This window comes from Chiloscyllium plagiosum, unplaced genomic scaffold, assembly GCF_037043375.1.
Source record: "Chiloscyllium plagiosum isolate Xiang-an unplaced genomic scaffold, Cpla_swu_hap1 HiC_scaffold_27, whole genome shotgun sequence".
Classification (NCBI taxonomy): Eukaryota; Metazoa; Chordata; class Chondrichthyes; order Orectolobiformes; family Hemiscylliidae; genus Chiloscyllium; species Chiloscyllium plagiosum.
This window is the reverse complement of record NW_028270165.1, coordinates 57,544,437-57,688,615: the sequence shown is the minus strand read 5'-3', so window position 1 is coordinate 57,688,615 and position 144,179 is coordinate 57,544,437. Positions and strand designations below refer to the sequence as shown.

Sequence of the window (144,179 nt, the reverse complement as noted above, 5' to 3'; positions counted from 1 at the left end):
TCTGGGAGGGTCTGCTTTGAGCGTCTTCCGTTCTTATTTATTTAACCGTAGCTGCTGGTGTTGGCATCTATACTGATGATATCCAACTGTACCTGAACACCACTTCTCTCCCGACTCCTCTGTCATTCATAATTTATCAATAATTTCATCTGAATGCCTGCCCAATTTCCAGCATTGGATAACCATAAACATTCCCTTCGTTAAATATTGTGAAGTGTGAAGCCATTGTTTTCGTCCCCAAGTTCGACCTGAGCACCCCCCGCCCCTCCCCCAACCCCAGTAACTCTGTTGACATCCTTCTTGTCACATTTAAAACTAGGATCGATAGATTCGTGATCAGTCGGGGGATGAACAGTTACAGGAAAAGGGCAGGAAAGTGGATGTGGGGAATGCCAGATCAGCCACGATCCTACTGAATGGAGGAGCAGGCTCAAAAGGCTGAATGGCGTATTGCTGTTCCTATTTCTTGTGGATCCCGAGCCCTTACCTCTGATACAGGACACTGACTTCAGTTTGTGCCATTACTGAGAGTGCTGATGTTCCCTTGTGTAATATCAACAACTTAGCAGCTGCTGAAACCTCTTGCTCCTTTGTTACCTCTGAACACAATATGCCAATGTGTTCAGGGGAGGCGATGGCCACTTTATTGTCACCAGACCATTCACCCAGGTAATGTTCACGGGACTTGGGTTCAAAACCTGCCACGGCAGATGGTGGAATCTGAATTCAATATAAATCTGGAATTAAGAGTCAAATGATGAAATCGTTGTGGTTTGTTGTAAAAACTTATCTGGTTTCCTGCTGTCCAAACCTGGTCTGATCGACATGTGATTCAGATCCACTGTCAGCTGGTTGAATCTTCACTGCACTTTCAATCATAACCTCCAGTCGGAAGTTCACTATAACCTCCCTACTTTTATATTCCATTGAAAGGCCAATCTCCCTTTTGCCTTCCCGATTACTCACTGAACTTGGATGTCATCCTCACCACCTGCATTCTAATCAACTGTCTCGACTGCAGTCCTGGCAATAGTACATTCACTTTACTTATCCAAGTAATTCATATAAATATAGTAAATAATTTTGTGCCCCAGCACTGATCCCTGTGGAACGTTGCTAGTTATAAGTTGCGATCCTGAGCATGCCCCTTATCCCTTCTGTATCATTGGTTAGCCAATCATCTATCCATACGATTAGACTGTTTCCAATATCATGTGCATATCATTGGCTCTGCCAGCAAGTCTTCCCAAACTGTCCTTGAAAAAGTGGTGGTGAGCTGCCTCTTAAATTACTTCACAAATATGATGTGGTCTATAATAAAGGTTCAGGAGCGAGTTCCAGGATTTTGATCAATAACATCGAAGCAATGCGTATATGTCACAGTTGGAATGTTGTGTTCACACTTATCTCCTCTTGCTGGTTGAAGTGATGGAGTGGAAGTTGCTCTTGAAGAGCCGCCACTCATATAATCAAGCCAGACAGATCAATTGTGACCAGAGACACTGCCATTTTGACTTCTCATCAATCTACATTCTTACCATCCAAGTTTTAGTCACATCAAACTGCCTCGCAATGCTGTATGGCCACAGTAAACTATAATAACGTGAAGATCGCTGGGATGATTTTCTACATCCGACTGCAATATAATCACAAAGCATTGTTTCCAGTTTTGGTGGAACAAACGACATCGTATTGGTGGATAATTACAGTTAGTGCAAACATAGCTATCCATCGATATATAGTAATTCTGATCACTTCAATGGCCAAATTTCAATTCAGAAACCAAGTGCACTCGGCTGCTTGTAACACAGACAACATGACAAAATGGCTCATAGGAGGAGAAATGGGACATTCAGGAGGAGTGTAATGTTTGCTTTTGGTCACCTCCACAATTGTTAGAAAAACAGGTTGAAAGGATTCTTAAAAGGTGGCTGAAGTAATAATGTGACATAACACTTCAGACAGCGCAAAGTGGAAGATCACTTTCTAGTGGAAGAAAAAGACATATCTTATTTCTGAAAGAACTGGGAAACAGAAGAGGGAATGAAATCTGACTTGGGAGCTATTTCCTAATTGTTGAGAATGTTGTTTCATCACAGTCTTGGTTTAGAGCATAAGCTGTTCATCAGGAATAAAGGGTGGCCCAAGGGGGCTGAGAGGTAAATGGGAAGGAAGTGGGGCTGGATGAATGGCAGCTGGGAATGCAATAGGTAGATGGAGGTAGGGATTGATGGTAATAGGTCAGAGATGAGGGTGGAGCAGGTAGGTGAGAAGCAAGGTGGACAGGTATGACAGGTCAAGAGGTTGGTGTCGAATTGGAAGGTTGGATCTGGGACAAGGTGGGGGAGAGGAAATGAGGAAACTGATGAAATCTACATTGATACCATGTGGTTGGAGGGTCCCAAGTCAGAAGGTGAGGTGTTTTTCTTACAAGCATCGGGTAGCAAGAGTTTGGCAGTGGAGGCGGCCCAGGACTTGCATGTCCTTGGCGGAATGGGAGGGCGAGTTAAAGCGTTCAGCCACAGGGCGTCGGTCGTTTAGTTTTAGTGTCCCAGAGCTGTTCCCTGAAACGTTCCGCGAGTTGGCGTCCAGTTTCCCCAATGTGGATGAGACCATATTGCAAGCAATGGACAGAATCTTATAAATAGATTGCATAAATCTTAGCCTGCCAGAGCTCTTTTCTTTAATTAAATTAAAGAAAATTTTAACTAAATTGGGTGACTGCATGAAACGGTTTGTTGGTCAGATTTGAATCATCATTCCCAAATGAGACAATGCCATGAATATCAGTGAACTGCTCTTTTTGTTAAAAACCACAAGTTCTTGATGTATTTTCACAACTTACTGATATTCACCTCTGCACATTCAATGTCAAACTCTGACATCAGAAATGAAATTACACCATTAATTTTGACTTTCAATATTCGAAGAAGCAAATTAATAGCACACAGTCAATACCCAGTCTGAATAATATGAAATTAAATTTAACCAAAAAAACATAAAACCAAGCTGGGAGCTAAGAAATGGGGGAAGGGCATAAAGCAAGAAATGCAGCATCATAGAAGGTGCTCCTCCAGGGAGTGTATTTTACCAACTACCGCTGCTAAATATAAACACACTGATATTATCCTCCGGTTTTAATGTAAACCATAGCCCCATACAGTAGGAACCATTAAATGAGTTAAAAATACAAGCCTGGAGCAAATCCAGCCTCCAGCCTTACCCCCCGCTTCTTGGAGCTTGGACCTTCCTCAAGCTCCGGCGGGTCGTTGAACTCCTGGGCTCCAGCTGCCACTCCTCCACTGAAGAAGCTTTGGGAAGCAAATGCAAAGGCAAGATACAGAACAGAGCACCATTGTAAATGAAAGCAGCTTACGAAGACATTGGGCAATAGCATCACATGGTTTTTACCCATCGACCTCTGGGTTATGTGCCCAGCACACTCACGCAGCACTACTCTGCTTCTGGGCTCCCAGTAGCTGGATTGTGGATCAGTTTAAAGTAGGTCCTATATCTCTGACAACATCGGTACACAAGGCAGTGAAGAAAGATTTCAGCACACTGGCCTTCATCAATTAGGGAATTGAGTATAGATGTTGGCAAGTTATGTTGTAGTTATACAGGACGTTGATGAGGTTGCACCTGGAATATTGTGATCAGTTTTGGTCCCCTTGGTGTTCTGACTTCAACTCTGGGTTTGTGTTGAACTTGATGGGATACTTTGTCCAACTTAGCATGTTTAAACAGTATCGCTCAGATGATTGATTTGAAACTTTTCAGGAAGTGAGCTCAATAAGATTGAACTATTCAAAGTTACTTGGACCCTATTTTAAAATTACATCAGGACCAGTAGTCAAAGACACGTACAGCATGGAAACAGACACTTCGGTCCAACTTGTCCATGCTGACCTGATATCCTAAATTAATCTAGTCCCATTTGACAGCACCTGACCCATATATTCTGGCAGCTCATTTCATATATGTACCACCCCCTGCATGAAGACGTTGTCCCTTTAATATATTTCGCCTCTCACCCTAAACCTATGCCCTCTAGTTCTGGACTCCCCCACCCCTGAGAAAAGACCTTGTCTATTACCCTGTCCATGCCCCTCATGATTTTGTAACCTCTATTAGGTCACTCCTCTGCCTCCGATGCTCCAGGTAAAACAGCTCCAGCCTATTCAGCCTCTCCCTGGAGCTCAAACCCTACAACCCCCAGCATCATTCCCATAAATCGTTTCTCATGGAGAAGTTAACGTTTCAGTCCTGAAGAAGGGTTAATACCCAAAACGCTGACTACTCCACATTCTGAGGTTGTATTCTCCCAACCTCCTGCTTGCAACTTCGGGTTGCAATATGTAGTGGCTCAGTGGTTACCACTGCAGCCTCACAGCGCACGGGACCCAGGTTTGACTCCAGCCTTGGATAGCTGTCTGTGAGGAGTTTGCACAATCTCCCAGTGTCTGCATGGGTTTTCTCTGGGTGATCCTGTCTTCTTACATAAACCAAAGATGTGCAGGTCATGTTGATTGGCCATGCGTAATTGCCCATAGAGTTAGGTACATTAGTTAGAGGGAAATGGGTGTGGATGGGTTACTCTTCGGAGGGTTTGTGTGGACTTCTTGGGACAAATGGCCTGTTTCCTGTAGCTAATCTCATCTGCACTAATTTTGTCTCTAACGAATGGCAGAGTAGACTCGACGTGCCCAATGGCCTAACTTCTGCTCCGATGGTCTTGCGGTCTGAGGTTTATTTGGATCATTTCATTGGCAATGTGCAGTCCCTGGCTCAATGAGCAGCAGTGCCCCCGCTGGTGCTTCCGCAAGTTGCAAGCAAACATGAACCTCTTCCCACACTCGGGCCAGCTGAAGGGCCTCCCACTGCTGAAGGACACACAGGTGTTTCAGCAGGGTGGAGGAATTGCTGAAGGCCTTCCCGCAGTCAGGTCAGCAGAATGGCCTCACCCCCCCGCCCCCGTGTAGACCAGCTGATGCTTCCGCAGTGTGGAGGAGCGGATAAAGCCCTTCCCACACTCGGGGCAGGAGAACGGCTTCTCCCCGGTGTGGACGGACTGGTGCCTCAGCAAGGCTGAGGAATTGCTGAAGGACTTCCTGCACTTAGGGCAACTGAACGACCACTCCCCCATGTGGACTCACCAATGGGCCAGCAGGTCGGAGGAAAGAGCAAAGCCCTTCCTACACTCGGGGCAGAAGAACGGCCTCTCCTCAGTGTGGACCCATTGGTGTCTCAGCAGGTGGGAAGAACTGCTGAAGGCCATCTCGCACTTGGGGCCGGAGAACAGCCTTCCCCGGTGTGGACCAACTGTTGCGGCAGCAAGCAGAGGAATCACTGAAGGCCTTCCCACACTCAGGGCAGCAGAAGGGCCTCTTCCCCTCTGTGGACCCACTGGTGCTTCAGAACCCTTTCAAATTTCACAGTATCCTTCTGATAGGAGACCAGAATTGCACACAATATTCCAAAACTGGTCTAACCAATGTCCTGTACAGCCACAACATAACTTCCCAACTCCAATACTCAGTCAGAGGATTGGGAAAGCTTTCAAAACCCGCAAAAACAAACAGGAAAGAAAGGAGGGACAAACCGAATTTTTGAGAGTCAGCTTGGAAGCATCAATGAGAAATCGGCGGACTGGGTTTATTGGGTACCCGTTCTCCTAAAATACACTATATACGTATTCCTCTTCTGCTCTTCGTAGTTTCTCTGTGCTGCAGTGTGTAGTGGCTCGTTGAAATAATGTCCTGATGCAGCAACGTTTGTGGGTGTTGGGATGATTGTTTCTGTGGTTAAGAATTTGGTTTGTGTGTGTTGTTTTTCTGTAGATGCTAGTTTGAAGTTCCCCATTGACTGTTCGCTCTACTGTGACATCTAAGAATGGTACTTTGTTGTTGTTCTCCTCTTCAAACCAGGAGCCCCCCTCAGCCCCAAAGCCTCACCATTTGGAACACCAATATGCAGACGAGTCAAAGGCCTCCACTGAAAACACCAAGTCGAAGATTCACGCCACTCCATTTACTCCATCCAAGAATTCCTGAACACCAAAGACACTAAGATAGAAGAGGATGGAATAATGCTGTCCTTTGACATAACAGCCCTGTTCACATCCATTAACATCAACTTGGCCAAAGAAAACTGAAGACACTACTCGAAGAACCAGAGACACAAACACAGCACCAACTTCATCAGCAAAGATAGCACTGTCAACCTCGTAGAACTGTGTCTTACCACCCACTTCATATTCAGTAACAAGCCCTCCAAACAAATCAACGAAATACCCATGAAACCACCAGTATCAGGATTCCTCGCAGAAGCAATAATGCAGAGACTCGAACAAACAGCCCTTCCAACGATCCACCCAAACTTTGGGTCCACTACAGTGATGACACTTTTGTCATCAAAAAATGAAACAAATTAGAGGAAACCTACAACACCATCAACAATATCCTCGCTGACATAAAATTCACAAAAGAGGAGAACAACAACAAAGTGCCATTTCTAGATGTCACAGTAGAGCGAACAGTCAATGGTAAATTCAAAACAGCCTCTACAGGAAAACAACGCACACGAACCAACTACTGAACTACAGAAGCAATCATCCCTCCACATACAAACAAATCTGAATCAGGACACTATTTCAACGAGCCACGACACACTGCAGCACCCAGGAACGACTATAAATAATTACACAGCGCAATTAAGAAGAATGGGTAGCCTGCACCCCTGAAAATGGTTTCCCTGACCGGGAATCGAACCCGGGCCGTGGCGGTGAGAGCGCCAAATCCTAACCACTAGACCACCAGGGAGATGCAGATTCCGCTTGTCAGCTCTCCTAAAAATTAATTCCCTGCCCGGAAATCGAACCTAGGCCGCGGTCGTCAGCAAGCTTTCACCTGTGCATCCAACAATGTCATTTCTTGTATCCATTGCTCCCGATGCGGTCTCCTCTACATTGGGGAGGCTGGAGACTCCTCGCAGAGTCCAGTCACGGCGCTTGAGGGGATATTTCCAGGACACCCGCAACAATCAACCCCATCGCCCTCTGGCCCAACATTTCAACACCCCCTCCCACTCTGCCGAGGACATGCAGGTCCTGGGCCTCCTCCATCGCCGCTCCCTCCCCTCCCGATGCCTGGAGGAAGAACGCCCCATCTTCCGCCTCGGATAAATTCAAACCCAGAACATTAATGTAGACTTCACCAGTTTCCTCATTTCCCCTCCCCACACCTTGCTTCAGTTCCAAACTTCCAGCACAGTGCTATCCTCATGACCTGTCCTACCTGCCAATCTCCCTTCCCACCTAGCCGCTCCACCCTCCTCTCTGACATGTCACCTCCATCCTCACCCCCATTCACCTATTGTACTCTTTGCTACCTTCGGCCCAGCACACCCCCACCCCCCAATTTATCTCTCCGCCCTGGAGGCGTCCTGCTTCCATTCCTAATGAAGGGCTTTTGCCCGAAAAGTCGATTTTCCTGCTCCTCGGAAGCTGTCTGACCTGCTGTGCTTTTCCAGCACCACTCTGATCTAAACTCTGGTTTCCAGCATCTGCAATCCGCACTTTTGCCTACCCAATAAACCCAGTGTGTCGATTTCACATCAACAAACTGACACAAGCAGACACAACGTGTGCAGAAACCCGAGCCACATTACTTTACATAAAAGACATCTGGGAAATGATGTCCAGACAACCCAACGCTCTCAGCATCATGGTAGCCCACAAACCTACCAACACACTTACACAGCGGCTAATGAACCTGGAATAGCCTATACAAACAACCCGCAAACGAATGTTATTTACAAAATACCATACAAGGAAATATATACATGAACCCTGCCGCACAGTTCTCTGTGTCAAGAAATGCTGGGATGAGATAAGGAAGATTTTTTTCAGCCAAAACGAATCGGCACTGACTGGACAGCCATTTAAAATCTACGCTGCCAGGCCAGGATGGAAGATCCAACGGGATGAACAGATTTCTTATTTCCTGAAGATTTACAAAGCTGAGACTGGGTTTTGGTGTTTGTTCCCTTTCCACTCCCAGGAGCCGCAGTGGTTGGGGAGGTGAGTTGGAGAAAGTGAAATATGTCCATGAGCAGCGTGTGGGTCGATTTCAGCTTCCCCTCCTCTGACAGCGCTGTGATGTGACTCTGATGTTCTCAGGGACACTTAATGACGCGAGACAGTGAAAAGAGTCTCGTTCCTGCAGATCAGGAATTCAAACCGTAGGGCGGCTTCAGGACAATGAGAAAGATTAATTGGAGTGTGTGAAGAAGCTGTGAGCTGCATTTCAAAGAGGTAGGTGGAGTCAGATGCGTCATCCATTGCGCCCCGGCCCTGTGCGTACCTGACGCCACCATGCTGCAGAGTTCTGACGTTAACACGGACATGCGCAGCAATGGGAACATTCACAAGAGGAACAGCCAAAGATAATCACCGTCACTGCTTCCCTTCCATTGTCCCAACTTGGTGAAGCAGTATCTTTCACTGGCAAATAAAACACATTCGTCCTCAGGTGCCTGCTTCATTTTGATCACGACTTCACGCCCCTCACTGTTCTCGTCTCATTTCCAAACACTTGGCTCATAGCCTCAAAAGTAACCCTGTGGATATCTGATTGTTCCACCCTGACAGGCAATGGGTTGCAGATTTCCAACCCCTCCACTGATGTGAATCTTAAAGAAGAAACCGGGGAACAGTCTTCCTTTCTTTTTGACGACATTTCTCAACTGTAGTCGGCAAGGTTCACACCTGCGTGGGGAAACCGCAATCGATCTGAAATCCATCGTATTAACCACTCGACCCACGAATACAGAACCACACTGACAGCTTCATTTCCCAGGTCTCCCTGCCTGTGGAGCTGAGAAAGAGTGAGTTATTGCTGTGTTTGTTTGAATACAATCACTTCACAGGTTTCGAAAGGGTTACATATCTGCACATGGCGAGTCTGGTTGTTTCATCACGAAAGATGAAATAAACGTTCAGTTAAAAGCAAAAACAGAAATTCCAGGAGCAACTCCGCATCGGTGGAAAGAGAATCAGAGACAATATTTCAGAACTCTGTTTTCTCCCACAGGTACTGCCAAACCTGCTGAGTTTCTCCAGCAGCTCCTCTTTGTGTCTCGGATTCTCAGCATCCGCAATCGTTTACGTTAGAAATTAAATCAAGTCAGCCCCATGTGCAGAAATGAGAATCCTTTCAATTTCCCAAAAATTTGGCAGAGATTTCAAGGCATTTGGCAAAAAAAAGTAAAAGTGACATTAGGAAGAACACTTTCTTGTCCCTGTCTGACCGGGACAAGGAGGCAGATTCAAGAACACAAAAGGGAATTCGGTGGTCATGTCCAAAGTAACAATGTGGAGATTTACAGGGAGAAGGCAAGAGAATGATACGAATAGAGACTCTCATTTACTTGCTGTGTAGAACCAGCAGAGCTCAGGTGGGCCTCCAAATGCGCTGTGACACGTGTTGTGATTCAGAGTGAACTCACAGTTCAATTAACGGAAGGTGGGAATTTTGAAAAGGTTTATATTTACACAATCTCCTCACGTCAACGCAACAGCAAAATAGTTTAATTATCCGCCAGTGGAGAGAACCCTGTTCCTGGAGATGGGACAAAGAGCTGGCTCAGGGATATCAATCCACATTGCTCTCTTTGCCACCAGTTCAGAGGGAGAACATTGGAGGGACAAAGGAATGAATAACGATCTGTGTGGGAGGGTGACTCACTGTTCATGGAGACTATTCCTGGCTAACAATAAGTCGTGTGTAACAGCAGACGATGTGATAACAAGGCCTTGTGAGGGTGTGGTAAGGGTCAAGGGCATGGGGGAGTTCGGGTCCAAATAATATTGGAGACTGGAGGATCCCCAATGGACAGTGAGGCGTTGGACTTGTGGAACATTGCTGCATGAGACACAGATGTTGGCCAAGGAGCAGGGTAGCGTGTTAAAGACTCAGGCAACCAGAAGCTCATCGCCTCTGGGTGGGCTTGAACCACCAACCTTTCGGTTAACAGCCGAACGCGCTGACCAATTGCGCCACAGAGACAGGCGATGACATGGGCTGCGCCATCGCTTAGGGGAGGCTATAAGTGAATTCATAATTCAGCCTCCCCGCCTAGAATTACAATTGTCGTCTATCAGTTTTACTTTTCCAAAATAAACCCTGGGAGATTTATTGTGGAGACACCGGGGACAGGCTGGAGACACATCCATGTCACGAGGAACTAGCGTTCTTATTCCGGGCCGTCGCCCTTCGAGCCTTTCCGTGTTTTGCCTGTTCCCGAGTTCTCTCATTGGCTCGGAGGCGAGAAGGCGTTTGAATCCCTGATGTGCAGGAACGACAATTCTTTCATTGTCTCAGATCAGTTCATGTCCCGAGAACATCAGAGTCACTCTCCCGGCCTCTTCAACAAGGGGACGGTGTCTGGACTGTCTCTACTCAGTGGGACAGTTCATCTTCGGGACGCTTCCCAAACAGTTTCTAAAGATTCACAAAGCTGGAGACTGGGATTTCTGTTTTGCTTCATGAACATTTTTCCATTTCCTAACTGACAATATTTTGCCAAAATCTCTTCCCAATTGTATGCCTTGAGTCATGTCCAGGGATGAGGAATTTCCATTTTGGGGAGACATTCCCAAGGTTGGGAATGTTTGCTTTGGAGCAAAGAAGGTTAACTGGAGATTTCCTGGTGCTGTTGGTAATGATGGGAGAAGAAGCGGTGGGAATGGGCAGATTAATGATCAGAAGAATCAATTGCCACTGACCAGAGTCAGTTACCAGAGGACAGGGATTGAAGTTCTTGAATGAAAAGCAGCACTTGTGCCGAATAAACACAGAGAATACTGCAGAAAGCCAACAGGTCGAGCAGCATCTGGTGAAAGGTAAACAGAGCTGACGTTGTGAGGCTGGTACGTTGTTTGTTCAGAACCCGAGGTTCCTGCATGGCAATCAATTCCCAGACATGAGAAAACAGGACTTTATTGAGACGGGTTTTGTGAAGTTTGTGCGATAATGCAACCAACAGGAAGTCATTTAAAATCGCCAGCGAAGAAAGCATAGTCAGCAGGTTACCACCCTGGGCGGGGGAGCCCCAAAGGATCTCTACGCCAACACCTTAAGTGTTCGGCCACAACTACACGCCCAAGGTTGTGGTGTAAATTTCTCATGGAATGGTTCTAACAGGAAAGGTGAGTATTGGGCTTGTCCTGTCCGCGCCATAGCCCCAACGTATCCTGTTCCCCTGGATTTGATCAGGACAGAGGAGGCTGATGGGAGATCGAACTGATCTACACACATTGATGAGGGATAGAGCGGGTGGGAAGGATCCATTCCCATGCATAGGGAGATTAATAATCAGGACCGAAAATAAGGAGCCACTTCAAGAAATTTGGGGTTCATTCAGCAAAGCTAATGTGGAACTGTTCACAGAAAATTGTGATCAAAGTCTTCTCGAGTTATTTTGATGAGAAGTGTTAATGATGCTAATACAATCGATAGGATGAACGGAGATTGGTAAATGTATTTGGTGACCGTTCTGTTCTAGCCCTGTGAGCGAAACCTGGATCTGAAGGAATAAAAGGGACATTAACAACATCGATCTGAAATTGGATACGTGAGACAAGAAGCAGAGCCATCATTAACAGTTGGCTTTTGAACTGGAGAAGGTTTCTCGTGAAATTAGCTTGAGGCTTGAGGTATGTAAGGTCAAGATAATTTAGGTGAAACACGGAAACGCTATCCTCATTAGCAGACAGTGAAAGGATTACAAGACGCAAATTAAACATTTTCTACAAGTGATACAGGGGACTGGGAAGATAAGTATTATAAACTGTGAACAACAAAGTTCTGGAGCACAACACTTACATTCAAAGACCGAAAACATCCAGGTCCTGATTAATCAGATTGCATTGTGGTGCTTTTCTGCAAAACATCCACTTGCAATGTCCTACAAAAGAGTGACAAAACCCATCCCTCTCAGCCCAGGATAGAAAATCCGAACCGATGAACGTTTGCTGATTTTCTGAAGATTCACAAAGCTAAGACTGGGTTTTGGTGATTGTTTCTTTTCAACTCCCAGGAGCCGCAGTGGTTGAGGCGTTGAGTTGGGGAAAGTAAAATGTGCCCGTGAGCAGCGTGTGGGGCTATTTCAGCTTCCCCTCATCTGACAGCGCTGTGACTTGACTCCGATGTTCTCAGGGACATTGACTGACGTGAGACAGTGAAAAGATTCTCATTCCCGCAGATCGGGAATTCAAACGGTATGCTGGCTTCAGGACAATGAGAAAGATTAATTGGGGTGTGTGAAGAAACTGTGAGCTGCATTTCAAACAGATAGGTGGAGTCAGATGCGTCATCCATTGCGCCCAGGCCCTGTGCGTATCTAACGCCACCATGCTGCAGAGTTCTGACGTTAATACGGACATGCGCAGCAATGGGAACTTTCACAAGGTGAACAACCAAAGATAATCACCGTCACTGATTCCCTTCCACAGGCCCAACTTTGTGAAGCAGTATCTTTCAATGGCAAAGGAAACATCCTTGGCCTCAGGTGCCTGCTTCATTTCGATCACGATTTCATGCCCCTCACTGTTCTCGTCTCATTTCCAAACACTTTGCTCATAGCCTCAAACGAAGCCCTGCGGGTATCTGCTTGTTCCACCCGAACAGGCAGTGGGTTGCAGATTCCCACCAATCCCAATGTGAGTGAAATATTTTTCCCCCTCCACTGATTTGAATCTTAAAGAAGAAGCCGGGACCAAGATTCCTTGCTTTTCCACGACATTTCTTATTTTGTAGTCGGCAGGGTTCACACCTGCGTGGGGAAACCGCAATGGATTTCAAGTCCATCGCATTAACCAGTCAGCCCACCAATACAGAACCACACTGACAGCTTCACTTCCCAGGTCTGTCTGCCTGTGGAGCTGAGAAAGAGTGAATCATCGCAGAGTTTGTTTGAATCCAATCACTTCACAGTGATTCGAAAGGGATAAATATCTGCACATGGCGAGTCTAGGTGTTTCATCCCAAAAGATGAAATGAACTTTCAGTTAAAAAGAAAACTAGAAATTGCAGGAGGAACTGAACAGGTCAGGCAATATCTGTGGAAAGAGAATCAGAGACAACCTTTCAGAATTCCGTTTTCTCCAGCAGTTTCTCTTTTTGTCTCGGACTCTCAGCATCCGCAGTCCTTTACGTTAGAGATTAAATAAATTATGAAACCCCTTTGTGCTCCCTCAGTGGAGAAGATTTCCGTTTGGGGAACATTTTCCTGATCCCATTAAAAACCAGAAACTTCGCAGCTGGAAGGAGAGCAACAAACACGCCGCCCCTGGGTGGGCTCGAACCACCAACCTTTCAGTTAACAGCCGAACGCGCTGACCAATTGCGCCACAGAGACAGGCGACGGCGCTGGCCGCATCATCGCTTAGGGGAGGCTATTAGCGAATTCATAATTCATCCTATTCCGCTCAGAATTACAATTGTCGTCTATTAGTTTTGCTTTTCCATAATAAAGCCTGGGACATTCATTGTGGAGATACCGGGGACAGTCTTCAGACACATCCATGTCACTCGGACCTAGCTTTCTTACTCCGGGGCCGTCGCCCTTCGAGCCTTTCCGTGTTTTGCCTGTTCCCGAGTTCTCTCATTGGCTCGGAGGCGAGAAGGGGTTTGAATTCCTGATGTGCAGGAACGGCAATTCTTTCAATGTCTCAGATCAGTTCATGACCCGAGAACATCAGAGTCAATCTCCCGGCCTCTTCAACAAGGGGACGGTGTCTGCACTGTCTCTGCTCAGTCGGACAGTTCATCTTTCATTCTCCTCTAAATCCGCTTCCCAAACAGTTTCTAAAGATTCACAAAGCTGGAGACTGGGATTTCTGTTTTGCTTCATGAACATTTTTCCATTTCCTAACTGACAATATTTTGCCAAAATATTTTCCCAATTGTACGCCTTGCATCATGTCCAGGGATGAGGAATTTCCATTTTGGGGAGACATTCCCAAGGTTGCGAATGTTCGCTTTGGAGTAAAGAAGGTTAACTGGAGATTTCCTGGGGCTGTTGGTAATGATGGGAGAAGAAGCGGTGGGAATGGGCAGATTAATGATCAGAAGAATCAATTGCCACTGACCAGAGTCAGTTACCAGAGGACAGGGATTGAAGTTCTTGAATGAAAAGCAGCACTTGTGCCGAATAAACACAGAGAATACTGCAGAAAGCCAACAGGTCGAGCAGCATCTGTGGAAAGGTAAACAGAGCTGACGTTTTGAGGCCGGTACTTTGTTTGTTCAGAACTGGAGTTTCCTGCATGGCAATCAATTCCCAGACATGAGAACATTCTTTTCTTTTTCCACAAAATTGAAAGCACCATCCCACCCCTTCTCACCCCTCTATTCTCACTCCGCTCAAACTAATTCTCCCGATGGTACTGATTCAGGATCTTACAGAGACCGAAAAGTGAAAACATCAAGACAGACATCTTTGAATTTTGGATACATCCACCTGAAAGTTAGTATCTTTCACGACATCTAGGAGTGAGTAAGTCTGATTTTGGGAAGCAAAAAAAAGTGTCAATTCAGGATGAACCTTCAATGCAGCTTCTTGAGAAACAACCAGACACGAAATGGTTAACATCTGGGGAGGTGGAAGTGGGGAGATGGGGGAAATGAGATATCAAGGCATTGGCATCGACACCAGACAGAATCTGAACATACAGGCATGGCAAACATTACGGGCAAGCCAGGGTCATAGAGATACACAGCACAAAAACAGGTCCTTCAGTCCAACTCATCCGTGCCGACCAGAGAGCCTAAGTTAATCTCGTCTCATTTACCAGCACTTGGCCCATATCCCTCTGAACTCTGTCAGAATGGGCAGTGGTTCAGTCCTGGCAGTGACCCACAGCAGTTTCACCAGCAGAATCAGATTGTTGGGAGCACTGGTGTGCCCGCTGGTGCTTCTGCAAGGTGCAGAATGATGAGAACCTCCGCCTGCACTCGGGGCAGGTGAACGGCCTCTCCCCAGTGTGGTCCCGTCTGTGCCTCAGCAGGTGGGAGGAATTGCTGAAGGCCTGCCCGCACTCTGGGCAGGGGAAGGGCCTCTCCCCGGTATGGACCCGAAGGTGGGATGCCTGGTTAAAGCCCTTCCCGCACTTGAGGCAGGAGAACGGGCTCTCCCCGGTGTGGACCCGCTGGTGCCTCAGCAGGGCAGAGGTATCGTTGAAGGCCTTCCCGCACTTGGAGCAGCTGAAGGGCTTCTCCAATATGTGGACCCGGCGGTGGGTCAGCAGGACGGAGGAATAGCTGAAGGCCTTCCCGCATTCGGGGCAGGAGAATGGCCTCTCGCTTGTGTGACCCGCTGGTACCTCTGCAGGACAGAGGAAATGCTGAAGGTCTTCCCGCACTCAGGGCAGCTGAAGGGTCTCTCCCTAATGTGGACCCGCTGATGGCTCAGCAGGCGGGAGGAATTGCTGAAGCCCTTTCCGCACTCAGAGCAGGAGAACACTCTCTCCCCGGTGTGACTGCGCCCATGAGTCTCCAGGTCAGATGGGAAACGGAAGCCTTTCCCACAGTCGCCACACTTCCACGGTTTCTCCACGGGACGGGATTCCTTAGGTTTCTCCATGACCGAAGCTTCACCTGCACACAAACGCGTGTACAGTACCTCTCTGCCGTGAATTCATCTTCCCAGTCTGTATAACATTTACTGGCTCCACAACCAAAGTGCTGCAACAGTAGGGTCTCTCTTCCGGTCTCACTGATGCTGAAAAAGTACTGAAACAGGAACTAAAACGCTTGGTTCCTTCTCACAGAATCATGGTCGAAAATTGTTATTGTCCCGATGGATGCAGTGACTCTCAGACATTGACGTGAAATTGAGGACAGCAAATGCTGGAGAGTCAGAGTCAAAGTGCAATGCTGGAAAATCACAACAGATCAGGCAGCATCCGAGGAGCAGTCGAGCCAATATTTCAGGCAAAGCCCTTCAGCTATTGATATTGAAACTTCCGTCTTCAGATCTTCAAATAATCTTTAAAAAGAGATGACAAAAATCATCACTGTCAGTCCAGGTTAGAAATTCCAAACAAGCAATTCTACTTTACGCAGAACATTCTTTTCTTTTTCCACAAAATTGAAAGCACCATCCCACCCCCTCTCACCCCTCTATTCTCACTCCGCTCAAACTAATTCTCCCCATGGTACTGATTCAGGATCTTACAGAGACCGAAAAGTGAAAACATCAAGACAGACACCTCTGAATTTTGGATACATCCACCTGAAAGTTAGTATCTTTCACGATATGTAGGAGTGAGTAAGTCTGATTTTGGGAAGCAAAAAAAGTACCAATTCAGGATGAACCTTCAATGCAGCTTCTTGAGAAACAACCAGACACGAAATGGTTAACATCTGGGGAGGTGGAAGTGGGGAGATGGGGGAAATGAGATATCAAGGCATTGGCATCGACACCAGACAGAAACTGAACATACAGGCATGGCAAACATTACGGGCAAGCCAGGGTCATAGAGATACACAGCACAAAAACAGGTCCTTCAGTCCAACTCATCCGTGCCGACCAGAGAGCCTAAGTTAATCTCGTCTCATTTACCAGCACTTGGCCCATATCCCTCTGAACTCTGTCAGAATGGGCAGTGGTTCAGTCCTGGCAGTGACCCACAGCAGTTTCACCAGCAGAATCAGATTGTTGGGAGCACTGGTGTGCCCGCTGGTGCTTCTGCAAGGTGCAGAATGATGAGAACCTCCGTCTGCACTCGGGGCAGGTGAACGGCCTCTCCCCAGTGTGGTCCCGTCTGTGCCTCAGCAGGTGGGAGGAATTGCTGAAGGCCTGCCCGCACTCTGGGCAGGGGAAGGGCCTCTCCCCGGTATGGACCCGAAGATGGGATTCCTGGGTAAAGCCGTTCCTGCACTTGAGGCAGAAGAACGGCCTCTCCCCGGTGTGGACCCGCTGGTGTCTCAGCAGGGCAGAGGTATCGTTGAAGGCCTTCCCGCACTTGGCGCAGCTGAAGGGCTTCTCCAATATGTGGACCCGGCGGTGGGTCAGCAGGACAGAGGAATAGCTGAAGGCCTTCCTGCATTCGGGGCAGGAGAATGGCGTCTCGCCTGTGTGACCTGCTGGTGCCTCTGCAGAAAGTAGGAACTGCTGAAGGCCTTCCCGCAGTTGGGACATCTGAAGGGCCTCTCCCCCGTGTAGACCCCCTGGTGCCTCAGTAGGCGGGAGGAATTGCTGAAGCCCATTCCGCACTCGGGGCAGGGGAAAGGCCTCTCGCCCTTGTGGACCCGCTGGTGCCTCTGCAGTACAGAGGAATTGCTGAAGGTCTTCCCGCACTCAGGGCAGGAGAACAGTCTCACCCCGGTGTTACTGCGCCCATGAGGCTCCAGGTCAGATGGGAAACGGAAGCCTTTCCCACAGTCGCCACACTTCCATGGTTTCTCCACGGGACGGGATTCCTTAGGTTTCTCCATGACCGAAGCTTCAGCTGCACTCAAACGCGTGTACAGCACCTCCCTGCCGTGAATTTCTCTTCCCAGTCTGTATAACATTTTCTGGCTCCACAACCAAAGTGCTGCAACAACAGGGTCTCTCTTCCAGTCTCACTGATGCTGAAAACGTACTGAAACAGGAACCAAAAAGCTTGGATCCTTCTCACAGAATCATAGTCGAAAATTGTTATAGTCCCAATGGATTCAGTGTCTGTCAGACATTGACGTGAAATTGAGGATTGCAAATGCTCGAGAGTCAAAGTGCAATGCTGGAAAATCACAGCAGATCAGGCAGCATCCGAGGAGCAGCAGAGTCAATGTTTCAGGCAAAGCCCTTCATCTAATGATATTGAACCTTCCGTCTTCAGATCTTCAAATAATCTGTAAAAAGAGATCACCAAAATCATCACTGTCAGTCCAGGTTAGAAATTCCAAACAAGCAATTCTACTTTACGCAGAACATTCTTTTCTTTTTCCACCATCCCACCCCCTCTCACCCCTCTATTCTCACCCCACTCAAACTAATTCTCCCGATGGTACTGATTCAGGATCTTACAGAGACCGAAAAGTGAAAACATCAAGACAGACATCTTTGAATTTTGGATACATTCACCTGAAAGTTAGTATCTTTCACGACATCTAGGAGTGAGTAAGTCTGATTTTGGGAAGCAAAAAAAGGTGTCAATTCAGGATGAACCTTCAATGCAGCTTCTTGAGAAACAACCAGACACGAAATGGTTAACATCTGGGGAGGTGGAAGTGGGGAGATGGGGGAAATGAGATATCAAGGCATTGGCATCGACACCAGACAGAAACTGAACATACAGGCATGGCAAACATTACGGGCAAGCCAGAGTCATAGAGATACACAGCACAAAAACGGGTCCTTCAGTCCAACTCATCCGTGCCGACCAGAGAGCCTAAATTAATCTCGTCTCATTTACCAGCACTTGGCCCATATCCCTCTGAACTCTTCCTATTCATATACCCATCCAGATGCCTTTTGAATGTTATAATTGGACCTACATCCACCACATCCTCCGGCAGATCATTCCTTACACTTGCCTCCCTCACCCCAAACATATTACACTCCTTTTCGGGACTTCTCCCATCCCACGGAAATGACCTTGTCTATTTACCCTATCCATACTTCTCATGACTCTATGAATGTCTGCAAGGTCATCCCCTCAGCTTCTGGTATACCGGGGAAAACACTGCGTTTACTTTTGGGTTCACACTCACTGAACCTTCCTCCCGTGTAAAACATTGTTTCCCTCCCCAACACTGTCCAGGGAAAAGCCAAGAGTGCTGAGACTCTGGAGTTGGGGGAATGCCACGTAGAATTCCTACAATGTGGAACACGCCATTCAGCCCAACAAGTCCACACTGACCATCCAAAGTGTAACCCATGCAGACACATTCCCCTATCCCATTACTCGACATTTACTGTAAACTGTGGGCCCATTTAGTATGGCCACTTCAGCCGAAACTGCACATTGTTAGATTTTTGGAGGAAAACAGAGCACCCGGAGGAAACCCACGCAGACACAGCCGGGAGAATGGGCAAACTCCACACAGACAGTCGCCCCAAGGCTGGAATCGAACGCGACTCCTTGGTGCGGTAATACAGCAGTGCTAACTACTGATCCATCGTGCGACCTATGTGCACAAAAAGAGGTGGGGATTGGGAACTTTGTTAATTGTACCACACAGTGGATCGTTGAGTAAGGTTAAATCTCACGGGATCCAGGGAGAGCTAACCAACTGGTTACAAAATTTAGAAGCGCATTGTTGTAGATGCTGGAATCCTTCCTGAAAACAACAAATGCTGGAGATCACAGTGGGTCAGGCAGCGCTGTGCTACACCATGACTGGATAGTGTGGATGTGGAGATGATGTTTCCACTAGGTGAAGGGTTGAGGATGCCAAGTCATTGAGAGCATTTAAGACCGAGATAGGTTCTTGATTAGGAAGGGGTCAAGAGGTATGAGGAGAGGGCAGCAGAATGGGATGGAGAAACATATCAGCCATGATCGACTGGTGGAGCAGACTCGATGGGCCAAATGGCCTCATCCTGCTCCTGTATATTATGGTCTTAAAGCTGGGCAGATGTCTTAAGGGGTTCTCACAAACTATTTCAGAATCCTGAAGAGGAGTTGTTGGACTCGAAACTTTAACCCCGCTTTCTCTCCACATATGCTTCCAGTCCTGCTGAGTTTTTCCAGTGTTGTCAGTTTTTGTTTCAGTTTTCCAGCATCCACAGTTCTTTGTCTTATTTATCATAGTTATATCATATCATATTTATCTTGCCCTTCCCAAGTGTCTGGAACTTCATCTCCCTGATCTACAAACTGTTCACTTACCCTAGAAATGACCACTACCTCCTTATCAGAGTAGACCCTTTTGCTACAAAATGGTTGTTCAAATCTGTGACCAAAATAATTGCATTCGTAATTACTTACACCAGGGACTCTCAATATCTCAGACAAGAACACAGCCAGATTGTTTCAAACAGAACATTTATGTGATTTGATACAATTCCCTATTCCATACTTTACCAGCATGTTGCTGGAATGGAGGGTTTGAGTTAAGACGAAGCTGGGACATTTTTCCAACGGAGCCTAGCAAGTTGAGAGATAACTTTATAGAGATTTTTAAAATCAGGAGAGGTATAGAAAAGGTGTCATTTCCAGGAGGCTCAGAATATTTTATTGCTCCAGAAAGTGTTAAAGGGGGTCAAAGCTTCAGCAGAAATCAAACAGAGCTGAGGACAAACAACATCTAACTCTGTGTGAACAGGGAGACCAGAGGACAGAGAAATCATGACCTGAAATCCGAGCTGACACCAGACTACCATGTTATCAGTGTTTTGATTAGCAGTGCCCACCCTCTACCTTTACGGAGCTTCCCACTCGACTTGAATGCCACGTATCCCCTCGATATTCCGGATCCAATCCTTGACATTCTGAAGCCATATCTCTGTAAGGAGTCTCAGATCATAATTAATCTCTTCAACGTGTGCAGTCAATTAATTCGCTTTGGTTACAATGCAGCACACATTCACATACTGAGCTTTTAGTTTTATTTTTTTGTGATGGTTAGAATCCAGTTTTGATTGCTAGCACATTTGTTCTCCTTGTCCCTTTCAATCATTCTCTGGTGTTTGGTTTCCACATCAATACATTGCTCACTGGCCTTGATTTGGATTGGCCATGCTAAATTGCCCAGTGTCCAGGGATGTGCAGGTTAGGTGGGTTAGCCATGGGAAACGCAGGGTTATAGTTTCAAAGTAATAGAAGGAGTAGGCCATTTGGCCCATCGACCCTGCTCCGCCATTCATTAAAATCATGGCTGATCTATCAATCATCTCAGCTCCTCCTACTTGCATTATCCCAACTACCCTTAATTCCCCTACCACGCAAAAACCCATCCAACAGTGTCTTAATGAAGCTGCCTCTACTGCTTCCTTGAGCACAGAATTCCATAGATGTACCGCCCTCTGGGACAAGCAGCTCCTCCTCATCTCTGTCCGAATTCTACTGCCCCCTAATCTTGCAGCCAAGTCTCACCCACCAGCAGAAAAGACGTGATGGGGTGGTGATGGTGGAGTGGTTGGGAGGTGTATCTGGGGTGGTGTGTGTTTGGAGGGCTCAGTGTGTACTTGATGGCCTGAATGGCCTGCTTCCACACTGTTGGGATTCAATGATATACTGCAGTTATGTTTGCCCCAGATCACAGCACCCAGAATGTCCCGTCTTCTACAAATCAAAAGACAAGCCCCACCCTGCCCTCTTGTATGTGTGTTATCGAAATGCTTAATCATTTCTAGTGAATACAGCCCACACCTGCTGCTGCTGCAAGTAACCTTTACAATGCTGAAGAAACAATGCAATACCTGCAGTACTAAAAATTGTAAGGCTTCTAACCCTTCACTAGGCTCCCTGCTCAGCACACTGTACTTACTGCCGGTAAAACTTAAAACACTTCATCCCCACAGTGCAATGAATTTCCACTTTCTAACAAAATCCTGGATGTACTCACTCACCCAGCTTCTGTCTCACAAATGGAAGATTTCTGCTCCTCGTAAGGGCAAAACATCTTTGAAAGCTGCTTCTGAATGTCCACTCTTCACAACGACACTTCTGCTTTCACCAAAGATCATTAGAGTCATGCAGCACGGAAACAGACACATCGTCCAACTCGTCCGTGCCAACCAGATATCCAAAATTAATCTTGTCCCATTTGCCAGCATTTGGCCCATAACCCTCTCAACCCTTCCTATTCATATACCCATCCAGATGCCTTTCAATATTGCAATTGAACTAGCCTCCACCATTATCTTTGGCAGCTCGTTCCATGCACACATCACCCTCTGCATGAAAATGCTGCCCCTCAGGTCCCTTTAAAGTCTTCCACCCTCACCTCAAACTGAAACTCACGACTTTCGGACTCCCATATCCTGGGGAAAAGATCTCTGGTATTCATCCTATGCATGCCCCTTATAAACTTCGAATGGTCACAGACGCTCCAGGGAATACAGCCCCAGCCTATTCAGCCTCTCCCTGTAGCTCAAACCCTCTAACTCTGGCAACAACCTCCTAAATCTTTTCCTAGCCCTTTCAAGTTACACAACACCTTTCCGACAGCAGGGAAACCAGAACTGAGTGCGGTATTTCAAAAGTCACCACTTCCTCTGGCAGTTCATTCAATAAACGCACCATCCTCTGCGTGAAAAAGTTGCCCCTTAGATCTCTTTTGTATCTTTCCCCTCTAACGCTCAACCCATGCCCTCTCGTTCTGGACTCCCCCACCCCAGGGAAAAAACTTTGTCTATTTAACCTATCTATGCCCCTCATGATTTTATGCATATACAGTTACAACGTTTAAAAGACATTTGGATAAGTACATGAATACGAGAGGTTCGAAGGTTTATGGGCCAAACACTGGTAGGTGGGACGAGTTTAGTCTGAGATCATACTCAGCATGGACTGGTTGGATGAAGGGTCTGTTCAGTGCTGTCTGACTCTAGGACTGGCCTGTACTGGTCTTAAACCCATTTTCTTACCTCCCCCATAACCATCCACATCTTTATCGTTCAAAACTCCGATTAACTTAGCCTTGAATATGTTCAATGTAGAATGGGGAAGAGGTTTTGGCAAAATATTGTCGGTTGGCAGGTGGAAAAATGTTCAGGAAGTAAAACAGAAATCCCAGTCTCCAGCTTTGTGAGTCTTTAGAAACTCTTTGGGAAGTGGAATTAGAGGAGAATGAAGCAATGAACTGTCCGACTGAGCAGAGACAGTCCAGACACCGTCCCCTTGTTTAAGAGGCCGGGAGATTGACTCTGATATTCTCGGGACATGAACTGATCTGAGACATTGAAAGAATTCTCTGCACATCAGGAATTTAAACCTCTTCTCGACTCGGGACCAATGAGAAAATACGGGAAGAGGCAATACACTGAAAGGCTCGGAGGGCGATGTCCCCGGTGTAAAAGGGCTAGTTCCTCGTGACATGGATGTGCCTGCAGATGGTGGGATCAGACTGTCCCCATGTCTCCACTACGAATGTCCAAGGCTTTATTATGGATAAGTAAAACTGACAGAAGACAATGGTAATTCTGGGCGGGTCATGTTGAATTATGAATTGAATAGCAGCTTTCTCAAAGAGACTGTGCAGGCGGTTTTCGGGTCTGTCTCTGTGGCGCAATTGGTCAGCGCGTTCGGCTGTTAACCGAAAGGTTGGTGGTTCGAGACCACCCAGAGACGGAGTGCTTGCTATTCTCGCTTTTACCGCTTTCTTGGCTGCGCGTTTTTAATGGTGTCAGGAAAATGTTTCTCGAACGGAAATCTTCTCCACTGAGGAAGCACAGAGGGGTTTCTGAATTGACTGAATTTCTAACGTAAAAGACTGTGGACGCTGACAGTCCGAGACAGAAAGAGAAACTGCTGGAGAAACTCAGCAGGTTTGGCTGTACCTGGATCAGGAAACAAAAAGAGTTCTCAAAAAGGTTTTCTCTGATTCTCTTTCCACAAATGCTGCCTGACCTGCTGAGTTGCTCCTGCAATTTCCGGTTTTGTTTTTAACTGAATGTCCATGTCATCTTTCGGGATGAAACACCCAGACTCGCCATTTGCAGATATTTAACCCTTTCGAAACCTGTGAAGTGATTGGATTCAAACAAACTCTGCAATGATTCACTCTTTCACAGCTCCACAGGCAGAGAGACCTGGGAAATGAAGCTGTCAGTGTGGTTCTGTATTGGTGGTGATGCGATGGACATCAAAACCATTGCGGTTTCCCCACGCAGGTGTGAACCCTGCCGACTACAGTTGAGAACTACCGTCAGAAAGAAAGGGAGATTGCTAAAACGGTTTTTTTTAAAGATGCAAATCAGTGGAGGAGTTGAAATATTTCAATCACATTGGGACTGGTCGGGAATCTGCAACCCACTGCCTGACAGGGTGGAATAAGCAGATTACCACAGAGCTGCTTTTGAGGATATGAGCCAAGCATTTGGAAATGAGACGAGAACAGTGAGGGGCATGAAGTCGTGATCGAAATGAAGCAGGCACCTGAGGATTAATGTGTTTTATTTGCCAGTGAAAGATACTGCTTCACAAAGTTGGGACTATGGAAGGGAAGCAACGACGGTGATTATCTTTGGCTGTTCACATTGTGAATGTTCCCATTGCTGCGCATGTCCGTGTTAACGTCAGAACTCTGCAGCATGGCGGGGTCAGGTACGCTCAGTGCCAGGGGCGCAATGGATGACGCATCTGACTCCACCTACCTGTTTGAAATGCAGCTCACAGCTTCTTCACACACCCCAATTATTCTTTCTCATTGTCCTGAAGCTGGCATAAGGTTTGAATTCCTGATCTGCAGGAACGAGACTCTTTTCACTGTCTCGCGTCAGTAAGTGTCCCTGAGAACATCAGAGTCACGTCACAGCGCTGTCAGAGGAGGAGAAGCTGCTCATGCGCACATTTCACTTTCCCTACTTTCCCCAACTCACAGTCCCAACCACTGCGGCTCCTGGGAGTGGAAAGGGAACAAACACCAAAACCCAGTCTCAGCTTTGTAAATCTTCAGGAAATAAGAAAACTGTTCATCCCTTCGGATCTTTCATCCTGGGCTGACAGCGTTGATTTTAAATGGCTGTCCAGTCAGTGCCGATTCGTTTTGGCTGAAAAAAATCTTCCTTATCTCATTCCAGCATTTCTTGCCACAGAGAACTGTGCGGCAGAGTTCATGTATATATTTCCTTGTATGGTATTTTGTTAATAACATTCGTTTGCTGGTTGTTTTTATCGGGTATTTCAGGTTCATTAGCCGCTGTTCAAGTGTGTTGGTAGGTTTGTGGGCTACCATGATGCTGAGAGGGTTGAGTTGTCTGGACACCATTTCACAGATGTCTTTAATGTAAAGTAATGTGGCTAGGGTTTCTGCAGACGTTGTGTCTGCATGTGTCAGTTTGTTGATGTGAAATCGATACACTGGGTTTATTGGTTCGGCAAAAGTGAGGACTGCAGATGCTGGAAACCAGAGTTTAGATCAAAGTGGTGCTGGAAAAGCACAGCAGGTCAGACAGCTTCCGAGGAGCAGGAAAATCGCCGTTTCTGGCAAAAGCCCTTCATCCGGAATAAAGGCAGCACGCCTCCAGGATAGAGAGATAAATTGGGGGTTGCTGGGCCGAAGGTAGCAAAGAGTACAATAGGTGAATGGGGGTGGGGATGGAGGTGACAGGTCAGAGAAGAGGGTGGAGCGGATAGGTGGGAAGGGAGATTGGCAGGTAGGATAGGTCATGAGGACAGAGCTGAACTGCAAGGTTGGAACTGAGGTAAGGTGGAGGTAGGGGTAATGAGGAAACTGGTGAAGTCCGCATTGATGGCCTGGGATTGAATTTATCCGAGGCGGAAGATGAGGCGTTCATCCTCCAGGCATCGCGTGGGGAGGGAGCGGCGATGGAGGAGGCCCAGGACCTGCATGTCCTCGGCAGAGTTGGAGGGGGGTTGAAATGTTGTTCCATAGGGCGATGGGGTTGATTGGTGTGGGTGTCCTGGTGATGTTCCCTCAAGCTCTGTGACTTGACTCTGCGAGGAGTCGCCAGTCTCCCCAATGTAGAGGAGACCGCATCAGGAGCAATGGATACAAGAAATGACATTGGTGGATGCACAGGTGAAAGCCTTCTCACGACCATGGCACGGATTTAATTTCCGAGCAGGGAAGAAATTTTCAGTCGAACTGTCAGCCACCTCAGCCTCTCCCTGGTGGTCTAGTGGTTAGGATTCGCCGCTTTCTCCGCTGCGGCCTGGGCTCGATTCCCGGTCAGGGAAGCAATTCTCATGGGGTTTATAGGTTGCCCGTTCTTCTTAAAAGCGCTGCACAGTTATTTATTGATCTTCGTAGTTCCTGGATGCTGCAGTGTGTAGTGGCTCGTTGAAATAGTGTCCTGATTCAGATGTGTTTGTATGTGTAGGGGTGATTGCTTCTGTCGTTAAGTTCTTGGTTTGCGTGCGTTGTTTTCCTGTAGAGGCTGTTTTGAATTTACCATTGACTATTCGCTCTACTGTGACATCTAGAAATGGCACTTTGTTGTTGTTCTCCTCTTTTGTGAATTTTATGCCAGTAAGGAGATTGTTGATGGTGTTGTAGGTTTCCTGTAATTTGTTTCATTTTCTGATGACAAAAGTGTCATCGCTGTAGCGGACCCAAAGTTTGGGTTGGATCGTTGGAAGGGCTGTTTGTTCGAGTCTCTGCATTATTGCTTCTGCTAGGAATCCTGACACTGGTGGTTTCATGGGTGTTTCGTTGATTTGTTTGGAGGGCTTGTTACTGAATATGAAGTGGGTGGTAATGCACAGTTCCACGAGGTTAACAGTGCTATCTTTGCTGATGAAGTTGGTGCTGTGTTTGTGTCTTCAATTCGTCGAGTAGTGTCTTCAGTTTTCTTTGGCCACGTTGATGTTAATGAATGTGAACAGGGCTGTTATGTCAAAGGACAGCATTATTCCATCCTCTTCTATCTTAGTGTCTTTGGTGTTCAGGAATTCTTGGATGGAATAACTGGAGTGGCGTGAATCTTCGACTTGGTGTTTTAGTCTTCAGTGGATGCCTTTGACGAGTCTGTATATTGGTGTTCCAAGTAGTGAGACTCTGGCCTGAAGGGGGCTCCTGGTTTGAAGAGGAGGAGAACAACAACAAAGCGCCATACCTAGATGTCACAGTAGAGCGAACAGTCAATGGGGAACTTCAAACTAGCATCGACAGAAAAACAACACACACAAACCAAATACTTAACCACAGAAGCAATCATCCCAACATCCACAAACGAAGCTGTATCAGGACATTATTTCAACGAGCCACTACACACCGCAGCACAGAGAAACTACGAAGGAGAGAAGAGAAATACGTATATAGTGCATTTAAGGAGAACGGGTCCCCAATAAACCCAGTCCGCCGATTTCTCATTGATGCTTCCAAGCTGACTCTCAAAACTTCGGTTTGTCCCTCCATTCATTCCTGTTTGTTTTCTGTGCGGTTTGAAAGCTTTCGTAATCCTCTGACTGAGTATTTGAGTTGGGAAGTTATGTTGTGGCTGTAGAGGACATTGGTTAGACCACTTCTGGAATATTGTGTGCAATTCTGGTCTCTCGCCTATCAGAATGATATTGTGAAATTTGAAAGGGTTCTGAATCACCAATGGGTCCACAGAGGGGACGAGGCCCTTCTGCTGCCCTGAATGTGGGAAGGCCTTCAGTGATTCCTCTGCCCTGCTGACGCACGAGTTGGTCCACACCGGGGAAGGCTGTTCTCCAAACAAGTGCGAGATGGCCTTCAGCAGTTCTTCCCGCCTGCTGAGACACCAGTGGGTCCACACCGAGGAGAGGCCGTTCTCCTGCCCCGAATGTAGGAAGGCCTTGACACGCTCCTCCACACTGATGAATCACCAGCTGGTCCACACGGGGGAACGATGGCGGTGGCGGAGGCGGGGAGGCCATTCTGCTGCCCTGAGTGCGGGAAGGCCTTCAGCAATTCCTCCGCCCTACTGAAACACCAGTGTGTTCACACCGGGGAGAGGCCCTTCAGCTGGCCCGAGTGTGGGAATAGGTTCATGTTTTCCTCTAACTTGCGGAAGCACCAGCGGGGGCAGCAATCAGATCCCACTGGTGACGCTGCCTTGGGTTACCCCCCCAGGAATGAATCTCCTGACAGTGTGCAGTGGGAGAGTAGGTGGGCTGTTTTTGTTTTCTGCTGGACTGCAATTGCCTCCCTTACACCCCACAACCACATCCCCATGGTAGCTCAGGGTTAGCACTGCTGCCTCATGGCACCAGGAACCCAGGAATAATTTCACACTTGGGGGTCTGTGTGCAATTTATGGAGGGTAGGAAAATGGATCTGAGTAGGTTACTCCTTCGGAAGATCAGTGCAGACGTGTTGGGCTGAAGAATATGTTTCACATTGTAGGAGTTTAACCATCCTATGAACTTTGCTTTCAGTGGACACTGCCGCTCATTGAGCCAGGGACTGCACATTGCCAAATGAAATGATCCAGAGAAACCTGAGACCGCAAGACCATCAAAGCAGAAGTTAGGCCATTCGGCCCGTCGACTCTTCTCTGCCATTCGTTAGTGACAAAAGTAGCGCAGATGAGATTAGCTTCAGTGTGGAAACAGGCCATTTGTCCCAACAAGTCCACACCGACCCTCCGAAGAGTAACCCATCCAAACCCATTTCCCTCTGACTAATGTACCTAACTCTATGGGCAATTAAGCATGGCTCATCCACATGACCTGCACATCTTTGGTTTATGGAAGAAAGCAGGATCACCCACAGAAAACCCACACAGACACTGGGAGAAAGTGCAAACTCCTCACAGACAGCCAACCAAGGCTGGAATCAAACCTGAGCCCCTGGTGCTGTGAGGCTGCAGTGGTAACCACTGACCCACTACATATTGCACCCCGAAGTAGGCAAGCAGGAGGTTGGGAGAATACAGCAAGCCATGCAGCACCAGAATATGGAGTAGTCAGCGCTTTGGGTATTAACCCTTCTTCAGGACTGAAACGTTGACTTCTCTATGAGAAACGATTTACAGGAATGTTGTTGGGGTTTGGAGGATTTGAGCTGCATGGAGAGGCTGAATAGGCTGGGGCTGTTTTCACTGGAGCATCGGAGGCAGAGGAGTGACCTAATAGAGGTTACAAAATCATGAGGGGCATGGACAGGGTAATAGACAAGGTCTTTTCCCTGGGATGGGGGAGTCTAGAACTAGAGGATTAGGTTTAGGGTAAGAGATGAAATATATTAAAGGGACAACGTCTTCATGCACATGGTGGTAGATACATGAAATGAGCTGCCAGAGTATATGGGTCAGGTGCTGTCAAATGGGACTAGATTAATTTAGGATTTCAGGTCAGCATGGACAAGTTGGACCGAAGTGTCTGTTTCCATCCTGTACGTGTCTCTGACTACTGGTCCTGATGTAATTTTAAAATAGAGTCCAAGTAACTTTGAATAGTTCAATCTTGTTGCGCTCAACTCCTGAAAATTTTCAAATGAATCCCTCTGAGAGATACTGTTTAAACATGCTGAGTTGCACAAAGTATCCCATCAGGTTCAACACAAACCCAGAGTTGAAGAAGTCAGAAGTCAGAACACCAAGGGGACCAAAACTGATCACAATATTCCAGGTGCAACCTCATCAACGTCCTGGAAAACTACAACATAACTTGCCAACATCTGTACTCAATTCCCTAATTGATGAAGGCCAGTGTGCTGAAACCTTTCTTCACTGCCTTGTGTACCGATGTAATCAGGGATATAGGACCTACTTTTGAATGATCTACAATCCAGCTTATGGAGCACAGAAGCAGAGTAGTGCTGCGTGAGTGTGCTGGGCACATTACACAAAGGTCGGTGGGTCAAAACCGTGTAATGTCTCCTTGAGCTGCTTTCCTTTGCAAAGGTGCTCTGTTCTGGATCTTGCCTTTGCATTTACTTCTCAAAGCTTCTTCAGTGGAGGAGTGGCAGTGGGAGCTGGAGCCCAGAAGTTCAACAACCCCCCCCAGAGCTGGAGGAAGATCCAAGCTCCAAGAAGCGGGGTGTAAGGCTGGGGGCTGGATTTGCTTAAGGCTTGTATCTATTAACTCATTTAAATGGTACCTACTGTATGGGGCTATGGTTTACATTAAAACCGGATGATCATATCAGAGTGTTTATATTTAGCAGCGGTAGCTGGTAAAATACACTCCCTGGAGGAGCACCTTCTATGATGCTGCATTTCTTGCCTTCTGCCCTTCCCCCATTTCTTATCTCCCATCTTGATTTTATGGTTTTTTGGTCAAATTTAATTTAATATTAATCAGACTTGGTATTCACTGTGTGCTATTAATTTGTTTCTTCGAATATTGTAAGTCAAAATTAATGCTGTAATTTCATTTCTGATGTCAGGGTTTGACATTGAATGTGCAGGTGTGAATACCAGTAAGTTGTGAAAATACGTCAAGAACTTGTGGTTTTTAACAAAAAGAGCAGTTCACTGTTATTCATGGCATTGTCTCATTTGGGGGTGATGACTCAAATCTGACCAATAAACCATTTCATGCAGTCACCCAATTTACTTAAAAATTTCTTTACTTTAATAAAATAAAATAACTCTGGCAGGCTACGGTTTATGCAATCTATTTATAAGATTATGCCCATTGCTCGCAATATGATCTCATCCATTTTAGGGAAACTAGACGCCAACTAGCGGAACATTTCAGGGAACAACCCTGGGACACTGAAACGAAGCGACCGACGGCCCTGTGGCTGAACACTTTAACTCCCCCTCCCATTCCACAAAGGACATTCAAGTCCTGGGCCTCCTCCACTGCCAAACTCTTGCTATCCGACACTGGTAGGAAAATCACCTCATCTTCTGACTTGGGACCCTCCAAGTACATGGGATCAATGTAATTTCACCAGTTTCCTCATTTCCTCTCCCCCACCTTGTCCCAGATCCAACCTTTCAATTCAAGACCAACCTCTTGACCTGTCATACCTGTCCACCTTGCTTCTCACCTATTTGCTCCACCCTCATCTCTGACCTATCACCATCAATCCCTACCTCCATCTACCTATTGCATTCCCAACTACCTTCCCTCCAGCCCCACTTCTTTCCCATTTATCTCTCAGCCCCCTTGGGCCGCCCTTTATTCCTGATGAAGAGCTAAACCAAGACTATGATGAAGCAACATCCTCAACAAATAGGAAATAGCTCCCAATTCAGATTTCATCCCCTCTTCTGTTTTCCAGTTCTTTCAGAAATAAGATATGTCTTTTTCTTCCACTAGAAAGTGATCTTCCACTTTGCGCTGTCTGAAGTGTTATGCCACACCACTACGTCAGCCACCTTTTAAGAATTCTTTCAACCTGTTTTTCTAACAATTGTGGAGGTGACCAAAAGCAAACATTTCACTCCTCGTCAATGCCCCATTTCTCCTCCTATGAGCCATTTTATCATGTTGTCTGTGTTACAAGCAGCCAAGTGCACTTGGTTTCTGAATTGAAATTTGGCCATTGACGTGAACAGGATTAATATTTATCGATGGCTCGCTGTGTTTGCACTAATTGTAATTATCCACCAATACGATGTCTTTTGTTCCACCAAAACTGGAAACATTGATCTGTGTTTATATTGCAGTCGGATGTAGAAAGTCATCCCAGCGATCTTCACGTTATTATAGTTTACTGTAGCCGTAACAGCATTGCGTGGCAGCTTGATGGGACTAAAACTTGGATGGAAAGAATGTAGATTGATGAGAAGTCAAAATGGCAGAGTCTCTGGCCACAATCGGTCTGTCTGGCTTGATTATATGAGTGGCGGCTCTTCAAGAGCAACTTCCACTCCATCACTTCAACCAGCAAGAGGAGATAAGTGTGAACACAACATTCCAACTGTGACATATCCGCATTGCTTCGATGTTATTGATCAAAATCCTGGAACTCGCTCCTGAACCTTTATTATAGACCACATCATATTTGTGAAGCAATTTAAGAGGCAGCTCACCACCACTTTTTCAAGGACAGTTTGGAAGACTTCTGGAACAGCAAATGATACACACATGATATTGGAGACACTCAAATCGTATGGACAGATGATTGGCTAACCAATGATACAGTAGGGATAGGGGCATGTTCAGGATCGCAAATTGTAACTAGCAATGTGCCACAGGGATCAGTGCAGGGGCCAAAATTATTTACAATATGGATATGAATTACTTGGATAAGTGAAGTGAATGTACTATTGCTAAGACTGCGGTAGAGACAGTTGATTGGAGTGCAGGTGGTGAGGATGACATGGAGAGGGATATCGACAGGTTAAGCAAATGAGCAAAACCTTGGCCGATGGAATAGAATGTGGAAAAATGAGGTTGTGCACTTTGTCGGGAGGAAAAGTGCTGAATGTTAAATGGAGAAAGCTGCTGAATAGGTGGATTTCCAAGTTCGCATCCATGAACACTTCATCCAAGTTCATTGAGTAATAGGGAAGGTAAATGGGCAGTTGGTTTTTAAATTGACTATAAAAGTAGGGAGGTTATAGTGAACCTAAACCAAACACCAATTAGGCCACAACTGAACACTGGGAAGTGTTTTGGGCCTTTTAGCTAAGGTAAGATATACCGGCATTGGAGGCAGTCCAGAGAAGTTTGACCAGGATGATATCAGGGATGGAAATAATGTCTTACGAGGAGAAATGAATAGGTTGTGCCTGTGGTTAATAGAAGTTAGAAGATTTCGATGTAACCTTATTGTCACAAACAAGATTCTGAGGAGACGTGACAGGCTAGATGTGGGAACGTTTACCCTTATGGGTGAGTTTCGAACCAGAGGGAATAACCTGCAAATAAGGGATTGCATGCTTAGGACAGCTGTTGAGCCTGGATTGTTAAGTGCATTCAAAACTAAGAAGTTTTTTTTAAATCAGAAAGGGAATTGAGGATTATGGGGAACAGCGGGAAAGTGAAGTTGATGTTTACCAGAACAATAGTGGGAGACAAAATGCGACATCTGATGAATGAATAAAGGAAAATAGTCAGGAGAAAATTGTCATTGAAGGGAAGATTGGGATCTAGTGATAATGGTTGAGCAACCTAGAGATCTCGGTCTTCTGAGAACATAAATTCAAATCCCATCATGGCCGCTGGTGGAATTTATGTTCAACTAATAAAGAGATCTGGAAGTGAAAGTTTCTCTCGGTCCTGGCAACCAGGAAACAGTTATTCACTAAAATAATGAATTGCAGATGTTGGAGATCAGCAACAAAAGGCAAAATTGCTGGGGAAACGCAGCAGGTCTGGCAGCATCTGTGGAGAGAACCTAGTTAATGTTTTGAATCCAGCCAAGTTTTGAAGGACCACTGAAATCAAAGCAGGAACACTGTTGTCTCTTCATAGATGCTACCAGAACTGTTGCGTTTCTCCTGAAACTGTCCTTTTTAGGGCAGGAAATCTACCATTCATGAACCCTGCTTGCATGTATGTACGTGCGTGCGCGCACAGACACACACACACACCTTGTGACTCCAGACCTACTATAATGTGGCTGACTCTCAACTGCCTTCTAGCATGTAGTCACAATTACTCTGTCCAAGGGCCATGAGGGACAATGAGCAAAGTTGGATGTGCCCGCAATCATCACATCCCACAATATATTTTCTCATTACTGAAAAAAAAAACAAAGAGTAATGAAGGACAGCCAAAACAAACTGCTATGGGAAAGTCATGCCCAACTAACCTGATTTGCTTGTAGTTATATTTTTTAAAATCCTCTTCAGAGAGGACATTGATTACACCACTGTTGGAATACTGCATGCAATTCTGGGCTCTCTGCTACAGGAAGGAGGTTGCGAAACTTGAAAGGGTTCAGAAAACATTTACAAGGATGCTGGCAGAGTTGGAGGGTTTGAGCTACAGGGAGAGGCTGAATCGGCTGGGGTCATTTTCCCAGAAGTTTTGAAGGGTGAATGGTGACTTTATAGATGTTTATAAATTCATGAGGGCATGGATAGGGTACATAGGAAAGGTCTTTTACCTGGGGTGGGAGAGTCCAAAACTAGATTGCATAAGTTTAAAGTTATTTGGCAAACGGAGTTTAATATAGCTAAGTATGAGGTCTTACATTCTGTATCGTCAAATCAACGTAGGATTTGCATGGTGAATGGTAGGACCTTGAGTGCAGTTGAACAGAGGGATTTTGAAGTTCAGGTTTTGGCACACTGGACTTCATCAGTGATGGCATTCAGGATAAGATAGCAAATTAGAGGAGAGATATGCACCAAATATTAACGTCTACCAACAAGCACCAAATCTGTTTCATATGCAGTATTTTGAACCAAGAGTTCTCGGGTTGCGGGTTATTAGCTCCCAGAAAATGGAGTCGTGGGTAGACAGGGTGGTGAAGAAGGCTTTTGGCATGCTTGCTTTCATTGGTCAGAGCATTGAGCACAGGAGTTGGGACGTCTTGTTGCAGCTGTCACACATGCCACACAACAACGATAGGCGTGGCGCTGCCCCCCTCTGACTGGCTGTCCCTTTGAATATCTGGGGGAAGATTAGACCCACCTCCCTGTGTTTGGCTCATGTGTACTTAACCAAATAATTTTAAACATTGTAACATTACCTGCATCCACCACTTCCTCTGACAGTTCATTCTACACACGAACCACCTTCAATGTAAAAAACGTTGCCCCCCACCCCGTCCTTTTCAAATCTTCTCCCTCTCATCTTAAAAATATACTCCCAAACTTTGAACTCCCCTACCCTTCGGGAAAAGACACTGGTTATTCACCTTACCTTTGTCCCTCATGACTTCATAAACCTCCATAACCTCCACCCTCAACCTTCTACACTCCAGTGAAAAAAAGCTCCAGCCTATGCCGTCTATAAATCATTCTGGCAACATCATTGTTAAAAAAGGTGAGCTTTAAGAATTGCCTGAAAGGGCAGTGAAGATTCAACCAGCTGACAGTGGATCTGAAATCACATGTAGATCAGACCAGGTTCGGACAGCAGCAAACCAGAGAAGTTTTTACAACAAACCACAACGGTTTCATCATTAGACTCTTAATTCCAGATTTATATTGAATTCAGATTCCACCATCAGCTGTGGCAGGTTTTGAACCCAGGACCCCAGAACATTACCTGGGTGAATAGTCTGGTGACAATAAAATCGGCCATTGCCTCCCCTGAACACATTGGCATATTGTGTTTAGAGGTAACAAAGGAGCAAGAGGTTTGAGCAGCAGCTAAGTTGTTGATATTACACAAGGGAACATCAGCACTCTCAGTAATGGCACATACTGAAGCCAGGACCTGTTTCAGAGGTAAGGGCTCGGGAACCATAAGAAATAGGAACAGGAAAATGCCATTCAACCCCTTGAGCCTGCTTCTCCATTCAGTCGGATCGTGGCTGATCCGACATTCCCCACATGCACTTTCCTGCCCTTTTCCTGTAACTGTTCATCCCCCGATTGATCACGGATCTATCGATCCTCGTTTTAAATGTGACATGAAGGCTGTCAACAGAGTTACTGGGATGGGGGAGGGTCGGGGTGGGGCTCAGGTTGAACTTGGGGACTAAAGCAATGGCTTCACACTTCACAATATTTATCAAAGGGAATGCATATAGTTTATAGTTAAAAATTCCTGGAGAAGGGGTCATGCTGGAAACTTCGATTCTCCTGCTCGTTGGATGCTGCGCTTTTCCAGCAACACATTTTCAGCTCTGATCTCCAACATCTGCAGTCCTCACTTTCTCCTAGAGAATCCCATGGAGTCTCACAGAGTGACACAGATGTACAGCACGGAAACAGACCCTTCCATCCAACTCGTCCATGCAGCCCAGATATCCTAACCTAATCTAGTCCCATTTGCCAGCACTTGGCACAAATCCCCATAAAACTTTCCTATTCATATACACATCCAGATGCATTTTAAATGCTGTAATTATACAGCCTCCATCACTTACTCCAGCAGCTCATGCCGGACATGCATCACCCTCTGCGTGAAAAGGTTGCCCCTTAAGTTCCTTCTATATCTTTCCACTCCCCTCCCTAAAACTATGCCCTGTAGTTCTGGACTCCCCCATCCCAGGGAAAAGAACTTGTCTATTTGCTCTCCATATCCCTCATGATTTTATATACCTCTATAGCCCTTAGCCTCCGACGCTCCAGAGAAAACAGTCTATTCAGCCTCGCCCTATAGATCAACCCTCCAACCCTGGCAAAATCCTTGTAAATCTTTTCTGCACCTTTTCTAGTTTTGCAACATCTTTCCGAAAGGAAGCAGACCAAAATTACATGCAATATTCCAAACGTGGCCTGACCAATGTTCTGTACAGTGGAAACATGAGCTCCCAACATCTATCCTCGATGCTCTGACCAACAAAGGAAAGCACACCAAACGCCTTCTTTACTATCCAATCTGCCTGCGTCTCTACTTTTAAGGAACTATCAACCTGAACTCCAAGGTCTCTTTGCTCAGCAACACTTCCAAGGAACTTACCATTAACTGTAAAAGACCTGCTCTGATTTGTTTTTCCAAAATGCAGCACCTCATATTAATCTACATTATCCTCCATCTGCCACTTCTCAGCCCATTGGCCCATCTGATCAAGGTAACCTTCTTTGCTGTCCACTACACCTCCAATTTTGGTGTCATCTACAAACGTACTAACTATACCTCCTCCGTTTACATACAAATCATTTATATAAATGACAAAAAGTAGCGGACCCAGCATCAATCCTTGTGATACACCATTGGTAACAGGGCTTCAGTCTGAAAAGCAACCCTCCATCACCACCCTCTGTCTTCTGCCTTCTAGCCAGTCCTGTATCCAAATGGCTAGTTGTCCCTGCATGCCATGAGATTAAACCTTGCTCACCAGTCTCCCATCAGGAACCTTGATGAACCCCTTTACTGAAGTCCATATAGATCACGTCCATCGCTCTGCCCTCATCAATCCACTTTGTACTTCTTCAAAAAAACTCAATCAAATTCGTGAGACATGATTTCCCAAGCCTAAAGCCATGCTGACTATCCCTAATCAATTCTTGCCTTTCCAAATACCTGTAAATCCAATCTCTCAGGATTCTCTCCAAAAACTTGCCCAACACGGATGTCAGGCTCACCGGTCTTTAGTTCCCTGGCTTTTCCTCACCACCTTTCTTAAATAACGGCACCACGTTAGCCACCCTCTAGCCTTCCGGCACCTCACCTGTGACTATTGATGATAGAAATATCTCAGTTTAAGGCCAAGCAATCACTTCCCCAGTTTCCCACAGAGTTCTACGGTACTCCTGATAAGGTCCTTGGGATTTATCCACTTTTATGCATTTCAAGATATCCAGCAATTTCTCATCTGTAATAATGACATGTTTCAACATGTCACAATCTACTTTCTCACAGTCTATATCTTCCATGCCCTTCTCCACAGTAAACACTGATGTTCAATATCCGTTCAGTATCTCACCCCCGCCAACCGCCCCCCCGCCCCCGCCCCCCATCTACTGCAGCTCCACACAAAGGCCGCCTTGCTGATCTTTGAGGGGCACTACTCTCTCCCTTGTTATCCTTTTGTCCTTAATGTATTTATAAAAACCCTTTGGGTTATCCATGATTCTATTTGCCAAAGCTATCTCATATCCCCCTTTTGCCCTCATGATTTCCCTCTTAAGTATGCTCGTACTGCCTTTATACGGTAAGGATTCACTCGATCTCTCTGTCGATACCTGATGTATGCATTCTTCTTTATCTTAACCAAAATCTCATTTTCTCTAGTCATCCTGCATTCCCCAACCTACCAGCCTTTCCTTTCACCCTAACAGGAATATACTGTGTCTGGACTCTTGTTATCTCATATTTGAAGGCTTCCCATTTTCCAGCAGTCCTTTAACCTGCGAACATCTGCCCCCAATCAGCTTTTGAAAGATCTTGCCTAATACCTGAGTCTTCCTCCAATTTAGAACCTCAACTTTTAGATCTGTTATATTATTTTCAATCACTATTCTAATGTTAATAGAATTATGGTTGCTGTCCCTTAGGTTTTGCACCCACGCCAGTATGTACATCCACATTGTGAATCAGTAAATGTCCTTGTACACACTTAACAAATTCCTCTATTTGGCAGATGGGTAAATGGGCAGGAGTTATATCTTGGGTCCACTCTTCCTTCATTCCCATCAACCCTAACCCCATTCCCACCCCAATAGTCCAACGGCACTTTCCCCTGCAACTGCCGAATGTGTGACACCAGCCCCTTTACCTGCTCCCTCCTCACTATCCAAGGGCCCAAACTTACCTTCCAGCTGAAGCGGCAGTTTACCTGCACTTCCCACAACCCAGTCTACTGCATTTGCTGCTCCTAATGTGGTCTCATCTACAATGGGGAAAACGAAGCATAAGCTGGGCGACTGCTGCACAGAACATCTACGTTCTGCCTGCAAAAAAGACCCTGAGCTTCCAGTTGCCTGCCAATTCCACACCCCACCCTGTTCCCTGGCCAACATCTCTGTCTCAGGTTTGCTGTCGTGTTCCAGCGAAGCTCAGCACCAGCAGAACGAAGAGCACCGAATATTACACTTGGAGACCTTACATCCCTCTGGTCCCAATATCGAATTCAATAATTCTAGGGCCTGAAATCCATAGTATCCTCGTCCCTATCACACACACCAAGCCTTGTTATCACATAGTCTGTCATTACACACTACCTATTCTTAGCCACGAACGGTCTCCATTCACCCTCCCACGCAGATCGTTATCACCTCCCTTTCCTGTCCAACAGTTCTTCCCTCGCTTTGGGCTCTGTCCTGATCTATCATTTACTGCGTCCGCCTTCCTCCCACAATATCTCCTGCATATAAACCAACTTTTTCCCAATCACCATCAGTTCTGTGGAAGGGTCACGGGCAACTCCTGTTTTTTTTATTTCTGATATACAGCATCCGCAGTTCTTTCAGCTTTTTATTGAGGTAGAGTTGGAAATTGTTTCGAGAGACAGAAGGAGAGGGGTAAGAGACAGAACAGACATGAACTGTTGATCTCCGTTGTTACTCATAATGTAAAATCATTGCAGTGCGATCACTTCCCTTAAGTGTGAATCAAAGTAATGGGCCATGCGTCAGCTTGTGGCACAACGGTAGCGCGTCTGACGCCAGGTCAAAAGGTTGCTTGTTCGAATCATGTCAGGCTCACTGGAGTTGATTTCTTGCATTTCAAATCAAGGAAGGAGTCGGTTCACTCCAGATATCTGTTGAGCCGAATCATCGTTGCGGAAACTTTCGATCACACGTGAAGCTTTGCTGTCAGTTTGATTTGTGAACACTGTGTCAGGGAGGTGGTATGCCCATTGTCTGGGTAAATGCTCAGCTCCCCCAGTTCATCACCGGATTTAAACACAGCCGTCTCCCTCTGGGCAGCCGCTTCGTTTAGTTGGTGACAGCGCGGTGTGAATGACATAATGCTAATATTTTTACAACATAATCCAGAGACTCCCAGCTTTATGTTTCAATCTATCAGGAGAGTGACAGCGACTTCAGATAGAAATGTTTCCCACCAACTGAAAATCCTTTCCTCTCACTGGACACAGTTAAAATTATCTTTATTCAACAGGAGAAGCGGAAACGCTAGTCTGACGGCCCCTCTCCGCATTAACGGTGAGCCTGAATTTTATAAACGGTGTCAGTAAAGTCCAGTGGCGGACACTGATTTGGTTCAATCGATTTTTTTTGTCAAGCGTAATTCACCGAGAGGATGCTGCTGTGTGAAACAGCGTGGGGAATTCCTGCAGGGCCTCCTGCGCATGGGACACACCGCAACTGATGTGTTTCACCTTCACCAGTTTATTCCTATCTCGGAGAAGAGAGGTTTGATGATTCGGATCACAGCAGTCAGACAGAGGACAGGAGAAGAGCACTCAGATCTTCACAAGCTTGTCACCACAGCTGGGTCATCGTGGCCCATGTATCAGTATGGGATAGTGAGCTGCATCTACTGACTGGAAGCACAGCAAATTGGAGTGCTGGTGGGACTACCACACAGGAGAAAACGGCTTCGACCTATCAGCTGGAGTGGCTCCCAATGCGCAACTCCTCTCACCTCAACTGAATAACTGTAAACAAATTACTCCGTGATTCAAAGGAATACTCGGTTTTGAATCTGCATTGTGTCATGTGCCTTCGAGAATGATGTCAAAACACCTTCATTGCTGTGATGGAGTATCCTGGTGGGTAGAATATACCCATTGTCAAATTTCCTACGTTCTGTTGGTCCAACTCCGATTTCACTCAGAATCACGAAATGTGTGACAGCGCAGACTGAGGCTACGCAGCCCACCTTCGCTCTGCTGGCTCAACACAATATGTAAATAAGTGTCTCATTCTGTCGACTTCTCCCTGTAAATCTGCACATTGTCACATTGAACATGCCCCACCGAATTCCCTTTTGTGTCCATTGAATCTGCCTCTTTGTCACTGTCAGACAGTGACTTACTGACCCCACTCCCTGTGCGAAAACGGTCTTCCTAATGTCACTTTTACTTATTTTCCTGATGATTTTCAATCTCTGCCAAATCATCCTCGATCCTTTCAGGCCTGGGAACATTTTCACTGCATTATTTCCTCTGTCTAAAACCCTCATGACGTGGCAAACTTCAATCAGACCAGCTTTCAGCCCTCTGTTCTCCAAGGAGAGCTGCCCCAAACTTTCCAATCTCCCTTCATTGCTGACATTCCTCAGGACGGTACCATTCACGTTTATCTATTCAGCGCTGTCTGCAAACACATCACTTCCCCGCTTCCTGAAGTGTCACCCTCAGAATTGAGCGTAATACAGGTGGAGGATTCATTCAGACTCGGATTGCGCGGGCGACAACTCTGCAATACTTGTTCTCACTTTGAACAAGTGTTTCCCTTCGCCGTGTTCACTGCAATGGCAGCTCTGCGCCGTCCCAAATTCATGCAGTCCGATCTTATTTAACGAAGCGGCTTTTTGAGAAAAATCATCGGCCATTTTTGATCAGGTCAATTTCAGGAATGATGGTTCGCCTGGGATTGGAACCCGGGAATTCTCACACGGCTGCATATGCTCGAAGACCCAAAGCTAGAATCATATCCCAGACTAACGAGCCACCAGCCATGGGTGCAGCCACCTCCGGAAGCAGCTGATACTTGCTCAGCACGAAATACATTGTACATTGCTCCCAGAATTGCAAATAGGGAAGAGTTTCAAGAACATCTGCTTCTCAATCTGTCTCCCTGCTCCCAGGATGCTGCTGTTCGTCCCGTCCCCAGGGATCGGGCTCTCTCCACTGGTGGATAATTGAACCATTTCGTTTCTACTTGCAAGCTGTGCTGGTGGAAGGCAGAGCCCATTCACTCTTCTGCTGTCTCAGACTATTACGTGATGCAGGATAAGTCAGTTACAGTCATGCGTAGGAAATGGGCAACTTTGAACTTGTTTCAAAGTTCCTGTTAACGGAGAGATAGAAAGACGCTGTGCTGTCGAGACAGAGAGAAATGGACACCGGAGACTCTTCCCTCAGGTAAATTGGTATGAGTACATTTTTGTGCAGCCTGCTTGGTGTTCAGAATTTGTCTTGACACAGCAATCCTGCAGAAAGTCTTTTATTACACGGCTGTTGGTTTCTTTACTGCAGGAAATGGACAAAAACAGCAAGTCATGTGTTTCAACTTCACCGGTTCATTGCCATCTGAGAGAAGAGGTTTCACACGAGATCAGGACACACCGACAGAGAACACAAGACAACTCAGAGCTCCACAAGGGTGCCAGCGCAACTGTGTTTGACTTGTGTTTCGATGTGACATATCCAGCTCAGATACTCTAAGTTTTGGGAAGCAAATGACATGGCAAGGAAAAGGATAGAGCGCCAGAAGAGACATTCAGCAAGTCGTTTGAAAGGGAAGATGCAGAACAGGATACCATCACAAAGGAAAGTCGCTCAAGGAGACAGTGAACAATAGCAGAGGATGGTTTCAATCCATCGACCTCTGGGTTATGGGCCCAGCACGCTCCCGCTGCGCCACTCTGCTCCTAAACACCGCGCCCTCTTCCACAGGTCCTTTCAGCCTTTCGTCGGGCGCGTGGCATGCACGTTCGAGACTGATGTCAAAGATCTCCACTGCTGTCGTCTTATATAGTGTTGCGCAGACGTATGGAGGCTGTGTAAATATAAACTTTTTCTAACTTCCCACATTCTGTTGGTCGAACTGTGATTTCACTCTCAATAGATGCCATGCGGCCCAGCTTCGCTCTGCTGAGTCGACACAGTAAGTGAACGTGGGTCTCTATTCGTATCATTCTCTTGCCTTCTCCATGTAATTCTGCACATTGTTACTTTAAACATGACCACCGAATTCCCGTTTGCGTCTAATGAATCTGCCTCTTTGTCAGTGTCAGTTAGGGATTTACTGACCCCAACCACCACTCCCTGTACGAAAGCATTCTTCCTAATGTCACTTTTGGTTCTTTTCCTCATGACTTTAAAACACTGCCGATCCTTTCAAGCGTGGGAGCATTTTGACTACATCACTTTCTCTGTCTCGACGTCGCATGACTTGGAAAGCTTCAATCGGGCCAGATTTTGAAACTTCTGTTCTCCGAAGAGAGCTGTCCCAAATTTCCAATCGACCCTCATCGCTGACAGCCCTCAAACACCGCACCACTCACGTCAACCTATTCAACGGTATCGCCAATCATTTCACTTCGCTGCTTTCTGTCCCATTGGTACGCCAGGGAGCCCAACCTCGTTTAACGAAGGTGCTTTTTGAGAAAATTAAGCAGCCACTTTTGCACGAGCCACGAAACGCGGGCTCGTCTGGGATTTGAACCCAGGATCTCTCGCACGTCTGCGCCGACGAAGACCCAAAGCGAAAATCATACCCCTAGACCAACGAGCCACGCCGCCGGGCTGCCTGCGGCCCCGCTCTACCTCTTGAACCAGCTGAGTCTTGCTCAGAGTGAAGTATAGTTGACATTGAACAGGCTGGGGCTGTTTTCTCTGGAACGCCGGAGGCTGAAGGGTGACTTTATGGAGGTTTACAAAATTATGAGGGGCATGGATAGGATAAATAGGCAAAGTCTTTTCCCTGGGGTCGGAGAGTCAAGAACTAGAGGGCATAGATTTAGGGTGAGAGGGGAAAGATATAAAAGAGACCTGAGGGGCAACTTTTTCACGCAGAGTGTGGTGCGTGCATGGAATGAGCTGCCAGAGAAAGTGGCGGAGGCTGGTACAATTGCAACATTTAAGAGGCTTTTGGATGGATATATGAATAGGAAGGGTTTGAAGGTATATGGGCCGGGTGCTGGCAGGTGGGACGAGATTGGGGTGGGATATCTGATCGGCATGGACGGGTTTGGACCGAAGGGTCTGTTTCCATGCTGTACATCTCTATGACTCTATGAACAGCTGCTTCTCATTCTGTCTCTCTGCTGCCGTTTGCCCGTCCCCAGGAACCGGGCCCTCTCTACTGGCAGAAAATTAAACCGTTTTCTTTCTAAACTTTTCTCTGACACCGGAGTGACTAGTGACAAGCATTGCCCTCCTCAACATAGGGTACAGAGAACAGGAGAAGACCCCGCAGACCTGCACGAGTGTGTCATCTCAACTGTGCACATTGGGACTGTGCATCAATGTGAAATATTTACGTCGAAGTTTTTTGGGAAGCAGATGAGAAGGCGAGGTGCACAACAGTGCGCCGTTATACGGGAAAGCTGCTAAAGACGACACTGAGTGAATAGGAAAGATGGTTTCCCATTCTGGGTTATGCACCCATCACGCACCGGCAGACATATTGCCGACAAGCAAATATTAACTCTGTCTAAATTGCCACATTCTATTTTTACGAACCGTGACTTCACTCAGAAGCACGATTTACCCGCTCCCTCCTGAATATCCTTCCAGGCTCGAACATACCTTCCAGGTGAAGGAGCACGTTACCTGCACATTTGCCGGAACCTCGTCGACTGCATTCGCTCGTCCTCCTGACTTTAAAGCTCTGCCGAATCACTATAGATCCTTTAAGGCATGGGAGAATTTTCACAGCATTATTTCCTGTTTCTAGGCCCCTACTGACTTGGAAAACTTCGGTTCTCGAGGAGAGCTCGCCCAATTTTTCAATCTACCTTTATTGCTGACATTCCTCAAACACCGCACCACTCATGTCAACCTGTTCAACGCGCTCTCCAACCATTTCACTTCCCTGTTTTCTGCCCCATCCGTACTCAAGGCAGCCCAACCTCGTTTCACGATGGTGCTTTTTGAGAAAATTAATGGGGCATTTTTGCACAAATCAAGTTAAGAGACGCAGCCTCGTCTGGGATTTGAATCTAGGACCGCGCACAAGTCTGAACAGTTAAAGACTCGACCTGAGATTCATGCCCCTAAACCAACAAGCCAAACAGCGGCTATTGCCCCACCCACCACACACCTCTTGAGTCAGCTGAGACATGCTTAGTTTGAAATACATTTGACATTGCTCTAAGAATTGCAAGTGACGAAGAGTTTCCAGAACAGCTGCTTCTCATTGTGTCTCCCGGCTGCTGTTTGTCCCATCCCCAGGAACCGGGCTCCCTCCACTGTTTCGAAACTTTTCTCTGACACCCAAGTGGCCAGTGACAAGCATTGCCCTCCTCACCATAGGATACAGAGAACAGGAGACCACTCAGAGGTTGTCACCTCAACTGTGCACATTGGGCCAGTATATCATTGTGAAATACTTATGTCGAAGCTTTTTTGGGAAGCGGATGAGAAGACGAGGTGCAGAACAGAGCGCCGTTATACGGGAAAGCTGCTAAAGACGACGTTGAATGAATAGGAGAGAATGGTTTCTCTTTTGGGTTATGGTCCCAACACGCACGCGTTGTGCCATTCTCCTGCATTGCTCGGCAGTTTTTCCAGAGAAGTATTCAGCTTTTCATCTGGCGTGTGGCAGGCACGTTTGAGAATGACGTCAAAAGATCTTCACTGCTGTCGTGTCATATGCTGTTGTACAGACATATCGTCGATGTGCAAAAATAAACTCTGTCTAAATTCCCACATTCTGTTTTTCGAACTGTGATTTCGCTCAGAGTCACTCATTTTCAAAACTCGCAATATTCAAACTTTAACAAAGTGCTCATAGAAATGATTAGTGAACACCTGGAAGAAAGTCTTCCGAACTTAACTGGGAAATTTCGCTTTGAGGGGTCTTGAACTTTAAGTGGAAGGAAGGGAAGTTTGCCCCGAGGCTGTTTAATGTGGAGATGTGTTCTCCATGTAAACTGGTCGTAGTTGACCATCCCAGTGCTTCCCGATGCAGGGCTGCCTGACCCCGAGGGAGGTTTACTTGTAGCAACTGGAGTGAATCCAGAGATAGAGCAGTTCTGCAAAGGTGCTCAAATACTTTCTACCTCTCTTTTAGTTATTTTCCTTGTGTATTCCCTCAGATTGGCACGTATGCAATTTGCACCCTGGAAAATGGTTGCTTTTTTCCTCATGTTCACAATTAAAAGTGTAGTTTCTCATGGAACTGAGCCGCATTGAAAGGATTGGCATATTGATATATATATGCACACGTATTTAGTTTAAGATTAGTTTAGATTAGATTTGAATGAAGTTTTCCTCTAAACACACCTAAGTCTATCTGGCTGCATGAGGGATTTCAGGTTTCTGTGTGCTGGGTATTATGTGATCAGCAGGCATCTGGCAAACTACAGGAACTGCCACCTATGTTATGTTCGTTTAAGTGTACTGCCAATGATCACTTATTTTGTAATTTTTCTTTGCAGGAAGACGTGCCGAAAGAAATCTGAAAACAAATGATACACCAATTTCTGACAGAGCCACTTGATTCATTGGGACTTGAATATCAGCAGCCATTCCAATCAAGAAGACATGGTTGCTTTTGTTTGCTTGAAAGAGTTTGGACACTGGTGCGGCAGGAAGAATACTGAGACACCGGGTGAGGGAGATTCAGTGCGCTGACTGTGAAAAGTGCTTCACACCATTTACTCAGCTTGGAGGAATCAAAATCTCATCCCTCACGGTGGGGATAGACTATGTCCCCGTTCTGATTGTAATTTCAAACCCAGACCAACGCAAGGAAAGCTCCCCCAATGGGGAAACTGTGGAAATGTGGGGACTGAGGGAAAAGATTCCCTTCCCCATCCGTGCTGGAAACCCACAGACGTATTCACAGCGGGAAGACGCCATTCACCTGCTCGGTGTGCAGGAAGGGCTTCAGTCGGATCAGCCATCTGGAGATGCACGAGTGGGTCCACAAGTGAGAGAAGCCATTCACGTGCCCCATGTACGGGAGGGCGTTCACTCAGTCAGCTGCACTGCTCATGCACCTGTGGGTCCACACCCGAGAGAGGCCGTTCACCTGCTGTCCGTGCGGGGAGGGCTTCACCTGCTCCTCCCACCTGGGGAGGCACCAGCGCGTTCACGTGCCATCGCAGGGGGGATGGAAGGAGCGATGGCCGAGCGCCGCTAACAACCCAGTTCTGGGGACTCTCAGGTTCGAATCCCGTCGCGGCAGATGGCAGAATTGGGATTCGGTCAGTAGTCTGGACTTCAGAATCTAAGGATGAAACCATTTTCAGAGGGCAAAAACCCATCTCATTCACTCATGTCCTTTTCAGTGATGGAAACTGCCGTTGCGGGAAAGGATTCACTCAGTCGTCCCAGCTGCATGCTTTACCCGGCTGTACGAAGGATCCAGTTACAAAGGGACAACTCAACTGACCAATAATAAAAAAAGTGTGGTGGGGGGAGTGGGGGTGAGAGTGTGCACTTTGAGCTTGAGGTGCTTTTTTTTAAAGAAAAGCTACTTTTTGTACGCCTTGTGATGTGGAGATCTGAAGCTGTAAGAAAGTTGGGTCACAATAGAGGTTACCTGAACTTACCGTCAGGCTTAAACTCTCATTGAAAGCTGTGAGATCCAACAGCTTCTCATTTCTTTCAGCCACCAGCACCGAGTTTCCAATGTCGTGACTCAGAAGGAGCAGTGAATGAGTAGCTAGTATTGTTCGAAATTGTAAATTTTTCAGGACTGCAGGTTTATTGTTTCATTGGCATTGCAAAGTTTACTGGCAACAGTGGGAGGTGTGGGCTGTATTCACTGGAAACAAAGTTTTAAAATGACACAAACACCAGGGTATAGTCCAACAGGTTTATTTGGAAGCACTAGGTTTTGCAGCGCTGTTCCTTCATCAGGTAGCTGTTGAGTAGGATGGTAAGACACAGAATATATAGCAAAAGATTATAGTGTCATGCAACATAAATGATATATTGAAGAAACCTGTTAAGTCTTTCATCTTTTAAAATGGGTTGCAGATTTCGGTTCATTAATCTGTAAAACCCAGAACTTCTTTTTAGTAACATTCTCCAGGTAACTTAATATTTTATAAAGGGAGGTGACACCTCAGGTCAGACAACGCATGAGAGCTGTGAGGTTAGAGTCTTTCTGTATCCGAGTCTTGAGTCAGACTGGTTCTATTTCCAAATATATAATCCTGCAAATGCAATTCACCCCAAAGACTTCTATGTGTGAGTGCATGCATGAGACAGAGCGTCTGTGTGTGTGCGTGTGCATGCTGGGTAAAGTGGGCGTGTGATGGAGTATAATTGTGTGAGAAGGTGTTGCATGGATGTGAGTGTGAGGGGTGTATCAATGTGTGTCTGAGAGAGAGGGTCTGCACGACCGTGTGAGTACGCGCGCGCGCGTGTGTGTGTGTGTGTGTGTGTGAGAGAGAGAGAGAGAGAGAGTTTGTGTGTGTATTGTGTAGCTGGGTCTCCTGTAGTGATACATGAATCCAAGGTCTCAGCTGAGGTCATTCTCGTGTGTTCTAAACTTGTTATCAGCCTCTGCTCGGCCACTAGAAACGATTAAACAGTTAAGCAGTTTCACAACACACACTGGAGAGGGCAAGGTGAAGGGTTTCTGTCTGAAACGTTGATTCTCCTGCTCCTTGGATGCTGCCTGACCTGCTGTGCTTTTTCAACACTACTTGGTGGGCGGCACGGTGGCACAGTGGTTAGCACTGCTGCCTCACAGCTCCAGAGTTCAATTCCCGCCTCAGGCGACTGACTGTGTGGAGTTTGCACATTCTCCCCGTGTCTGCGTGGGTTTCCTCCGGGTGCTCCGGTTTCCTCCCACAGTCCAAAGATGTGCAGGTCAGGTGAATTGGCCATGCTAAATTGCCCGTAGTGTTAGGTAAAAGGTAAATGTAGGGGGTATGGGTGGGTTGCGCTTCGGCGGGGCGGTGTGGACTTGTTGGGCCGAAGGGCCTGTTTCCACACTGTAAGTAATCTACTCTCGATTCTGATCTCCAGCATCTGCAGTTCTCACTTTCTCCTCCTGGGCGAGGTGGGACTTGTATTTTATTCACTCATTCACTCCGACAGCCTGTCCTTGGTTGTGGCCTAACTGTGCATATATCAATGCAAGTTTCAGAAAGATTTCTACAGTTTGTTTTTTTAAAAAAGAACATTCTTCCAGACTTTAACAACGTTTCTGAATATATGATTTTAGCTATTCTCAATTTTAAAAATCAGTCATTTCTCGCACACCCTGTTTCCCAGGTAGAATCGTCAACACCCATTCTCCCTCTCTCCTTAAAAGGGCTTGATACAGCGATCAAAGAGGGCTGAGGCACCAGAAAGGACGGGGAGGATCGCTGGTGGGGGTGGAGAAGGGAGAGAAATGGAGAGGGGGACAGAGGTTGGGAGGTAGAGAAGGACTGGGGTTCAGAGGGTTATGGGGAGAGAATGGTGCAGTGTGAGGAGAGAGAATGGGCAGGGGGCAGTGGGTGGGGAGAAAATGGACGGGGCGGGGGGAGTGTGAAGAGAGAGACAGCACAATCCTACCTTCCCCAGAACTGATATCAATGTCCCACGAACGAACCCACTCCTCCCACAGCAGACTTGGGGCAATCATTTCTCAATATACGCGTGGCTAAGGCAGTGGAATCATATCATCCCTATAGGCCATTCACACCGATCTTCCCAATAGCATCCCATCCAGACCCACTCGATTATGCTTCAGCTCTGGTAAAAATAATGACTGCAGATGCTGCAAACTAGATTCTGGATTAGTGGTGCTGGAAGAGCACAGCAGTTCAGGCAGCATCCGAGGACAGGCAAAATCGACGTTTCGGGCAAAAGCCCTTAATCAGGAATAAAGGCAGAGAGCCTGAAGCGTGGAGAGATAAGCTAGAGGAGAGTGTGGGTGGAGAGAAAGTAGCATCAGTCCGGACAAGACAAGGGGACAGTGTTGAGCTGGAGGGTTGAAACTAGGATGACGCGAGGGAAGGGGAAATGAGGAAGCTGTTGAAGTCCACATTGATCTCGGAACACTTCAACCCCAGGGCATCAATGTGGACTTCAACAGCTTCCTCATTTCCCCTTCCCCCACTTCATCCTAGTTTCAAACCTCCAGCTCAACACTGTCCCCTTGTCTTGTCCGGTCTTGTCCGACCTGCCCAGCTCCTTTTCCACCTATCCACTCCACCCTCTCCTCCCTGACCTATCACCTTCATCTCCTCCCCAACTGACCTATTGTACTCTATGCTACTCTCTCCCCACCCCCACCCTCCTCTAGCTTATCTCTCCACGCTTCAGGCTCTCTGCCTTCATTCCTGATGAAGTGCTTTTGCCCGAAACGTCGATTTTGCCTGTCCTCGGGTGCTGCCTGAACTGCTGTGCTCTTCCAGCACCACTAATCCAGAATATGCTTCAGCTCTGCAATTCCACATAGCTATTTCCTGATGAAGGGTTTTGCCGGAAACGTCGATTCTCCTGCACCTCGCACGCTGCCTGACCTGCTGTACTTTTCCAGCACACACTCTCGACCCTAATCTCCAGCAGTCGTCACTTTCGCCCTGTAGGGGGTGAATGTTCGATGCCGAGTCTTTTGAATCTCTTCAAATCTTTCCTCCTCACCCTAAACCTGTACCCTCTAGTTTTGGAATACCTCTACCCTGGGGTAAAGACAGGAACGTTGAGCAGCCAGACAAAATGCAAAAGGAATAAAACGTCGAGGCACAGGGGAAAAAAAACATTCCGGCAAAAAAAAATGGCGTTGGCATTTTTCTCTCGTATTCGCATTTGGACACTTAAAATCTGTCATGATCTGGAGGTGCCCGTGTTGGGCTGGGGTGTACAAACTTAAAAATCACACAACACCAGGTTACAGTCCAATCGGCTTGTTTAGAAACACTTAGCTTTCGGAACGCTGCTCCTTCATAAGGCGGTTGTGGAGTGTAAGATCAGAAGATCATAAATTCTGTGTTACCATGTTATACTCCACAACGGCCTGATGAAGGAGCAGCACTCCAAAAGCCCGTGCTTCCAAATAAGCCTGTTGGACTGTAACCAGGTGTTTTGTGATTTTTAACTCTAAAATTTGTCAGTAATACCAGCATCGTGACAGATTATACTGAGCATGCTCCGCGGTGTCAGTAAGCACTGCGCATGTCTGCCGGTGTCAGCAAAGTACTGCGCATACTCCTGGGTGTCCGCAGAAAAGGCGCACGAGCTCCTTTCCATGGACCAATGGAGAACCTTGGAGGATCCGAAGGAGGCTGGTCCTCCTGCCAATCAGAGTCGGCCGTTGTCGAAATGCGGAAGTTGGACCGTGAGCTCTGAAGCCGCTGATGCTGCTCTTTTGTCACCCCAGACTATAAATTCCTTCCTCTGTCTAAAATTTGTGAGTATAATAGAGGTTTTGTCACCACCTTATCCATTTTCTTTTCATTCTGGGATTCAATTATTGATTTGTAGCAACTGAAAGGAAAGAGTGAATCGAGGGAGGGGACAGACTCTGGAAAAGTTGATCCAGGTCTGTGTCTCACTTTGCAAACGCAGTGCCACAATGGGAAGGTATAGCCTTGATGTATGTTAAAAAATAGCAGAAAGGAGGTGCATTGTTTATGTAGTGATATGTTGAGATGTGGCGAAAGTGAGATGCTGGAGATCAGAGTTGAAAAGTGTGACGCTGGCAAACCACAGCAGGTAAGGCAGCAACTGAGGAGGAGAGTCGACGTTTCGGGCACGAGCTCGTCATCAGGAAAGATGTGTGGATGGACAAAGGGGCCTCGGCGTCCTTCGAAACCAGTTACTGCCAGTTGTCAGACAGGTGCAGCAAGCAATGAGCAAAGCAAGTGATATATTAGTAAGAGGAATTGAGTTCAGAAGTGTGGATGTCTTTCAGCAGTTAGGCAGGTCATTGAATGTATTCAAGGCTGAGTTCATTTAACTTTGATGAACAAAGAAGTGGATGGTTTTGGGGAAGGCAAGAAAATGGTTTTAAGACCAGTATAGAACAGTTACAGTCATACAGCACAGAAACAGACCCTTCAGTCCAACTAGTCCATGTTGACTATATTGACAAACTAAACTAGTCCCACCTGCCAATTTCTATTCGTGCACTTATTCAAATTTATTTTAAATGTTGTTACTGTACCTGCATTCACTACTTCCTCTGGACATTCATTTGACACACACTCCACTCTCTTAAACGAAAAATGTGCTCCTCATGTCTTTTTAAAATTTTTCTCCTCTCACTTTAAAAAGATTGCTCCCTATTCTTGAAACAACAGCTGATATTGACCTCATTTATGCACCTCATGATTTTATAAACCTCAATAAGGTCACCACTCAACCTCCTATGTTCCAGTGAAAAGGTTCCAGCCTATTCACCTAGATGTAAGTAGATCCATATTCAGTTATGATCTGTTCAATGCTTGTGCAGGCTCGAAAGACCAAATGGCCAACTCCTGCTCCCAATTCTCTCACTGTGGCCAGGACAGCAAGAGACCATAAGACATAGGAGCAGAAATTAGGCCATTCAGCTCATCAGGTCTGTTCATACCATTCAATCGTGGCTGATAGGTTTCTCAACTCCATTCTCCCGCACTCTCCTTGGAACTCTCCATCCCCATGATACTCAGGAACCTATCTACCTCAATCTTAAATGTCCTCAGTGACCTGGCCTCTAGAACCTTCTGTAGAAATGAATTCCATAGATTCACCACTCTTTCACTGAAGAAGTATCTCCTTACCTGCGTTCTAAAACGCCCTCCCTTTTCTCGAAGGCTGTGCCCTCTGGTCCGAGTCTCTCCTACCAATGGAAACATCCTCTGAAAGTCTACTCTGTCCAGGCCATTCAGTATTCTGTATGTTTCCATTAGATCCCCCTGAGTGTGGGCCTGTTAATCAGCATGAAACAGACCCTTCAGGATTAGGTTCAGCAGGGGTTAGGTTCAGCAATGAGAGAATGGAGGGAGAGTATGTGGGACAGAGATTTTCAGCTTCGAGGGAATAACAGAGGAAAGAGAGTTTAGCATAAATTAGAATTGATCAGATGGGCCAAGGAGTAGCAGATGGGGTTTAATTCAGAGAAATGTGAGATGTTGCATTTTGGTCCAGCAATCCAGGCAGGACTGACACAGTTAAGGGGAGTGTCGCAGAACAAAGAGACCTTGGAGTGCAGGTTCATAGTTCATTGAAGGTGGATTCTTACATAGATAGTATAGTGAACAAGGTGTTTGGTATGCTTTCCTTTATTGGCCAGAGCATTCAGTATAGGAACTGGGAGATCATTTTGCGGCTGTACAGGACATTGGTTAGGCCATTTTTGGAATACTGCATTCAATTCTGGTCTCTCTGATGTAGGAAAGATGTTATGAAACTTTGAGAGGGGTCAGAAAATATTTAGAAGGCTGTTTCCAGATTTGGAGGGTTTGAGCTGCTGGAAGGGGCTGAACAGGCCAGGGAGATATTTTCTTTGGAGCATCAGAGGCTGAGTGGTAACCTTGAAAGAAGTTTATAAGGGGCATGAATAGGGTGAATACCCAAGGTCTTTTATCCATGGTAGGGGAGTCCAGAACTAAAGGGGCAGAAGTTTAAGGTGAGGAGGGAAAGGGACCTGAGGGGCAACATATTTTCAGACAGAGGGTGGAACGTGTATGGAACGAACTGCCAGAGGAAGTGGTAAGGCTGGTACAATGACAACATTTAAAAGCTACTGGATGGGTACTTGTATAGGAAGGATTTAGAGGAATGAGTCAAATGCTAGCAAATGGGACTAGTTTAGTTTGTGATATATAGTTGGCACGGATGAGTTGGGCCAAAGGGTCTGTTTCTGTGCTGTTTGACTTTAATCATCTTCAGTGAAAGCAGAAGTGTTGTTGTGAAGACTGGACTTTCAGAGCAGTGTTCAAAAATGTTTTGCCCTTACTCAGAGCAGAAGAAGTTCCAATGAAATCTTTCATTTGTGAGACAGCAACTGAGTGAGTACATCTGGGATTTGGTGGAAAGTGGGAATTGATTGCACTGTGGGGATGAAACCCTACCCTATCCAGACATTTCTGCTGGTAGATGAGACTAGGCCCCAAGATTAGGGGAAGTAGATTTAGGACAGAGATGAGGAGGAACTGCTTTTCCTGGAGAGTAGTGAAACTATGGAATTCTCTGCCCAAGGAAGCAGAGAAGGCAGCTTCGTTAAGTATATTCAAGACACAATTAGATGGGTTTCTGCATAATTGGTGAATTAAGGATTGTTTGGACATTGCAGGGAGGAGGAGCTGAGATGATGGATAGATCAGCCATAATCTTAATGAATGGCAGAGCAGGCAGGACAGGCCAAATGGCTGACTCCTGCTTCTATTACAATGAACCTAAAACCCTGCATTTCCCATGGCTAACCCAACTAACCTGCACATCCCTGAACACTATGGGCAATTTAGCCTGGCCAATCCAAATCAAGGCCGATGAGCAATGTCGTGATGTGGAAATGAACATCAGAGAATGATAGAAAGGGACAAGGAGAGTAAATATACCAGCAATCAAAACTGGATTCAGAAAATCACAAAAACTGAAACTAAAAACTGAATGTGAGCTGCATTGTAACAGAAGTGAATGAATTGACTGAACACATTGAAGAGAATAATTATGATCTGAGACTCCTTACAGGGACATGACTTCAGGATGGCAAGGACTGGATCCTGAATATTGAGGGGGTAGTCAAATGGGAAGCTCAGTAAAGGGAGAGGGTTGGTGCTGCTCATCAAAGCACTGATCACAGGGTAGTCTGGTGTCAGCTTGGATTTCAGGTCCGGATGTCTCTGTCCTCTGTTGATCTCCCTGTTCCCACAGAGTAAGATGTTGGTCTGTTCTCAGCTCTGCTGGATTTCTGCTGAAGCTTTAATGCCCCCTTTTACACGTTTGGGAAAAATAAAACATTTATTCAATCGAGACCCAATCCATAATCTCCCAGACTGTCAACCAGTCCCGGTAAATCTGAAGTAGGGGTCTCCCAGGATTCTGATAGTGCTCTACCTGAGGAATTCTCTCTCCCTTACATCTAACTATTAATATCCAGCTATGATTTACAACCATACTTGCACCAACAAAAATAAAGCATCTGTTATCAAAAAGACATATGGATATACAGCATGGAAACAGGGTTTCTCTATTGCACACACAGAACCACACTCTCCATGGGGATCAATTTGAATTTGCAGCATTACATTTGCAGATACATTCTATTTTGCTCAAAAATTCTAAATTTGACGGTATTAGGCAAGAATTTTCAAAAGCTGACTGTGCGCCAATGTTTGCAGGTAAAGGGATGGCTGGAAAATGGGAAGCCTTCAGAACTGTGATAACTAGAGTCCAGAGAAAATATATTCTTGTTAGGGTGAAAGGAAAGGCTGGTAGGTATAGGAAAAGCTGGCTGACTGGAGAAATTGAGGGTTTGGTTCAGAAAATGAAGGAAGCAAATGTCAGGTATAGACAGGACAGATCGAGTGAAGCCTTACAGTATAAAAGGAGTAGGAGTATACTTAAGAGAGAAATCCAGGAGGGGAAACGAGGGGACATGAGATAGCTTTGGCATCTAGAGTTAAGGGGAATCCAAAGGATTTTTACAAATACGTTAAGGACAAAAGAATAAGTAGGGAGAGAATAGGGTCCCTCAAAGATCAGTAAGCTGGCCTTTGTGTGGAACCGCTGGAGGTGGGGGAGATACTAAACGGGTATTTTGCATCAGAGTTTACTGTGGAAAAGGACATGGAAGATATAGAATGTAGGGAAATAGATGGTGACATCTTGAAAAATGTCCATATTACAGAGGAGCAAGTGCTGGATGCCTTGAAATGAATAAAAGTGGATAAATTCCCAGGACCTGATCAAGTGTACCCTAGAACTCTGTGGGAATCTAGAGAAGTGATTGCTGGGGCTCTTGCTGAGATATTTGTATCATTGATAGTCACAGGTGAGGTGTTGGAAGACTGGAGGTTGATTAACGTTGTGCCACTGTTAAAGAAAGGTGGTAAAGACAAGCCACGGAACTATAGACCAGTGAGCCAGGCGTCGGTATTGTCGGAGGGAATCCATCGAGGGACAAGATATACATGTATTGGAAAGGCAAGAACTAATTAGGGAAAGTCAACATGGCTTTATGTGTGGGAAATCATGTCTCACAAACTTGAATGAGTTTTTTTGAAGAACTAACGAAGGGAACTGATGAGGGCAGAGAATAGATGTGATCTATATGGACTTCAGTAAGGTGTTCGACAAGGTTCCCCATGGGAGACTGGTGAGCAAGGTTAGATCTCATGGAATACAGGGAGAACTTACCATTTGGATACAGAACTGGCTCAAAGGTAGAAGGTGGTGGTGGAGGGTTGTTTTTCAGACAGGAGGCTTGTGACCAGTAGAGTGCCACAAGGATCTGTGCTGGGTCCACTACTTTTCATCATTTATATAAATGATTTGGATGTGAGCATAAGAGGTATAGCTATAAGTTTGCTGATGACACTAAAACTGGAAGTGTAGTGGACAGCGAAGAAGGTTACCTCAGATTACAACGAGATCTTGATCAGATGGGCCAATGGGCTGAGAAGTGGCAGATGGAGTTTAATTCAGATAAATGTGATGTGCTGCATTTTGGGAAAGCAAATCTTAGCAGTACTTATATACTTAATGGCAAGGTCCTAGAGAGTGTTGCTGAAAAAAAGAGGTCTTGGAGTGCAGTTTCATAGCTCCTTGAAAGTGGAGTCGCAGGTAGTGAAGAATAGGATAGTGATTAGATAGTGAAGAAGGCATTTGGTCTGCTTTCCTTTAATGGTCAGGGTATTGAGGACAGGAATTGGGAGGTCATGTTGCGGCTGCACAGGACATTGATGGAAATGTGTTGCTGGAAAAGCGCAGCAGGTCAGGCAGTATTTAGGGAACAGGAGAATCGACGTTTCGGGCATTCGCACTTCTTCAGGAATGCACAGGACATTGGTTAGGCTACTGTTGGAATATTACATGCAATTCTGGTCTCCTTCCTATCAGAAAGATGTTGTGAAACTTGAAAGGGTTCAGAAAAGATTTACAAGGATATTGCTAGGATTGGAAGATTTGAGCGATAGGGAGTGGTTGAATAGGCTCGGGCTGTTTTCCCTGGAGTGTCAGAGGCTAAGGGGTGATCTTGCAGATATTGATAAAATCATGAGGGGCTTGGATAGGATAAATGGACAAAGTCTTTCCCCTGGGGTGGGGGAGTCCAGAACTAGAGGGCATAGGTTTAGGGTGAAAGAGACCTAAGAGGCAACTTCTTCACTCAGGGAGTGGTATGTGTATGGAATGAGCCGCCAGAGGAAGTGGTGGAGGCTCGTCTGGATGGGCATATGAATTGGAAGAGTTTGGAGGGATATGGGCAAGTTGCTGGCAGGTGGGACTTGATTGGGTTGGGATATCTGGTCGTCATGGATGAGTTGGACTGTCCATCTATGACATGGATGATGCTGTCGATCTATGACTGTATAACTCTAAGTGCACAATGTGCTGGCAGTCAATGCAGGCAGCCAATACATGTAATATTTTGTAAATTTCACTTTGCAAATCGAAGCAGGCTGACTCAAGATTGGGATACAGACAGACTCTGACCTCACTCCTTTCATGCATTATCTGAGCTGAGATGTCACCTTTTCTTATAAAACCTTAAGTTATCTGGAGAAGGAGCCTGATAGGAAGTTCTGGGACTTGCATATTATTGATACCTGCAACCCATTCTAAAAGATGAAAGACTTAACAATCCAGGTTTGTTCAGTATATAATTTCAGTGGCCGGACACTGTAATGTTTTTCCATAAATTCTGTGTCTTATGATCTTGTACTCCACAACCAACTGAATAAGACGCAGCACTCCAAAAGCCGGTGCTTTTGAAATAAACTTGTTGGACTGTAACCTTTTATTATGTTATATGTAACTTTGTCCAGGTTGGGGTGGATTCGCCATGTTAAATGACCCATAATGTTCTGTTTTGGATGGGTTCAGGTGGATTGGCAGTGTTCAGTTCCCCATATCGTCGAGGGATGTGCAGGTTAGGGTGGATTGGCTGTGCTAATTTACCCATAGTGCCCAGGGATGTGCAGGTTAGGGTGGATTGGCTGTGCTAATTTACCCGTAGTGTCCAGGGATGTGCAGGTTAGCATGGATTGGCTGTGCTAACTTAACCTACACATCCCTGGGCACTATGGGTAAGATGGATTCACTGTGCTAAATTCACTCTTTCATTAAGAGAGTGGTGCGTGTAAGGAATGAGCTGCCAGAGGAAATGGTGGATGCTTGTACAATTATGACATTTGAAAGGCATCTGGATGGAACTATAAAATGGAAGGGTTGAGAGGGATATGGGCCAAATGCTGGCAAATGGGTCTAGATTAATTTAGAATATCTGGTTGGCATCGACGAGTTGGACTGTTTCCATGCTGTATATCTCTGACTCTGGCTTGCCACATCTGTATGTTCAGTTTCTCCCTGGTGTCGGTGTTAATGCCTTTGATGTCTCATTTTGCTCTCTCCTTTCCAGGGATGTTAACCACTTTATGTCTGGTTGTTCCTCAAGAACTTGCATTGCAAGTTCACCCTGAACTGACACTATTTTTTCAGCTTCCCAAAATCAGACCTGCTCGCTCTCAGCAGTGGAGTTATCCAAAATTCAGAGAGATGTTAGTCTTGAAGTTTTTGCTGTTCTGCCCCTGTAAGATCCTGAATCAGCACCTTCAGGAAAATTAGTTAGAGCGGTGTGAGAACAAAGGGGGAGAGAGAGAGTGGAATGGTGCTTTCAATTTTCAGTGTGGAATAACAAAAGAAAAGAATGTTCTGCAGAACGTAGAATTGCTTGTTCTGAATTTCTACCTTGCACTGACAGTCATGACTTTTGTAATCTCTTTTTACAAAGCATTTGATGATCTGAAAACGGAAGTTTCGAAATCAACAGATGAAGGGCTGATGCCCGAAAAATCAACTTTCCTGCTCCTCGGATTCTGCCGGACCTGTTGTACTTTTCCAGCGCCGCACTGTTCAACTCTGACTCTCCAGCTTCTGCAGTCCTCACTTCGACGTCAATGTCCGACAGTCACTCAATCCACCAGGACTGCAACAATTTTTGACTGTGATTCTGTGAGAAGGAGCAAAGCCTTTTGGTTCCTGTTGGAGCACGTCTTCAGCATCAATGGGACTGAATGAGAGACCCTACTGTTGCAGCGCACTGATTGTGGAACCTGAAGCAGTTATACGGCCTGGAAAGGGAAATTCACGGCAGGGAGGGGCTGTACATGCTTTTGTGTGCAGCTGAAGCTTCGGCCATGGAGAAACCCAATGGATCCTGCCCCGTGCAGAAACCGTGGAATTGTGGCATCTGCGGAAAAGGCTTCCGTGTCACTTCTATCCTGGAGACTCATCAGCGCAGTCATACTGGGGAGAGGCCATTCACATGCCCCGAGAGCGGGAAGGGCTTCAGCTATGCCTCCGACCTGGTGAGGCACCAGCGGGTCCACACCAGGGAGAGGCCCTTCAGCTGCCCCGAATGCGGGAAGGCCTTCAGCAATTCCTCTGACCTGGTGAGGCACCAGCGGGTCCACACAGGGGAGAGGCTCTTCAGCTGCCCCGAGTGTGGGAAGGGCTTTACCCAGGCCTCCACCCTGCTGGCCCACAGGCAGGGGCACACCGGAGAGAGGCCGTTCTTCTGCACTAAGTGTGGGAAGGCCTTCAGCAATTCTTCCATCCTGCTGGCCCACCGGCAGGTGCACACTGGGGAAAGGCAGTTCACCTGCTCTCAGTGTGAGAAGGGCTTTACCCGCGCTTCCCATCTGCGGAGGCACCAGCGAGTTCATGTGCCATCGCAGGGGGATTAAAGGAGGGATAGTCAATTGCCTTATTGACTGGACTATCAACCCAGTTCCGGGGACTGCCAGGTTTGAATCCTGCCGTGGCAGATGGTGGAATTGGATTTCGGTCAGAAATCTGGAGTTCAGAATCTCATGAAGAAATGATTGTTTGGGGGGACATCACCCATCTGATTCACTCACATCCCTTTTTAGGGAAGGAAACTGCTGTTGTAGGGAAGGATTCACTCAGTTGTCCCAGCTGCATCCTTTACCCGGTCTGGCCTACACGTAACTCCAGACCCACAACAGCATGGTTGACTCTTCATTGCCCACCACTGTCACCGGTCATTGAGTGGGGAAAGACTTACTTGTTTACAAGGTATGGGTTGAAATTGCTGAGTGAGGCAATACTTCCTACAGTTAAGGCTGTACCAAGGATCCAATTACAAACTGACAACTCGGTGGTGACCATAGTAAAGAAGGTGAGGGGGTGTGGGGTGGGGGTGCACGCTTCGACCTTGAGCTATTTAAAAAGCAGCTACTTTTTCTACACCTTTATGCTGGGAGGGATCTGAAGCTGTAACAACGTTGGGTCACAATAAAGGTTACCTGAACTTATCACCGGGCTCAGACTCTCATTGAAGGCTTTGAGCTCCAAGAGGTTTTTGGTTTCAAGCTGCTCATTTCATTTCAGCCTCCTGCACTAAGTTTCCAATGTCATGTATCAGATGGAGCAGTGAATGAGTAGCTAGTATCGTTAGAAGTTGTAAATTTTTCAGAAGTGCAGGTACTGCACCGTTTGATCAGCATTGTATAGTTTACTGGCAGCAGCGGGAGATGTGGGCTGCGTTCACTGGAAATGGTGTGGAGGTGTCGATGTTGGACTGGGGTAGATAAAGTTAAAAATCACACAACACCAGGTTATAATCCAACAGGTTTATTTGGAAGCACTAGCTTTCAGAGTGCTGCTCCTTCATCGGGTAGCTGTTGGCCGGGGAATAATACACCGATTGTATAGCAAAAGATCACAGTGTCATGCGACTGATAGAATATATTGAACAAACCTAGATTGTTGTTATGTCTTTCACCTTTTAGAATGGGTTGCAGGTTTTGATTCATTAATATGTAAATCCCAGAACATCTTTAAAGTCACGTTCTCGAGATGACTTAATGTTTTATAAAAAAAAAGTGACATCTCAGCTCAGACAATGTATTAAAGATGTGATTTTCGAGTCTGTCAGTATTCCAATCTTGAATCAGACTGGTTCTGTTTCCAAAGTAGGAATTTATAAAATAATGCATGGATTGACTGCCTGCAGATTGTGTGCTTTTTGAGCAAAATTGAAAGTATCTGCAAATATAATTCTGCCAATACAAATTCACTCCATAGAGTTGTGTGTGTGTGTATGTGTATATGTGAGTTTGTGTTTGAGTGCGTGCGTAAGAGTGAAGTGTGAGTGTGATGGAGTTTATGCCTGTGAGTGTGTTGTGGGGTGTATGTGTGTGTGCGCCTATGAGAGGGGTATGAATAAAAGTGAGAGGTTGCATTTTGCTAAACAAGGAAGGGCTGGACATAGTGAGTTTTGAGAAGATTTGTAGCTCATGTTGAGGTTTTGGGTGTAGGTTTGCTTGCTGAGCTGCAAGGTTCATTTCCAGACGTTTCGTTACCTATTGGGTAACGTCTTCAGTGGGCTTCAGGTGAAGAATTTTCAGCTTTGCTATGTATAGTTAATGGTAGGTCCCTGGGTTGTGTTGTAGAACAGAGACACTTTGGCGGGGGTGGGGGGTGGAGTTAGGGGGTTCAGGTATACAGTTCTTTGAAAGTTGCATCACTGGTAGACAGGTGGTAAAGAAGGCATTTCGCACCATTGCCTTCACTGTCCATCCTATTGAGTACAGAAGTTGGGACATCATGCTGAGGTTGTACAGGATGTTGATGAGGCCACTTTCTGGGTACTGAGTACAGTTTTGGTGGCTCTGTGATAGGAAGAATACTATTAGAGAGGGTCCCATAAAGATTTACCAGGATGTTGCCAGGACTGGAGAGTTTGAGTTATAAGGAAAGGTTGGGACTGTCTTCATTGGAGTGTAGGGGGTTGAGGGGTGACCTTACTAAGATTTATAAAATCATTAGGAGTGGAGGTAAAGTGAATAGCAAAGAGCTCTTCCTTAAGACCATAAGACACAGGAGTGGAAGTAAGGCCATAAGTCCACTCCGCCATTTAATCATGGCTGACGGGCATTTCAACTCCACTTACCATACTCTCCCCATTGAGATACCAAGAATTTATCAATCTCTGCCTTGAAGACATTTAATGACCCGGTCTCCACTGCGCTCCATGGCAATGAATTCCACAGGCCCACCACTCTCTGGCTGAAGAAATGTCTCCTCATTTCCATTCTAAATTGACCCCCTCTAATTATCAGGCTGTGCCCATGGGTCCTAGTCTCCCTGCCTCATGGAAAAAAACTTATCAGCATCCACACTTTTTAAGCCATGCACTATCTTGTAAGTTTCTATTAGATCTCCCCTCAACCTTCTAAATTCTGATGAATATAATTCCAGGATCCTCAGCTGTTCATCGTCTGTTAGGCCTATGATACCAGCGATCATCGTGTGAATCTCCGCTGGGCACGCTCCAGTGCCACTATGTCCTTACTGAGGTGTGGGGCCCAAAATTGGACACAGTATTCTAAATGGAGCCTAACCAGAGCTCCAAGTCTCAGTAGCACATCGCTGCTTTTACATTCCAACTCTCTTGAGATAAATGACAACATTATGTTTGCTTTCTTAAGCACGGACACAACCCGCAAGTCAAACTTTAGAGAATCCTGGACTAGCAGTCCCAGATCCCTTTATACTTTGGCTTTATGAATTTTCTCAATGATTAGAAAATAGTCCATGCTGTATTCTTTTTTCCGAACTGCAAGACCTCACATTTGCTTACATTGAATTTCATCAGCTATTTCCTGGACCACACTCCTAAACTGTCCAAATCTTTCTGCAGCCAACCCACCTCCTCAGAACTACCTGCCTGTCTGCCTAACTTTGTATCATCAGCGAACTTCGTGGGAATGCCCCCAGTCCCTTTATCCAGATCATTAACATATAAAGTGAACAGCTGCAGCCCCAACACTGAGCCCTGCGGGACACCACTTGTCACCAGCTGCCATTCCGAAAAAGAACCTTTTATCCCAACTCTCTGCCTTCTCTCGGGCAGCCTATCCTCAATCCATGCCAGTAGCTCAACTCGAATACCATGGATCCTCACTTTACTCAGCTGCCTCCTATGAGGCACCTTATCAAAGGCCTTTTGGAAATCTCGGTAGATGACATCCTCTGGGTTTCCCAAGTCTCACCTACTTGTTAACTCTTCAAGTTTGTCAGGCATGACTTCCCCTTACTAAATCCATGCTGACTTATTTTAATCCAACCATGCACTTCCAAGAATTTCGAAATCTCATCCTTAACGATAGATTTTAGAATTTTATCTACAACTGAGGTTAGGCTAATCGGCGTATAATTTTCCAGCTTTTGTCTTGATCCTTTCTTGAACAAAGGACTTACAACAGTGATTTTCCGATCATCTGGGACTTTCCCTGACTGCAGTGATTTTTGAAAGATTACAACCAACATCTCTGCTAATTCTTCAATCACCTCCATCAGAACGCTAGGCTGCAGCCATCAGGGCCAGGAGATTTCTCAATTTTTAGACCTATTAGCTTTTCGAGCACTTTCTTTTTTTGTAATGGCTACCATACTCAATTCTGCCCCTGAACGCTCCTTAATTGTTAGGATATTACTCATGTCTTCCACTGTGAAAACTGACACAAAGTATTTATTAAGTTCTTCAGCTATTTTCTTATCTCCCATCACTAACCTTCCTGCATCAATTTGGAGCAGCCCAATTTCTACTTCTGCCTCTGGTTTGTTTCTTATGTATTGCAAAAAAACTTTTACTATCATTTCTAACATTACTGGTCCGCTTACCTTCATATTTGATCCTCTCCTTCCTTATTTCTCTCTTTGTTATCTTCTGTTTGTTTTTGTAGTCTTCCCAAGCTTCTGATTTCCCAATGGTCTTGGCCAATTTATAGGCTCTCTTTTTCGTTGATACATTTCCTGACTTCCTTTGTCAGCCATGGCAGTCTTCTTCCCCACCCCCCACGCTGCCCGATAATCTTTATTTTTTGGGGGGATGAACCGCTGTACTGTGTCCTCAATTACACCCAGAAATTCCTGCCATTTGTTGCTTTACTGTCTACCCCACTAGGCTCTGCTTCCAGTCAATTTTTGACAGTTCCTCCCTTATTGCCCTTTATTTAACTGTAACACCATTACATCTAATTTTGCCTTCTCTCTTTCAAACTGCACATTTGTGTCCAATTGCCAATTTGGGATAAAAAAGGCGGGAGTTACAGAGCCTATGTAAACCTCTATGGTTATGTTTTATAAATGTGATTTGAGGTAATTGCACGCAAAATGGGTAGGATTGTGTGTGTGTGTGTGTATGTAGGTATGTTATTTAGATCCTGGGGTTTTGTCTTGCCCAGTGATGTGATGGAAGGAGGGGAGTGGGGGTACTTATTAATCATTCTACCAAATCCAACATTTTGTTGAAGAGTTTCATTTCTTTGCGATTGTCATCTTCCAAAGAATCAACCTACCCAGTATTTAAATGGACATGTGCACATGTATAGTTGTGTATGAATGCTGGAAATCTTTTTTTTTAATTCTTTACTTTATTTCCTGTTCTCCATGCATGGCGAATTGGACGTGTTTGATTTCTTTTTCTTGCAAGTGTTGTGAAAAGTAGTCTGATCATGTAAAAGTCGACCCTAGTTCTTCATAGACAACAGACCCATGTTTGTGAGACAGTGTGATGGCCGTCATGTTCCACTCCAGCTCTGCAGTCTGTTGGTTGTTCGGCTCTGTTCCTGTCTTCCAGTCCGTTGTCTGTATGCTCCACTCAGTTTTCAGAATTACCATAATTTTTTTTGCTTTATTCATCAGTTGAGCTTCTGCTTATGATACGGTATGAATCTTGACAGGCATGAATTTCAGCCCCTCAAGTAGTATCCAAGTAACAGTCGACCCCCTAAATTTAACCTTAAAAAGTAGTCAAAAATTTGACTATTACTTGAGTATATACGATATAAATGAATTAATGTTCATTGCTTCTTCGCTTTACGCTATTTTGCCTTATGAAAGGTTTCATAGGAACGCTCCACTTTTGGATAGTGGGGAAAACCTGTATCAGTACAACACAGTCACAAGCCATTCTTATTTGGTTTAGGCACCCCTTTCAAGCCTGTGCCAATTCTTAATTCTCACTTGGACCTGCTATTTATTGCCCATGTGCGGTTTCTATCGTTTTGTTCATCTCGCGTTCATGTGTCTATCAAGATACACCTTAAACGTTGCTAAGATGCCTCCTTCCACCACCCATCACCCCTCTGCGTGAAAAACCTTCCCCTCCACTTCTCCTGTAGACTGCCCTCCTCTTGCCTTGAACCTGTGCCCTTTTGTTGTTGTTCTTTTCACCCTGGGGAATAAAAAAACCTCTGAGTAACATAGAATCCCGAGTGTGGAAAAGACCATTCGGCGCAACATGTGCACACTGACCCTCTGAAGAGTAACTGACAGACTTATTCACCTACTCCTATTACGCAACATTAGCCCTTGACTATAGCACCCTCTCCCAGAGCATCCACGTCCTTCTGATAGCGTGGTGACCAGAACTGCATACAATATTCCGAATGTGGTTGAAATAAATAGCTGTAATGTAACTTGCCAACTCTCACACCCAGGAAAGGCAAGCGTCCTATGTGCCTTCTTGACCACCATACCCACCTCTGTTTCCACTTCCAGATCCCTCTGCATGCCAGTGCTCCTAAGAGTTCTGTCATTTATTGTACAGTTCTTGTATTTCTTTCTCCCTTGTGGCTGTATCCAGCTTCCCCTTAATTCTACTCCCACTTCATCTCTTTGCCCACTCATCACCCCTCCACACATCAGCATATCATAAGACAATAGGAGCTGAAATTAGGCCATTCATCCCATTGAGTCGACTCCACCATTCAATCGTGGCTGTTAACTTTCTCAAGCCCATTCGTCCCGGAACCCTTGATCCCCTTGATACTCAAGAACATTTCTGTCTCCATCTTAAATCTGCTCAATGACCTGGCCTCCACAGCCTTCTGTGGCTGTGAATTCCATAGATACACCACTCTCTGGCTGAAGAAGGTTTTCCTTATCTCCCAACTAAAGGGTCTTCCTTTTCTTCTTAAGGCTGTACTCTCGGGTCCTACTTTGTCCTAACAATGGAAACATCTTCCCAACATCCACTCTGTCCAGGCCGTTCAATATCCTGTAGGTTTCAATTGTAACCCCCCTCATCCTTCTAAACTTCATATAGTCCCAGAGTCCTCAAAAGTTCCTCATATGTTAAACGTTTCATTCCTGGGACCATTCTCGTGAACCTCCTCTGAACATTCTCCTGGGGCACATCCTTGCGAATAGGAGGCCCAAAACTGCTCTCAATGCTGCAAATGTGGCCTGACTAGAGCCTTATAGAGTCTCAGAAGTACATCCCTGCTTTTGTATTCAAGTCCTGTCAAAATAAATGCGATTATTGCATTTGCCTTCCTAACTACTGACTCAACCTGCAAGTTTACTTTGAGAAAATCCTGGACTTGAACTCCCAAGTCTCTTTGCACTTCGGATTTCTGTATTTTCTTCCCATAATCCTTCTGTTCCAACAGTGACTGTCTGGTGTCAGGGCAGCACTAGTGATTTCCTGACATGTGGATTGTATTTGGGGATACCAAGGAATGTCAGGAATTGCGAGTATCTCAGGAACAGTCGTTATTCCTGGAAGAGGCAGACAGGAATGTGGTGTGGTCCTGTAAACTCCAGAACTTTGATAACTTCATGAGTCAGCAATAACGCTTTCTGGACCAAGAAACGAAAGGGCCAATGAGAAACTGCTACAAGGGAGTTAACAAATAACATACATTAACTATCGCTGGGAAGGAGGAGGCAAAACAATGAGCTGTTTCTTTGGACAGATGAGATAATGGTGTTTAATAACTGTGACAAAAGGACAATTAATTCTGCTTATAGAAGGAAGGCCTTGGTGTAAAGGGCATACAAGGAGCAGGAAAATCAACATTTCGGGCAAAAGCCCTTCATCAGGAATCCTGTATTCCTGATGAAGGGCTTTTGCCCGAAACGTCATTTTTTCCTGCTCCTTGAATGCTGTCTGAACTGCTGTGCTTTACCAGCACCACTCTAATCTCGACTCTGGTTTCCAGCATCTGCAGTCATTGTTTTTACCTTGGCGTAAAGAGGTTAATTGCAGGACAGGCTGTTTCAAACAGGTGGAAAACCCTCAAGGATAAGAAGGTAAGCTACAGACCTGAAGTCTCCAGAAGTGTGGGGAGATGGTGTTAGAATCTAAAGAAACGTTACACCACAAATCTGAAAGTGACGGAACTCCACCAGAATTCAACTCCAGAACGTTTCAGCTGCAGTGCTTGGAAGAACAACCCTGCATCAGACCCCTGTAAACTTCCGGAGATGGGCACTGTTGGTAGAAACAATGTTAAATTCCGCCAACATTTGGGTGATAGCCAAGATTTGGGTGGTGAGGGTGAACTTGCTTACTTGAGGGGTTTTATATTTTGGTTCCTACTTACAATAAAGTGTAAATTATGATTCAACAGTTGGTTGTCTGTGCAGTTTCTGAGTCAGTATTCAAATTAAAGCGATTCACCCACAATCAGAGTGAGAGGCTAGGATTAATAATGACTCCTTTGCATTCAGCAGGACGGCACGTCAATACTGTTATAAAACGAATGCTGAATCCCCTCCCCTCTCTGAGATCTCAAACCGAAACACCAATAGAGGAGTGCATTGCCCTATAATCGGAAAATTAGTGTGAAAAGTAGTGTCATCTGCTCTAGTCTTAAATAAAAATAAATCCCTGACACTTTAAAAATCAACAAAAAACAATTTACATATCCAACTTGAATGGTGAACAACTGAACTAAACTATTAACAAACCTAATAAATCCCTTCGAACTACTGACGATTCTGGCATGAAACAGGATTTTTGTCATATGCTGTTCCAATAAATACAAGACCCACTAAAACAACAAGAAATAGAATTTAGTCTCTCAGATTACATCTTCCAGAATATTCTAAGCATCCTTCTATTGAATCTTTTGTCAGGAATGCCTCCTGCAATTCCTGCTCTTCTGGTTTTTTTGTAAATGATGCTGTCTCATTCACAGCTGACTGTCAGAGCTGATGTCTCTCTCTAGTGCTGAGGACTCTTAGCTCTAGCAATGGGGAGTTAGCTCTGGGGTTCTGTCCAACTGTCCCCTTCTTTTATACCCTTGATGCCATATTGAGTTTTTACAATAGGATCGGTCCTCTGTTGTCAAAACCATCACATTTAAATTTAATAGATATTGGTAGCCAAAGGACCGGATTTAAATTGATTGGCTAAATTGAAAAGTCATTATCTTGGCCTGTTAACTGTACAACCTTGTGATAGAAATGTTTCTGTTTGTGTGCTCTCTGTTGTGATGATGTTACTCCTTTAAGAAGATGTCATCTTGATTTTTTTTCCCAAGAGAGGTTGTAAAAGGCAGAGGGTCCGATTCGACTGGGCTAAGGGACTTCACTCATGGCCAGATGTTGGCAAAGGCAACAATCGGAAAAAGGTTTGAGATTTTTTTTTTCTGAAACACTTCTACAGCGAAACAGTCTGTAAGGTCACCCCCCAGCCTCTGACCCTCCAGGGAAAATAGACTGGGGCTATTTCAGCCTCTTGCAACAGCTCAAACCCTCCAACCCTGGCAGTATCTTTGTAAATCTTTTCAGAACCCTTTCATGTTTCACAACTTGTTACAAACATGTCAACTAATTCAGAGAAGCCTCTCAATTACAGCTGTAAATGGAGAAAGTGTGTTTAATCATGAGTCATGAATAAAGGCTGTATTAATCTTTTATTGTGAAGTTTTACTCCTACATCTCCAAACAGATAATACAAACCTGGTCAGAGGGGAGTGATTGAAAAAATATGTGGGGCAAAAATTTTAGTGTGTGGCTTGTGTATGGAATGAGCTGCCAGTGGAAGTGGTTGAGGTCGGTACATTAACAACATTTAAAAGACATTTGGTCAAACACATGGAGAGGAAAGGCTGAGAAGGATAGTGGCCAAGTGCAGGGAAATGGGGTTACTGTTGATGGACATTTTGGTCGGCATGGACCAGTTTGGGCCGATGGGCCTGTCTCCGTGCTGTAGCACTGACTCGTGTCTCTTTGTCTCTCCAACAGTTTTGAGTTTTCAGATGAGCATCTCACTTAATCACACTGAATAAAATCCAATCTCATTAGTCAACTCTGATGTGGAAGTGCTGGTGTTGGATTGGGCTGGACAAGGTCAGAAGTCAAATGGCACCAGGTTAGAGTCCAACAGGTTTATTTGAACTCAAGATTTCAGAGCACTGCTCCTTTGTCGGTGAAGTGATGAAGCAGCAGCATTGAAGAAGGAGCAATGCTTCTAAAGCTTGTAATTTCAAATAAACCTGTTGGTCTCTAAGCTGGTGTTGTGTGATTTCTGATATCTTCAGCTGTGGGTTTGTGTCGAACTTAATGGGATATTTTGTCCAACTCGGCATTTTTAAACAGTATCACTTGGAGGGATTCACTTGAAACCTTTCAAGAGGTGAGTTCAACAAGACTGAACTATTCAAAGTTACTTGGACTCAATTTTAAAACTTACATCAGGACCGGTAGACATAGATGTACAGCACGGAAACAGACCCTTCAGTCCAACTCATCAACGCTGACAAGACATCCTAAATTAATTTGATTCCATTTGTCAGTATTTGGCCCATTATCTTTCTGAACCGTTCCTGTTCATGTCCGAAACCAGATGCCCTCTCAGTGGTATAATTGTACCAGCCTCCACTTTCTCTGGAAACTCATTCCATACATGCACTACCCTCTGCGTGAAAACATTGCCCCTTACGTCCCTTTTAAATCTCTCACCCAGCCAAATAGCCTCTCCCTGCAGCTCAAACCCTCCAACCCCCGGCAACATCCTGGTAAATTGTTTCTGATACAGAAGTCAATGTTTTCGGAAGAACCCTTCTTCAGTCCTGAACGAGGGTTAATACCCGAAATGCTAACTTCACCTCCGAATGCTACCTGGCTTGCTGCGTTCTCCCAGCCTCCTGCTTGCCAACTTTGGATTCCAGCAACCGCAATTATTTTTTGTTTCTAACAAATGGTGGAGCAGACTCAATGGGCTGAATGGCCTCATGTCTGCTCCAGTGCTCTTGTGGTCTAAGGTTTCTGCGGATTCTTAGCAACGTGCAGTCCCAGACTCCGAGTAATGTCGCCCACTGGAAGCAAAGTTTATGGAATCACAGAATCCCTACAGAATGTAAACAGACCTTTGGGACCAAAAAGGCAACATCAACCCTCCGTATAGTTACCCACCCAGACCTATTCTCTTAACCCTGTTACTTTACATTTACTTGGAGAAAGTGAGGACTGCAGATGCTGGAGATCAGAGTCAAGAATGTGGTGCTGGAAAAGCACAGCAGATCAGGCAGCATCCGAAGACCAGGAGAATCCTGATGAAGGACTTATGCCCAAAACGTCGATCCTCCTGCGCCTCAGATGCTGCCTGACCTGCTATGCTTTTCCAGCACCACACTTTTGACCAGTCTACATTTACCCCTGACTACTGCACCACACTTACACATCCCTGAACACTATGGACAATTTAGCTAGGCTAACTCACCCTAACTTGTACATCTTTGTATTGTGGGAGCAAAAGCGGAACACCCGGAGGAAACCCATGCAGACACGGGAGAATCAAACACTAGATTCAAACCCGAATCCATGGCTCTATGAGGCAGCTGTGCTAACCACTGAGCCACCATGTCGCCCCGAGCCACTTTAGAGTTGCACTTGGGGGTGTGAGGCAGTGTGCAGTCCAGACATTTTTTTAAAAGCCCACCAACTTTCCCACTGCACCCATTGTCAGAGTGGGGCACAAGGTTTAATCCACAGTAGCGTCACTTGCAGTATCCGATTGTTGGGAGCACTGGTGCCCCTGCTGGTGTCTTCGCAAGTTCCTGGAAAATGTGAACCTCTTGCCACACTCAGGGCAGCTGAATGGCCTCTCTCCTCTATGGAACCGCTGGTGGGTCAGCAGAGCAGAAGAATTGCTGAAGCCCTTCCTGCACTCAGGACAGTAGAACGGCCACTCTCCCATGTGGACCCGCTGGTGGGTCAGAAGGTGGGAGGAGTGGTTAAAGCGTTTCTCGCACTCTGGGCAGGAGAACGGCTTCTCCCCTGTGTGGACCCGCTGATGCCTCAGCAGGTGGGAGGAATTGCTGAAAGCCTTCCCGCACTCGCGACAGCTGAAGGGCCTTTCCCCCGTGTGGAACTGCTGGTGGGCCACGAAGTTAGAGGAGACCGCAAAGCCCTACCCGCACACTGAGCAGGAGAATGGCTTCTCCCCGGTATGGACCCGCCGGTGGGTCAGCAGTTGGGAGGGCTGGGGAAAATTCTTCCCACACTCAGGGCAGGCAAATGGCCTCTCCCCAGTGTGGACCCGCTGGTGTGTCAGCAGGGAGGAGGAACTGCTGAAGCCCTTCCCACATTCAGGGCAGGGGAACGGCTTCTTGCCTGTGTGGACCCACTGGTGCCTCAGCAGGGCAGAGGAATCGCTAAAGGCCTTCCCGCACTCGGGGCAACTGAATGGCCTCTCCCCTGTGTGGACCCACTGGTGCTTCAGCAGGTCAGAGGATTTGCTGAAGGCCTTCCCACAATCAGAGCAGGGGAATGGCCTCTCCCCGGTGTGGACAAGCTGGTGCGCCAGCAAGTGGGAGGAGTGGGTGAAGCTGTTCCCGCACTCGGGGCAGGTGAATGGTCTCTCCCCAGTGTGGACTCGGCGGTGGTCCAGCAGGTGGCAAGAGCGGATAAATCCCTTCCCACACTCTGGGCAGGAGAACGGCCTCTCCCTGGTGTGACTGCGCTGATGAATTTCCAGGGCAGATGGGACACTGAAGCCTTTCCCGCAGTCACCACACTTCCACGGTTTCTCCATGGGGCGAGATTCCTCTGGTTTCTCCATGGCCAAAGCTTCAGCTGCACACAAACGCATGTACAAACCCTCCCTGCCGTGAATTCCTCTTTCCAGGCTGTATAATTGTGACAGGCTGCACATTCAATGCGCTGCCACAGTAGCGTCTCTCATCCAGCTCCACTGATGCTGAAAGCGTACTGAAACAGAAACCAAAGAATTTTGCTCCTTCTCGCAGAATCATAGTCAAAAATCGTTACAGTCCCAATGGATTGATCGACTGTCTGTCATTGACATGAAAATGACGACTGCAGATGCTGGAGAGTCAGTCAAAATGTGTGGTGCTGGAAATACACAGTAGGTCAGGCAGCATCCAGGGAGCAGGAGAGTTGCTGTTTCGGGCATAAGCCCTTCAACTACTGAATTTGAAACTTCAGTCTTCAAATCTTCAAATGCACTGGAAAAAACAGATTATGAAAGTTATCACTGTCAGTCAGGGTAGAAATTCAGAACAAGCAATTCTCCTTTATGCGGAACATTCTTTTCTTTTGTAATTCCATGAAATTGAAAGCACCATTACCCTACTCTGACTGCTCTACATTTACACCTGATTAATGCATCTAACCTACACATCCTGGACATTATGGACAATTTAACATGGCTAATTCACCCAAACCTGCACATCTTTGGATAGTGGGAAGAAACAGGTGCACTGGAAGAAATCCGCAGCAAACACCAGACGGAGAATGTGCAATATCCACACAGACAACGTCCCCAAGGCTGGAATTGTATCTGGCTCTCTGGTGCCGTGAGGCAGCATCACTAACCACAGACACCGTACCTTCCTTTTCCAGTCCTGCCACCAAGTCACTCAGCTTGAGCTCAAGCAAAGCACTACGTTTAATTTTCACTTCACACACACTGAACTTTCGGCCCGTCCCCACTTCCCCTACAGGAAATGCAAACAGCTGGTGGGTTGCCACATCGAATCCCTACAGTGCGGAATGAGGCCATTTGGCCCAACAACTCTCCATTTACCTCTGACTAATATACCTAACCCACACATCCCTGAACACTATGGGGCAATTTAGCATGGCCAATTCATTCTAAACTGTACATCTTTGGACTGTGGGAGGAAACCGGAGCATCTAGATGAAACCCACACAGCTACGGCGGGGGGGGGGGGGGGGGGGGAGACAATATTCAAACTCCACACAGACAGAAAGTCACCTGAAGCTGGAGTCAAATCCTTGTCCCTGGTGCTGTGAGGCAGCAGTGTAACCACTGAGCCACGTGCTGAAAGAGATGCAATGTGGAACTTTATTGACTGTACCGCACAGTGGATTGTTGAGTAAGGTTGAGTCTCGAAGGATCTGGAAAGAGGTAGCTAACATTTAGGAGCGCATTGCAACAGATGCTGGAATCCGTCCTGAAAACAACAAATGCTGTAGATCACAGCTGGTCAGACAGTGTCCACATAGAGAGCAAGCTAACATTTCAGGTCTTCTTTGAGATTTATAAAATCTTGCTGGATACAGAGAAGATGAATGCCAGGAGTCATTTCCCTGGAATGAGGGATTTCAAGACGAGCGGACATATTTTTAAGGTGAGAACAGAAAGATTTAAAAACAAAATAAGGGGCAACATTTTTACACAGAGTGCTTCACGTGTGGAATGAATTTCCAGAGAAAGTGATGGATGCGCTTATAGTCCCAACATTTAAATGACATTTGGATAAGTACATGAATAAGAAATGTTCAGAGGGATATTGGGCCAAGCACATGTAGGTGGGACTAGTTTAGTTTGGGATTATAGTCAACATGGACTGGTTGGACCGAAGGATCTGTTTCCGTGCTGCGTGACTCTGACTGGATACAGTGGATGTGGGGAAGATGTTTCCACCAGTAGGAGAAACGAGGACCAGAGGATACAGGCTCAGGGTGAAGGAATGCCTTCAGAACTGAGCTGAGGAGGAAATTCTGCAGCCAGAGGATGGTGAATCTGTGGATCTCATTGCTGCAGAGCGCTGTGGAGGCCAAGTCATTGAGGGCATTTAAGACAGGGATAGATAGGTCTTTGATAAGTAAGGGGATCAAGGGTTACGAGGAGAAGGCAACAGAATGGGGTTGAGAAACATATCGGCCATGATCGACTGGTGGAGCAGACTCAATGGGCCAAATGGCCTCATTCTGCTCCTGTATATTGTCGTCTTAAAACTGGGCAGATTACTGAAGTGGTTTTCATGAACAATTTCAGAGTCCTGAATTAAAGCCGTAGAGGTGTACAGCACAGAAACAGACCTTTTAGTCCAACTCATTCATGCCGACCAGTTATCCCAACCTAATCTCGTCCCATTTGCCAGGACTTGGCCACTATCGCTCTAAACCTTTCCTATTCATATACCCATCCAGATGCCTTTTAAATGCCGTAATTGTACCATCCTCCATCACTTCCTCTGACACTCGTTCCATACATGCACCACCCTCTGAATGAAACACTTGTCCCTGAGGTCCCTTTTAAAATCTTTCCCCTCTCACTCTAAACCTATGCCCTCTAGTTCTGGACTCCACAACCCAGGGAAAAGACCTTGTCTGTTTATAAAATCATGAGGATTATGGATAGAATAAACGTGTCGAAGGTCACCCCCACCCCCCACCCACCCCCACAAAAGCTTCTGACGCTCCAGGAAAACAGCCCGAGTCTATTCTGCCTCTCCAGATAGCTAAAATCCTCCAAACCTGGCAACATTCTTGTAAATCTTTTCTGAACCCTTTCAAGTTTCACAGCATCCTCCTGTTAGGAAGGAGACCAGAATTGCACAAAATATTCCGAAAAGGCCTAACCAGTGTCCTATACAGCTGCAACGTGACCTCTCAACTTTCCTACCCAATGTTCTGACCGATAAAGGAAGGCATACCAAATGCCTTCCTCACTGTTCTATCTACCTGCGACTCTACTGTCAAGAAGCTATGAATCTGCACTCCAAGGTTTCTTTGATCAGCAACACTCCCTCGGACCTTTCCTGATTTGCTTTTCCAAATGTAGTACCTCACATTTATCTAAATTAAACTCCATCTGCCATTCCTTAGCCCATTGGCCCATCGGATCAAGATCCCATTGTCATCTGAGGTAACCTTATTTGCTGTCCACTACATCTCCAATTTTGGTGTCATCTGCAAACTTACTAACTATACCGCTTATGCTCACATCCAAATCATTCATATTAATGATGAAAAGTAGTGGGACCAGCACCAATCCATGTGGCACAACACTGGTCACAGGCCTCCAGGCTGAAAATCAACCCTTCACCACCACTCTCCGTCTACTACCTTCAAGCCAGATCTGTATCCAAATGGCTAATTCTCCCTGTATTTCTCTAGATCTAACCTTGCTAACCAGTCTCTTGTGAGGAACCTTGTTGAATGCCTTTCTGAAGTCCATGGAGATTATGTCGACTGCTCTGCTCTCGTCAATCCCTTGTTGCTTCTTCAAAAAATTCGATCAAGTTCGTGAGGCATGATTTCTCACGCACAAAGCCATGCTGACTATCCCTAATCAATCCTTGCCTTTCCAAAGACATGTAAATCCTGTCCCTCAGGATTACCTCCAACCACTTGCCCTCCGGCAATGTCAGGCTCACTGGTTGATAGTTCCCTGGCTTTTCCTTGCAATCTTTCTTAAATATTGGTACCACGTTAGACAACCTCCAGTCTTTCATCACCTCACTTGTGACTATCGATGGTACAAATACCTCAGCAAGGGACCCAGCAATCACTTCTCTCGCTTCCCACAGAGTTCTAGGGTACAACTGTTCAGGTTCTGGGGATTTATCCACTTGCATGCATTTCAAGACATCCAGCACCACCTCCTTTGTAGTATGGACATTTTTACATTTTTCAAGATATCATCATCTGTTTCCACACATTCTATTTCTTCCATGTCCTTCCCTACAGTTAACACTGATGTAAAATACTTGTTTATTATCTCCCCCAACTCCTGCAGCTCCACACATAGGCCGTCTTGCTGATCTTTGAGGGGCCCTGTTCTCTCCCTAGTTACCCTTTTCTCCTTAATATATTTATAAAAATCCTTTGGATTCTCCTTAACTCTACTTGTCGAAGCTATCTCATGTTCCCTTTTTGCCCTCCTGAGTTTATTCTTAAGTATACTCCAACTGCCTTTGTACTGTCAGGATTCACTCGATCTCTCCTGTCTATACTTGTCATATGCTTCCTTCTTTTTCTGAACCAAAAGCTCAATTCCTCTAGTCATTCAGCATTCAGTACACCTACCAACCTCCCCTTTCACCCTGGGTTCTAGATGAGAGTGGTGCTGGAAAAACACAGCAGTTCAGGCAGCATCCGAGGAGCAGGAAAATCGATGTTTTGGGCAAAAGCCCTTCATCTAATCTAGAATCTGGTTTCCAGCATCTGCAGTCCTTGTTTTTACCTCGATTTTCCCCTTTCACTCTAACAGGAATATACTGTCTCTGGACTCTCAGTTCCTTATTTTTGAAGGCTTCCCATTTTCTAGCCATCCCTTTACCTGCGAACATCTGCTCCCAGTTAGCTTTTGAAACATCTTGCCTAATACCAAGTTAGCCATCCTACAATTTAGATCTGGTCTATACTTTATCTTCACTCTTTTATAGCTCATAGAATTATCGTCACTGGCCCCAAAGTGCTCCTCCACTGACAGCTCAGTCACCTGCCCTGCCTTATTTCCCAAGAGTAGGTCACGGTTTGCACCTTCACTAGTCAGAACATCCACTTACTGAATCAGAAAATTTTCTTGTACACATTTAAATTCCTCCTTAACTCTACTTGTCGAAGCTATCTCATGTTCCCTTTTTGCCCTCCTGAGTTTACTCTTAAGTATACTCCAACTGCCTTTGTACTGCCTTTAAACACTATGGCAGTCCCAGTCTATGTTTGGAAAGTTAAAATCCCTGACCATAACCACCCTATTATTATTAAAGATAACTGAAATCTCCTTAAGTTTTTTCTCAATTTCCCACTGACTATGAGGGAGTCTGTAATAAAATCCCAATAAGGTGATCATCCCTTTTCTTATTTCTCAGTTCCACCCAAATAAGCTTCCTGCATGTATTCCCAGGAATATCCTCCCTAAGCACAGTAATATATCCCTTATCAAAAAAGCCACTCTCCCTCCTCTCCTGCCCCTCTTTCTATCCTTCCAATACCATGTGTGTTCTTGAACATTGAGCTGCCAGTGCTGTCCATGTTTCTGTAACTGCCATGATATCTCAGTCCCAAGTTCCTAACCATCATCTGCCTTCGCTGTTCGGCCTCTTGCAATTGAAATAAATGCAGTTTAATTTACCAGTCTTACCTTGTTCTCTGTTTTGTTACTTCCTGCTCTGATTGTTTAACTCAGTCCCTTTCCCAACTGGACCAGTCACAGACTGATCTCTTTCCTCACTATTTCTCTGGGTCCCAGCAATCCCTGCCCCCCACCCACCCCTACCTTACTAGTTTAAATCCTCCTGAGCAGCTCTCGCAAATCTCCCAGCAATATATTAGTCCCCTTCCAATTCGGGTGCGATCCATCCTTCTTGTCCAGGTCTTTTCTACCCCAGAAGAGATTCCAATATTCACATTTTTGGATCCTTTCTCCCATGCACCAGTTCCTCAGCCACTGATTCATCTGCCCTGTCCACTTATTCTCACCCTCACTAGCAACATTCCCCATTAACTGGTTAAGTCCTGGATTGCTTTCCGAAAATGCAACACCTCACGTTCGTCTAAATTAAACTCCATCTGCCAATCCTCGGTCCATTATTCCATCCGATCGATTATAGCAAACTCTCTTTCCTCCCTTATTCCCTAAAAGCTGAAAATCTCCATCCCACACACTCTCCTTTCATTCTCATTTTACTGAACGTATTCCCTGCTCTGCCTCATCCTGAAAAGTCTGGTTCATGCTGATTAACAGGCCTACACTCAGGGGGGATTTAATTGAAACATAAGAATGCTGAATGGCTTGGACAGAGTGCATGTTGGGGGAGATGTTTCCAGTGGTAGGAGAGATGGGGACTCGAGGGCACAGCTTTCGAGTAAACGGAAGATCTTTTCGAACAGAGATAAGGAGAAACTTCTTCAGCCAGACAGTGGCGAATCTATGAAATTTACTGCCACAGAAAGCTGCGGTAGCCAAGTCACTGAGTATATTTAAGACTGAAACAGATGATAGGTTCTTGAGTCTCAAGGGGAGAAAGCTGGAGAATGGGGTTGAGAAACTTATCAGCCATGATTGAATGGTGGAGCAGACCCAGTGGGCTGATTGGCCAAATTCCCGCTCCTGTGTCTTATGGTCTCTTGCTGTTCTGGACACAGTGAGAGAAACTTGGGAGCAGGAGTAGGCCATTTGGTCTTTCAAGCCTGCACCAGCATTCAACAGATCATGACTGGATATTAATCTACCTACATCTAGGTGGATACACTGGGATTTTTTTTCACTGGAGCACAGAGGTGACCTCACAGAGGATTATAAAATCACGAAGGATAGCGATGTCCTTTCGCTCAGATGTGAGCATCAAGATTAGGGAGCACATTTTTAAGGCGAGAGGAGAAAGATTTTAAAAAGACATCAGAAGCACCCTTTTTTAAGAGAGTAGTTTGTGTGTGGAATGAATGTCCAGAGAAAGCCCAGAGGTCAGATCAGTTTTCCTTCATGTGAATCCAAGGAAAGCGATGGGATCAGACGTAGGACCAGGCCGTGCACTCAGAGCATGGGCAGGTCAACTGACAGAGGTCTTCTCGCACATCTTCAACCTCTTCCTGCAGCAGGCCATTCTCCCTGCCTGTTTCACGAGGGCCAACATCATCCCTGTGCCTCAGAAGACTCATGCAGCACGTGTCGATGACTACCACCCAGTTGCCCTAACTTTGGTGGTCATGAATTGCTTTGAAAAGCTGGTCATGGCATTAATCAACTCCAGCCTTCCCACTACTCTTGCCCCACTCCAATTTGCCTATTGGCAAATTGGGATCCACGTCAGATGCCATATCATTTGCCCTTCCCTCCCCCCTAGAACATCTTGACACCAAGAACAGGTACGTAAGAATCCTACTTGACTGCAGTTCAGCCTTCAACACTGTTATCCCCTCGAGACTGATTACTAAACTTAGTGATCTCGGACTAAGCCCCACTCTCTGTAACTGGATCCTCAGTTTCCTGACCCACAGGCCACAATCAGTGAAGACTGGGGACAACATTTGATCCTCACTAACACTCAACACTGGAGCCCTCCAGGGGTGCATACTCAGCCCCCAACTGTACTCACTGTATACCCATGACTGCGTCACCAAATACAAGACTAATGCCATTTACAAGTTCACTGGCACCACTATAGTCAGTCAAATCTCAGATGGCAACAAAACAGACTGCAGACGGGAGATGGAAGACCTGGAAAAATGATGCACTGAAAACAAACCAGATCTCAATGCTAGCAAAACCAAGAAACTCGTTATTGACTTTTGGCGGGATGTTACTCATGCCCCCATACACATTAACAGCACAGAGGTGGAATGAGAGGAGGGTGTCAAGCTCCTGGGAGTGGTCATCCACAACAAGCTGTCTTGGATGTATCACTACCTGGTATGGCAACTGTACCATTCAAGATTGGAGACGGTTACAGAGAGTGGTGAACTCAGCCCGGACAATCACAAAGGCCTACCTCCCATCTATAAAATCCATCTACCAGGCCTGCTGTCAAGGGAAGCTGCCAGCATTCTTAAAGATCCATCCCACTCTGGCAATGTTTGTCTACAACCTCTACCATCAAGGAGAAGGTACAGAAGCCTGAACAAACACACCAGCCAGTTTTGTAACAGTTTCTACCCTACTATTGTTAGAACACTGAATGGACTCTCAAACTCTCAGGATTTGCCTGAACCTTTATTTTTGTTATTGCCGCTGTTTACCTATTATTTACTATGCGACTTAACTATGTGATCGCAAGACAACGCTTTTCACTGTGCCTCAGTACATGTGACAATAAATAAATTCAATTCAGTTCAAGTGGTGGATGTAGTCCAGTTAAAAGGGTTAAAAAGCATTTGGATCAGCACATGAATAGGAATGGTTCAGAGGGATATGGGCCAAACACTGGTAGGTGCAACTAGTTTAGTTTGAGAACATAGTCAGCATGGACTAGTTGGACAGAACAGTCTGTTTCTGCACTGTCTGACTGTCTAACTGTTCTATACTGGTCTTAAACCCATTTTCTTGCCTCCCCCCATAACCATCCACTTCCTTGTTGTCGAACATTCAAATGAACTCAGCCTTGAATATATTCAATGAACCCCACCCCCAACTGCAGGAAGACATCACCACCTAGGAACTCAATTCCTCTTGCTAATGTACCATTTGCCTTGCTCATTGCTTGCTGATATAGAAGGACGCTGAGGCCTGTTTGTACATCAACACATCATTCCTGATGAAGGGCTCGTGCCTGAAATGTCGAATCTCCTGCATCTCAGATGCTGCCTGAACCTGCTATGCTTTACCAGCCCTACACTTTTCGACTCTGATCTCCAGCATATGCAGTCCTCACTTTCTTCACATCCCAATATATCACTATTTAAGGAATGCGTCTCCTTTCTGCTTTTTTTTAAAACAGCAAATGCGATAACTTCACATTGTGCTACTACATTTGCCGTATGTTTGCTAACTAAGACACAATCTTGGACCAACTTTTCCAGACTCTCTCCCCTCGCCGGGATTCACTCCTTTTCCTTTCAATTGCTGCAAAACAAAAATTGAACCCCAGAATGAAAACAAATGGAAAAGGGGGTGAGAAAAGAAAGTGCCGTACTCACAGATGTTGGACAGAGGAAGGAAGTTGCAGTCTGGGGTGAAGCTCAATCTTCATTCAGAGAGGAACAACAGCAATAGCAGCTTCAGAAGCTCATGGTCAAACTTCCGTATTCAGACAAAAGCAAGGCTCTGATTGACAAAGGAACCAGGCTCCTTCCGGTCATCCCGAGCTCCCCATTGGTCCATCAAAGAAAGTCGCGTCCGTAATTGCGGACAGCGTGGGGCATGCGCAGTTCTTGTTAACGCCGCTGAACATGCGCAGTACTTACTGACACCGAGGAGTATGCGCAGTGTGGTCTGTGGCGATGCTGGTGTTGCTGACAAGATTTTGTACCCAAATGTCAAATGTCAACAGGAGTTTAAAAAAAAGCTGAAGCCACATTTTTTTTAAATCTGTAGCTCGACATTTTATTGCGTTTGCATTTTGTGTGACTCCTCAACTTTTGAATGTCTTTTCCTCAGGGTAGGGGAGTCCCAAACTAGAGGGACTCCCCTTCCCTGAGGATTGAGAGGGAAAAGATTTAAAGGGACCTCAGGGTCAGAAAAAAACAGTTTGAAAGTTAATTCCCCTCAACAAATGCCCCCTCTTATGCCCTGAACAAGATAGATTGTTCACAACCTATTAATCATGAGTAGCAATGATGTTGTGAAACTTAGAAGGGTTCAAAAACGATTTACAAATATGTTGCAAAGGTTGGAGAGGTTCAGCTGCAGGGAGAGGCTGAATAGACTGGGCTGATTTTCATACAGCGTTGGATGCTGAGGGTTTATAAAACCTTATAGAGATTTATAAAATCATGAGGGGCATTGATAGGTTAAATAAACAAGGTCTTTTCGCTGGGGTGGGAGAGTCCAGAACTAGAGGGCATTCATTTTGGGTGAGAGGGGAAAGATATAAAAAGGACCTGAGGGGCACATTTTTCACGCAAAGGATGGTGTGTGTATTGAATTAGCTGCCAGAAGAAGTGGTGGAGGCTGGTACAATTACAAAATTTAAAAGACATTTGGATGGGTATATGGGCCAAGATTAATTTAGGATACCTGGTCAGCATGGACCGACGGGTTTGTACAACTCTATGGTTCTATTTCTGCATAGTCAGAATCAATTTCACAAGACTAGGAATGGGCCATCCACAAATTACACCCTGTCCTCAACTGTGGACTAACTGGACATATTTGAATGCAAGTTTCAGAAAGATGTCTGCAGCTTTTCTATAAAGTTGAACATGCTTTCATGATATTTCTGAATATATCATTTTAGCTATTCTCAATTTTAAAGATCAGTCATTTCTCGTGAAGCCGTGTCTACCAGGTAGAGTCATCAACATCCATTCTCTTTCTCTCTTCCTAGAAGGGTTTGATACAGCGATCGAAGAGGGTTTGAGGCATCTGCAAGGAGAGGGAGTGGGTGGAAGAGAAGGAGAGAGAATGGACGGATGGGCAGAGTGTCAGGGGGTGAGAGAGATAATTGACAGGGGGACAGAGGGTGGGAGGATGAGAACACTGGGGGGAACAGAGGGTGATGGGATGGAGAAGATTGTGGGTACCGATGGGTAGGGAAAGAGAAAGACTGGTGGGCAGAAGTGGGGAGGAAGAGAATGCAGGGCAGAGGGTGGGGGTTGAGAGAGAATGGACGGGGACAGTGGGTGGGGAGAGATTGGACAGGGGGGCAGAGGGTGGGGGTGAGAGACTGCCCAAATCCCACCTTCCCCAGGACTGGTGTTGATATCTCACGAACTGGAACCCACTCCTCCCACAGCAGACTTGTGTCAATCATTTCTCAATATATACGTGGCAAAAGCAGTAGAATCATAATTCTGACAGGCCATTCGGCCCATCGAATTCACACTGACATTCCAAATAGCATCCCATCCAGACCCATCTGCTGACCCTACAGCCCTGCAGTTCCTCATGGCTAACCCACTCTAATCTGCACGCTTCAGCATGGCCAATCCACCTTAAACTGCAGATCTTTGGACTGTGGGAGAAAACCAGAGCACTCGCAGGTAACCTACACAGACACAAGGAGGAGGACGTGCCAAGGTCCACACAGACAGTTGCCCAAGGATGGAATCAAACATGGACCCCTGGCACTGTGAGGCTGTGGTACTAACCACTGAGCCACTGTGCCGTCCAGAGTTAGCTTCTAACTTTTCACGTACCCTCAGCAGAGGCTCTCTCCTGACATTTGTGGACCACACCTGCTGTAACCTCCCTTTCCCACATCTTCAGCCCTGAGCACAATGGTTCCCGAATCCTGGCACCAGATAGACACCGATGTCATCTGGCCTCCTGCTTACAATTGCGGAGACCGGAGACAATCCGTCACTATTCTGTCTCTTACCACCACCTCCCCAATGTTGTTCGTATTCCCAGCACCCAGCCAGTTCGCTCCTCCACTCCCTTGCAGCCCTCTCTCAGATTCCCTTTACCTGCCTGATCCACGCTCACACCTCCTGACCCTGTCCACTGACTCAATCAGAAGGGTCTGTCCGGAGAGGAATGACTAACTCCTGGAATAAAATGTCTGGTTATCTTTTACATCAAAGGTCTGCAGCCTGGCTTTCAGCTCCATCTCTCTGAGCTGAATGTCCACCAGCATGTGTTTGCCCTGGATCACAGCATCCAGAGCCTCCCACCTTCTGCAAATCAGAAGACAAGTCCCACCCTACACTCTCCAATGTGTGTTGTGTAACTGCTTAATCATTTCTGGTGGCCGAGCAGAGGCTAAGTTCAACTTGGATTCCAAACTTGGGTATCAATAGCCATGAGGATGGCTTCAAATGGACCTTGGGTTGATGTCACACTACATGTGACTCCACTACACTATACAGTCTCTCTCTCTCTCACACATACACAGACACACACACTCTCATACACACACATATGCATGTAAGTCAATAGGGTGAATTTGCGGAATTATATTTCCAAATACATTGTATTTTGCTCAAAAAGTGCACAATCTGCAGGCAGTCAATGCATGTAATAATTTTATAAATTCCTACTTTGGAAATAGAACCAGTCTGACTCAAGATTGGGATACTGACAGACTTGAACCTCACACCTTCCATGCATTGTCTGAGCTGTCACTTCTTTTTATAAAATAGAGTCATGGAGTCTTAGAGATGTACAGCATGGAAACAGACCCTTCGGTCCAATCCGTCTACACCGACCAGACATCCCAACCCAATCTAATCCCACCTGCCAGCACCCAGCCCATATCCCTCCAAACCCTTCCTATTCATATACCCATCCAAATGCCTCTTAAATGTTACAATTGTACCAGCCTCCATGACATCCTCTGGCAGCTCATTCCATACACGTACCACCCTCTGCGTGAAAAACCTGCCCCTTAGGTCTCTTTTATATCTTTCCCCTCTCACCAAAAGGAATGCCGTCTAGTTCTAGACTCCCCGATCCCAGGGAAAATACTTTGTCTATTTATCGTATCCATGCCCCTCATAATTTTGTAAACCTCTATAAGGTCATCCCTCAGCCTCCGACGCTCCAGGGAAAACAGCCCCAGCCTGTTCAGCCTCTCCCTATAACTCAAATCCTCCAGCCCTGGCAACATCCTTGTAAATCTTTTCTGAACCCTTTCAAGTTTCGCAACATCTTATGGGTGGCGCAGTGGTTAGCACTGCTGCCTCACAGCGCCAGAGACCTGGGTTCAATTCCTGCCTCCGGCGACTGACTGTGCGGAGTTTGCACATTCTCCCCGTGTCTGCGTGGGTTTCCTCCGGGTGCTCCGGTTTCCTCCCACAGTCATAAAGATGTGCAGGTCAGGTGAATTGGTCATGCTAAATTGCCCCTAGTGTTAGGTAAGGGGTAAATGTAGGGGTATGGGTGGGTTGCGCTTCAGCGGGTCGGTGTGGATTTGTTGGGCCGAAGGGCCTGTTTCCACACTGTAATGTAATCTGTAATCTTTCCGATAGGAAGGAGACCACAATTGCATGCAATATTCCAACAGTGGCCTAACCAATGTTTTGAACAGCTGCAGCATGATCTCCCAATTCCTGTACTCAATGCTCTGACCAATAAAGGAAAGCATACCAAATGCCTTCTTCACTATCCTATCTACCTTAAGTTATCTCGAGCATATGACTTAAAAGAAGTTCTAGGATTTGCATATTAATGAACTGAAACCTGCAACCCATTCTAAAAGATGAAAGACTTAACAGCAATCTTGGTTTGTTCAATATATCATTTCAGTTGCATGACACTGATCTTTTGCTATAAATTCTGTGTCTTATGATCCTGCTCCACAGCTACCTGATGAAGGAGCAGCGCGCCGAAAGCTAGTGCTCCCAAATAAACCTGTTGGACTATATCCTGGTGTTATGTGATTTTTAACGTTGTTTCTCATGAACACAGCCACACCACTTCCTGCTGCTGCCAGGAAACATTACAATGCTGATGAAACGATGCAGTACCTGCAGAGATGAAAATCTTAACAGTTTCTAAGGATACTTGCTACTGATTCACTGCTTCTTCTGATACACGACTTTGGTAACATAGTGCTGGAAGCTGAGTGAGCAGCTTTAAAACAGAAACTTGTTGGATTTTAAATCTTTCAATGTCTGAGTCTGAATTTAGGTAACCTTTATTGCGACCCAACTTTGTTACAGCTTCATGATCTCCCCAGCAAAAAAATTACAAAAAGTAGCTTTCCTTTTCTTCAACAGCTGAAGCTCAAAGCACGCACACACACCCCTGACCTCCCCTGCCACCCCAGTTGCTTTATTATTGGTAAGCACTGAGGTGTCCCTTTGTAACTGAATCCTTGATACAGTCTTAACCCGGAGGAAGTAATGCCTCACTCAGCAATTTCAGCCCATATACTGTATCCAAGTAAGTTTCTCCCCACTCATTTTCCGGGGGCAGGGGTGGGGACAGGGGCTTAAAGTCGACCATATTGCTGAGAGTCTGGAGTCATGTGTAGGCCAGACCGGGTAAAGGATGCATCTGGGACGACTGAGTGAATCCTTTCCCACAACAGCAGTTTCCTTCCCTAAAAAAATCATGAGTGAATTAGATGAGGATGTTTTCCCCCTGAAAATGGTTTCACCATTAGATTCTGAACTCCAGATTTCTGACCAAATTCCAATCTGCCATGGCGGGATTCAAACCCGGGGGAGTTCCCAGAGTTGACGTAGTAATCCAGTTGATAATACCACTCGGCCATTGCTTCTTCGATCCCAGTGATGGCACATGAACTCACTAGTGCCTCCGGAAGTTGTCCACCCAACCAAATCCCTTCCTGCACTCAGCAGGAGAACAGCCTCTCCCAGTGTGGACCCACTGGTATGTCTGCAGGGTGGATGAACTCATGAACCCCTTCCTGCAGTGACGGTAGGTGAACGGCCTCTCCCCAGTGCGGACCCAAGGATGTTTCAGCAGGCCAGGAGAATTGACGAATGTATTCCTGTACTTGGAGCAAGTGAATGGCTTCTCCCCGGTGTGAACATGCCAGTGCATCAGCTGGTTGCACAGCCAACTGAATCCCTTCCCACACACAGAGCAGGAGAATGGCCTCTCCCCTGTGTGAATGCTTCTATGAGTCTCCAGCACTGACGGGGAAGGGAACCCTTTCCCACAGTCCCCACATTTCCACAGTTTCCCCATGGGGAGAGCTTTCCTTGTGTCCCTCTGGGTTTGAAATTACCAACAGAATGGGTACACAGTCTCTCTCCACCGTGAGGGATGAAACTTTGATTCCCCAAACTGAGTAACTGGTTTCAAGCACTTTTCACAGTCAGTGCACTGAATCTCCCTCACTTGGGTGTCTCTGTATTCAAAAAGTGTCCAAAATCTCTCAAGCAGACAAAAGCAAACATTTCTTCTCAATTGGAATGGTTGCTGATATTCAAGTCCCAATGAATCAAGTGGCTCTGTCAGAAGTTGATGTATCATTTGCTTTCAGATTTCTTTCTACATGTCTTCCTGCAAAATTAAATTCACAAAATACGTGATCACAGTCAATACTGTTAAATGAACACAACATAGGTGACAATTCCTGTAGTTTGTCAGATGCCTGATCACATCTTATCCAGGACACAGAAACCTGAAAACCCTCATGCAACCAGATAGCCTTAAGTGTGTATGGAGGAAATCTTCATTTCGGTGACAATAACCTAGAACAAGCTGCCGACAAAGGCACTGGAAATGGAGCTGAATCAAGGACAATGAAAATGAAATGTCAAGGCTACTTGAGAAAAACAAACCAGTAAAGTTGCTGAATGACTTTCTACTGTCCTATTCAATAAAAAAGATGACAAGAAATACAGAATATAACTTCAGTGCTAGATTAGAATGTGAAAAATAATAGCCACAAGGCTTTTATAACAGCGAATAATATCAGATATACACCATATGAAGCAACATATGTCTACATTTTATATCAACGTGCCAATCCCTTAGATTCTGCTCCGTCCCATGAGTAACTACCATTTTAATTCTGAACATGAGGAAAGAAGCGATCTTTTTCCGCAATGCAAATTGTATTTAAATAAACGTATCAAACTGAGGGGAAAAATTTAGTATACCGTTAAGAAGGACAGAGAGCATCTGATACCTTTGCAGAGTCTGCTCCCTCCCTGGATTCACTTCAGTTGCTACATGTGAATAGTGTTTCCTCCCTCTCTTTCTCCCTCCAAGGATGAGAAATGGAAAGGGCAAAGATATTGCTTTGCTTCCACAATTTCTCCATGATGTGGGAATCCTTGTCTCTCTCCAGCTTTGACAATCGGTTGAAAGACCACTCATGTATGGAACATGTTCCATCTATTGCTGCTGCGAATGGGGTGTTGCTATTTTAGGCTGTGTACCCGCTTAAAGCTCTTCCCACAGTCAGTTCATTGGAACACTCTCACTCAGGTATGCATACCTCAGTCTCACTGATGTTTGAAACCTTGTGAAGCAGACAGGACAGGAGGGAAATTAAAAAATGCTACTAGATTCAAAGGCCGATGATATTCCCGTGCCAATGAATTGATTGTCTCTATCAGATCTTGTTTTGAGATTTCTGGCTGTAAATCCTCCCTTTCTCGTATACTGTAAAAGGAGATTACAGAAGACATTGCTGTCTACACAGTATAGAAATTCAATACAGACAATTCTGGTTTCTAAGGAACATTCTTTCTTTTCTCCTTCCCTCAAAAATGTGAATCGTAATGCTACAGTCTCCCTCCATTCTTACTCTACTGTGGCTATTATCACCCTCATTTCCGTTCTCCTAAAAATGCTGAAAAATGTTGACTGACAGATCTTGTGGAACCCTAGGTCTGAATATCATACAGAAGTTGAAGCATTTTATCTTGTCAAGGTCCCACAGGATGTTTATAAGCCCTTAGACCAAAATAATCCATTCACCCCATCAAATCTGCTCCACCATTTATTCCCATAATGATTAATATTATAATCCAAAAATCCACATTCATGCCTTATTATTGATTCCCCTATTGATTAAAATTCTGCCCAACATCTGCCTTGACTGTACTTAGTGATTGAACTTCAATAGCCCTGTCATTCATTACCCTCTGAGAGAAGATATCCACCTCATCTCCATCATAAATATGCAAACACTTAAGATTAGAGGCTATTCCTTCTGGTCTGAAACTCTCCCACAAATGAACACTACCTTTTTGGCAACTAACCTATCAGGCCCACTAAAATTCTGATATTTATTCATTCAGATCTCCTCTCATTCTTCCAAACTCGAACGAATGCTCAGCTAAGCTCCTCAACATTTCCTCATTCGCAAACACGTCAATTCCCGGGATTAATTTTGTGAACGCTCTCTCACCAGCTTCCAATATTTCTGTCTTCTCCTCTACTTCGAGGGACCAGAGTGCAAAACACGCAAGTTACAGCATAATAAAGAATGCTGAATAATAGACATTTTTCCAGCAGAAAATCGAAAATGTGCAAAAATAGTCAGATGGAAAAGAGTCCAATCATGTAGTGGTAAGGAGCCTGATGGCTTGGGGGAAGAAACTGTTGCCTAATCTGGTCGTGATAGATTGAATTGGGAGGTGGGTGTGAGGATCTAAAGTTGGAATTAAGGCAACAAAATATGTCCATTTTTATTTCAACAAAATGGCTTCTCGATTTAAAAGAATACTACAAAATGGCCTGTGAACCATACTGCTGAACAAACTGCTGATTTGCAGAATTAACTTGCAGTTCAAAGATAAGAGGACAATAGAATTTTCATAAGATGAATACTGACACATTATTTGACCATTTGAACTAACCTTGAACTAATACATGGCATGACAATTTATGTAAATTAGATATCCTTCTTAAAGAAAATATCATTGGATTAACTTGCTGTAAATCATGTCACCTTATTATATGTGATTGGTCTTTCTCGTAATTAAGACTACTATTTCTTAAAAAAATGTAAATAATGTATAATTTTTAAGTGTAATTGCGCAACTTCATCACGGAACACAGAAGCTTCAATCTCTGTGTTGCTGGATAGAATTGTGTTAAGATACCTTAATTCAATAAACTAATGAACCTTGCTTTTCGAATAGATCGCATTTGTCGATTCCTTTGACCGATCTCGACCCAAGAGGCCCCTCTTGAGGAGACGCAGATCTTCATTTTGGTGCCCTGGCACGTTTCGGCTCGGACAGATTGTGAACAGCAGTGTACGAGTCAAATGTCCTTCACGATTGAGTGTTGAGGAATTCGGCCTGCCAGACGTGATTATTTAGAGAACGTTTGGTTTCCTGTCAGTCAAGTGGTGTCTGACGTGACCAGTCCAGCCCGAAAGGATCGGTCTCAGCAATGGTTGAGGTAAAAACAATGACTGCAGATGCTGGAAACCAGATTCTGGATCAGTGGTGCTGGAAGAGCACAGCAATTCAGGCAGCATCCGAGGACAGGCAAAATCGACGTTTCGGGCAAAAGCCCTTCATCAGGAATAAAGGCAGAGAGCCTGAAGCGTGGAGAGATAAGCTAGAGGAGGGTGGGGGTGGGGAGAGAGTGGCATAAAGTACAATAGGTCAGTGGGGAAGGAGATGAAGGTGATAGGTCAGGGAGGAGAGGGTGGAGTGGATAGGTGGAAAAGGAGCTGGGCAGGTCGGACAAGTCCGGACAGGTCAGGGGATCGAGTTGCTGGAGGTTAGAAGCTAGGATGAAGTGGGGGAAGGGGAAATGAGGAAACTGTTGAAATCCACATTGATGCCCTGGGGTTGAAGTGTTCCGAGGCGGAAGATGAGGCGTTCTTCCTCCAGGCGTCTGGTGGTGAGGGAGCGGCGGTGGAGGAGGCCCAGCACCTCCATATCCTCTTAGCAATGGTTGAGTCTGGGGGACTTGTTAAACTAATTAAGACTACTATTTCTTAAAAAACATGTAAATAATGTATAATTTTTAAGTGTAATTGCGCAACTTCATCACGGAACACAGAAGCTTCAATCTCTGTGTTGCTGTTTAAAAAGGGGAGAGATTAATTGAAGTTGAGGGTGCTTTGGTACTTGCGGACAGTGGTCTTCGAAAATTGCTGAACTCTGAGGGGAGGGTTGAAATCTGAATTCCCAAGCTTTATTAACTCTTGTTTATTAAAAAAAAATTCTTTCTCCCGAGCTTCGTTGCTTTCAGAAATAACACAATATCAATCTCCAGAGATTGGTTATTTTCTGGTGTTATCTTTTTAATAGAAAAAAATTCGATCGCTCAAAATTCATTTATTTTCGGTTTGGGTTGTGTTAACTTCGTTACTTTTCGGTTTAAAAAAAACTCCGATTGCCTTAAATTCGTTTATTTTCGGGTTCGCTTAATTTGAAATTCGTTATTTTTCGGGTTTATGTTTCATGCTCAATTGGGAAAACGACACTGCAGTGGACTAGGTTGTGGCAAAAGTGCTGCTTCACCTGGCAGGTATGTTAGAGCCCTTGGATATTCAGGAGGGAGCAGGTAAATGGGCAGGTGTTACACATTCGGCGGTTGCAGGGGAAAGTGCCTTGGCACTATGGGAGGTGGGTGTGGGGTGTTGCGAGTGAAGGAAGAGTGGAACCGAGGTGGAACCCCTGGCACAACGGGTGCGTGTTGGGACCATAACCCAGCTGAGAAAGCATTCTCTCCTATTCACTCAATGTCGTCTTTAGCAGCTTTCCGGTATAACAGCGCTCTGTTCTGCACCTCGCCTTCTCATCTGGTGCCGAAAAAAGCTTGGACATAAATATTTCCCAGTGATATACTGGCCCAATGTGCACAGTCGCGTTGATACACTCGTAGAGGTCTGCGTGGACTTCTCCTGTTCTCTCAATCCTATGTTGAGGAGGGCAATGCTTGTCACTGGCCACTCGGGCGTCAGAGAAAAGTTTCGAAACAAAATGGTTGAATTATCTGCCAGTGGAGAGAGCCCGGTTCCCGGGGACGGGACAAACAGCAGCAGGGAGACTGAATGAGAAGCAGCTGTTCGGGAAACTCTTTGCCGTTTGCAATTCTCAGAGCAATCTCAAATGTATTTCATACTGAGCAAGTCTCAGGTCGCGCAAGCGGTGTGGCGGGTTAGTAGCATTCCGGCCCTCTGGCTCGTTGGTCTAGGCGTATGATTCTCGCTTTGGGTCCTTTCCAGTGCCGAGTTGCGAGAGGTCCCGGGTTCAAATCCCGGACAAGCCCGCGTTTTTTAACTTGACTTGTGCAAAACTGCCTGATTAATTTTCTCAAAAAACGCCTTCGTGAAACGAGGTTGGGCTGTTTGGAGTACGAATGAGGCAGAAAACAGGGAAGTGAAATGGTTGGAGATAGTGTTCAACAGGTTGACGTGAGTGGTGCTGTGTTTGAGGAATGTCAACAATCAAGGGAGATTGGAAAATTGGAACAGCTCTCCTCGGAGAACCGAACTTTTCCAAGTCATGAGGGACCTAGAAACAGGAAATAATGTTGTGAAAATGCTCCCACACCTGAAAGGATCCTCAACGATTCGGCAGAATTTTAAAGTCACGAGGAAAAGAAGTAAAAGTGACATTAGGAAGAACGTTTACGTACAGGGAGTGGTTAGGGTTAGTAAGTCCCTGTCTGACACTGACAAAGAGGAAGATTCAATGGACACAAAAGGGAATTCGGTGGTCACGTTCAGATGTGCAGATTTACGCTGAGAAGGCGAGAGAATGAAACGAATAGAGACACACGTTTACTTAAGTGTAGAACCAGCAGAGCGAAGGTGGGCCGCATGGCCACCGTCTGCGCTGTGACACATGTTGTGATTCAGTGTGAAATCACAGTTCGACCAACAGAATGTGGGAATTTAGAAATAAGTTTATATTTACACAGCCTCCATACGTCCGCGAAACAGCATATTACACGACAGCAGTGGAGGTCTTTGACATCAGGCTCGAACGTGCCTGCCGCGTGCCAGACGGAAACCTGAAGTGTTCTGTGGAAGGGGCGCCGCGCGTGGCAGCAGAGTGGCGCAGCGGGAGCGTGCTGGGCCCATAACCCAGAGGTCGATGGATCGAAACCATCCTCTGCTATTATTCAATGTCTCCTCGAGCTGCTTTCCTTAAGATCGGTGCTCTCTTCTGCAAGCTGCCTTTGCATCGATTTACCAAAATGTCGGATATCGATGCACTCGCCAAATCAGGTGGCATGGTTTTCGAGGTCTCAGTGGTATTCTGGTCTTCGCCGGTTTCCTCTTGAACCGAATCGCAAACCCAGTTCTCTGCGATGCCAATCAGCTGGTAAAGTTGAAACACATGCCTTGTGGTTTCGTCCATTCCTTGCAGTAATTCGCCACCCTGGTTCAGACGAGAATGACAAGCATGTCAGAAACCGCATCACGACTCAGACATCGTCCCCTCCTAAAAGGACGGATACCACCGATTGTGAATAACCTCAAAGAGAGAGAGAGAGAGAGAGACAAGTGACAGACAGTCGCCGTGGACGCGATGGGCTGAACGGCTTCTGTCTGCGCGAGAATGATGCTACGTGTTTATGCCGTCCCACTGCCTGTCTCTGGGACAGAGAGGCTGAGGGGGCAAAACTGGTTCATTTTTAACCGTCCCTTCCGTGTTGGACTGCCTGCAGTCCCTCAGCTCAGGGCCGTGGGGATGACTCTCAGTGAGTGAAGGTTTCACTCGGATTCTCTTCATCTGGGACACTTGGGGCTCAGATGTTAACTGCTGCGCCGTCGCAGCAAAGAAAGCAATGCCCACTTTGCAATAGACTTTCCGTAAGATTGCTGCGTGAAGACGATTTCTGAACACCAAGAAGGCTGCACAACAATGTGAATTTACCTGAGCGAAGAGTCCTCGGTGTCCATTTCTTTCTGTCCTGCCAGCACAGCATCTTTCTATCTCTCCGATAACAGACCCTTGGAGAAAGTTCACAATCAAAGTTGTTCATGTTCCCCGCATTAATGTAACTGACACCTCTCACCCCAAGGGTTTCAGAGAGAGAGAGAGAGAGAGAGAGAGCAGAAGAGCGAATGGACTCTACCCGCACCCCACCCTACACCCCGTCCCACCCCGCAGAACAACGTGCAAGTAGAAATGAAATGGTTTAATTATCCACCAGTGGAGGTAGTCCAGTTCCTGGGGATGAGACAAATATCAGCGCCCCGGGGACAGAATGACAAGCAGATGTTCTGAAAACGCTTTGCTGCTTGCAATTGTTGGAGCAATGTGGAATGTACTTCACACTGAGCAAGTTTCAGCTGGCTCAGAGTCTCCGATGTACATTGCTGTGTTTGCCGCCAGCTCAGAGAGAGAACAATAGGAAGGACGTAGGAGTGAATAACGATCCGCGTGAGAGGCGAATAACTGTTAATGGAGACTGTTAGCGGCTAACAATACGTAGTGTGTCATAGCAGACGAGGTGATAACAAGGAGTCGTTTGTGTGGTAGGGGTCAAGGACATGGGGGAGTTCAGGCCCTAAAGTTATGGAACTCGATATTGAAGACCGGAGGGCTGTAAGGTCTCCAAGTGGAAAATGAGGTGTTGTTCTTTCATCTGGAGCGAGAACACTGCTGCAAGCCTGAGACAGAGATGTTGGCCAGGGCACAGGGTGATGTGTTAAAGTGGCAGGCAACCGCAAGGTCAGGGCCTTTTTTTCCGCGGGCAGAACCGGGATGTTCTGCGAAGCAGTCACCCAGTTTATGCTTCATTCTACATTGGGGAAATGAGACTGTGAGCAGCGAATGCAGTGGACTAGGTTGTGCCAAAAGTGCTGCTTCACCTGGCAGGTATGTTAGAGCCCTTGGATATTCAGGAGGGAGCAGGTAAATGGGCAGGTGTTACACATTCGGCGGTTGCAGGGGAAAGTGCCTTGGCACTATGGGAGGTGGGTGTGGGGTGTTGCGAGTGAAGGAAGAGTGGAACCGAGGTGGAACCCCTGGCACAACGGGTGCGTGTTGGGACCATAACCCAGCTGAGAAAGCATTCTCTCCTATTCACTCAATGTCGTCTTTAGCAGCTTTCCGGTATAACAGCGCTCTGTCCTGCACCTCGCCTTCTCATCTGGAGCCGAAAAAAGCATGGACATAAATATTTCCCAGTGATATACTGGCCCAATGTGCACAGTCGCGTTGATACACTCGTAGAGGTCTGCGTGGACTTCTCCTGTTCTCTGTATCCTATGTTGAGGAGGGCAATGCTTGTCACTGGCCACTCGGGCGTCAGAGAAAAGTTTCGAAACAAAATGGTTGAATTATCTGCCAGTGGAGAGAGCCCGGTTCCCGGGGACGGGACAAACAGCAGCAGGGAGACTGAATGAGAAGCAGCTGTTCGGGAAACTCTTTGCCGTTTGCAATTCTCAGAGCAATCTCAAATGTATTTCATACTGAGCAAGTCTCAGGTCGCGCAAGCGGTGTGGGGGGTTAGTAGCATTCCGGCCCTCTGGCTCGTTGGTCTAGGCGTATGATTCTCGCTTTGGGTTCTTTCCAGTGCCGAGTTGCGAGAGGTCCCGGGTTCAAATCCCGAACGAGCCCGCGTTTTTTAACTTGACTTGTGCAAAACTGCCTGATTAATTTTCTCAAATAACGCCTTCGTGAAACGAGGTTGGGCTGTTTGGAGTACGAATGAGGCAGAAAACAGGGAAGTGAAATGGTTGGAGATAGTGTTCAACAGGTTGACGTGAGTGGTGCTGTGTTTGAGGAATGTCAACAATCAAGGGAGATTGGAAAATTGGAACAGCTCTCCTCGGAGAACCGAACATTTCCAAGTCATGAGGGACCTAGAAACAGGAAATAATGTTGTGAAAATGCTCCCACACCTGAAAGGATCCACAACGATTCGGCAGAATTTTAAAGTCACGAGGAAAAGAAGTAAAAGTGACATTAGGAAGAACGTTTACGTACAGGGAGTGGTTAGGGTTAGTAAGTCCCTGTCTGACACTGACAAAGAGGAAGATTCAATGGACACAAAAGGGAATTCGGTGGTCACGTTCAGATGTGCAGATTTACGCTGAGAAGGCGAGAGAATGAAACGAATAGAGACACACGTTTACTTAAGTGTAGAACCAGCAGAGCGAAGGTGGGCCGCATGGCCACCGTCTGCGCTGTGACACATGTTGTGATTCAGTGTGAAATCACAGTTCGACCAACAGAATGTGGGAATTTAGAAATAAGTTTATATTTACACAGCCTCCATACGTCCGCGAAACAGCATATTACACGACAGCAGTGGAGGTCTTTGACATCAGGCTCGAACGTGCCTGCCGCGTGCCAGACGGAAACCTGAAGTGTTCTGTGGAAGGGGCCCCGCGTGTGGCAGCAGAGTGGCGCAGCGGGAGCGTGCTGGGCCCATAACCCAGAGGTCGATGGATCGAAACCATCCTCTCCTATTATTCAATGTCTCCTCGAGCTGCTTTCCTTAAGATCGGTGCTCTCTTCTGCAAGCTGCCTTTGCATCGATTTACCAAAATGTCGGATATCGATGCACTCGCCAAATCAGGTGGCATGGTTTTAGAGGTCTCAGTGGTATTCTGGTCTTCGCCGGTTTCCTCTTGAACCGAATCGCAAACCCAGTTCTCTGCGATGCCAATCAGCTGGTAAAGTTGAAACACATGCCTTGTGGTTTCGTCCATTCCTTGCAGTAATTCGCCACCCTGGTTCAGACGAGAATGACAAGCATGTCAGAAACCGCATCACGACTCAGACATCGTCCCCTCCTATTAGGACGGATACCACCGATTGTGAATAACCTCAGAGAGAGAGAGAGAGAGAGACAAGTGACAGACAGTCGCCGTGGACGCGATGGGCTGAACGGCTTCTGTCTGCGCGAGAATGATGCTACGTGTTTATGCCGTCCCACTGCCTGTCTCTGGGACAGAGAGGCTGAGGGGGCAAAACTAGTTCATTTTTAACCGTCCCTTCCGTGTTGGACTGCCTGCAGTCCCTCAGCTCAGGGCCGTGGGGATGACTCTCAGTGAGTGAAGGTTTCACTCGGATTCTCTTCATCTGGGACACTTGGGGCTCAGATGTTAACTGCTGCGCCGTCGCAGCAAAGAAAGCAATGCCCACTTTGCAATAGACTTTCCGTAAGATTGCTGCGTGAAGACGATTTCTGAACACCAAGAAGGCTGCACAACAATGTGAATTTACCTGAGCGAAGAGTCCTCGGTGTCCATTTCTTTCTGTCCTGCCAGCACAGCATCTTTCTATCTCTCCGATAACAGACCCTTGGAGAAAGTTCACAATCAAAGTTGTTCATGTTCCCCGCATTAATGTAACTGACACCTCTCACCCCAAGGGTTTCAGAGAGAGAGAGAGAGAGAGAGAGCAGAAGAGCGAATGGACTCTACCCGCACCCCACCCTACACCCCGTCCCACCCCGCAGAACAACGTGCAAGTAGAAATGAAATGGTTTAATTATCCACCAGTGGAGGTAGTCCAGTTCCTGGGGATGAGACAAATATCAGCGCCCCGGGGACAGAATGACAAGCAGATGTTCTGGAAACGCTTTGCTGCTTGCAATTCTTGGAGCAATGTGGAATGTACTTCACACTGAGCAAGTTTCAGCTGGCTCAGTGTCTCCGATGTACATTGCTGTGTTTGCCGCCAGCTCACAGAGAGAACAATAGGAAGGACGTGGGAGTGAATAACGATCCGCGTGAGAGGGCGAATAACTGTTAATGGAGACTGTTAGCGGCTAACAATACGTAGTGTGTCATAGCAGACGAGGTGATAACAAGGAGTCGTTTGTGTGGTAGGGGTCAAGGACATGGGGGAGTTCAGGCCCTAAAGTTATGGAACTCGATATTGAAGACCGGAGGGCTGTAAGGTCTCCAAGTGGAAAATGAGGTGTTGTTCTTTCATCTGGAGCGAGAACACTGCTGCAAGCCTGAGACAGAGATGTTGGCCAGGGAACAGGGTGATGTGTTAAAGTGGCAGGCAACCGCAAGGTCAGGGCCTTTTTTTCCGCGGGCAGAACCGGGATGTTCTGCGAAGCAGTCACCCAGTTTATGCTTCATTCTACAGTGGGGAAATGAGACTGTGAGCAGCGAATGCAGTGGACTAGGTTGTGGCAAAAGTGCTGCTTCACCTGGCAGGTATGTTAGAGCCCTTGGATATTCAGGAGGGAGCAGATAAATGGGCAGGTGTTACACATTCGGCGGTTGCAGGGGAAAGTGCCTTGGCCTATGGGAGGTGGGTGTGGGGTGTTGCGAGTGAAGGAAGAGTGGAACCGAGGTGGAACCCCTGGCACAACGGGTGCGTGTTGGGACCATAACCCAGCTGAGAAAGCATTCTCTCCTATTCATCCAATGTCGTCTTTAGCAGCTTTCCGGTATAACAGCGCTCTGTTCTGCACCTCGCCTTCTCATCTGGTGCCGAAAAAAGCTTGGACATAAATATTTCCCAGTGATATACTGGCCCAATGTGCACAGTCGCGTTGATACACTCGTAGAGGTCTGCGTGGACTTCTCCTGTTCTCTGTATCCTATGTTGAGGAGGGCAATGCTTGTCACTGGCCACTCGGGTGTCAGAGAAAAGTTTCGAAACAAAATGGTTGAATTATCTGCCAGTGGAGAGAGCCCGGTTCCCGGGGACGGGACAAACAGCAGCAGGGAGACTAAATGAGAAGCAGCTGTTCGGGAAACTCTTTGCCGTTTGCAATTCTCAGAGCAATCTCAAATGTATTTCATACTGAGCAAGTCTCAGGTCGCGCAAGCGGTGTGGGGGGTTAGTAGCATTCCGGTCCTCTGGCTCGTTGGTCTAGGCGTATGATTCTCGCTTTGGGTCCTTTACTGTACCGAGTTGCGAGAGGTCCCGGGTTCAAATCCCTGAAGTTGGCATGTTCTCTCCCCCTTGTGTCTGTGTTGGTTACCTCTGGGTGTTCTGGCTTCCTCCCACAGTCCAAAGATCTGCAACCAGTTCTTCATCCAGACACCCCCTCTGGACAAGCCCTTCGCATACATAGGATCTGTTCAGGTGAGGAGGAACACTACGCAATGTTCTTCACAGCTTGCAGCACATTATTGATGAGGATGAGCACCTCACCTAGACCTTCCCCACGCCTCCACTTACCCACTTCAAACAACCGCCAAACTTTAAACAGATAATTGTTCGCAGTAAACTGCCTGGCCTTCTGGACAACATGATACAACTCTGTCACGGCAGATAATGAAAGACGTATCAGAATGTTGACACGATTACCACTATTACACGTGGGGACACCACCCACCATGAGGGCAGCAGGTACTCATGTGACTCAGCCAACATTGTTTATCTCATATGCTGCAGGCAATGATGCAAACAAGTCTTGGTATATTGGTGAGACCGAGCAGAGGCTACAGCAACAGATGAATGGACACTGCACAACAATCACCAGCCAGGAGTGTTTCCTCCCAGTCAGGGAACAGTACAGCGGTCTGGGACATTCAGCCTTGGACCTTCGGGTGACTATCCTTCAAAGTAGACTTCGGGATGGGAAACAACGGAAAGTGGCTGGGCAGAGGCTGATAGCCAAGTTCAATACCCTTTGAGACGACCTCAACCGGGACCTTGGGTTCATGTCACACTACACTATACATTCTCTCTCTCTCTCTCATACACACGCGCGCGCATGTATTCACACACACCCTCTCGCAGACTTATACTCCATTATACACTCTCTCTCACACACACACCCACACCCTCTCAGACTTATTCCCCATTACACTCTCTCACACACACATGATCACTTGGTTTCTCCTGCACACACACACACATACATAAAAGTTTGTGGGTTGAATTTGTACTTGCAGAATCGCATTTTATTTTGCTCAAAAACCCATACACGTAAGATTCTGTAATACAACGATAGAAATAGAATCCGTCTGACCTAACATTGGGACACAGACAGACTTTAACTTAACACCTTCAATGCATTATCTGATTGAGATGACACCTATTGTTAAAAGCTAGCTTGACAACGTAACTTTTGAAAAGTTTTAGGATTTACATGTGAAGGAACCGAAACTAACATGGTCATTCTAAAAAATGGTCGAGGTAAGCGAAAGTTGTTTAATATTCCATCCCATGCCACTGCAATCCTGGTGCTATAAAGTCTGTGTGTTATGATTCTGCTCCACAACCAACGATGAAGGAGCAGCGCTTCGAAAACTAGTGATTCCAAATAAACCTGTCGGGCTATAACCTGGCATTGTGTGATTTTTAACTTTGAAAATCTGCAGTAATGCCAACATCTCCATACTGCGCATGCTACTCGGTGTCAGCACGCACTGCGCATGTTCCACGGTGTCAGCAAACTATTACGCATGCTCACGCAACAAGCGGAAACACTCCGTGACCTTGTTTTGATGGACCAATGAGAAGCTCTGGAGGACCGGATGTAGACCGGTCCTCCTGCCAATCACAGCAAACCCATCGTCTGGATGCGGACGTAGGACCATGTGCTTCTGAGGTGGTTGTTGCTGCTCCTCTCTCTCTGAATGAAGATTGAGCTTCACCCCAGACTGCAACTTCCTTCCTCTCTCCAACATCTGTGAGTTCAACACACTCTTTTCTCAACCCCTTTTCCATTCCGGGGTTGAGCTGTTGACTTGCAGGAACTGAAGGGAAACGGAGTGAATCAGGGAGGGGACAGAATCTGGGAAAGTTAGTCCAGGTCTTTTTTTCAATGGCAAATACAGGAGAATTGACATTTCAGGCTCGAGCCTTTCATCAGCAATGATGTGTGGATGAACAAAGGGGCCTCTGCGTCCTTCTAATCCAGTCAATGCAAGTTGTCAGACAGGTGCAGCAAGTAGTGAGCAAGGCAAGTGGTATATTAGCAAGAGGAATTGAGATCAGAAGTGGGGACGCCTTCCTGCAGTTTGGGCGTAATTGAATATATCCAAGGCTGAGTTGATCTGATTTTTGAACAACAAAGAAGTGATGATTATGGGGGAGGCAAGACCAGTGCAGATCACTTACTATGCTGACTATGTTCTCAAACTAAACTGGACCCACCTGCCTGTGTTTAACCTATATCCCTCTGAACCTTTTATATTGGAGTCATAGAGATGTACAGCACAGAAACAGACCCTTTGGTCCAATTTGTCCATGACTATCAGTTATCCTAATCTAGTCTATTTGCCAGCCCTGGACCATATCCCTCGAACCCCTTCTATTATAGACTGTGAGAAACAAAAGCTCACTCACTTTAATAATTTCAGTCCGAGACAAATATCTGAATAACAGCTTCTTTTTTTATTTATACACCTATAGGTGGGTGCCTTGTCTAATTACCAGGTAAGGTAATTACAGAATGCACACTATATCCAAAAAACCCTCACAATTTATACCATATTTTTTTCCTTATTCCATTGTCTGTTCCCTGCTTCGCTTACGTCACTCATTTCCTTAAGACTTATCCCACAACTTCTGTTTATCCTGTTTTGTCCGTGACAAACTCTTATCTCTGACTCCCATAAGGGTGTTTGACGTCAGTCTATTATAGATTATTGATTAGGCATATCTTTTCTTCTATCAGCATCTATTTCCATCCAGAGGCCACTTTGACCTCTTTGATTAGGGTTAGTTCCTGTGTCTTCAGGAAGGGAAACAGATGCTTTCCTGTTTGCCCATATATCCACCATTGTTCTGTATTCATGTCTCATGCTCACATATCCTTTGTTTTTGCTGAATATGTATTTTCTCATTCCTATTCTGTATCAGAATTTATACTTGCAGAAATAACATTAATTCATTTATATCCCACAATTTCCTCTTTTTCTTTTCATTACTATCTGTTATCTTCTGCATTTTTGTCTCCCTCTTTTTTTTTAAACATTGTTCCCAAAATTCGCAAGCATCATTTCAGAGATTTCATCCATCTTAGTCTCACTCATCTCCTTATTATTTAGTTGATAAAGTCCCTCTGTCAAATTTCCCCTCAGGGGCATTCGTTTCATCAAGGCTGTTTCAATCAGCCTCTGGGTGAGCCCTCGTATACAGGGTATGATACAACAGCCAATGGCCACCAATACCCCGACTACTACTATCAGGGAAGTAAGGATAGAAACCACGACCCCCTTCCATTTTCCAAACCAGGATTCAAGCCACCCTGTGAGAGATGTGTCTACTCCTGAATTCTCAGCCAGTTCCTCTGCTAAGGTAGTCAATCCCCTTAAGGCCCGAGTAATTGAACCATCAGGCGCAGTATTATTAGGAATAAAGGTACAACAGCTTCCTCCTAACATCACACATACACCCCCTTTCTCTGCTAAAATCATATCAAGGGCTATTCTATTTTCCCATGCCATCCTACTCGTCGCATCAAGCTGTTCTGATATTCCTTTAACCGCCTCTCTTGTATAATTTATAAATCGCTGTTGATTATAGAAAATGTAATTTATCCAATCTACATTTTTATTAATTGTTACCCACCAAAAGAGAGCTGACTCAAAGCCTGCTGCAATCTGGTTACGAGCCTTGAATTCATCAGGTACTCCCCTAGGAACTCCTACCGAATCAAGATAAATCCTGTCATCAAAAGAAGTATCTAACAGTAATCTCTTACCCCTTCCCCTTTTTCTTACTATCTTCTCCTTCTCAAATGCCAAGGTAAATGGAATTGCCAATTGTACAATTGCGCATATCCCTTTCCAATCAGTAGGTAGTGTGGGTCTCAATATTTTTCCTCCACAGTACCACCACAGATCCGCTCGGGGAACCTTTAATGCCGAGTAGTTCCCTCCCTTCTCCGTTTCGGTAACATTCTTAATCTCTGTACACAATTTCAGCTCCCCCAAATCTCTCGACCGGCTTGTACCTCGCCTGTGCACACATGACGTGTGATTTCCAACTGCGGCAGAAAATGTGGGGGGAACTTTTGCATCTTTCTCCTCCAAGGGAGGGAACATCAGAGATAGGGAGGTACAATTCCTATCATTCCATGCAGTCTCATCCTGATACAGGGCTATCATACATTTCATGCCCTTCCTGTCTCGCTTCCATCCGAGCGGAAAGGGAACCACCTGGGCCACTGGCCTACCGGAGGCACATGCATAGCAATTGCTTTTGTTCAGACTTTTTACAGTATACTTTACCCATTCAACCCAGGCATTTGTATCCCCGTACCCAGTCTCTATCTCGATGGTCTGTTTCAAATCCTTTACCTCTATAATTTTTACTACTTTAGGATCATCGGGAGGGGTGAAAGGTTGTATCTCATTACCCAGTAATTCTACCCGTTTTCCCTGTCCTATGCTAATTCGAAAACAACAGCCCACAAATTCCTTCCCATTTGCTTTCATTTCAATCCCAAATGTTTCATTTAATTGTATCTCATAAGTGCCACCTCCCAAAACTGCTTCGTGCCATGTGGTTTTCCTGATCGTTAAATATATGGGGTTACACTTTTTATTGGGACAATCGCGTGCTGGTCGGAAGGGGGCCCGGTGTATTGTGACAAGACCATTATACCAGGTACCATCCCCGAGGCCATCCCCATAGGACTTAAGATGTATCTCTGAGTTGCGGTATTGTCTCTGATTAGCTACATTCCCACAATTTACTAAGCTACATACATCAGTGTCTATTACTTGTGGATTATCAGACTCAGGAACCATTAATCATACATATGAAAATGATATTTGACAAAATCCTAATACCAAGAGGGCTAGCATCATAACTCTAAGCATTCCCAGTATTCTAATCGCTATGCTAAAACACAAAAAGGCTTAATATACAATCTTACAGAAATAATCCCGTGCCCGCGTCGCCACTGTATAGTCAATTACTCAAAGTCTCTTTAGTCTGAGTTTCAGCGGGTCTTGCGTTGATTCGGCTGTCCAGACTTCTTCCTCAACTGGAGGGTCCACTGGCCCTTTGATCCGAGTATAATGAGTCCAGCCTTTTTCCGCCGTCCTTATTGCCGTTTCGGTAGTCAAAAGAGCCTGGTACGGCCCTTCCCAGTCTGGCTGCAGCTTAGTCTCTGTCCATGATTTTATTAAGACCCAATCTCCTGGCCGGATGGGATGAACAGCAAATTCAAGGGGCGGAGTCTATGCCAATAGACCCTGTTTTCTGAGGAAAGATAAAGAGGAGGACAAGCCCAGTATATACTTCTTTAAAAACAAATCTTTAGTTTCAGGAATTGGCAATTCTCCCTGCGTTCCCAAATAAGGTAATCCAAATAAAATTTCATAGGGGGATAGTCCCAAATCTTTCCTCGGGGCTGTTCGTACTCGCAAGAGAGCTATAGGTAAACATTTGGTCCAAGGGAGTCTGGTTTCTCTGATCAATTTAGAGAGCTGTCGTTTGAGTGTTTGGTTCATTCTCTCGACTCTTCCTGATGATGGTGGATGCCATGGAGTATGGAATTCCCAGGAAATCCCCAACCCCTTCATTACCCCCTGTAACACTTTAGAGGTAAAATGAGTTCCTTGGTCGGAATCTATACGGTTCACTAACCCATATCGGGGAATTATGTGCTCTAATATTGTTTTAGACACCCCATTTGCAGTGGCGGTAGCCAGGGGGTATGCTTCAACCCAACCAGATAAATGATCTACTATGACCAACATATATTTTAATCTTCCAACTCTAGGTAGTTCAGTATAATCTACTTGTATACTCTGAAAGGGTCTCAATCCTGGGTCTCTTCCTCCCTGGGCCTGTTTTCTCAGAACTTTTTTATTTACCTTTCTGCATATTATGCATCCCTCACATATTTGTTTAGCAATGGTATATATCCCTTTACATCCATATTCCCTGAGAACCAAATCACACATTGCTTGTACTCTCCAGTGACTGCCTTGGTGTAGGATAGCCATAATCTCTCGCATCATCATTTTGTTTAACATTTCCCTTCCATCAGATAACTTCCAATGCCCGTCAGCTGTCTTTGTAGCCCCTAAATCTCTCAATTCTCTTTCTTCCTTTTCAGTAAATATAGGAGCTTCCCTAGGACCTGGAACAGTAGGTATTAGGGAATGAATCACCACTTCTTGTGGGTTCAGGGCGGCTTCCCTAGCCACTTCATCAGCTAATCTATTTCCCCTAACCTCTGGTTCATTTCCTTTCTGATGACCATTTACGTGCACTACGGCTATCTCTTGGGGGAGTAATAAAGATTCCAAGACCCGTTTAATCAATTCTTCATGAACTAATTCCTTCCCCCGGCTATTGATCAATCCTCTTTCCTGCCATATCTTTCCGAACGTATGCACAACACCAAATGCATATTTAGAATCAGTGTATACTGTTCCCTCTTTATTTTCTAATGTCCTAAGGGCTCTCTCCAACGCATAGAGTTCGCAGGTCTGAGCTGACCACCCATTTGGCAACCTTCCTGCCTCCACCACACGACTTTCTGTCCCGTCTACGACTGCATACCCATTATGCCTTTTCCCTTCAATCACCCGGGATGACCCGTCTATAAAAAGTCTAGCCCCTGCATGAAGTGGAACATCTCTCAGGTCCATACGGACCTTAGTTTGGTATTCAATAATGTAATAATGTCAAGGCAGTCGTGCCCTGGATTCTGAGGAGAGTCTCCTTCCCCTTTCCAAAGAAAAGCAGCTGGATTTAAACAATTGTCGGTGACCAACACTAAATCATCCTTTTCTATCAGTATCGCCTCATATTTCAAAATCCGCGAGTCTGTCAACCATCGCCCAGCTTATTGGTTTAGGATTGTTCTCACTTGATGTGGAGTGCTTACTATTAGGGCTCCCCCAAATGTAAGCTTTCTGCTTTCCTCCACCAACAGTGCAGTGGCAGCCACAGCCTGCACACACTCAGGCCACCCTAGGGATACTGGATCCAATAGCTTTGAAAGATATGCTACTGGCTGTTTCATCCCTCCCCACCTCTGGGTTAATACTCCTAAAGCCGCTCCCTTATCTACGGTGACAAAGAGGTGGAAGGGTTTATCTAGGGAGGGTAAGGCTAACACGGGGGCATAAATCAAATCTCTTTTGAGTTTCTCGACTAGTTCTTTTTCCTCATTATTCCAATTTAGATGTTCTGGCTCCCCCTCTATTAGTTTGAGATATAATTTCCTAGTCTTCTGAGCATAGGAATCTATCCACAATCTGCAATATCCCGTTAGACCCAAAAATTTGCGTAACTCTCGTTTAGTGCTGGGCAGTGGCATCCCCACTATTCCCTCTATCCGCTCCGGGCTTATCTTTCGCTTACCCTCACTCACTAAATGTCCCAAGTATTTTACTTCTTGCTCCACATATTGTAATTTGTTTTTAGATACTCGCAGGCCCTGCTGGCCCAGAAAATTCAATAATTTGTTAGTGGCTTCTACTACTCTGTCTCTTCTTATTCCTGATACTAAGAGGTCGTCTACATACTGCAACAGGGTAGTCCCCTTGGGGCTGCTAAATTTCTCCAATATTTGTTCTAACTTCTGTCCAAATAAATTCGGGGATTCCGTAAACCCCTGGGGGAGCACAGTCCATCGGTATTGCTGTTTCCGCCCTGTCTTGGGATCCTCCCATTCAAAGGCAAACAAATTCCTACTTTCCTCCGCCAAGGGACAAGCCCAAAAGGCATCCTTTAAATCTATCACACTAAACCATTTGTGGTCATGAGGGATCTTACTTAATAACGTATAGGGGTTTGGCACCACTGGGTGCCTGACCTGCACGATCCGATTTAATGTTCTCAAATCTTGCACCAATCGATAAGTTCCATCAGATTTCCGGACTGGTAGAATTGTGGTATTATAAGGAGACATACATGGTTCCAACAGTCCATCTCTAATCAGTCCCTCAATTACTGGCTGCAGTTCCCGTTTACCTTCTATGGAAATAGGATATTGTCGTTCACAGAAAACGTCCCCTTTCCGTTTTAAATTTATTAAAAGGGGAGGGATCTGTAGTTTTCCACGATTCCCTTCTCTAGCCCATACTATAGGGTCTATCTCTCTCACTGCATCCTCTGTCAATATTGCCAGTTGTACAACTAATTCTTTTTCCTGAATTCCAATCTCCAGTCCTAAAAGAATAATTAGGTCTCTCCCCAGTAAGTTACTTCCTATATCAGGGATATACAGCAGTTCCCCTGTAACCCTACCTTTAGGACCTTCTATCATCAGAGGTTCAAATAGTGGAACAGTAAATCCTTCCCCTTTCACCCCCGAAACAGTAATTGACCGTGTTAACATTTCTACTTTCTTTGGTTTAAAATTTAGCGATGACCGTGCTGCCCCCGTATCTACTAGGAAGACTACCTCTTCCCTACAGGGTCCCACCTTCAAGTTTATCAAGGGTTACTGGTGGGCCCCCGAGGGCAGGAACCCCTGACACCCCTATTCTTCATCATAATTCATAAGCGGAATTGCCTTTTCTTCCCTTTGTAGATCAGGACACTCCCGCTTAAAATGCCCTATCTTTCCACAATAATAGCATCCTGCCTGTAGCGACTTCCATCTCTGCCCCTGTCGCTCAAACCCTCTATCAAATGTTCCCCCTTGTCCTCTCCCTCTCCCTCTCCCTCTCTGTCCTACATGCTGCCTCCTGCCACTCCGGTTGCTCACTATTGGTTCCATTCTCCTCTTAATTACCTCATCAACCGTAGCTACCATCATTCTCGCCTTCTGTTTTTGTCTCTCATCCTCCCTCTTTACAAACACTTTCTGTGCCTCTCTCAACAATTCATCTAATGGTTTTTCGCTCCATCCTTCTATCTTCTGTATCTTTCTCTGTATGCCTGGCCATGCTTTTGTCACAAAATGTACTTTCAAAAGACCCTGTGCCACTGGGTCCTCAGGGTTCATTCCAGAGTATTTCCGCATTGAGTCCCTTAATCTTTGCAAGAAAGCTGAGGGAGTCTCAACTTTCTCCTGTCTAATTTCATAGGCTTTAATCAAATTCTGTGACTTCGGAACTGCCTCCCTTATCCCTTTTAGAATCAGGTCTTTCAATTCCCTCATTTCTTCTCTATGCTCCGGGTTTTGGTTTTCCCACTGGGGGTCTCTGAGGGGAAACTTCACCTCTCCCTGTCCAGCATCCCCATCTCCAATCGGGTGTTCCCTGTCCCATATTTTAATGGCAGCTCCTCGTATAAGTCCCCTCTCCTCCCCAGTAAATAGTATATTCAAAATAGACATTAATTCAGCCCAGGTATACAGACTGGGCCCCAAAAATTGATCAATTTGTTCAGACAACCCCACCGGATCCTCAACCAGGACCTTCATTTCCTTTTTAAATGTTCTGACCTCCCCACTGGTGAGGGGGGCACTTACAAACCCAATCTCTTTGTCCCCTATGGGTACCTCCCGAAGGGGATAAGTCGTTACGTTTTTCCCCTTTTTCTTTTGTTTTCCCCCCTTAGACTTTGATTTAGATTCTCCGGAGGCCTCCTCTACATCTACTGTAGCTTCCCTTTCTTTTGCTGAGAATTGAGGGTCAGGAACAACAACATCCCCAGCCCCTGTCCCTTCGTCCTCCTCTTGTGAATCATCTGTTCCCTGTCTGTCTGTCTGTCCTCCTTCCCCTTGTTCACCTAACCTGATTTTATGGTACGGGGGGGGGCAAACAGTTAAGAGGATCCCAGGGACTGGGTGGGGCAGAGGGGGAATCCTTTGTCTTTACTAACATCATTCCCAAACTGCCCTTCCAACAGGACGCATAATCCGCCGCCTCTTGACTAAAAGGTTGTTTTCCATTCACATACAACCCTAAATACTGACAGACCCAATCCTCGTCCGAACCATACTTTGGCCAGAAGACAGCCGGACGAAGGATTGGTTCTTTGGTCCATATTAAACAACAATATTTAATCATTTTCTTTTTATCTTTTGCCCTTGAACAAGTATTACTTGTCCAATCCCGCAACATCCTCCCCAACGGACTTTCAGGAGGAATGTTACCAGGGACTTTTTCATCCCTTACTCCGTGACAGTTACTCTGCCTACCCCCCATTTTCCCGGGGCCCTCGCTAGTCCCCCAGCGAGTAAATTCCTCTTTTCCCGGCCACCAAGGCAATACTTAAAAGTCAATTTTCTTACCTTGGTCTGTGCACAGAATTGTCTGGCCCCTTTTGTCACCGTATCTTCTATCGAGCTCCTATCACTGTCTGATTCAGATGTCTCTCTTGTGGGATTCACATCAGTCACCCAAGGGAGCAGACCAAACCGGGACACGAGACCGCTCCTCAATGGGGAACGGGACGCGTCTTCCCAGTGTCCAAGGCCAGCCACTCCCCCCGGTGGTGGAAGAAAATCCCGGACGAGCCCCCAATTGTGAGAAACAAAAGCTCACTCACTTTAATAATTTCAGTCCGAGACAAATATCTGAATAACAGCTTCTTTTTTATTTATACACCTATAGGTGGGTGCCTTGTCTAATTACCAGGTAAGGTAATTACAGAATGCACACTATATCCAAAAAACCCTCGAAATTTATACTATATGTTTTTCCTTATTCCATTGTCTGTTCCCTGCTTCGCTTACGTCACTCATTTCCTTAAGACTTATCCCACAACTTCTGTTTATCCTGTTTTGTCCGTGACAAACTCTTATCTCTGACTCCCATAAGGGTGTTTGACGTCAGTCTATTATAGATTATTGATTAGGCATATCTTTTCTACTATCAGCATCTATTTCCATCCAGAGGCCACTTTGACCTCTTTGATTAGGGTTAGTTCCTGTGTCTTCAGGAAGGGAAACAGATGCTTTCCTGTTTGCCCATATATCCACCATTGTTCTGTATTAATGTTTCATGCTCACATATCCTTTGTTTTTGCTGAATATGTATTTTCTCATTCCTATTCTGTATCAGAATTTATACTTGCAGAAATAACATTAATTCATTTATATCCCACACCAGTGTTGGACAGGGATGTACAAAGTTAAAAATCACACAACACCAGGTTATAGTCCAACAGGTTTAATCAGCTGATGAAGTAGCATCGCTCCGAAAGCTAGTGTGCTTCCAATTAAACCTGTTGGACTATAACCTGGTGTTGTGTGATTTTTAACTGGGTATAGTTTGTTACTTGGAAAATATACTTTTTATTATTTAAAGTCATAGAGATGTACAGCACGGAAACAGACCCATTTGGTCCAACCTGTCCATGCCAGCCAAATATCCTAAATTAATCTAGTCACATTTGTCAGCACTTGGCTCATACCCCTCTAAACCCTTCCAATTCATAGACCCATCCAGATGCCTTTTAAATACTGTAATTATACCGGCTTCCACTACTTCCTCTGGCAGTTCATTCCATACATGCACCACCCTCTGCATGGAAACGTTGCCCCTTAGGTACCTTTTATATCTTTCTGCTCTCGCCCTAAACCTGTGCCCTCTAGTTGTGAACTTCACTCCAACACTGAGGAAAAGACATAAAAACATTGAGCAGCCAGACAAATGCAAAAGCAATAAAATATCGAGACACATAGTGTAAAACAAATTATGGCTCTAATCCTTTTTGTTCTCTGAGGCATATGGACACTTAATCTGTCAATAACATCAGCATTGCTACAGAGCATATTGTGTACACTCCTCAGTGTCAACAAGCAAGGCACATGTTTGCCGGTGTCACCAAAACATTGGGCATGTTCCTCGCTGTCGGCAGAAAAGGGGCGAGACCTACTTTTGATGGACAAATAAGGAGCACTGGAGGACCAGAAGGAGAGTTTTCCTCATGCCAATTGGAGCTCCCCTATTGTCTGAATGCGGAAGGTGGACCATGAGCTTCTTAAGGTCCTGCTCCTCCTCTCACACTGAATGAAGATCGAGCTTCACCTCAGACTGCAACTTCCTTCCTCTGTCCAACATCTGTGAGTACAGCACTCTCTTTTCTCACCCCCTTTTCCATTTACGTTTCATTCTGGGATTCAATTGTTGACTTGGAGCAACTGAAAGGAATGGGAATGAATCCAGCGAGGGGATAGACTCTGGAAAAGTTAGTCCATGCCTGTGTCTCAATTGGCAATACAGACAGGCAGGAGTCTGTAAGAATGCAGCAAGCCAGGCAGTATCAGGAGGTGGAGAAGTCGACGTTTCGGGTGTAACCCTTGTTCAGGACTGGGGGTGAGTATAGGGAGAGCTGCAGAACAAGGGTATGCTGAGGGCAGGGTGATGAACTGGGGATAGGTGTAAATAGGTAGAGGGTACGACCTGGTTGGTGAATGTGAGGAAGGAACCTAGTTGGTGGCAGGGAGGTGGAGGGGCAGGGGCTCGGAAGGGAGGTTATTTGAAATTGGAGAACTCACTGTTGAGTCCTTCGGGCTGTGGACTGCTCAGGTGGAAGATGAGATGTTGTTCCTCCAATTTGCACTGTGGTTTGTTGTGGCAATGGATGGGGCCAAAAATGGTCATGTCAGAAAGGGAGTGGGAAGGGGAATGAAAATGGGTGGTGACTGGGAGGTCCGGTCGGCCTCTGCAGACCTTGCTGCGATGCTCGGCGAACCGTTCCCCAAGTTTATGCTCGTGCTCCCCGACGTAGAGAAGGCCACAGTTGGCAAATACAGTACCCCAACATAAAGTTACAGCCTTTGCTGTGAAAAAAAGTAGAAAGGTATATTGTTTAAATGGTGATATATTGGGATGTGGAGAAAGTGAGGACTAGAAATGCTGGAGATTAGAGTCAAAAAGTGTGGTGCTGGAAAAGCACAATAGGTCAAGCAGCATCCGAGCAGTAGGACAGTCAAGGTTTTGGGCGCAAGCCCTTCATCAAGAATTATGCGTGGATGTTCAGAGGGGCATCAGTGTCCTTCTGTGCCAGTTGTCAGACAGGTGCAGCAGGCAATGAGCAAGGCAAGTGGTGTATTAGCAAGAGGAATTAAGTTCAGAAGCGGGGATGTATTCCGCAGTTGGGGGGTCATTGAATATTCGAGGAGAAAGTGAGGTCTGCCGATGCTGGAGATCAGAGCTGAAAATGTGTTGCTGGAACAGCGCAGCAGGTCAGGCAGCATCCAGGGAACAGGAGAATTGACGTTTGATTCCTAAAGAAGGGCTTATGCCCGAAACGTCGATTCTCCTGTTCCCAGGATGCTGCCTGACCTGCTGCGCTGTTCCAGCAACACATTTTCAGGTCATTGAATATATTCAAGGTTGAGTTCATCTGATTTTTATGTGGATGTTTATGGGGAAGGCAAGAAAATGGTCTTGAGACAATTACAGAACCGAGTTACAGAACCATACAGCACAGAAACAGACCCTTCAGTCCAACTAGTCCATGCTGACTATGTTCACCAGCTAAACCAGTCCCACCTGCCAGTGTTTTAGCCCATACCCTTCTGAACATTTCCTAATCATGTAATTATCCAAATGTCTTTTAAACCTTGTAACTGTACCTGCACCCACCACTTCCTCTGGACATTCAGTCCACACGTGAACCACACTCTGTATAGAAAAAATATTGTGCCCTTCAAGTCTTTTTAAAATCTCTTTCTCCTCTCACATTCAAAATTTGCTCCCTCATCTTGAAACCCCCAGCCTAGGGGAAGGACACCTGTCATTCACCTCATCTCTCCCCTCATGATTTTATAAACCTTGATAAGGTCACATCTCCACCTCCTATGCTCCAGTGAAAAAAGTCCCAGCCCATCCACCAAGATGCAGGTAGATCCACATCCAGTCATGATCGGTTCAATGCTGGTCCCAATTCTCTCTCACGGTGTCCAGGACAGCAAGAGACCACAAGACATAGGAGCAGAAAGTAGACCACCAGGTCTGCTCATTCCATTCAATCATCGCTGATCAGTTTCTCAATCCCATTCTTCCACTTTCAACAAAGTGAAAACGGACGGAGAGAGCGTGGGATGGAGATTTTCCGCTTCTAGGGAATAATAGAGGAAAGAGAGTTCACTATAAATTAGAATTTTTGGGATCGGCTGATGAGCCAAGGAGTGTCAGTTGGAGTTTAATTTAGAGAAGTCTGAGGTTTGCATTTTGGTCAAGCAATCCAGGCAGGACTGATGCAGTTAGGGGAATGTTGCAAAATAAAGAGACCTTGGAGTGCAGGTTCATAGTTCCTTGAAAGTGGAGTCTCAGGTGGATAGAATAATGAAGAAGGCGTTTGGTTTGCTTTCCTTCATTGCTCAGAGCATTCAGTATAGGAGTTGGGAGGTCATGTAATACACCCTTCCCCCTCAAATGTGTGGTATCTAACTGCTTCATTGTTTCTAGTGAATACAGCCCACACCTCCCGCTACTGCCATAACATGAAAGCACTAGTTTTTGGAGTTCTGCTCTTTTATCAGGTGGTTGTGGAGAATAAGATCATGATCACAGAATTTATAGCCAAAGGAGTCCAGTGTCATGGAGATGTGATACATTAAACAATTTAGATTAAATCTTCCATCTTTTAGAATGGGGTTCTGTTCTTTGGTATGTTAATCCCAGAACCTGTTTTCAGTAACTTTCTCAAGAACGTAATTTAAATGCAGAGCTTTTCTATCCAAAATGTCAGGCTGACTCGGCATTGGGACCCAGACAGAATTCACACCGATTGAAGGGTAGGCTGGGACTTTTTTCATTGGAGCACAGGAGGTTGAAAGGTGAAGGTGTCGGGTGCCTCGTGAGCAAGTTTGCAGATGACGCTCAGATTGATGGAATATCAGATAGTGAAGGGGACTGTCAGATGATACTGCAGAATATAGATTGGAGAGTTGGGAAGAGAAATGGAGTTTAATCCAGACAAATGCGAGGTGATGCATTTTGGAAGGTGCAATTCGAGAGCAAACTATACATTAAATGGGAAGGTCCTGGGGGAAATTGATGTACAGAGAGATCTGGGTGTTCAGATCTATTGCCATCTTCAGAGAACAATGTCTGTCAGTAGAGTGGTTAAGGCAGCATACAACATGCTTTCCATCATCGGACGGAGTATTGAGTACAAGAGCTGGCAGGCCATGTTGAAGTTATATAAGATTTTGGTTCGGCCACATTTGGAATACTGCTGTACAATTCCGGTCGCCAGATTTCCCAAAGGATGTGGATGCTTTGGAGAGGGTGCAGAGGAGGTTCACCAGGATGTTGCCTGTTATGGAGAGCGCTAACTATGAGGAGAGGTTGAGTAGATTAGGAGTATTTTCATTGGAAATAAGGAGGTTGAGGAGGGGTCTTGATTGAGGCCTATAAAACCATGAGGCATGTAGACAGGGGTGGATAGGAAGAATTTTTTTCCCCCCATAGGGGAAGACTTAATTACTAGGAGTCACGAGTTCAAAGTGAGAGGGGAAAGGTTTGAGGGAGATCTACATGGAAAGTTCTTTACGCAGAGGGTGGTGGGTGCCTCATGCAGTGGAGGCAGTAGGGCTGGGATCGATAGCGTCATTTAAGATGTATCTAGACAGATACATGAATCGGCAGGGAGCAAAGGGATACAGATCCTTAGAAAATAGGCGGCAGGTTTAGATAGAGAATCTCGATCAGCATAGCCTTGGAGGGCTGAAGGGCCTGTTCCTGTGCTGTAAGGTTCTTTGTTCTCTTTATAGAGGTTTCCAAAACCATGAGGGGCATAGATAAGGTGAACGGCATGTGTCATTTCAAGATTAGGCTGCAAATTAAGGTGAGAGGAGAAAGATTTTAATAAGAGATGAGGAGCACCTTTTTTGTAAACAGAGTGGTTTGTGTGTGGAATAAATGTCCAGAGGAAATAGTGGATGCTGGTTGTGTAACAACGTTTAAAAGACATTTGGATAAGTACATGAATAGGAAAGGTTCAGGGGGATATGGGCCAAATACAGGTAGGTGGGACTAGTTTAGTTTGTGAATATAGTCAGCATGGACTAGTTGGGCTGAAGGGTCTGTTTCTGTGCTGTATGACCCTTTAACTGTTCTGTACTGGTCTTAAAATCATTTTACTTGCCTTCCCCCAGAAACATCCACTTCTTTCTTGTTCTAAAATCAGACGAACTCAGCCTTGAATATATTCAATGACCCCCTAACTGCAGAGACTTCTGAACTCATTTCCTCTTGCTAATATACCACTTGCCTTGCTGATTGCTTGCTGCACCTGTCTGACAACTGGCAATGACTGGTGTGGAAGGATGCTGAGGCCACTGTTTACATCCACACATCATTCCTGAGGAAGGGCTCATGCCTGAAACGTTGATTCTCCTGCTTCTCGGATGCTGTCTGATCTGCTGTGCTTTTCCAGTGCCACACTTTTCAACTGTCATCTCCAGCATCTGCAGTCCTCACTTTCTCCGCATCCCAATATGTCACCATTTAAACAACGCACCTCCTTTCAGCAGTTATTTGTTCGTAACTGAGGCTATAACTTCACGCTGTGGGACTGCATTTGCCATGTGTTTGCCAATTGAGATACAGACCTGGACCAACATTTCCCGACTCTGTCCCCTCCCTGGATTCACTCACTTTCTTCAGTTGCTGCAAGTCAACAATTGGCTTCTCATTGGTCCATTTAAAGAAGGATTTGCGCCATTTTTGCAGACAGCAAAGAGCGTGAATGGCTTTTGCTGAACCAGCATGGAAACAGACCCTTCGGTCCAACCCGTCCATGCCGACCAGATATCCCATCCCAATCTAGTCCCACCTGCCAGCATTTGGCCCATATCCCTCCACACCCTTCCTATTCATGTACCCATCCAAATGCCTCTTAAATGTTACAATTGTACCAGCCTCCACCACTTCCTCTGTCAGCTCATTCCATACACGTACCACTTTCTGTGTGAAAAAGTTTCCCAGTAGGTCTCTTTTATATCTTTCCCCTCTCACCCTAAACCTATACCCTTGACTTCTGGACCCCCCACCCCAGGGAAAAGACTTTGTCTATCTATCCTATCCATGCCCCTTTTGTGAACCTCAGCTTCCGACGCTCCAGGGAAAATAGCCCCAACCTGTTTAGCCTCTCCCTATACCTCAAATCCTCCAACCCTGGCAACATCCTTGTGAATCTTTTCTGAACTCTTTCAAGTTTCACAAAATCTTTCCAATAGGAAGGAGACCAGAATTACACACAATATTGCAACAGTGGCCGAACCAATGTCCTGTACAACAGCCACATGACCTCCCAACTTCTGTACTCAATCCTCTGACCAATAAAGGAAAGCATACCAAACACCACCTTTACAGTTCTATCTATCTGCGACGCCAGTTTCAAGGAGATATGAACCTGCACTCTGAGGTGTCTTCGTTCAGCAACACTCCCTAAGACCTTACCATTAAGTGTATAAGTCCTGCTAAGATTTGCTTTCCCAAAATGCAGCACCTCACATTTATCTGAATTAAACTCCATCTGCCACTTCTCAGCCCATTGGCCAATCTGGTCAAGATCCTGTTGTAATCTGAGGTAACCCTCTTCACTGTCCACTGCACCTCTAATTTTGGTATCATCTGCAAACTTACTAACTGTACCTCTTATACTCGCATCCAAATCATTAATGTAAATGACAAAATGTAGAGGGCCCAGCACCGATCCTTCTGGCACTCCACTGGTCACAGGCCTCCAGTCTGAAAAACAACCCTCCATCACCACCCTCTGTCTTCTACCTTTCAGCCAGTTCTGTATCCAAATGGCTAGTTCTCCCTGTATTCCATGAGATCTAATCTTGCTAATCAGTCTCCCATGGGGAACCTTGTCGAACGCCTTACTGAAGTCCATATGGATCACATCTACCGCTCTGCCCTCCTCAATCCTCTTTACTTCCTCAAAAACTCAAAATTTGAGATATGATTTCCCACACAAAAAGCCATGTTGAATATCCCTAATCAGTCCTTGCCTTTCCAAACACATGTACATCCTGTCCCTCAGGACTCCCTCCAACAATGTGCCCGCCACCGATGTCAGGCTCACTGGTCTATAGTTCCCTGGCTTGTCCTTACCACCCTTCTTAAACAGTGGCACCACATTAGCCAACCTCCAGTCTTCCGGCATGCGCAGTGTTCTCTCCTAGCAGATTTAAAGTGTCCAAATGCCACAATTTCTTCCCCCGTCACTCGACATAACCGCGCATGCTCCTTTCTGTGTTTGATGTTCATCTTCCCTATAACCCTCATGATTTTATAAATCTCAAATGAGGTCACCCCTCAACCTCCTGTGCTCCAGTGAAGAGTGTCTCAGCCTCTCCTTACAACTCAAACCCTCCAGTCCTGGCAACATCCTGGGAAATCTTTACTGAACCCTTTCTAATAGAATTCTTCCTATTACAAGGCCACCAGAAGCGTTCTCAGTACTCTACAAGTGGCTTCACCAACATCCTGTACAACTTCAACATTATGTCCCAGCTCCTTTATTCAATGGTGTGAACAATTAAGGTAAGTGTGTTGAATGCCTTCTGAAGCTTCCTTCCAGCCAGTGATGCAACTTTCAAAGAAGTATATATCTGAACCCCCGCCGCCCCCCACCATATCCCTCTATACAAGCCCTGCCCTTCCTTATTTTGGCAAAATGCAACCCCTCACCTTTTATCTATGCACATGTTCTCTCTCAGACATACACACATACACGCCCCCCCCCAACACACACACCCTTTCACAGGCTTCTCCTCCATCACACTCACTTTACCAAGCATGTGCACACATACTCTCTTACACGCACTCTCATGCTGCACACATACATATAACAATGTGGTGCATTTGCAGAATTATATTTGCAGATATATTCAATTTTGCACAAAACGCACAATATGCAGGTAGTCAATCCATGTAATATTTTATAAATTCCTAGTTTGGAAATAGAACCAGTCCGATTTAAGATTGGGATACTCTCACACCTTTCATGCATTGTCTGGACTGAGATGTCACCTGTTTTTTAAAAAGACCTTAAGTGATCTTGAGAATATGACTTAATAGTAGTACTGCGATGTACACATTAATGAACTAAAACCTGCAACCCATTCTAAAAGATGAAAGATTTAACAACAATCTACGTTTGTCAATATATCATCAGTTGCATGACATTGATCTTTTGCTCTTAACTCTGTGTCTTATGATCCTGCTCCACAGTTACCCGATGAAGGAGCAGCACTCCGAAAAAAACCTGTTGGACTATAACCTGGTGTTGTGATTTTTAAACCGTGTCCAACCTAGTCCAACAGCAGCACCTCCACCTCGTTTCTAGTGAACACAGCCCATACTTCCCAGTGCTGCCAGTAAACTGCCGATGAAACGATGCACTCCTGAAAAATTTATAGTATCTAACGAAACCAGCTACTCATTCACTGCTCCATCTAATACACAACATTGGAAACTTAGTGCAGAAGGCTGCAAGAAATGAGCAGCTTGAAAACAAAAACCGCTTGGAGCTTTCAATGAGAGCCTGAGCCCAGCAGTACGTTCTGGTTACCTTTTATTTTGTGTCCCAACATGGTTACAGCTTCAGATCCGCCCCCCCCCCCCCCCAGCAAAAAGGGCAGAGAAAGAGTAGCTGTTTTTTAGACAACTCCACAGCAGGGGAGAGGAGCAAAGGGCGGGGCAATGCCAACAGCAGGCCCCCACACTACGCCTGCATTGCCTTGCACAGTTTACAAAAATGACTTCCCCTTCAGAGACTCCCCACAGTGTGGGAGCAGGCCAACTGGCCCAAAGGCTACACACCGATCCTCCGAAAGGTAACCCACCCACACAATTCCCCTATTGCTCAACATTTACCCTTGACTAATGCACCTAACCTGCACATCCCTGGGCACTATCTGAACCTGGACAAAGTTAAAAATCTCACAACACCAGGCTAAGTCCGACAGTTTATTTGGAAACACGAGCTTCGGAGCACTGCTTCTTCATCAGGTGATTGTGGACAATAAGATCATATGGCACAGAATTTATAGGAAAACATTACAGTGCCCTGCCACTGAACTGAAATATTGAACAAACCTGGATTGTTAAGTCTTTCATATTTTAGAATAGGTTGCAGCAATCATTAATTAGATTACTTACAGTGTGGAAACAGGCCCTTCGGTCCAACAAGTCCACATCGCCCCGAAGAAGCGCAACCCACACATACCCCCTACACTTACCCTTTACCTAACACTACGGGCAATTTAGCATGGCCAATTCACCTGACCTGCACATCTTTGGACTGTGGGAGGAAAGCAGAGCACCCGGAGGAAACCCACGCAGACACGGGGAGAACGTGCAAACTCCACACAGTCAGTCGCCTGAGGCAGGAATTGAACCCAGGTCTCTGGAGCTGTGAGGCAGCAGTGCTAACCACTGTGCCACCGTGCCGCCCACTAAACAAAAACAAACATTGCATAGGGCTTTCTGATAGGAAGGAAACCAGAATTGCATGCAATATTCCAACTGTACAGCTGTAACATGACCTCCCAACTCCTGTACTCAATACTCTGACCAATAAAGGAAAGCATACCAAATGCCATCTGCACTATCCTATTGACCTGCGACTCCACTTTCATAGAGCTGTGAACCTGCACTCCAAGGTCTTTTTGTTCAGCAACACTCCCTCGGACCTTACCATTAAGTGTACAAGTCCTTCTAAGATTTGCTTTCCCAAAATGCAGCACCTCACATTTACCTAAATTAGATTCCACTTGCCACTTCTCAGCCCATTGGCCCATCTGATCAAGATCCCATTGTAATCTGAGGTAACCTCCTTCGTTGTCCACTACACCTCCAATTTTGGTGTCATCAGCAAACTTACTATACCACTTATGCTCGCATCCAAAAGGTAGTGGGCCCATTATCTATTTTCAAAGTGGAATTTACAATATATTACATGTATTGACTGCCTGCAGATTGTGCAGTCTTTGAGCAAAGTAGAATGTATTTGCAAACATCATGCTACAAAGACAAACTCCCACCATGGATGATCTATCATGTGTGCATGAGATAGAGAAAAAGTCCATGTCCGTGCTGTATATCTCTGTCTATTTGATAACAGATGCTTTATTCCTGTTGGTGTAAATGTTGTTGTAATTCATAGCTGGGTACTAATAGATGTAAGGGTGACAGAATTCCTCAAGTAGGGCACTGTAAGATTCCTGAGAGACCCCTATTCCTGGTTTACTTCCTCATGAACAAACATTAAGCACGTGCGCCTATTTATGATTTTTTGTTTCATTTTTTCTTGTTTTATTCCCTGCTATGACTGCACCTTGTATCAGGATGGTTGACGGGCTGGGAGATTGTGGGTTGGGTCTTGATTGAATATTTTATCGTTCCAGAAGTTATAAAAGGCGGGGTCAAAGCTTTCACAGTAATCCAGCAGAGCTGAGAACAGACCGACATCTTAGTCTGTGGGAACAGGAGGATCAACACGGGACAGAGAAATCAGGGCCTGAAATCTGAGCTGACACCAGACCATCCTGTGATCCAGTGCTTTGATTAGCAGCATCCTTCTACATCAGTCAATGCCAGTTGTCAGACAGGTGCAGCAAGGCAAGTGGTATATTAGCAAGCTGAACTGAGATTAGAAGTAGGGATGTCTTCCTGTAGTTAGGGGGTCATTGAATATATTCAAGGCTGAGTTCATCTGATTTTTGAACAATAAAGTGTGGATTTCTTTTATTTTGAATGGTTTATGTGTTGGATGCAGGTACAGTATCCACGTTGAAGGTGGAAGGCAAGAAAATGGTTTTAAGACCACGACAGAACAGTTACGTTAGACAGCACAGAAACGGACCCTTCAGTCCAACTATTCCATGCTGCCTACGTTCTCAAACTAAACTGGTGCCACTTGCCAGTGTTTGGCCCATATCCCTCCGCACCGTGCCTCTTCATATACTTATCCAAATGTCTTTTCAACGTTGCATCTGAATGTGCATCCACCACTTCCTCTTTACATTCACTCCACACGTGAAACACACTGTTTATAAACAAACTTTTCCTGATTCTGTCCACTCCGTGAATTCATTCCCTTTCCTTTCGGTTGCTGCAAGTCGGAAATTGAAGCCCAGAATGAAAAACATGGAAAAGGAGTTGTGAAGAGAGTACCATACACTCAGATGGTTGACAGAATAAGGAGGTTACAGTCTGGAGCAAACTCAATCTTCATTCAGAGAGAGCAGCAGCAGCTTCCGAAGCTCATGTTCCAACGTCTGCATTCAGACAATAGGAAGGCTCTGATTGGCAGGAGGACCAGTCACCTTCCGGTCCTCCAGGGCTCCTGACTGGCCTCTTTCACGACCCTGTCTCCCAATGATGCAACTTTCAAAGAACTATGTACCTGATTTGGAGATGCCGCTGTTGGACTGGGGTGTGCGAAGTTAAATTTCACACAATACGAGGTGATACTCTAACAGGCTCATTTGTAAGCACTAGCATTTGGAGCACTGCTCTTTCATCAGGTGGTTGTGTCTTATGATCCTGTTCCACAAACACCCAATGGAGAAGCTCGTGCTTCCAAATAAGCCAGTTGGACGATAACCTGGTGTTGAGTTTTAACTTTATCCACCCCAGTCCAACACCAGCACCTCCACATCATGTCTAGTGAACCAAGCACACACTTCTCAGTGCTGCCAGGAAACTACAATGCTGATGACATTGCACTCCTGAAAATTTTACAATTTCTAACAATGCTGGCTACTCATTCACTGCTGCAACCGATACACAACATTGGAAACATAGGACAGGAGACTGTCAGAAATGAGCACAGCAGGTCAGGCAGCATCTGAGGAGCAGGAACATCAACGTTTCTGGCAAAAACCTGAGGAAGGGCTTTTGCCCGAAATGTCAATTTCCCTGGTCCTCGCACGCTGCCTGACCTGCAGTGCTTTGCCAGCACCACTCTAATCTTGACTCTGATCTCCAGCATCAGCAGTTCTCACTTTCACATGTAAAATGAGCAGTTTTAAAACAAAAACCTGTTGCAGTTTAAAGCTCTCAGTGAGCGTCTGAGCTCAGTGTGAAGTTCAGGTAATCTTTATTGTGACCCAACTTTGTTACAGCTTCAGAATCTCCCAGCAGAAAGGCGTAGAAAAAGTAGCAATTTTTTAAAAATAGCTCAAGGTCAAAGTGCAACCCCTCACTTTCTTCATTATTGGTCACAACTGAGTCGTCCCTTTGTAACTGCATCCTTGGTACAGCCTTAACCTGGAGGAAGTATTGCCTCACTCAGCAATTTGAACCTGTATTCCAATCAAGTTGGATGAGCAGCGTAGAGTCCACCAGACTGTTGTGGGGCTGGAGTCACATGTAGGCCAGACCGGGTAAAGGATGCAGCTGGGACGACTGCTCTAATAACTGCTCAAGTCTTCCCTAAAAAAGAACTGAGTGAATCAGATGGGGGTTTTCTTCCACCCCCACCCCACCGACAATGGTTTCACCGTTAGATTCTGAACTCCAGATTTCTGACCAAATTCGAATTCCACCATCTGTGTGGACCCGTTGGTGCCTCAACAGGTTGGAGGATTCACGGAATGTCCTTCTGCACTCGGGGCAGCTGAAGGGTCTCTCCCCCGTGTGGACCCACCGGTGCCTCAGCAGGGCAGAGGCCTGGGTAAAGGCCTTCCTGCACTCAGGGCAGCTGATTCCCTGCTGTGACTACACTGTGCCTGGATTGTTGACTGGCTGGGAGATTGTGGATTGAGGCTTGATTGACTAAATGTTTGTCCCAGAAGGTGTAGAAGGGGGGGTTCAGAGCTTCAACAGACATCCAGCAGAGCTGAGAACAGACAGACATCCACATGCCTTTTAAATGTTGTAATTGTGCCAGCCTCCACCACTTCCTCTGGCAGTTCGTTCCATACATGCACCACCCTCTGAAGTGGTTGCCCCTCCAATCTCTTAAATCATTCCACTCTCACCTCAAACATATGCCTTCTAGTTTTGGACTGCCATACCCTGGGGAAAAGACCTTAGGGTTTCCCCTCTATCCATGGCCCTTACAAAGGTCTATAAGTTTATCCCTCAGTCTCTGATGCTCCATGGAAAATGCCCCTGGCCTATTCTTTTCTGACCCCTTTCAAAGTTTCATAACATCTTTCCTACAGCAGGGAGACCAGAACTAACTGCAGTATTCCAAAAGTGGCTTAACCAACATCCTGGACAGCCACAACATGACCTCCCAACTCATCTACTCAATGCTCTGACCAACAAAGGCTAGCCTGTCTACCTGAGAACTATGGAACCTGCACTCCAAGGACTCTTTGTTCTGCAACACTCCTCTTAACTGTGTCAGTCCTGCCTGGATTGCTTGACCAAAATGCAACAACTCACATTTCTCCAAATTAAATTCCATCTACCACTCTTTGGCCCATCCGATCAATTCTAATTTATAGCGAACTCACTTTTCTCTCTCATTCCCTAGAAGCTGAAAATCTCCATCCCACACACACTCCCTTCATTCTCACTTTGCTGACCCTAATCCCTGCTGTACCTCATCCTGAAGGGTCTGGTTCATGCTGATTAACAGGCGCACACTCGGGGGGGGGGGGGGGGAGGAGTAGGAGGGGGGGGTCTAATTGAAACATACATAATCTTCAAAGCCTGGACAGAGTGGACATTGCAAAGATGTTTCCATTGGTAGGACAGACTCGGGCCAGAGGGCACAGCCTTAGAGTAAAGGGAAGACCTTTTAGAACGGAGAAACTTCTTCAGCCAGAGAGCGGTGAATCTGTGGAATCTATTTCCACAGAAGGCTGTGCAGGCCAGGTCACTGAGGATATTTAAAACTGAGACAGATAGGTTCTTGAGTATCAAGGGGATCAAAGGTTACGGGGAGAATGGGGCAGGTGGGACTAGTTTAGTTTGTGAACACAGTCAGCATGGTCTAGTTGGATTGAAGGGTCTGTTTGTGCTCTCTGGCTCTGTAACTGTTCTAAACTGGTCTTGAAACCATTTTCATGCCTTCCTCTTGTTCAAAAATCCAATTAAGATCATGGCTAATCTATTCACCATCTGAGATCCTCCTCCCTGCATTGTCCCAACTACCCTTAATTCCCCTACCATTGCAAAAACCCATCCAATTGTGTCTTGAATATACTTAATGAAGCTGCCTCTACTGCTTCCTGGGGCAGAGAATTCCATAGATACACTACACTCCATGAAAAGCAGTTCCTCCTCATCTCTGTCCTAAATTTACTCCTCCTAATCTTGAGCCTGGTTTCATTCACCAGCAGAAATGACTCAATAAGTAGAGTTTCATCCTCACAGTGCAATGAATTCCCACTTTGCACCAAAACCTCGGATTTACTCACTCACTCAGTTGCTGTCTCACAAATGCAAGATTTCATTGTACCTTCTACTCCCATTAAGGGCAAAACATCTTTGAAAAGTCCTCAGAAACACTTCTGCTCTCACCGAAGATGATTAGAGTCATACAGCACAGAAACAGACCCTTTGTCCATCCACATTAAGGGCAAAGCATCTTTGAAAGCTGCTCTGAAACTCCAGCCTTCACAATCACACTTCTGCTCTCACTGAAGATGATGAGAGTTATATAGAACCGAATCAGACCCTTTGTCCATCCACACATCATTCCTGATGAAGTGCTCGGGACCAAAATGTCGACTCTCCTGGTCCTCAGATGCTGCCTGACTTACCACCTTTTTCAGCACCACACTTTGACTCTCATCTCCAACATCTGCAGTTCTCACTTTCTCCACATCCCACAGTATCACCATTTAAACAATACATCTCCTTGCTGCTTTTTGTTTCATAGCAAAGACTATAACTTCACATTGAGATACTGCATTTGCCACGTGTTTGTAAATTGTGGTCTTCTCGACTTCGGGGAGACTGAGCATAAACTTGGGGAACGGATTGGCGAGCATCACAGCTGGGTCCGCAGAGGCTGACCAGACCTCCCAGTCACCATCGATTTTAATTCCCCTTCCCGACAAGAACATCTTAGCCTTCCTCTATTGCCACAACGAACCAAACCGCAAATTAGGGAACAACACCCCATCTTCCGCCCGGGCAGACTACAGCCTGCAGGACCCAACATCGAGTTCTCCAATTTCAAATAACTTCCCTTTCCATCACCCGACTCCCTTCTCAGCCCCATGCCCCTCACTACCACTCCTTCCTGCCACCAACCTGATTTCTTCCACCCAATGATTAATCTGACCGATTCTTCACCTCGATCACTTTTCCATAGTCCGTCCCCTCCCTGGGTTCAATCCCTTTCCTTTCAGTTGCTGTAAGTCAACAATTGAACTCCGGAAAGACATAGAAATGGCAAAGGGGGCGAGAAAAGAGAGTGCTGTACACACAGATCTCAGACAGAGAAAAGAATTTGTAGTCTGGGTGAAGCTCAATGTTGATTCAGAAAGAGGAACAGGAGTAGCAGCTTCAGAAATTCATGGTCCAACTTCCGCATTCAGACAATGGGTTGGCTCTGATTGGCAGGAGGACCAGTTTTGTTTTGGCCCTCCACGGTTCCCTATTGGACCATCAAAGGAAGGTCGCGCGCCATTTTTTGCGGAAAGCGATGAGCATGCCCAGTGTTCAGCTTATACCGGTGGGCATGTGCACTGCGTTACTGACACCGGGAAACATGCGCAGTATGCTCACTAGGGATGCTGGTGTTCCTGTCAGATTTTAAGAGTCCAAATGCCAATATGACAAAAAAGGGGTCGAGCTACAATTTGTTTTTCCCTGTGATTCGACATTGTATTGTTTTTGCATTCTGTCTGGCTGCTCAACTTTTGTATGTCTTTTCCCCACGTTGCGCGAGTCCAGAAGTGGAGGGCATGGGTTTAGGGTGAGAGGGGTAAGATTTCTGAGGGGCAACCTTTTTGCACACAACGCTGGTGCGTGTCAGCCAGAGGAAGTGGTGGAGGCCAGTACAATGATAATATTTAAAATGCATCTGGATGGGGATATGAATAGGACAGATTCAGAGGGATAAGGGGCCAAATGCTGGCAAATGGGTCACTAGATTAATTTAGGATATCTGGTCGGCATAGACCGAAGGGTATGTTTCTGTGCTCTGTGACGCTATTTCTAGATAGTTGGAACCAACTTCACAAGACTAGGACTAGGCCATTCACCCCTTACATTCAAGATCAGAGTGGTGTCGGAAATCACAGCAGGTCAGGCAGCATCCAAGGAGCAGGAAAATCGATGTTTCAGGCAAAAGCCTCGAATGCTGCTTGACCGGCTGTGCTTTTCCAGCACCACTCTAATCTTGACTCTAATCTCCTGCATCTGCAGTGCTCATTTTCGCCCATTCACCCCTTCCAGCCTGTCCTGAGCGGTGGCCTGACTGCGTTTATTTCAGTGAAAGAATCAGATAGATTTCAGCAGCTCTTTTAAAAAACTTGAAAACGCTTTCTGGCTTTAACGATGTTTCTGAAGATATCATTTTAGGTTTAGGGTGTAGGTTTGATATCCAGACGTTTCATCACCTGGCTAGGTAACATCTTCAGTGGCGACGCCAAGTGAAGCGAAGCTGTTGTCTCCTGCTTTCTATTTATATCTTTCTCCTGGATGGGGTTCCTGGGGTTTGTGGTGATGTCATTTCCTGTTCGTTTTCTGAGAGGCTGATAGATGGTATCTCGGTCTATGTGTTTGTTTATGGCGTTGAGGTTGGAGTGCCAGGCCTCTAGGAATTCTCTGGCAAGTCTTTGCTTAGCCTGCCCCAGGATAGATGTGTTGTCCCAGTCGAAATGGTGTTTTTTTTCATCCATGTGTAGGGCTACGAGGCCTGGCACTCCAAGCACAACACCATAAACAAATACATAGATCTAGATGCCATCTATCAACCCCTCAGAAAACGAACAGGAAATGACATCACCACAAACCCCAGGAACCCCATCCAGGAGAAAGATATAAATAGAAAGCAGGAGACACAGCTTCGCTTCACTGGGAGGTCGCCACTGAAGATGTTACCTAGCCAGGTGATGAAACGTCTGGATATCAAACCTACAGCCCAGCGAGCAAACCTACACCCTAAACCTCAACCTGAGCTACAAACCTTGCAAAAATCATTTTAAGTATTCTCAATTTTGAAGATCAGCCATTTCTCACCCCTCCCAACTCCCAGGTAGAGTCATTACTATCCATTATCTCTCTCTCTCTCTCTCTCTCTCTCTCTCTCTCTCTCTCTCTCTCTCTGTCCTTTGAAGGGCTTGATACAGCGGTCAAAGATGGTTCGAGGCTTGAGAAAGGACGGGTGTGGTGGGGGCTGGGGAGAATAGAGACCTAAAGGATGGGGGACAGAGAGAGAGAGAAAATGGCGGTCAGAGGGTGGGGGTAGAGAGAGAGAATGAGTGGGGTTGATAGAGAGATTGAGTGGGGGAGAGAGAGTGGGCATGGCGGAGAGGTGGGGAAGGGCAGGGTGTTACTAGGCACACAGAAACACAAGATGGCTACTGAGCCATCAGTTGGCCAACTTGACACACAAGATGGCCGCTGGATCACAATATGGAGAGAAACAGCAGAGCAGATACAGACACTGCCTGGGGCCACCAGAATGCCAGCACAATCGACTCACAACCCAGGTGATTAGTTTAAGGCGGGTGGGGGAGAGAATACACATGAGTAATGAACACTGCCCGCCGAAGTGTCTGCGTCCAGCCAACACCTCTTATAGAAGTGTCAGCGGAGCAGGTAAGGGCTGTTTGGCAGGGGCTGCTTGAAGGCTCGGTGACGTTTGTTTAACGGTTTAAATTTGAAAGTTTTTTTTTAAAAAGCGCGAAGCGGATCTGGAAGTTGGTGTAGCGTAAGCTTACCTGGGTAGGTTTCTTTCCCTATAAAAGCACGCAGTGGAGGAACCCGAGGCACTACAGAGGTGCCTAACCTAATAATAAGAACCGTTGTGGTAAGTAGGTAAGTGCTGCATTTTGCTTGTTCTATTCTTGGACCCAGTTTGTTTTTAAAAGGTTACTTTTAGAGGGATGGCAGTGAAGGCAGTGCAATGTTCCTCTTGCAACATGTTTGAGGTGAGGGATGCCATGGTCGTGCAGGAAGTGCACCCATCTCCAGCTCCTCCTAGACCATGTTAGGGAACTGGAGCTGGAGTTGGATGAACTTAGGATCATTCGGGAGGCAGATGGGGTCATAGATCGGAGCTTTAGGGAAGTAGTAACTCCAAAGATGGCAGATAGATGGGTGACAGTGAGGGGGACTGGTAAGAAGCAGCCAGTGCAGGGACCCCTGCGGCCGTTCCCCTCAAGAACAAGTATACCATTTTGGATACTTGTGGGGGGGGGGGGGGACTTACCAGGGGTAAGCAATGGGGTTCAGGCCTCTGGCACGGAGCCTGTCACCGTTGCTCAGAAGGGAAGGGTGGAGAAGAGCAGAGCAATCGTTCGGGGCACAGATAGGCGGTTCTGTGGGGGCGAGAGAGACTCACGTTTGGTATGTTGCCTCCCAGGTGCAAGGGTACGTGACGTCTCTGATCGTGTTTTCCTGATCCTTAAGGGGGAAGGGGAGCAGCCTGAAGTCGTGGTCCACATTGGCACAAACGACATAGGTAGGAAGAGGGTTGAGGATGTTAGGCAGGCTTTCAGGGAGCTAGGTTGGAAGCTCAGAGTTAGAACAAACAGAGTTGTTGTTTCTGGTTTGTTACCCGTGCCACGTGATAGAGAGTCGAGGAATAAGGAGAGAGAACAGTTAAATGCGTGGCTACAGGGATGGTGCAGGAGGGAGGGATTCCGGTATCTGGATAACTGGGGTTCTTTCTGGGGAAGGTGGGACCTCTATAAACAGGATGGTCTACACCTGGACCTGAGGGGCACCAGTATCCTTGGGGGAAAGGTTTGCTAGTGCTCTTCGGGGGGATTTAAACTAATTCTACAGGGGAATGGGAACCTAGACTGTAGCTTTAGGGTGCAGGACCTGGAGTGTAGGGAGGTTAGGAACATGGCATCAATCTCAAAGGAGGGTGCCTGTAAACAGGAAAATGGCTTGAAGTGTGTATACTTCAATGCAAGAAGTATATGAAAAAAGGTAGGTGAACTTGCAGCATGGATTGGTACCTGGGATTTCGATGTTGTGGCTATTACGGAGACATGGGTAGAACAGGGACAGGATTGGCTGTTGCAGGTTCCAGGGTTTAAATGTTTTAGTAGGGTCAGAGGTGGGGGTAAAAGAGGGGGAGGTGTGGCATTGCTTGTCAAATATAGTATTACAGCAGTGGAAACAACGATGGATGAAGACTCGCCATCTGAGGTAGTTTGGACTGAGGTTAGGAATAGGAAAGGTGAGGTCACCCTGTTAGGAGTTTTCTACAGGCCTCCTAATAGTCCTAGATACGTAGAAGAAAGGATTGATTCAGGAGAAGAGTGAAAGTAATAGGGTGGTTGTTATGGGGGACTTTAACTTTCCAGATATTGACTGGGAAAGCTATAGCTCGAGTTCGTTAGATGGGTCGGTGTTTGTCCAATGTGTGCAGGAGGGTTTCCTGACACAATATGTAGACAGGCCAACAAGAGGTGAGGCCATACTGGATTTGGTTCTGGGTAACGAACCAGGCCAGGTGTTAGAATTGGAGGTAGGTGAGCACTTTGGGGACAGTGACCACAATTCGGTGACTTTTACTCTAGTGATGGAGAGGGATAAGTGTGCACTGCAGGGCAAGAGTTATGGCTGAGGACAGGGAAATTATGATATGGTGAGGCACGACTTAGGATGCGTGGCTTGGAAAAGTAGGCTTCAAGGGAAGGGCGCAATTGATATGTGGAGCTTGTTCAAGGAGCAACTATTGAGTGTTCTTGATAAGTATGTACCTGTCAGGCAGGGAGGAAAGGGTCGTGTGAGGGAACCGTGGTTTAATAAGGAATTGGAATCCCTTGTTAAAGGGGAGAGGGCGGCCTATGTAAAGATGAGGTGTGAAGGTTCAATTGGGGCGATTGATAGTTATAAGGTAGCCAGGAAGGATCTGAAGAGAGAGCTAAAAGCAGCAAGGAGAGGACATGAAAAGTCCTTAGTTGGTAGGATGTGGGAAAACCCAAAGGCTTTCTATAGGGTATGTCAGGAATAAAAGAATGACTAGGGTAGGAATAGGTCCAGTCAAGGATAGTAGTGGGAAGTTGCGTGTGGAGGCTGAAGAGATTGGGGAAGACACTGAATGAATACTTTTCGTCAGTATTCACTCAGGAATAGGACATTATTGCCGATGTGAATACTGAGTCACAATTAATTAGAATGAATGGCTTTGAGGTATGTAGGGAAGAGGTGTTGGAAATCCTGGAAAGGGTGAAAATAGATAAGTCCCCTGGGCCTGATGGCATTTATCCTAGGATTCTCTGGGAAGCAAGGGACGAGATTGCAGAGCCATTGGCCTTGATTTTTATGTCCTCAGTGTCTACGGGAATAGTGCCAGAAGACTGGAGGATAGCAAATGTGGTTCCCTTGTTCAAAAAGGGGAGTAGGGATAACCCTAGTAACTATAGGCCGGCGAGTCTCACTTCTGTTGTGGGCAAAAGTCTTAGAGAGGATTGTAAGGGATAGGATTTATGAACATCTGGATAGGAATAATGTGATCAAGGATAGTCAGCATGGTTTTGTGAAGGGTAGGTCGTGCCTCACAAACCTTATTGAATTCTTTGAGAAGGTGAATAAGGAGGTGGACGAGGCGAAAGCGGTAGATGTGGTGTATATGGATTTTAGTAAGGCGTTTGATAAGGTTCCCCATGCTAGGCTACTGCAAAAAATACGGAGGTATGGCATTGAGGGTGAGTTGGAGGTTTGGATTAGGAATTGGCTGGCTGGAAGAAGACAGAGGGTAGTAGTTGATGGAAAAGGTTCATCTTGGAGTGCAGTTACTAGCGGTGTTCCGCAAGGATCTGTTTTGGGACCATTGTTGTTTTTCATTTTTATAAATGACCTGGAGGAGGGGCTAGAAGGTTGGGTGAGCAAGTTTGCGGATGATACGAAAGTCGGTGGAGTTGTTGACAGTGAGGAAGGATGTGGCAGGTTACAGCGGGATATCGATAAGCTGCAGAGCTGGGAAGAAAAGTGGCAAATGGAGTTCAATGTAGGTAAGTGTGAAGTGATTCACTTTGGTAAGAGTAACAAGAAGATGGGGTACTGGGCTAATGGTTGGATACTTGGTAGTGTGGATGAGCAGAGGGATCTTGGTGTCCATGTACACAGATCTCTGAAAGTTGCCATCCAGGTAAATAGTGCTGTGAAGAAGGCATATGGCGTACTGGCTTTTATTGGTCGAGGAATTGAGTTCCGGAGTCCTGAGGTCATGTTGCAGATGTATAAGACTCTGGTGCGGCCGCATCTGGAGTATTGTGTGCAGTTTTGGTCGCCATACTATAGGAAGGATGTGGAGGCACTGGAACGGGTGCAAAGGAGGTTTACCAGGATGTTGCCTGGTATGGTAGGAAGTTCGTATGAGGAAAGGCTGAGGCACTTGGGGCTGTTTTCATTGGAGAAAAGAAGGTTTAGGGGTGACTTGATAGAGGTGTACAAGATGATTCGGCGTTAAGATAGGGTTGACCATGAGAACCTTTTTCCACGTATGGAGTCAGCTATTACGAGGGAGCATAGCTTTAGATTAAGGGGTGGTAGGTATAGGACAGATGTTAGGGGTAGACTCTTTACTCAGCGAGTCGTGAGTTCATGGAATGCCCTGCCAGTACTCTCCCCCTTTATGGGCATTTAAATGGGCATTGGATAGGCATATGGAGGATAGTGGGCTAGTGTAGGTTAGGTGGGCTTGGATCGGCGCAACATCGAGGGCCAAAGGGCCTGTACTGCGCTGTATTTTTCTATGTTCAATGTCTTTGGGATGGATCCAAAACTTACTTCATTCATGATTGAAAATACTTTGACCTCTGGAACTGTCTGCCAGAGAGTGTGTTGGAGTCAGATTCAATTATGGATCATTAAACTGAAAAGGAAAGCAAGGTACTGTAGTGGATGTCAGAATATGAGTTTCCTGATTGGGGCTGTTCACTTGCTCCTGTTACCATTTCAGGTTGCTAACTTTTCGTTAGCATCCTGCACATGTTGGGAATTTTTCTCCTTTCTAGTATCTCAGTGACAAATCTAGTTTATGAATTGTTCCAATGATATCTCATGAGCGGGTTTATGATATTCACAGTGTTGTGGGTCACAGTGTGTCCAAGTGAGGAAAAACAAACTGTTCATCTTAAATATTTGATTTTAAACAATGGAAATAAAATTAATGTTTGGAAAACACAACATAAGAACTAGGAGCAAGAGTCGGCCTTCCGGCCCGCTCCACCACTCAATAAGATCATGACTAATCTTTTCGTGGACTATGCTGCACTTACCTGCGTTTTCACCGTTTCCTGAATTCTTTTATTTTTCAAAAACGTATCTACTGCTTCTAGTGATTGCTGAAGTAATGTCAAATACTTCCCTGGGCAAGGAATTCCATAGATTAACAACCCTCTGGGTGAAGAAGTTTCTTCTCAGTTCAGTTTTAAACCTGCTTCTTCTAATCTTGAGACCATGTGCTCTTATCCTAGTCTCACCTACCAATGCAACATCCTACTTCTATTTCTTTCATAATTTAATATATTTCTGTAAGATCCCCTCCAAACAAACTTGCTGGACTATAACCTGGTGTCATGTGACTTATGACTAAAAAATTTGTTATTACGCATCCTCATAGCAGTGGGATTTCAGGGCTCGAAGATAGGGATACTACCACTGCGCCTGAAAAAAAACCTCTGCAGCAAATAGGTCCTTTTCTATTGAATGAATGGGGAGAGGTTTCTTCTCAACATGGGATACAAATATTATACCCTCAGAGCCCTTTACACTAAATTGAGCCCTCTTCAGTTGAATGAATGGATGTGGAGGTGCCACAGTTGAATTGGTTGATAACGTTAAAAATCACATCTTCTCCCTGAATATGTGGCACTACCGCTATAGCTGCAGAGCCCGTTGCAGTAAATTGGGTTAGCTGCTGTTGAATGAATGAACGGGAATGAAAAGGGCGGATACACTGACGTGATTGTGAAATTCCCAACCAATCCCAAAGCTTGTGGTCGGTACCGACTAATCGGAGAGAGATATTGCAGACGGTGGGACCAACACGACACGGAATGCCAGCTGCCATTGGTCAGGTGGAGTAAGGTGCGCTCTGATTGGAGGAGGCGCGGATGACGCGCGTCACAGAAGGAGGAGACGGAAAGAAGAAGAAAAACAAAGATGGCGGCGCGAGGCTGCGGTTTTCTCATCGACTCAGCGGGCGGTTTCTGACGGAGGGAGGGGGGCAGACAGGAATCGTTTACCTCAGAAAATACCTTTAAAATACTTTTCAAATTAAAGCCGGAACTTTTCAAACAAAAGTTGTCAAGAAAAGGAGACAGTCCCTGGTGGGGTTTATTGTTTATTTGTGTATAATTCCCGGGGCCCGGGAAGGGGGAGGTGACGGTTACCGGGTGAACGAGAAAACAAATTTAAAATGTCGGCGGTGGAGGAGAGAGAGCCGGCGCCCGCGGCTTCTTCGGCGGCGGCCGGAGCCCAGGAGCTCAACAACCCCCCGGAGCTGGAGGAAGGTCCGAGCTCCAAGAAGCAGGGGGTCCGGCTGGAGGCTGGATTTGCTCAAGGCTTGTATCTATTAACTTATTTAAATGGTACCTACTGTATGGGGCTATGGTTTACATTAAAACCGGAGGGTCATGTCAGAGTGTTTGTTTATATTGAGCAGTTGTAGTTGGTAAAATACACTCCCTGGAGGAGCACCTTCTATGATGCTGCATTTCTTGCCTTCTGCCCTTCCCCCATTTGTTATCTCCCATTTGATTTTACATTTTATTTGGTCAAATTTAATTTCATATTAATGAGACTTGGTATTCACTGTGTTATTAATTTGTTTGTTGGAGTATTGTAAGAAAAAAATAATGATGTCATGTCATTTCTGATGTCAGAGTTTGACATTGAATGTGCAGATGTGAATACCAATAAGTTGTGAAAATAAATCAAGAACTTGTGGTTCGAACAAAAAAAACAGTTCACTGATATTTATGGCATTGTCTCATTTGAGGAGGATGACCAACAAATCGTTTCATGTAGTCACCCAATTTAATTAAAATTTTCTTTAACTTAATTAAAGAAAATAACTCTAGCAGGCTAAGATTTGTACAATTTGTTTATAAGATTTATAAGTCCATTGCTCTCGATGTGGTCTCTGCCATATTGGGGAGACTGGACGCCAACTTGCAGAACATTTCAGGGAACAGTTCTGAGACGCCAAAACTAAACGACCCCACCACCTTGTGGCTGAACACTTTAACTCCCCCCTCCCAATCCGTCAAGGACATGCAAGTCCTCGGCTGCCTCTCCCTCCAAGCTCTAGCTCCCTGCCGCTTGTAGGAAGAACATTTCATCTTCTGCTTTGGGACCCACTAACTACATAGGATCAATGTAGATTTCACCAGTTTCTTTATTTCCCATCCCCCCACCCCCACACCACACACCTTGTCCCAGATCCAGAGTTGAAAAATGTGGCGCTGTAAAATGCCTAGAGGCCATGCCTTTAGGAATTCCCTGGCCGTTCTCTGGCATGGCACTCATCCACAGATTCTATCAACAAACACATTGACCTGGACCCAATATACCGGCCAATGCAGCGGACAGTTGGAACTGACAACCGGAAGCGGCAGAGACAAACCACTATAAATGCTGGAGGAAACATCACAGAAGCGCTTCACAAGAGGCTCCCAAGCACTAAGGATGTCACCTAGACAGGGGATGAAACGTCTGCAACAAAAATTCCCAGCTCGGCGAACAGAACCACAACGAGCACCCGAGCTACAAACCTTCTCACGAATTTTGAATTGAGCATAGGAGTTGGGACATCCTGTTGCAACTGTCACACATGCCACATAACACAAGGCGTGGCCCGTCTCTGACTTACCGTCCTTTGAATATCAGGGGGAAGACACCCCTTTAATTGTAACATTCAGGAAAGATGCCTTACTTCAACAAAAATGTGCTGTGCTCACAGATGTTTGGACAGAGGAAGGGAGTTGCAGTGGGGTGAAGCTCAATCTTCATTCAGAGAAAGAGAGGAGCAGCAGTAGCTTCAGAAGCTCAAGGTCCAACTTGCGCATTCAGACAATAGGGGGACTCTTCTGGGTAAAATCTGGGAGTGAAGCAATGTCTCCTCCTTTCCATTCCTTATCCTGGGAGGGAGAGAGAAGGGGGGAAGCACTGTTCACTTGCAGCAACGGGAGGCAGAGAGTATGAATCCAAGCAGGGAGCAAACTCTGCAAAAGTCAGTTTCAGTCGGCTTCTTCTGGAATATTGTGTGCAATTCTGGTCTCCCTTCTATAGGAAGGATGTTGTGATACTTGAAAGGATTCAGAAAAGATTCACAAGGCTGTTGCCAGATTAGGAGGGTTTGAACCACAAGGAGAGGCTGAATAGGATGGGGCTGTTTTCCCTAGAGCATCTCAGGCTGAGTGTGTGTTTTTTAAAGAGGTTTATAAAAACTTGAAGGGTGTGGATAGGGTGAATAGACAAGGTCTTTTCCCTGGGATAGGGGGAGTGCAGAACTAGAGGGCATAGGTTTAGGGCGAGAGGGGAAAAATTTAAAAGGGACCTTGCAGTCAACCATTTTTTGCAGAGGGTGATGCGTGTATGGAATGAGCTGCCAGAGGAAGTGGTGGAGGCATCTGGATGGATATATGAAAAGGAAGGGTTTAGAGGGATATGGACCAAGTGATGGCAAATGGAACTAGACTAATTTTGGATATCCGATTGGCATGGACAAGTTAGATTGAAGGATCTGTTTCTGTGCTTTATGTCTCTGACTGTATGACTGGTGAAAAGCGTTGGCATTCGTCGAAACATTTATGTGACAGAAAATTATAAGAGGGTAAAGATTAGCCTCACGTCATTGATCCATGAATCCTGGTGTAGTATGGATGTATTTCCAGTAATAGAGTCAGTATGGCATGGAAGGAGTCCAAAATGATGGCTTCTTTTACAAAAAGTCACACTTAAAACTTACATTTCCAGAAGACTCAGATTTAAGACAACCGTGCGTTAATATAAGACAGATAAGTCTGGGGTATATGTTACATATTTGATGGAATGTTTATAGCTCTCAAAGCCTGATTTGCAGTTGTTGCTGGGCTCGTAATATTGTACAGCAGAATATTGTGTATCTTCAGTAGGAACGTCAATACCGCATGATAGATGTCCATTCAGCAACTTGAGTGGACTCTTCAAGGAGTATGCAATCCACCACATTACCCTGCTGTATACATTTACATAAAGATCAGCACAAAGATCTTGGGTATTAAGAGAGGAAAGAATGTTCCACAGAAACTAGAATTGTGTGTTTTGATTTTCTATTGTGGACTGACAGCGATGACCTTTGCAACCTCTTTCCACAGGAATATTACAAGAGAAGAATTTGGAGGCAGAAATCTCAGACCAAACATCACATCGAAGTATGACAGTCGCTTGATTCACCAGGACTTGGATATTGATGGCCTTGAAAACAAAGGGGAGAAGGTCTGTCTGCTTTGTTAGGTTTTAAACGTCAGTGTGACTGGAAACTCAGAGTCTCACATACCCACACACCAGAGTAGTGACTGGAACATGCTTTACAGACTGAATGCGAGTCCTCCAATTACCAGTTCACCAGTAACACCACACCGATGCTGTAAGTGTGAGCGAGTTTCAACTGATTGTTGAACCTGGAGAAATACGAGGACACCTGCACCATGGAGAAATCATGAAAATGCAGGGAGTGTAGGAACGGTTTCCCTTCCCCGCCTGCCCGAAATTCATCAGCATTTATATACCGGGCAGCGGCCAATCACCTGCATTCAGCACAGGAAAGGCTTCACTCAGTCGCATCACCTCCTGGTCCACATTGTGGAGAAACTGCTCATCTGCCCTGTATGGTGAAGCAGATGAAGGACATTTTTTTTATCCTGGATGGAGCATACTGCAGGTATACCTGAAATAGATACATTTGTCTCTGTCCCATTGAATCTCCAGCACAGGGCCAGGCACAATTGGTCTCGGTGTTTATTCTCCACATGAGCCTCCATCCACCCCTCTTCATTGCTCCCCCATCTCCCCTCCATCAGCATAAGGGTATCCCCCACTTTTCGAAAGTTCACTTTACACTACTTCACTTTTACAAAAGACCTACATTAATATCTGTTCTCACAAATCGAAAGAAATCTGAAGAGGATTGTCGCTTTTACAAAGAAAGGCATAATATAAATTAATTCATGCTAATTGCTTCTTCGCTTTAGGCCCATTTCAGCTTATGAAAGGAACACTCTACTTTCAAATAGTGGGGGAAAGCTGTATCAATACAGCACAGTCACAGGCTCTTCTCACTTGGTTTAGGCACACACACCCCCTCAAGCCTGTGCTAATACTTAATCCTTACTTAGACCTGCTATTTATTGCCCATGTGTGGTTTCTGTTCCTCTGTTCACCTCCCCTTCATGTGTCTATCAAGATACACCTTAAACATTGTTAAGATGCCTGCTTCCACTACCTCCACTGGCGGTGCGTTCCAGAAACCCACCACCTCTCTGTGTAAATTCCCCACCCCCACCCCACCACTTCTCCCCCAAACAGTCCCCCTTTCACCTTGAACCTGTGCCCTCTTTTAGTTGACTTTTCCACCCTGGAGGGAAAAAACGCCTCTGACTATCACAGAATCCCTCCAGCGTGGAAACAGACCATTCAGCCCAACAAGTCAACACCGGCCCTCCAAAGATTAACACATAGAGACCCATTCCCTTACCCCTATTATCTACATTTACTCCTGACTAATGCACCAAACTTACACATCCCTGAACATTGGGGCAATTTACATACAGACAATCCAACTTAACCTGCCTCTCCCTGGACACTATGGGTAATTTAGCTTCGCTAATCCACCCTAACCTATACAAGTTTGGATTGTAGGAGGAAGCCGGAGCACCCGGAGGAAGCCCACACAGACACGGGAGGTGGGGTGCAGGGACAATGTGCCAACTCCACACAGATAGTTGCCTGAGACTAAAATCGAATGCAGGGCTCTGGCACTGTGAGGCGTCAGTGCGAACCACTGAGCTACCCTGCCACCCCTGTCCAGCCAATCTGTGTGTCTCATCATTTTGTCGAGGTCTCCTCTCAGCCTCTGTTTTTCCAAAGAAAACAATCCAGGTTTATGCCTCCTCTGCTCGTAATGAGAGCCCTCGAGACTAGGCAATGTCCTGGTGAACCTTGTCTGTACCCTCTGCCAGATCACCCACAACCTTCCTGTAGCATAGTGACCAGAACTGCACACAATATTCCGAATGTGGTCAGAATAAAGAGCTGTAACGTAACTCTTACATTCAAGGAACCGTGCTGTGTGCCTTCTTGACCACCATGCCCACCTGCTTTACCACTTCCACGGATCTATATGCCCAGATCCCTCTGTATGCCAGTGCTCCTATGTGTTCTGCCATTTTTCATACAATTCTTATATTTCCTTCATCACTATCGAGGTTCACTTTAACTGTCTTTCTCTCTTCATCTCTTTTTCCCCCCTCCTCACCCCTCCACACATCAGCATATCATAAGACCATAGGAGCAGAAATTAGGCCATTCAGCCCATTGAGTCTGCTTCGCCATTCAATCATGGCTGATACGTTTCTCAACCCCAATCTCCACGTAACCCTTAATCCCCTTGATACTCAAGAACCTATCTATCTCAGTCTTAAATATACTCAGTAACTTGGCCTCCGCAGCCTTCTGTGGCGGTGAATTCCATAGATTCACCACACTCTGGTTTAAGAAGTTTCTCTCCCCTCTGTTCTAAATGGTCTTCCCTTGACACGAAAGCTGAGCACTCAGGTTCTAGTCTGTCCGACCAATGGAAACATCTTCCCAACATCCACGCCGTTTATTATTCTGTAGGTTTCAATTAGATCCCCTCTCATCCTTCTGAACTCCATGAAGTATAAACCTAGAGTCCTCTAATGTTCTTCATATGTTAAATTTTTCATTCCTGGACCATTCTTGTGAACCTCCTCTGAACATGTTCCAGGGCCAGTACATCCTTCTTGAGATATGGGGCCCAAATCTACATACAGTACTCCAATTATGGCCTGACCGGAGTCTCAGAAGTACATCCCTGCTTTTATATTCAAGTCTGATCAAAATAAATGCCTGCATTGCATTTGCCTTCCTAACTACTGACTCAACCTGTAAGTTTGCCTTGAGAGAATCCTGGAGTAGAACTCCATAGTCTGTCCCCATAATCTTTCTGTTCCTGAGTAGCAGCAGAGATTTACAGATACCTCGATTGTTTTCAGGGATACCAAGGGATCTTGGGAATTGCCAGTATCTCGGGAGGAGGCAGAGAGGAATGTGGTGTGGTCCTGTAAACTCCAGAAGTTTCCAAACTCCCTGAGTCAGCAGTAACTCTTTCTGGACCAAGAAACAAAAGGGCCACTGAGAAACTGCTACATCAGAAGACCTCAAAAGCAGAAATGAGGCCATTCAGCTCATTGAGTCTGCTCCACCATTCAATCATTCTTACCTATCAAGGGTTACGGGGAGAATTGGGTTGAGAAACATATCAGCCATGATTGAATACTGGAGCAGACTCAATGGGCTGAATGGCCTAATTTCTGGTAGTTAGTCATCCCTGGGTAGAAGGACGCAAAACAACAAGTTGTTTCCTGGGACCGATGAGCTAAGTGTTTAATAACCTCATGACAAAAGGACAATTAAGTTTGTCTGTGGAAGGAAGGCACTGACGTAAAGGGGTTTTTTTGCAGGAAAGGCTGTATCAAACAAGCCACTAACCCTCGAGGATAAGAAGGTAAGCTACAGACCGGAGATCTCCAGAAGTGTGGGGAGATGGTGTTAGAATCTAAAGAAGCATCACACCACAGATTTGAAAGCGAGGAATCTCCACCAGAATGCAACTCCAGAAAGATGCAGCAGCAGTACTTGGAAGAAGAATGCTGCACTGAATCCCTGGATACTTCCAGAGACAAACTGTTGGTGGAAACTCAGTTAAATTCTGCCATCAATTGGGTGATAGCCAAGTTGTGAGTGAGGTTGAACTTGGTTACTTGAGTTTTATTTTTGGTTGCTGCATACAATCAAGTGTAAATCATTGTTTCAGCAGTTAATTGTGTGCAGTTTCTGAGTTAAGAACCAAATTAAGGCGATTCACCCACAACCACAGTGAGAGGCTGGGATTCATGTTGACTCCATTGCATTCAGCAGTACATCACGTCAATACTCTTATAAAGCGAAGGCTGACAGCACCACCTTTCTCAAACAGAGAGTGTCGCCCAATAATCTATAAAATTAGCATGAAAAGTGGTGTAACCTGCTCTAGTGAGAAGAATAAATCCCCAACACTTTAAAATCAACAATCAGCAATTTATTTATCCAACTCTCATGGTGAACAAATGAACAAAACTATTAACAAACTGGATACAGGCCAGGAGCAGATGGGTGGCACTAGTTTAGTTAGGGATCATGGACTGGTTGGTCTGAAGTGTCTGTTTCCAGGCAGCATGACTCCATCGCACGGAATGAATGGGGATCCATCCCAAAGATGATAAAGGTTTCAAGCACCACCTTAGGCAAATGTGTGGACACCCCTCCAGATAACTGAGGGCAGTGGGACACTGAGGGTCAGTAGATCAGTCAGCCAGCCAGTTCTCTCCAGGAGACTTCTCTCTTAAGAAAGGAAGTGGTTTCCTGCCGCATCAGCCAGATTATCCAGTTTGGATTAGGTCCTATATTTCCAACAAAATAGGTAGACAGGGCAGTGTCTATAACAAATATGTTATTAAACTTGGAAGCGTGCTGAAGACATATACAAGGATGTTGCCAGGACTCAAGGCTCTGTGTAAAAGGGAGAGGTTGGACAAGCTAAGATATTTTTATTTAGAGCATTAGAGACTGACAGGGGCCCTTAGAGAAGTGAAGTGATCGTGAGAGGCATGGAGAGGGTGAATGCACTCAGACGTTTACCCCGGGGTTGGGGAAGTGAGAGCTAGAGGGCATCAGTTTAAGGTTAGAGGAAAAAGAATAAAAGGGAATGTGAGGGGCAACTTTTTTTTTTTATGCAGACGGTGGTACACATATGGAATGAAATGCCAGCAGAAGTGGTTGAGGTGGGTACATTAACAATATTTATAAGGCATTTGGACAAATAAGTGGATAGGAAAGGTATGGAAGGAAATGGGCCAAGTGCAAGGAAATGGGCTTAGTGTTGATGGACAGTTTGGTTGGCATGGACCATGTTGGGCCGAAAGGCCTGTCTCCTGCTGTGGGACTCTTATGATTCATGTCTCTTTGTCGGTCCGACAGTTTTGAGTTTCCAAATGAACATCTTACTAAATCAGGCCGAATAAACTCCAATCTCATTCATCAACTCTGATGCGGAGGTGCTGGTATTGAATTGGGGTGGACAAGGTCAGAAGTCACATGGCATCAGATGAAGTGATGAAGGAGCAGCACTCATAAAAGAGCAATGCTCTTAAAGTTTGTGATTTCAAATAAACTTATTGCACTGTAACATGGTGTTGTGTGACTTCCGACTTCTTCAACTCTGGGTTTGTCTCAAACTTGACGGGATACTTTGTCCAACTCGGCATGTTTTATCAGTATCGCTTGGAGGAATTCTCTTTTTTAAAGATTAGATTCCCAACAGTATGGAAACAGGTCCTTTAGCCCATCAAGTCCACACTGGCCCTCCGCAGAGTAACCCAGCCAGACCCATTCCCCTATTCCTATTCCTCTACATTTACCCCTGACTAATGCACCACACCTACACATCCCAGAACACTATGGGACAATTTAGATGGGTCAATCCATCCTAACCTGTACACCTTTAGACCAGGGGAAGGAAACCGGAGCACTCAGAAGTAACCCATAGAGATGTGGGGGGGACATCGTGAAAGATACACACAGACTGTCATCCCGAGGGTGGAATTGAACCCAGGTCAGCATCGTGAGGCAGTGGTACTAACCACTGAGTCACCATACCACCCCTGAGCCACGTAGGTGGGCTTGGGGGGGTGGGGGCGGGGAGGGGATGGTGAGTCCAGCACAAAACAAAAAAAGCCCACTGCACCCACTGTCATAATGGGCAAGAGGTTCAGCCTTGGGGTGACCCACTGCAGCGTCACTGGTGGAATCTGATTGTTGGGTGCACTGGTGCCCCCGCTGGTGCCTCTGCAAGTTGCAGGACAATGTGAACCTCTGCCCGCAGTCGGGGCAGGCAAACGGTCTCTCCCCGGTGTGGACCCATTGATGGGTCAGCAGTTTGGAGGAGCGGGTGAACCCCTTTCCACACTCGGGGCAGCTGAATGGCCTTTCCCTGGTGTGGACCCGCCGGTGGGACAACAGGTCAGAGGAATTGCTGAAGGCCTTACCACACTCAGAGCAGGCGAAAGGCCTCTCCCCCGTGTGGATTCTCCGGTGTCTCAGTCGGTCGGAGGAATTGCTGAAGGCCGACCCGCACTCTGGGCAGCTGAAGGGCCTCTCCGCCGTGTGGACCCGCTGATGGGCCAGCAGGTTGGAGGATTTACTGAAGGCCTTCCCGCACTCTGGGCAGCTGAAGGGCCTCTCCCCCGTGTGGACCTGCTGATGGGCCAGCAGGTTGGAGGAATTGCTGAAGGCCTTCCTGCACTCTGGGCAGCTGAAGGGCCTCTCCCCTGTGTGGACCCGCCGGTGCCTCAGCAGGTTGGAGGAGTCGCTGAAGGCCTTCCCGCACTCTGGGCAGCTGAATGGCCTCTCCCCCGTGTGGACTCGCCGGTTCTTCAGCAGGTCGGAGGAATTGCCAAAGGCTTTCCCGCACTCGTGGCAACTGAAAAGCCTCTCTCCTGCATGGATTCGCTGGTGGGTCTGGAGGTTGTCCACACAAGTGAACCCTTTCCCGCACACGGAGCAGTAAAACGTCCTCTCACCAGTCTGTATATGCTGGTGGGCCAGCAGGACACAGGAGCAAGTAAAGCCCTTCACCCGCTTGGGGCAGGAGAACGGCCTCTTCCCAGTGTATTGCACTGATGAGCCGCCAGGACAGATGGGACATGGAAGCCCTTCCCGCAGTTGCCACACTTCCATGGTTTCTCAACGGGGAGTGTTGCCTCAGGTTTCTCCATGGCCGAAGCTTCAGCTGCACACACACACACACACGTGTACAACCCCGCCGTGAATTCTTCTTTCCAGGCAGTAGAGTTATTTCAGGCTCCACACTCAGTGCGCTGCAACAGTAGCGTCTTTCAACCAGTCCCCCCGTACTCAAACAGGAAGCAAAAAGAAAGCTTTGCTCCTTCTCACAGAATCATAGTTGAAAATTGTTGCGGTCCTGGTGGATTGAGTGACTGTCAGACATTGACGTGAAAGTGAGGAATGGAGACGCTGGAGAGTCAGATTCAAAAAATGCGTTGCTGGAAAAGCGCAGCATGGCAAGCAGCATCAGATAAGCAGGAAAATCAACATTTTGGACTTGAGCCCTTTATCTGTTGACTTTGAAACTTCTGTCTTCAGATAGTCTGTAAGAAAAGATTACAAAAATCATCACTGCCAGTCCGGTTAAGAATGAGACATCAAGGCATTGACACTGACACCAGAGAGAAACTGTACATATAGATGTGGCAAATGTTAGTGGCAAGCCAGAGTGATAAAGATATGTTGCACAGAAACAGACCCTTTGGTCTAATTCATCCGTGCCAACTAGATAACCTAACCTAATCTCGGCTGATTTGCCAGCATCTGGCCCATATCATCTAAACCCTTCCTAATCGTATACCCATCCAGATGCCTTTTAATGTCATAATTGTGCCAGCACCCACCACTTCTTCTGACAGCTCTTTCCTTAAACACGCCACTTTCTGCATGAAAGACTTATCCCTTAGGTTCCTTTGTTAAGTTCTTTTGCTTGAGCTTCTTACACTGCAATACGCCAACTTCTGTGAACAACCAAACTTTATTAAGTACAGTACAAGCTGTGGAGAAACTCTTCACACTCTTCGCAATGCTTGAACACAACAGTACCAAAAAAACAAACCCCTTAAACAAAGTAAAACTGAAACAGAGGCTTACAGTTGAAGTTAGAAGGGCAGAAGGAGACAGTATTAGCAGCCTTTCTCCAGACAGCCCACTGCTTAACTCACCCAAACAAGACTTCAGCTTTCAGGACTGACCACTCCCCTTTCATTGTAGAGGTCACTTCTAAAACATAAAAGCTTTGGCCTCAAGTCTCATCTGTTCACACATTACCAAAAATGCCTCCCAATACCGTTTTTCATCTCTGTACTAAACCAGTTGCTTCGGAGCTTGGGTCTTTTTACCACCCCTCTGAAAAAAAACCAAGGACACAGCATCCTTGAGAAGAAGGACCAGCTTTTAGAAAAAAGGACCAGCTTTGTGACAGAGGGATATAGGCCAAACACTGGCAGATGGGATTAGATTAGTTTCAGAACATAGCATGGAGTAGTTGGACTGAAGGGACTGTTTCTGTGCTGTTTGACTCGGTAACTGTTCTGCAATGGTGTGAAAACCATTTCCTTGCCTTCCCCCATAAACGTCCACTTCTTTGTTGTTCCAAAATCAGATGAACTCAGCCTTGAATATATTCAATGATCCCATAACTGCAGGAAGACATCCCCACTTCTGAACTCAATTCCTCTTGCTAATATAACACGTGCTGTGCTCATTGCTTGCTGCATCTATCTGACAACTGGCATTAACTGGTATGGAAGGACGCTGAGGCCCCTTTATACACATTCCTGATGAAGGGCTCGTGCCTGTAACGCTGATTCTCCTGCTCCTCGGATGCTGCCTCATCTGCTGTGCTTTTCGAGCACCACACTTTTTGACTCTGATCTCCAACATTTGCAGTCCTCACTTTCTCCACATCCCAATATATCACCATTTAAACAATGCATCTCCTTTCTGCTCCCCCCCCCCCCCCCGGGAATGCTATCACTTCACATCGTGGTACTGCATTTTCCATGAGCTTGCCAACTGAGACACAGACCTGGCCCAACTTTTCCAGAATCTGTCCCCTCCATAAATTGAGATTAAGAGAGAGACACACACAATAGGGGTGTTTCTGATTAGTAGGAGGACCGCGCTCCTTCCGGTCCTCCAGGGCTTCCTATTGGCCCAACAAAAGAAGATCACGTGCAAGTTCCGCGGACCGCCAGGAGCACGCGCAGGTTTTGCTGACACTGGCGAACATGCGCAGTGTGTGTTGTCACCGAGGAGCATGCGCAAGATGCTCTGTGAAGTTGCTGGTGTTACCGACAGGTTTTGTGCCCAAATGACACTCGGAGACAAGAAAGGCTGGAGCGACGTTTTATATTTATCCTGCGGCTCCACATTTTATTCCTTTTGCATTTTATTTGACGACTCATCTTTTCCTCAGGGTAGGGGACTCCCAAACTGGAGGGCATAGGTTGAGGGTGAGAGGGGAAAGATTTAAAAGGGACCTAAGGAGTAGAAAAAAAGTGTGAAAGTTAATTCCCCTCAAGTGCCCTCTCCAAACCTGCACATCTTTGGATTGTGGGGAGAAACCGAGCACCAAAGGAATCCCACGCAGACACAGGGAGAATGTGCAAACTCCACTCAGACAGTTGCCCGAGACTGGGATCAAACCCGGGTCCCTAGCGCTATAAGGCAGCAGTGCCAGCCACTGAGCCTGTTCAGAAAAAGCAGCAATTGATTTATATTAGGGTGGGAGGGGAAAGGATAAAAAGGGACCTAAAGGGCAACTATTTTACGCAGCGGTTGGTGCGTGGATTGAATGAGCTCCCAGAGGAAGTGGTGGAGGCTGGTACAATTACAATATTCAAAAGGCATCTGGATGGTATATGAACAGGAAGGTTTGGAGGGATATGGGCCAGCAGCTGGCAAATGGGCCAAGATTAATTTAGGATATCCGACTGGCACGGAACAAACAGTTTGTTTCCATGTTCCACTACTCTATTTCTACATCGTCAGAACTGTTATGACACGGACTGCACCCCCCACTAATTTAAACCCAAAAAAGATTTACCCCATGTGATAATGTGAAAATTCAAGAGGTAAGGAACTGTTTCTAAAAGTCACTATTTAAAGTTTTATTTAATGATCTAGGACACTAACTTGCAAGTGTTTAAATCTGCTGTGATTTTTCGTACTGCCAAATCTATTCAAATCTGTCTAAACTAGTTCAAATCTCGGACAAAAGCCCTCAAATTTTACAACACTGGGTGCAACCTCCCCCACCTAATTTAAACCAGCAACAGAGAGAAGGTTTAACCCATGTGGTAATCTGTGAAAATTCAAGAACCAAGAAACTATTCCCAAAGGTCAGTAT

At 45.9% G+C, this 144,179-nt stretch overlaps 5 non-coding genes and 1 pseudogene across 5 annotated transcripts; 1 reads left to right on the top strand and 5 right to left on the bottom strand.

The window, feature by feature from the left end:
* Positions 1–6,749: 6,749 nt before the first annotated feature.
* On the bottom strand, positions 6,750–6,821 carry trnae-cuc (transfer RNA glutamic acid (anticodon CUC)). The gene has a single exon. It is a non-coding gene; the product is annotated as a tRNA-Glu (tRNA).
* A 3,172-nt stretch (positions 6,822–9,993) lies between these two features.
* On the bottom strand, positions 9,994–10,067 carry trnan-guu (transfer RNA asparagine (anticodon GUU)). The gene has a single exon. It is a non-coding gene; the product is annotated as a tRNA-Asn (tRNA).
* A 3,278-nt stretch (positions 10,068–13,345) lies between these two features.
* Positions 13,346–13,419, bottom strand: trnan-guu (transfer RNA asparagine (anticodon GUU)). Its single transcript has one exon. It is a non-coding gene; the product is annotated as a tRNA-Asn (tRNA).
* A 9,794-nt stretch (positions 13,420–23,213) lies between these two features.
* trnan-guu (transfer RNA asparagine (anticodon GUU)) lies at positions 23,214–23,287 on the top strand. The gene has a single exon. It is a non-coding gene; the product is annotated as a tRNA-Asn (tRNA).
* Positions 23,288–42,393: 19,106 nt separating this feature from the next.
* Positions 42,394–42,483, bottom strand: trnap-ugg (transfer RNA proline (anticodon UGG)). Its single transcript is given in 2 exon segments — positions 42,394–42,429; positions 42,448–42,483. It is a non-coding gene; the product is annotated as a tRNA-Pro (tRNA).
* A 27,333-nt stretch (positions 42,484–69,816) lies between these two features.
* On the bottom strand, positions 69,817–140,869 carry LOC148144236 (uncharacterized; annotated as a pseudogene).
* Positions 140,870–144,179: the final 3,310 nt, after the last annotated feature.